The 141,458-nt window shown below is 40.0% G+C and overlaps 16 protein-coding genes and 1 pseudogene across 26 annotated transcripts in view; 2 read left to right on the top strand and 15 right to left on the bottom strand.

Annotated features, from left to right (window-relative positions):
- LOC137881136 (L-fucose kinase) overlaps positions 1-9,738 on the bottom strand; it is a 23,445-nt gene extending 13,707 nt beyond the window's left edge. Inside the window, exons 1-10 of one of the 2 annotated variants that reach the window (XM_068722914.1) lie at positions 9,346-9,738; positions 6,160-6,311; positions 5,824-5,874; positions 5,547-5,748; positions 4,892-4,989; positions 4,696-4,776; positions 1,459-1,578; positions 856-1,045; positions 465-571; positions 278-379 (exon numbers count right to left, since the gene is read on the bottom strand). In XM_068722914.1, coding sequence (XP_068579015.1) covers positions 278-379; positions 465-571; positions 856-1,045; positions 1,459-1,578; positions 4,696-4,776; positions 4,892-4,989; positions 5,547-5,748; positions 5,824-5,874; positions 6,160-6,311; positions 9,346-9,430 — 1,188 coding nt within the window. In that variant the 5' untranslated portion in view covers positions 9,431-9,738. The remainder of the gene's footprint in view (positions 1-277; positions 380-464; positions 572-855; positions 1,046-1,458; positions 1,579-4,695; positions 4,777-4,891; positions 4,990-5,546; positions 5,749-5,823; positions 5,875-6,159; positions 6,312-9,345) is intronic. The other variant, XM_068722915.1, reaches the window with a different exon arrangement.
- A 909-nt stretch (positions 9,739-10,647) lies between these two features.
- On the bottom strand, positions 10,648-15,188 carry pclaf (PCNA clamp associated factor). Its single transcript, XM_068723124.1, has 4 exons — positions 15,056-15,188; positions 14,187-14,276; positions 11,171-11,345; positions 10,648-10,781 (listed from the first exon to the last, which is right to left on the bottom strand). Exons 1-4 carry the CDS (start codon positions 15,099-15,101, stop codon positions 10,742-10,744), a joined length of 351 nt encoding a protein of 116 aa, XP_068579225.1. The 5' UTR covers positions 15,102-15,188; the 3' UTR covers positions 10,648-10,741.
- Positions 15,189-15,437: 249 nt separating this feature from the next.
- On the bottom strand, positions 15,438-23,587 carry nedd1 (NEDD1 gamma-tubulin ring complex targeting factor). 2 transcript variants are annotated; one of them, XM_068723122.1, is made up of 16 exons: positions 23,498-23,587; positions 22,353-22,495; positions 22,149-22,243; positions 21,947-22,063; positions 21,705-21,845; positions 20,229-20,458; positions 19,910-20,111; positions 19,631-19,748; positions 17,845-17,976; positions 17,663-17,713; positions 17,484-17,573; positions 16,975-17,129; positions 16,707-16,899; positions 16,331-16,472; positions 16,169-16,235; positions 15,438-15,927 (listed from the first exon to the last, which is right to left on the bottom strand). In XM_068723122.1, exons 2-16 carry the CDS (start codon positions 22,486-22,488, stop codon positions 15,823-15,825), a joined length of 1,974 nt encoding a protein of 657 aa, XP_068579223.1. In that variant the 5' UTR covers positions 22,489-22,495; positions 23,498-23,587; the 3' UTR covers positions 15,438-15,822. The 2 variants fall into 2 exon arrangements, with proteins under 2 accessions (XP_068579223.1, XP_068579224.1); XM_068723123.1 differs by having other exon boundaries at positions 17,845-17,973.
- Positions 23,588-23,860: 273 nt separating this feature from the next.
- On the top strand, positions 23,861-25,721 carry lyrm5b (LYR motif containing 5b). Its single transcript, XM_068723502.1, has 3 exons — positions 23,861-24,156; positions 24,392-24,445; positions 24,947-25,721. The coding sequence occupies exons 2-3, from the start codon at positions 24,401-24,403 to the stop codon at positions 25,151-25,153; spliced, it is 252 nt and encodes an 83-aa protein (XP_068579603.1). The 5' UTR covers positions 23,861-24,156; positions 24,392-24,400; the 3' UTR covers positions 25,154-25,721.
- Positions 25,224-34,625, bottom strand: si:ch211-59o9.10 (uncharacterized protein LOC561841 homolog). The gene is made up of 11 exons (XM_068723501.1): positions 34,532-34,625; positions 33,691-33,929; positions 29,605-29,662; positions 29,091-29,451; positions 28,448-28,536; positions 28,290-28,367; positions 28,106-28,181; positions 26,826-26,917; positions 26,606-26,724; positions 26,225-26,324; positions 25,224-25,451 (listed from the first exon to the last, which is right to left on the bottom strand). Exons 2-11 carry the CDS (start codon positions 33,819-33,821, stop codon positions 25,389-25,391), a joined length of 1,167 nt encoding a protein of 388 aa, XP_068579602.1. The 5' UTR covers positions 33,822-33,929; positions 34,532-34,625; the 3' UTR covers positions 25,224-25,388.
- Positions 34,626-35,304: 679 nt separating this feature from the next.
- sycp3 (synaptonemal complex protein 3) lies at positions 35,305-41,871 on the bottom strand. Of its 5 annotated transcripts, XM_068723482.1 has the most exons (9): positions 41,154-41,871; positions 40,617-40,695; positions 40,438-40,490; positions 38,883-39,000; positions 38,362-38,461; positions 37,886-38,032; positions 37,576-37,680; positions 37,284-37,337; positions 35,305-35,714 (listed from the first exon to the last, which is right to left on the bottom strand). In XM_068723482.1, the coding sequence occupies exons 1-8, from the start codon at positions 41,278-41,280 to the stop codon at positions 37,326-37,328; spliced, it is 741 nt and encodes a 246-aa protein (XP_068579583.1). In that variant the 5' UTR covers positions 41,281-41,871; the 3' UTR covers positions 35,305-35,714; positions 37,284-37,325. The 5 variants fall into 5 exon arrangements, with proteins under 5 accessions (XP_068579583.1, XP_068579581.1, XP_068579582.1 ...); XM_068723480.1 differs by lacking the exon at positions 37,284-37,337 and having other exon boundaries at positions 41,154-41,863; XM_068723481.1 differs by lacking the exon at positions 37,284-37,337 and having other exon boundaries at positions 40,456-40,490; positions 41,154-41,846.
- Positions 41,872-42,353: 482 nt separating this feature from the next.
- Positions 42,354-46,985, bottom strand: actr6 (actin related protein 6). Its single transcript, XM_068723479.1, has 11 exons — positions 46,811-46,985; positions 46,209-46,326; positions 45,729-45,797; positions 45,516-45,639; positions 45,060-45,195; positions 44,919-44,975; positions 44,218-44,316; positions 43,696-43,774; positions 43,432-43,603; positions 42,975-43,113; positions 42,354-42,713 (listed from the first exon to the last, which is right to left on the bottom strand). Exons 1-11 carry the CDS (start codon positions 46,876-46,878, stop codon positions 42,584-42,586), a joined length of 1,191 nt encoding a protein of 396 aa, XP_068579580.1. The 5' UTR covers positions 46,879-46,985; the 3' UTR covers positions 42,354-42,583.
- A 750-nt stretch (positions 46,986-47,735) lies between these two features.
- Positions 47,736-56,477, bottom strand: LOC137881372 (protein FAM3C-like). Its single transcript, XM_068723294.1, has 10 exons — positions 56,301-56,477; positions 55,104-55,139; positions 53,698-53,790; positions 52,984-53,067; positions 52,806-52,911; positions 51,955-52,013; positions 51,834-51,884; positions 51,663-51,747; positions 49,241-49,367; positions 47,736-48,329 (listed from the first exon to the last, which is right to left on the bottom strand). The coding sequence occupies exons 2-10, from the start codon at positions 55,126-55,128 to the stop codon at positions 48,240-48,242; spliced, it is 720 nt and encodes a 239-aa protein (XP_068579395.1). The 5' UTR covers positions 55,129-55,139; positions 56,301-56,477; the 3' UTR covers positions 47,736-48,239.
- A 3,346-nt stretch (positions 56,478-59,823) lies between these two features.
- On the bottom strand, positions 59,824-68,975 carry LOC137881375 (protein FAM3C-like). Its single transcript, XM_068723296.1, has 10 exons — positions 68,862-68,975; positions 68,507-68,545; positions 67,429-67,521; positions 66,715-66,798; positions 66,537-66,642; positions 63,428-63,486; positions 63,290-63,340; positions 63,119-63,203; positions 61,501-61,627; positions 59,824-60,433 (listed from the first exon to the last, which is right to left on the bottom strand). Exons 2-10 carry the CDS (start codon positions 68,532-68,534, stop codon positions 60,344-60,346), a joined length of 723 nt encoding a protein of 240 aa, XP_068579397.1. The 5' UTR covers positions 68,535-68,545; positions 68,862-68,975; the 3' UTR covers positions 59,824-60,343.
- Positions 68,976-72,612: 3,637 nt separating this feature from the next.
- On the bottom strand, positions 72,613-81,195 carry LOC137881877 (protein FAM3C-like). Its single transcript, XM_068724058.1, has 11 exons — positions 81,101-81,195; positions 80,619-80,735; positions 79,692-79,730; positions 78,393-78,485; positions 77,688-77,762; positions 77,510-77,615; positions 76,875-76,933; positions 76,636-76,686; positions 76,465-76,549; positions 74,478-74,604; positions 72,613-73,196 (listed from the first exon to the last, which is right to left on the bottom strand). The coding sequence occupies exons 3-11, from the start codon at positions 79,717-79,719 to the stop codon at positions 73,107-73,109; spliced, it is 714 nt and encodes a 237-aa protein (XP_068580159.1). The 5' UTR covers positions 79,720-79,730; positions 80,619-80,735; positions 81,101-81,195; the 3' UTR covers positions 72,613-73,106.
- Positions 81,196-84,691: 3,496 nt separating this feature from the next.
- LOC137881467 (protein FAM3C-like) lies at positions 84,692-93,525 on the bottom strand. 4 transcript variants are annotated; one of them, XM_068723428.1, is made up of 12 exons: positions 92,233-93,525; positions 91,965-92,019; positions 91,748-91,864; positions 90,821-90,859; positions 89,407-89,499; positions 88,675-88,776; positions 88,497-88,602; positions 87,896-87,954; positions 87,685-87,735; positions 87,514-87,598; positions 87,092-87,218; positions 84,692-85,562 (listed from the first exon to the last, which is right to left on the bottom strand). In XM_068723428.1, the coding sequence occupies exons 4-12, from the start codon at positions 90,846-90,848 to the stop codon at positions 85,473-85,475; spliced, it is 741 nt and encodes a 246-aa protein (XP_068579529.1). In that variant the 5' UTR covers positions 90,849-90,859; positions 91,748-91,864; positions 91,965-92,019; positions 92,233-93,525; the 3' UTR covers positions 84,692-85,472. The 4 variants fall into 4 exon arrangements, with proteins under 4 accessions (XP_068579529.1, XP_068579528.1, XP_068579530.1 ...); XM_068723427.1 differs by having other exon boundaries at positions 91,748-92,019; XM_068723429.1 differs by lacking the exon at positions 92,233-93,525 and having other exon boundaries at positions 91,965-92,193.
- Positions 93,526-95,015: 1,490 nt separating this feature from the next.
- On the bottom strand, positions 95,016-108,166 carry LOC137881193 (uncharacterized). Of its 2 annotated transcripts, none has more exons than XM_068722995.1 (13): positions 107,443-108,166; positions 106,673-106,766; positions 105,603-105,690; positions 104,516-104,840; positions 104,347-104,440; positions 100,346-100,433; positions 99,222-99,528; positions 99,022-99,115; positions 98,851-98,938; positions 98,095-98,407; positions 97,813-97,930; positions 97,143-97,230; positions 95,016-96,798 (listed from the first exon to the last, which is right to left on the bottom strand). In XM_068722995.1, the coding sequence occupies exons 1-13, from the start codon at positions 107,501-107,503 to the stop codon at positions 96,235-96,237; spliced, it is 2,322 nt and encodes a 773-aa protein (XP_068579096.1). In that variant the 5' UTR covers positions 107,504-108,166; the 3' UTR covers positions 95,016-96,234. The 2 variants fall into 2 exon arrangements, with proteins under 2 accessions (XP_068579096.1, XP_068579097.1); XM_068722996.1 differs by having other exon boundaries at positions 97,813-97,906; positions 107,443-108,164.
- Positions 106,791-107,436, bottom strand: LOC137881883 (uncharacterized; annotated as a pseudogene).
- A 165-nt stretch (positions 108,167-108,331) lies between the features above and the next one.
- Positions 108,332-111,284, bottom strand: LOC137881894 (rootletin-like). Its single transcript, XM_068724083.1, has 4 exons — positions 111,213-111,284; positions 110,711-110,804; positions 110,542-110,629; positions 108,332-109,933 (listed from the first exon to the last, which is right to left on the bottom strand). Exons 1-4 carry the CDS (start codon positions 111,229-111,231, stop codon positions 108,971-108,973), a joined length of 1,164 nt encoding a protein of 387 aa, XP_068580184.1. The 5' UTR covers positions 111,232-111,284; the 3' UTR covers positions 108,332-108,970.
- A 7,932-nt stretch (positions 111,285-119,216) lies between these two features.
- Positions 119,217-124,301, top strand: kcnj11l (potassium inwardly rectifying channel subfamily J member 11, like). The gene is made up of 6 exons (XM_068722484.1): positions 119,217-119,337; positions 120,073-120,232; positions 120,964-121,203; positions 121,285-121,554; positions 121,951-122,158; positions 122,720-124,301. The coding sequence occupies exons 2-6, from the start codon at positions 120,077-120,079 to the stop codon at positions 123,160-123,162; spliced, it is 1,317 nt and encodes a 438-aa protein (XP_068578585.1). The 5' UTR covers positions 119,217-119,337; positions 120,073-120,076; the 3' UTR covers positions 123,163-124,301.
- Positions 124,302-124,990: 689 nt separating this feature from the next.
- Positions 124,991-126,765, bottom strand: cd59b (CD59 molecule (CD59 blood group) b). The gene is made up of 3 exons (XM_068722485.1): positions 126,579-126,765; positions 125,913-126,014; positions 124,991-125,209 (listed from the first exon to the last, which is right to left on the bottom strand). Exons 1-3 carry the CDS (start codon positions 126,631-126,633, stop codon positions 124,998-125,000), a joined length of 369 nt encoding a protein of 122 aa, XP_068578586.1. The 5' UTR covers positions 126,634-126,765; the 3' UTR covers positions 124,991-124,997.
- A 4,353-nt stretch (positions 126,766-131,118) lies between these two features.
- Positions 131,119-140,325, bottom strand: prdm11 (PR domain containing 11). The gene is made up of 7 exons (XM_068722483.1): positions 140,079-140,325; positions 138,197-138,256; positions 137,727-137,986; positions 137,070-137,137; positions 136,718-136,905; positions 135,553-136,077; positions 131,119-135,296 (listed from the first exon to the last, which is right to left on the bottom strand). Exons 2-7 carry the CDS (start codon positions 138,222-138,224, stop codon positions 133,135-133,137), a joined length of 3,231 nt encoding a protein of 1,076 aa, XP_068578584.1. The 5' UTR covers positions 138,225-138,256; positions 140,079-140,325; the 3' UTR covers positions 131,119-133,134.
- Positions 140,326-141,458: the final 1,133 nt, after the last annotated feature.

Genomic DNA, 141,458 nt, shown 5'->3' with positions numbered 1-141,458 from the left:
CCAGGTGTATCTGTCTCTCTGTAAACCATGTGTGTCTGTCTCTCTATAAACCAGGTGTATCTGTCTCTCTGTAAACCATGTGTGTCTGTCTCTCTATAAACCAGGTGTGTCTGTCTCTCTATAAACCAGGTGTGTCTGTCTCTCTATAAACCAGGTGTGTCTGTCTCTCTGTAAACCATGTGTGTCTGTCTCTCTGTAAACCATGTGTGTCTGTCTCTCTATGGTCACAGGATGGAACCCTAACAGACTGAGCAGCGGTGGTGAAAGTCCTCCTGACCTGCAGGTGGCAGTGTTGCACCACGGCGCCCGTCCTCACGGTAACGTCTCCCTCCAGGACGCTGTTGATGACTCGACCTCCGTCGTCCACCGAGCTCTCGCTCTGAAAGAAACGGGGAAACAGAGGTGAGAACCGAGGACGCGACGGGAGGCCGTCTCTAAAATGACGAGGAAACAGGAAGTGTCACCTGGATGTGAGACAGGGTGTTTGTGTTCGTCCAATCACAGCACAGTCGCTCTACATGGCGCTTCCCAGACAGAGTCAGGTAGTCATAGCGACCGCCGGGGACGTACGCTGTGAGGACGAGACGAGAAGAGTTTAACACTAATGACGTAGAAGACCGTCCAATCATTTCATCTGTCCCCGATGAAGACAGTGGACAGCCGACCGTCTACCTACCAACAGTGTTAAATCAAAGACAGACAGACAGGTATAGAGACAGACAGGTGTAGAGACAGACAGGTACAGAGACAGACAGGTGTAGAGACAGACAGGTACAGAGACAGACAGGTGTAGAGACAGACAGGTATAGAGACAGACAGGTATAGAGACAGACAGGTGTAGAGACACAGACAGACCCAGACTGATGGTCTCTCCTCTCAGGACCCTCCACAGCTCCGTCCGGCTCCTCCTCACCATTGCCCCCTCTGGTCCTACAGGTGAACTGCAGCCGGCTCTGTCCTCAGTCACAAACTGGTCCTGGGTCAGATCTGAGCAGAGACACTTCAACAGGTCCAGAAACAGAGACACCTGATGAAGACCAGAGATCTGTTGTTGTTATATATTATATTATGTTACATATTATATTATATTAGGTTATATTATACTATGTTATACATTATATTATACATTATATTATATTATATATTATGTTATACATTATATTATATATTATATTATGTTATATATTATATTATGTTATCGATACAATTAAGTGCATTTTTACCTATTTTAAATGTTTTCTTTTATGTCTAAATGTCCATGTTTGTTTCTTATTTGTTGTAATTCAGCATAATTCATTAAAACACATCTTCACAAAAACAAACAACATATGAATTTACATTATAGGTGACATGTTTCTTCATCATGAGACAGAGAGACAGACAGACAGACAGAGAGACACACAGACAGACAGACACAGACAGAGACAGACAGAGACAGACAGACAGACAGACAGGTACCTGGAGAGGCGGAGCTCCAGAGTCCAGGCCCAGGTAGGTGCAGCCGTCCAGAGGAGGAGTGACGTGAGTCTGAAGTAACTTCTCTGATATGGACCTGCTGAAGAAGACCGGACCTGAGACCTGAAGACAGGGAGTACTTTAGATTACTATAGAGTACTTTAGATACTTTATATTACTTTATAATACTTTAGATTACATTAGATTACTATAGAATACGTTAGATTACTGTAGACTACATTAGATTATTGTAGATTACATTAGATTACTATAGAATACTTTAGATACTTTATATTACTTTATAATACTTTAGACTAGTTTAGATTACTGTAGATTACTGTAGATTACTATAGACTACATTACATTACTTTAGATTACTATAGACTACATTAGATTACTGTAGACTACATTAGATTACATTAGATTACTGTAGACTACAATAAATTACTGTAGATTACTGTAGACTACATTAGACTACATTAGATTACATTAGATTACTGTAGACTACATTAGATTACATTAGATTACTATAGACTACATTAGATTACTGTAGACTACATTAGACTACATTAGACTACATTAGATTACTGTAGACTACATTAGATTACTATAGACTACATTAGATTACTGTAGATTACTGTAGACTATATTAGATTACTATAGACTACATTAGATTATATTAGATTACTATAGACTACATTAGATTACTGTAGACTACATTAGATTACATTAGATTACTATAGACTACATTAGATTACTGTAGACTACATTAGATTACTGTAGATTACTGTAGACTACATTAGACTACATTAGACTACATTAGATTACTGTAGATTACTGTAGACTACATTAGACTACATTAGATTACTATAGACTACATTAGATTACTGTAGATTACTGTAGACTACATTAGACTACATTAGATTACTGTAGACTACATTAGATTACATTAGATTACATTACTGTAGACTACATTAGATTACATTAGATTACTATAGACTACATTAGATTACTGTAGATTACTGTAGACTACATTAGATTACTATAGACTACATTAGATTATATTAGATTACTATAGACTACATTAGATTACTGTAGACTACATTAGATTACATTAGATTACTATAGACTACATTAGATTACTGTAGACTACATTAGGTTACTGTAGATTACTGTAGACTACATTAGACTACATTAGATTACTATAGACTACATTAGATTACTGTAGATTACTGTAGACTACATTAGATTACTATAGACTACATTAGATTACTGTAGATTACTGTAGACTACATTAGACTACATTAGATTACTATAGACTACATTAGATTACTGTCGATTACTGTAGACTACATTAGACTACATTAGATTACTATAGACTACATTAGATTACTGTCGATTACAGTAGACTACATTAGATTACTGTAGACTACATTAAATTACTGTAGATTACTGTAGACTACATTAGACTACATTAGATTACTGTAGACTACATTAGATTACATTATATTACTGTAGACTACATTAGACTACATGAGATTACATTAGATTACTATAGACTACATTAGATAACTGTAGATTACTGTAGACTACATTAGATTATATTAGATTACTATAGACTACATTAGATTACTGTAGACTACATTAGATTATATTAGATTACTATAGACTAAATCAGATTACTGTAGACTACATTAGATTACTGTAGATTACTGTAGACTACATTAGACTACATTAGATTACTATAGACTACATTAGATTACTGTAGGTTACTGTAGACTACATTAGATTACATTAGATTACTATAGACTACATTAGATTACTGTAGACTACATTAGACTACATTAGATTACTATAGACTACATTAGATTACTGTAGATTACTGTAGACTACATTAGACTACATTAGATTATTGTAGACTACATTAGATTACTATACACTACATTAGATTACTGTAGACTACATTAGACTACATTAAATTACTGTAGATTACTGTAGACTACATTAGACTACATTATATTATTGTAGACTACATTAGACTACATGAGATTACATTAGATTACTATAGACTACATTAGATTACTGTAGATTACTGTAGACTACATTAGATTATATTAGATTACTATAGACTACATTAGATTACTGTAGGCTACATTAGATTACTGTAGATTACTGTAGACTACATTAGATTATATTAGATTACTATAGACTACATTAGATTACTGTAGGCTACATTAGATTATATTAGATTACTATAGACTACATTAGATTACTGTAGACTACATTAGATTACTGTAGATTACTGTAGACTACATTAGACTACATTAGATTACTATAGACTACATTAGATTACTGTAGGTTACTGTAGACTACATTAGATTACATTAGATTACTATAGACTACATTAGATTACTGTAGACTACATTAGACTACATTAGATTACTATAGACTACATTAGATTACTGTAGATTACTGTAGACTACATTAGACTACATTAGATTATTGTAGACTACATTAGATTACTATACACTACATTAGATTACAGTAGACTACATTAGATTACATTAGATTACTGTAGACTACATTAGATTACATTAGATTACTGTAGACTACATTAGATTACTATAGACTACATTAGATTACTGTAGATTACTGTAGACTACATTAGATTACATTAAATTACTATAGACTACATTAGATTACTGTAGACTACATTCGACTACATTAAATTACTATAGACTACATTAGATTACTGTAGATTACTGTAGACTACATTAGAGTACTGTAGACTACATTAGATTACTGTAGACTACATTAGATTACTATAGACTACATTAGATTACTGTAGATTACTGTAGACTACATTAGAGTACTGTAGACTACATTAGATTACTATAGACTAAATTAGATTACTGTAGACTACATTAGAGTACATTAGATTACTATAGACTACATTAGATTACTGTAGATTACTGTAGACTACAATAGATTACATTAGATTACTATAGACTACATTAGATTACTGTAGACTACATTAGATTACTGTAGATTACATTAGATTACTATAGACTACATTAGATTACTGTAGACTACATTAGATTACATTAGATTACTATAGACTACATTAGATTACTGTAGACTACATTTGAGTACTTTAGATTACTGTGATTTGGTTAAAAGTCTTTCTGTCTTCACAGGAAGGACGCAGAGGATGCGTTTGATTTACTACCCAGGACGCACCAGAGGAACTTTCCCATCATGCATCACTGCCTGTAGGATCTGCTCCCGTGTCCCCCTGTAGACGATGTCTCTGACCCGACCCTGTGACACGAAACAAACGCACCTTCAGTCTGGATTCATGTCGTCAGAGTGAAAGAAGTACAAAAACAACAAATACATGAACATAAATATACTTTAATAATAATTATAATAATACCTGTTGGTCCGACAGGTAGACGCCGTGATTGGCTGCGTAGGAGGCGTCGCCCGGCAACGCCAGAACCCGAACTCCAGAGAACCCGTCCCAAGACAGACCTACACACAGAGAGTACTACTAGTACTACTACAGTACACATAGTACCCAGGACAGACCTACACACAGTTAGGAGTACAACTGTAGTACTAGTATTACTATTATACATATTATATATATATATATTATATTTATTATATATGTTTATATTTATACTCTTATTGTTATATACAGTATATATATATATGTTTATATTTATATACAGTATATATATATATATATATGTTTATATTTATATACAGTATATATATGTTTATATACAGTATATATATATATATATGTTTATATACAGTATATATATATATATATATGTTTATATACAGTATATATATGTTTATATACAATATATATATATGTTTATATATATGTTTATATTTATATACAGTATATATATGTTTATATACTGTATATAAACATATATATATATATATGTTTATATAGAGTATATAAATATTTATATACAGTATATATATATATATATATATATATGTTTATATTTATATACAGCATATATATATATATATTCTTCGATGTGAAGTCTGGAGAGATGTTCACTCACTGAAGTCTGGAGGGATGCTGAGGATCATGTCGGTGCTGCAGACCCAGACACCAGGAGGAGAACCGGAGCAGATCTGGGTCCCGAGGCGGTCCAGCAGGAGGTCCAGACAGCAGACCGGAGCCTGGACTCGCCGGTCCGGTCTCTCTGGAACCGGCAGCCAGCAAAAGGCTCGGCTGCAGGAGCTCCAGGGGAAGTCTCGACCCTGAAGGAGAAAGAGAGCAAACACTGAAACATCTGCCTGAAGAACATCTGGAGAACCTGAACCTGCTGGACTCACCGAGTGGAGGATGAGGATGTGAGCTTCATCCAGGACGTCAGCCGTCACCACCTGAAGAAGAGAGAGAGTGATGACCTCACCGTGTGATGACCTCACCGTCTGATGACCTCACTGTGTGTGATGACCTCACTGTGTGATGACCTCACTGTGTGTGATGACCTCACCGTGTGTGATGACCTCACCGTGTGATGACCTCACTGTGTGTGATGACCTCACTGTGTGATGACCTCACCGTGTGTGATGACCTCACCGTGTGTGATGACCTCACTGTGTGTGATGACCTCACTGTGTGATGACCTCACCGTGTGTGATGACCTCACCGTGTGATGACCTCACCGTGTGTCCTGCTCGGCTGCTCAGGTGTTCAGCAGCGACCAGCAGAGCGTTCAGCGTCGCCCCCCCGCTGCCCAGCGGCTCCTGGCGGTCCTGAACAGTCAAAACCAACGAACCCGGAGACACAGAACCACGCTGCTGACACAACTCCAGCTCTGAGATGCACACAAACACACACGCACACACTATGTTTAGAGAGTAAATAAAGGTTCTGTAGATGAAGAACCAATATGTTAAGAGAGTAAATAAAGGTTCTGAAGATGAAGAACCAATATGTTTAGAGAATAAATACAGGTTCTGTAGATAAAGAACCAATATGTTTAGAGAGTAAATAATGGTTCTGTAGATGAACAACCAATATGTTTAGAGAGTAAATAAAGGTTCTGTAGATAAAGAACCAATATGTTTAGAGAGTAAATAACGGTTCTGTAGATAAAGAACCAATATGTTAAGAGAGTAAATAAAGGTTCTGTAGATGAAGAACCAATATGTTTAGAGAGTAAATAAAGGTTATGTAGATGAAGAACCAATATGTTTAGAGAGTAAATAAAGGTTCTGTAGATGAAGAACCAATATGTTTAGAGTAAATAACGGTTCTGTAGATGAAGAACCAATATGTTTAGAGAGTAAATAAAGGTTCTGTAGATGAAGAACCAATATGTTTAAAGAGTAAATAAAGGTTCTGTAGATATAGAACCAATATGTTTAGAGAGTAAATAACGGTTCTGTAGATGAAGAACCAATATGTTTAGAGAGTATAATAAAGGATCTATAGATGAAGAACCAATATGTTTAGAGAGTATAATAACGGTTCTGTAGATGAAGAACCAATGTTTAGAGTAAATAAAGGTTCTGTAGATGAAGAACCAATATGTTTAGAGAGTAAATAAAGGTTCTGTAGATGAAGAACCAATATGTTTAAAGAGTAAATAAAGGTTCTGTAGATGAAGAACCAATATGTTTAAAGAGTAAATAAAGGTTCTGTAGATGAAGAACCAATATGTTTAGAGAGTATAATAAAGGTTCTGTAGATGAAGAACCAATATGTTTAGAGAATAAATAAAGGTTCTGTAGATGAAGAACCAATATGTTTAGAGAGTAAATAAAGGTTCTGAAGATGAAGAACCAATATGTTTAGAAAGTAAATAAAGGTTCTGAAGATGAAGAACCAATATGTTTAGAAAGTAAATAAAGGTTCTGTAGATGAAGAACCAATATGTTTAGAGAGTAAATAACGGTTCTGTAGATGAAGAACCAATATGTTAAGAGAGTAAATAAAGGTTCTGTAGATGAAGAACCAATATGTTTAAAGAGTAAATAAAGGTTCTGTAGATATAGAACCAATATGTTTAGAGAGTAAATAAAGGTTCTGTAGATGAAGAACCAATATGTTTAAAGAGTAAATAAAGGTTCTGTAGATATAGAACCAATATGTTTAGAGAGTAAATAACGGTTCTGTAGATGAAGAACCAATATGTTTAGAGAGTATAATAAAGGATCTATAGATGAAGAACCAATATGTTTAGAGAGTATAATAAAGGTTCTGTAGATGAAGAACCAATGTTTAGAGTAAATAAAGGTTCTGTAGATGAAGAACCAATATGTTTAGAGAGTAAATAAAGGTTCTGTAGATGAAGAACCAATATGTTTAGAGAGTAAATAAAGGTTCTGTAGATGAAGAACCAATATGTTTAGAGTAAATAAAGGTTCTGTAGATGAAGAACCAATATGTTTAGAGTAAATAAAGGTTCTGTAGATGAAGAACCAATATGTTTAGAGTAAATAAAGGTTCTGTAGATGAAGAACCAATATGTTTAGAGAGTAAAAGTAATAAACCCTCTGATCCAGATAGTTTATTATTATTATTGAAGCACAAATTGCGCAACCAATCGCGGATTGCGCGCTACCATATAAATATCCGGGTTCGATAAGTCACTTCCTGTTTACATTCCACTGGACAGAAACTGAAGAACAGCGACCGAACGTTCTAAGCCGTAACTAGACCGTAGTTCTCGAAGCAACTGAACGTTCTAAGCTGTAACCAAACCATTGTCTCTTGAACAGCAGTCAGCGGTGAGTAATAGCAAGACTGACTTTAATTTAATTCATTTTCCAGCGGGCCTAGCATTTAGCTAGCTCCCGCTAGCTTAGCGGTTAGCGCTTAGCGCAGCTGGGTTGATACATTATTTGTGTAGAGTTTTTATTTTAGCCCTGTAAATAATGCAAAATGAAAAATTTGTATTTATCCTTTAAAAGTTCATGTTCATTTACACTTGTGACCTTTTTAGGTCAGGTTTTTTGGTGACTCGGGGTTCCGGATCAATCCGGATCACCTGCGAAGGTTGAGATGGCGAGCTACAGGACGGAGCATTCCCTGGACCGCAATTCCCCTTCCTGTCCACAATATGTGTGGTAGGATCGAACAGAACTGAGCGTTCTGAACATATTGAGGAATGAACTGAACTAAGAGTTATGAACTGTACTGAGGAATGCACTTTTTGAGTTATGAACTTTTTGATAAATGAACTGAATTAAGTTATGAACTTTTTGATAAATTAACTGAATTGAGTTATGAACTTTTTGATAAATGAACTAACTGAAACTTATGAACTGTACTTAATATTTTGCATGTAATGGAATCTGTTTGTTAAAAAAGAAAAGAATTATAATATAACTTGTGCTTAAACTTACCTGTGACTCTCGGTGGTTCCTTTGCAAAAATTGGGCTCCGTAGATGAGCCTAGAATCTTTTACCTTTACAACTGGTCCTTAAAATTCCTTTTAATTTAATTAAAAGACCGCACAGGTTACAAAAGGTTCTGTAGATGAAGAACCAATATGTTTAGAGAGTATAATAAAGGTTCTGTAGATGAAGAACCAATATGTTTAGAGAGTATAATAAAGGTTCTGTAGATGAAGAACCAATATGTTTAGAGAGTAAATAAAGGTTCTGTAGATGAAGAACCAATATGTTTAGAGAGTAAATAAAGGTTCTGTAGATGAAGAACCAATATATTTAGAGTAAATAAAGGTTCTGTAGATGAACCAATATGTTGAGAGAGTACATAAAGGTTCTCTAGATGAAGAACCTCTGAGTCGCGGTCTGAACCACAGCGACGCCCTCAGGCCGCTCTGTGTAACTGCAGGGGACGGACACTCAAAGATCGTCTGAGGAGCAGGAGGACTCACCTCTCTGGAAGGAGTAGACGCTGTCTTTGTGTTGGCAGGTGAGGACGACCACCGTCCACCTGAAGCCGCCACCGTCGTCCGACATCTTTTTCGATTTGCGGTTGATTGAAACGTACTTTTTAAACCAGTTCACGGATCATAACAGACCCGGCAGCTACACGCGGAAGCTGTTTGACGGTTACCGACAAGACGGATCACTTCTGGCAGCAGACAAACACGGGCACAGTAGGGGCGGGGTTAGAGAGTCAGGCGGGCGGGAACTACCGGGAAGTAAATGTGCCAATAACTGATCCTCCTCGACCGGCTCGACCGGCTGTCGTCGGTATTTCAAACGAAGATGAACAGTTCTCACGCGCTGTTGTTTTACGACTGTTTGCTCTTGGTTCGCCTAGTTTAGCTTAGAACCACACGAGCTTCCGTAGGCTACAAATGTTTGATTTCAACCTTCGGACCTCTCGACGGGGCGGGGAGCTCACGGATCAAGAGCGGTTGACGATGTTAAGCTAGTTAGCTGCTTTACAAAGAGTTGAATATACGTTAAATATACCAGAGGTTTAAAGCGCAGCTTCGGTGAAAGTTATAGATTAATACATCTATTAAATATATACATATAAATCTATCAGACAGTTACTGATCTCACAGGTTCACAAACACGAGGTACGATCCATTCATGTACCGAGACATCTCGAGGGGGCGGAGCTTGTGTCAAAACAGTATTATTACTCTTTTAGGAAGCATTATTATAATATACGAGTTGATTATATTTTGTTTTAATAATCTGAATCTATAAAAAGTAACTAGCGTTTTTAAATAAATTAAGTAAAATATTTCCTAGAGTAGAAATATGAAGTAGCAGAAAATAGAAATACTCAAAGTACCTCATAAGAGCAGTACTTGTAAGTGTGTATACTGTGAACTCATTGAATATATTTATTTTCATATAACGATCGTCTTCACGTCGTTTGTACTCAATAATAAACGTGTTTCTAACATATTTACCGTTTTTATTCATTTGTTTAAAACTCAGTTTCTGGTTTTTATCTCTAAATATTTATTTTTAATATCACAGTACCAACCTGACAATCAAAGTACTTTGAATATTAAATACTTTGTTTACAACAGTTTGTTGATCAAACGTTTTATTTTTAGATTTAAGTGAATTACAAACTGATTTAATGAAACTGAATTCATGTTTCTTCTTCTTGAGTTCATCTTTATTCCTCCTGAAGATGATTTTAATAACTGATTATTCTGCAGATATTGATCTTTAAACTCTGAACAGTTGAAGCTCCGCAGATTAAAAACTATTTAAAAAACGTTTAATGAAACTATACAAAGTGAATTCAGCAGAACTTCTATATATACACAGATGTACATTAAAACACATTCTTCATCCTCATTCATCCTCCTCTTCATCAGCCGGCAGCGGTCTGGACCTGAACAATAGAAACAATAAAAACATGAAATAGAAACATTAAATTCATCTCTAAGTAGAAATCACATTCTAATCGTTTAGTAGCAGAGAAACATGAAACAAGATAAAAATCACAAGTATTATCAAATTGTACATTTTACTTAAAATATGACAAAATATTTGTACTCAAAAGCTGTAAATGTCCAGAGAGACATTCATGATCTTTAAACTACTTTAACAATTAAGTCTTTAAACAAAGCGGCTGTTTTACTGTCAACATGAAGCTTTAATTAACGATATTTCATAATATGCAGCAGATCGTCTCCAGAGACATTAAGCAGACTTCAGTTTCTACGAGACGTCTGAAGCAGAAGTTCTTCTATGAAGGACTCTCTGAGTCAGCTAACTTACTTCCTGGTGGTCATCCCGCTTCCTCCGGCCTCTTCCTCGTCCTCTTCCTCCTGAGGCCTCTGGTTCTCCTTCTCTGGTTTCATGGGAGGACCGCCGAAGAAGTCCCCGATGCCTTTCTGCCAGGTGGGCGTAGGACGAGCACAGACCGGGTTCCCGCCGGCATATTTACCTTTAGCTGTGAAGTAAACAACAACATCATCATCATCATCATCATCATGCGTTCTCTCTCTCTCTCTCTCTCTCTCTCTCTCTCTCTAGTCTGACATCGTCTCTCTCCCTCTCTAGTCCGTCGTCTCTCTAGTTTGTCGTCGTCTCTCTCTAGTCTGTCGTCATCTCTCTTTAGTCTGTTGTCGTCTCTCTAGTCCGTCGTCTCTCTAGTTTGTTGTCGTCTCTCTCTAGTCTGTTGTCGTCTCTCTAGTCTGTTGTCTCTCTAGTTTGTCGTTGTCTCTCTAGTTTGTTGTCGTCTCTCTCTAGTCTGTTGTCTCTCTAGTTTGTTGTCGTCTCTCTAGTCTGTCGTTGTCTCCCTCTCTAGTCCGTCGTCTCTCTAGTTTGTCATCTCTCTCTAGTCTGTTGTCTCTCTAGTTTGTTGTCGTCGTCGTCTCTCTAGTCTGTCGTCGTCGTCTCTCTAGTTTGTTGTCGTCTCTCTAGTTTGTTGTCGTCGTCTCTCTAGTCCGTCGTCTCTCTAGTTTGTTGTCGTCTCTCTCTAGTCTGTTGTCTCTCTAGTTTGTTGTCATCTCTCTCTAGTCTGTTGTCTCTCTAGTTTGTTGTTGTCTCTCTCTAGTTTGTTGTCGTCTCTCTCTCTAGTCTGTCGTCTCCCTCTTTAGTCTGTCGTCGTGTCTCTCTAGTCTGTCGTCTCCCTCTTTAGTCTGTCGTCGTGTCTCTCTAGTCTGTCGTCGTCTCTCTCTAGTCCGACGTCTCCCTCTTTAGTCTGTCGTTGTCTCTCTCTAGTATGACGTCTCTCTCTAGTCTGTCGTCTCCCTCTCTAGTCTGTCGTTGTCTCTCTCCAGTCTGTCATTGTCTCTCTCTAGTCTGTCATTGTCTCTCTCTAGTCTGTCGTCTCCCTCTTTAGTCTGTCGTCGTCTCTCTAGTCCGTCGTCTCTCTAGTTTGTTGTCGTCGTCTCTCTCTAATCTGTCGTCTCTCTAGTCTGTTGTCTCTCTAGTCCGACGTCTCCCTCTTTAGTCTGTCGTCGTCTCTCTCTAGTATGACGTCTCTCTCTAGTCTGTCGTCTCCCTCTCTAGTCTGTCGTCGCCCTCTCTAGTCTGTCGTTGTCTCTCTCCAGTCTGTCATTGTCTCTCTCTAGTCTGTCGTCTCCCTCTTTAGTCTGTCGTCGTCTCTCTAGTCCGTCGTCTCTCTAGTTTGTTGTCGTCGTCTCTCTCTAATCTGTCGTCTCTCTAGTCTGTCATCGTCTCTCTAGTCTGTCATCGTCTCTCTAGTCTGTCGTCTCTCTCTAGTCCGACGTCTCCCTCTTTAGTCTGTCGTCGTCTCTCTCTAGTCTGTCGTCTCCCTCTCTAGTCTGTCGTTGTCTCTCTCCAGTCTGTCATTGTCTCTCTCTAGTCTGTCATTGTCTCTCTCTAGTCTGTCGTCTCCCTCTTTAGTCTGTCGTCGTCTCTCTCTAGTCTGTCGTCTCCCTCTCTAGTCTGTCGTTGTCTCTCTCCAGTCTGTCATTGTCTCTCTCTAGTCTGTCATTGTCTCTCTCTAGTCTGTCGTCTCCCTCTTTAGTCTGTCGTCGTCTCTCTAGTCCGTCGTCTCTCTAGTTTGTTGTCGTCGTCTCTCTCTAATCTGTCGTCTCTCTAGTCTGTTGTCTCTCTAGTCCGACGTCTCCCTCTTTAGTCTGTCGTCGTCTCTCTCTAGTATGACGTCTCTCTCTAGTCTGTCGTCTCCCTCTCTAGTCTGTCGTCTCCCTCTCTAGTCTGTCGTTGTCTCTCTCCAGTCTGTCATTGTCTCTCTCTAGTCTGTCGTCTCCCTCTTTAGTCTGTCGTCGTCTCTCTAGTCCGTCGTCTCTCTAGTTTGTTGTCGTCGTCTCTCTCTAATCTGTCGTCTCTCTAGTCTGTTGTCTCTCTAGTCTGTCATCGTCTCTCTAGTCTGTCATCGTCTCTCTAGTCTGTCGTCTCTCTCTAGTCCGACGTCTCCCTCTTTAGTCTGTCGTCGTCTCTCTCTAGTCTGTCGTCTCCCTCTTTAGTCTGTCGTCGTGTCTCTCTAGTCTGTCGTCGTCTCTCTCTAGTCCGACGTCTCCCTCTTTAGTCCGTCGTCGTCTCTCTCTAGTATGACGTCTCTCTCTAGTCTGTCGTCTCCCTCTCTAGTCTGTCGTTGTCTCTCTCCAGTCTGTCATTGTCTCTCTCCAGTCTGTCGTCTCCCTCTTTAGTCTGTCGTCGTCTCTCTCTAATCTGTCGTCTCTCTAGTCTGTCATCGTCTCTCTAGTCCGTCGTCTCTCTCTAGTCCGACGTCTCCCTCTTTAGTCTGTCGTCGTCTCTCTCTAGTATGACGTCTCTCTCTAGTCTGTCGTCTCCCTCTCTAGTCTGTCGTTGTCTCTCTCCAGTCTGTCATTGTCTCTCTCCAGTCTGTCATTGTCTCTCTCTAGTCTGTCGTCTCCCTCTTTAGTCTGTCGTCGTCTCTCTAGTCCGTCGTCTCTCTAGTTTGTTGTCGTCGTCTCTCTCTAATCTGTTGTCTCTCTAGTCTGTCATCGTCTCTCTAGTCTGTTGTTGTCTCTCTAGTATGACGTCTCTCTAGTCTGTCGTTGTCTCTCTAGTATGACGTCTCTCTCTAGTCTGTCATTGTCTCTCTCTAGTCTGTTGTCTCTCTATAGTCTGTTGTCTCTCTCCAGTCTGTCGTTGTCTCTCTCTAGTCTGTCGTCTTCGTCTCTCTAGTCTGTCGTCGTCGTCTCTCTCTCTCTCTCTCTCTAGTCTGTCGTCTCTCTCTCTCTAGTCTGTCATCTCTCTCTCTCTCTCTCTCTCTCTCTCTCTAGTCTGTCGTCTCTCTAGTTGTCTCTCTTATTGTCTCAGAGCTGCAGAGACTCACCAGGATTGCCTGATTGGCTGCTGGAGGAGGAAGAGGAGGAGTTAGCTGAACTGGAGCCCAGAGACTTCCGGGGTGCAGCAGCTGCAACAGCTGGGAATACAAATCAAAACAAAGAATAAAAGTGGATCTGGAACATATTAAATGAACAGACACGTCATTAAACTACTGACTGAACCAGTGAGATGAGCTTCAGTCTGCATGATCTCAATAAACTGATATTTACACCAGAACAAAGTCTAGAACTTCACTTTCTATTCATTCTGGCGCTAAACTGCGGCTGAATTATACGCCAAATTAACCGGAAGACCCCGTCGGTTAAAACAAACACGTGCATGACATCGTCTCACGCAAGCGCCTTCGACGACGAGCGAGAAAGCGTTAAATGACGTCATTCTTTAAAGGGGTTTGGAGCGACGTCCGCACAAAGACGCACTGCGGCGCTCAAAACTGGCGCCAGTTTGCGGAGACAGAGAGAGAGACGGTAAAGAAAGGGAAGATGTCTTCTCCTCTCACGGATCACATCACACTTTAATGAGATCACGAGACTTCAAATAGTTTAAAATAATGGTTTTGGTTGTTTCGCAGGAAACAAGATCGCATCTTAACAGGCTGTTTGGAAGAAGAGTCCCGGATTTAACAGAGTCATATTAATCTACTAACGCATGCTCATGTTTATGTTATTAAAATAAAGACATTTATGTTAAAGAATAATCCCAAATGGTAACAACTACGTCACTGTTTCCGCTTTGTTCGGCTCATATATGAGCGCGCTCCCCGCCCGCCAGACTCCATGATAAAACACACACTCACACAAAACCACCGTTTTAGCGCAAAATTCATAATAAACATATTAATTTATTTTGCGTTACCTTTTCTGTATGACGCAGGGACGCTGTCGGCTTTCGTCCTCACCATGTTGGAAGCGGCCTGTTGAGTCCAGCGACGTTTCAACACCAGCGTCTCTCCAGAGTGACTGAAGGCTCGTCCCGCCTCGGTTTAAAATAAAGAGCAGCGGATGTGGGCGGGAGAGTTCTTCTTCTGCTTCTTCTATTCTGGCAGACCAGACGTGGAGGTGGCGCAGCGCTGCCCCTTCAGGCGGATTAGTGTAACTACAGCTTTTTTACTACACTCTAAAATACACTGTAAATACTACTATACTGTACTTAAATACTACATACATATAATGTAACATGATGTAATTAACTCGTTGACGCTTTCATCATTTAAAGTGACACAAAAAAGAGTTTTATTTTCAATATTAATCTTTTTATTTATTCTTTAGACAAAATGTTTCTTATTAAAAACACGATGGAGAACTGATGCGTCTTCAGGCTGGAGGGTCAAATCTTCTTCTTCTTCTTAAAATGACAAATACCAAAAGATGTGTTAATGTCTGACGGACATCTGGACATCTGAACATCTAAACATCTGGACATCTAAACATCTGGACATCTAAACATCTGGACATCTGGACATCTAAACATCTAAACATCTGGACCGTCTGTTCGTTCTTTAACTCCACTCTCAGGTCCGATGCTGCAGGTGAAGAAGAAGAGCCACTGATGAAGGTCTGAGAGTCGCTGCTCTCCTCTCCAGTTGTGACTGAAGACTCTTAAATAAAGTCTGGATCGGAGGCTCAGTAGTTGGTCTTGAGCCGGCGGTTCTCCTCCTTCAGCCGCTCCACCTCCTCCACCAGAGACTCGTTCACCGAGTATTTCTCGATCAGACCGTGGATCTCGTTCTGAAAACAGACCACAGGGAACATATTGACGTCTTCAGAGAGTTCACTGAAAGACATTAAGAATCAAACTCTTTTGAAGGAACGCCTCTGGTCCTCAGGACCACAGACTGTCTGTAAGACGAGGACAGCGTCTCCTCATTAGTTTGAGGAGGAGGGACGCTGCAGCTTCAACACGTGAAGCTTTGACACTTGTAGTCTCCTGCTCTGGACTCGTAGTTCACTATCTGATGGTGATTCTTACCAGCTGGATGTAAAACTGTCGGACCATCTCGACCTGCAGGTTGACGACGTCTCTGTGACAGGCGTCCCTGAGGAGAGGAAGGACAAAAACATCAACTTTAGAGTTCCTACATTGTTGGTGTACGTCCTTTAAGACAAGGAGTCCAAAAGGTCTGGGACAGACCTGAAGTCCTCCAGAGTCTCGTGGATCATGTTCTGGATGAAGTGGATCTGCAGGGACGTGAGAGGAGCAGCTCCAGCCTGACCCACCACCTCAGCGATGTTCTGGGAGAGAGACGAGGAGACAGCTGTCGACAGAGCTGGACCTGAGGGGACAGACAGACCTGTTAGAGACCAGGAACCAGGGACAGACAGACCTGTTAGAGCCCAGGAACCAGGGACAGTAAGATCAGTTAAGAGACAAGGAACCAGGGACAGTAAGACCAGTTAGAGACCAGGAACCAGGGTCAGTAAGACCTGGTAGAGACCAGAAACCAGGGTCAGTAAGACCTGGTAGAGACCAGAAACCAGGGTCAGTAAGACCTGGTAGAGACCAGTACCTGCAGTGGTGCTGGCTGCAGTTCCCTGGACAGAAGACTCGTAGCTCAGCTGAGCTTGAATCCCATTGGCTCTCCTGAGGCCGGGCTCTGGAGTGAAGAAGGGCGGGGCCGTCTGGCTGCGATTGGTCAGCTGAGGTGCTGTGGGCGTGTCCGGACCCTCCCCCTCCAGGCTGGAGCTGCTGGTCTTGTCGGACTGTCAATAGAGAGAGTTGTTGTTTGAGACGCCGCTCCTCTATAATGACACTAGATCGAGGTCAGAGCTCAGCACCTTTCTGGAGTCACATGGTTCGGCTGCAGCAGCGCTGATTGGCTCCTCCTCTCTGATTGGGGGCGGGGTCTGGAAGACGGACAGCGGGCTGTAGCAGCGGGCTGCAGCGCCTATCAGCGGCGTTCCTAGAGGGGTCTTACGGTGGGACGTCACATCTGGAGAAAACAAATAATGATTCATGTGAAGCAGAACCAGAGATCCACACATTCTTCTTCTGAGTCCAAACCTGATGCCTACATTACCCACAAGGCAACTGTTCCTCGTGGTGTGTTATGCTAGTTAGCAGCTATTGTAACTACAGAAACCAGGGACAGACAGACCAGTTAGAGACCCGGAACCAGGGACAGACAGACCAGTTAGAGACCAGGAACCAGGGTCAGACAGACCAGTTAGAAACCAGGAACCAGGGTCAGACAGACCAGTTAGAAACCAGGAACCAGGGACAGACAGACCAGTTAGAAACCAGGAACCAGGGACAGACAGACCAGTAGAAACCAGTAGAGTCTGACCTTCTCTGACTGGGGAGAAGATGTCCAGACTGGCCCGACCGATGACCTGCTGACCCTCCCCTTCTCTGGACAGCATCTCCAAACTGGTAGCTAGGAAAACACAGCATCAAGGTCAGTCCAGAACCAGCAGCAGAACCAGAACCAAGAGCATCATGATCCACACCGACTTCCTGTCGTACCGTGTGTCCTCCCAAACGGAGTGTCTCCGGTCGTCCCCTGGGACCGAGAGTCTGAACAGAAAGAAGAGCTGAAGGTTTGTACTGATGTCTTTTACAGTTTCTACATGTACACACAGCTGGTGATCTGGATCAAGGGGGTCTTATAGGGGGTCTTTAAAAAGGTCCAGGTTCTAGGTTCTGACCTTCCCGAGCAGGAGAGAAGACGTCCAGACTGTTTCGTCCGACGTTGCTGAACTTCTCCACCACGGGAAGTGGCTCCGGCCCCTGCTGGCCTTCAGCCTCCCGGGACATCGGATCTGGACCGGCGCCCCCTGCTGGACACACAACGCCACTAACGGATATTTATAGGGGTGGAAAAAAAACATCGATCCAGCAAAGTATTGCGACATTTCGTGTGTATGTTGGCTTTACTCAGCAGAACTGAAGGTTCATATCAATATTAGAAACACAAATGAACCTTTTGGTAACAAAGTCTCGTTTCAGTTTTCTGGTGACGTTGTGGATAAAGTTAACCGGCAGGAAGTGTGTAAGCTCCGCCTACCAACATTTTCCGCCATTTTTAATTTTGCAAAAAAATAATTTTTGCAAACTCCTCCTACAAGCTGAGTCCGATTGCTACTAAATTAGCTGTGGATCATTACTGGATCTATATAATGAAAAGATATCAAAAGATCTTTGACATCTCGTTTTGTTTAGAAGATATGGACCAATGAACTTCATAGGGCGTGGCTTCATTTTTCAATGCTCATAACTTCGAAACCATTTAACCCATAATCGCTTAATGTGTGTCATATGTGCACATCGCTTATTGTTACGTATCCTACAATTTTCATTCCATTCAACCACTAGGGGGCGATACAGTAGTTCAGCCATTTTTGGCTTTTTTGTCATTTTTCATCGTTTTTAGGCGTTGTACTTTAACAAACTCCTCCCACAGAATTCATGCGATCAACTTCAAATTTGGTCAGAATGATCTAAAGACTTTAATGATGAAAACTTGTAAAAATGGTCTACTGACATTGAACGACCTTCGTTTTATGTGGCGCCCATGTCACGCACATTTCGTGCCGTTCGCCATGAAAGAGGAAGTTGTTGTAACTCCAAGGTACTTTATTCAATCTGCCCCAAACTTGTTATGTATGATGCTGGTCCAGTCTTGAGCACATTCCCATGCCAACATTTTCAAAAAGTCATAGCGCCACCTACTGGCAAAAGGAAATGACAAGTTTTATACTTTGATGTACTCTGACTAGGAAGTTACCCAGATCAGTCTTTAATTTGGTAAGCTAAGCCGTAAGACATTGATGATGCTTCATCATGAATATTGTGAGTTGATGCAAAACGCTGTTGCCGTGGCAACGCGTCATTCGCCATGAAAAATGAAGCTTACTTTTCTGTAGGGTTAGGATGCTCAACAAGCCTTGAAACTTTACACAGGTGTCATAGGTGATGTAAATAAATATTTCATTTGGCTTTTAGGCTTGATCTTTTCAAATTGCCTCGATAGCGCCCCCTACAAATATTCAAAAAAGCAGCCCCAGTGCTACGTTTGCCCTACATGTATGAAATTTGGTCGGCACATGTATCACATGAAGACTTAAAAAAAAAGTCTCTCGGGACCATGCTCTAAAATGAACGGGAAGTCGGCCATTTTGATTTTTGTATGAATTTTCCCTTGATTTCTAGTCGCTATTCTTTAACGAACTCCTCCTAGGGAATTAATCAGGTCCACTTCAAATTTGGTCAGTTTAGTCTGAAGACCTTTGTGATTAAAAGTAACTCAAATATATACTCAATATTTGCTCTACATAATTTCCAGCTTCACAGAGTCCAGCGGGAAAAATAGGTTAAACTCCAGGACGCGTTGTCCGATGGTCAAAGACATTCGTGGGAAGGCGTGAGGGCCCGTCCATCGCTGCTTGCAGCTTTAATTATCAATGAATGTGTGATGTAATGAGACGAACCCACCTGTACCCGTCACCTGTCTGAGGGGGGCGGGGCTTGTGCCGGGGGCGGGGTCTGTCTGGTTGTTCGACAGTTTGATGGACGATCTCTTGACAATCTTGGTGGAGCCGAGTCTACTGGACTGGAGCAGAAGAAGACGAAGGAGGAAGAGAAGAGGAGGAGGAGAAGGAGAAACAGAGAGAGATGTATTTACTGACTTTAAATCATGGAGCTCATGAATGAAGCTGAAGAAACATCTCAGACAATAATATTTTGTGTTTACTGGTGTTACTCTGATGGTACCTTGTGTTTACTGGTGTTGCTCTGGAAGCGCAGACAGGTGACGGAGGTCTTGTGTGCCGCTGTGATCCTGGTGGGGGTGCTGGAGTTCCTCAGGTCGTACTGGTAGATCTTCCCCTGAGTGGATCCCACGACCAGACCGGTGCCGTCCGGCATGAAGTCCACCGAGGTCAGAGGACTCTCCACCCGGATCGACCTCAGGATGCTGGACACCCCCACACACACACACACACACACACACACACACACACACACACACACACACAATGACGTGTCTGTGGAGAGCGTAGTGAGAAGATGAACATGGTTTGGTTGGTCTCACATCTTGCTGGCCGTGTCGTAGCAGACGATCTTCTTGTCCAGGCCGACGCTGACCACCAGCAGCTCGCTGGCGGGGGAGAAGGCGAGGCCGGATCCGGGGGCCTTGTGGGCCCCGTCGAACACGTGGAGCTCCTTCTGGGTGTTGGAGTCCCACAGGACCACGGTGCCGCTGTCAGACACGCTGCCCAGCAGAGAGCGCTTCAGAGCGGACAGCCTCAGGTCGTGGATGGGCTGCAGATCAAAAACAACACAAGTTACTACGAGGAACTTTGATCTGGTGTTGGTTCTGGTCCCTGTGGACTAAAGCTGTAGTGTCTCTGAGCACCAGAGTCCCGTTAGAAAACCTCTCATTCTACTGCAGCAGGTGTGACAGTCTGACCCTCTCAGTCCTGGTTCTGGTTCTCCCGCTGCCTCCCTTCCCTCCAGCGGGTCCAGCATTACGTCCTGGGTCTCCAGCAGAGAGGAGAAGCTCTGCTCCTGGAGGAGGAGGAGGAGGAGGAGGAGGAGGAGGAGGAGACAGCGAGCTGAGCTCTCCTCCTCCCTCCGGAGCTCCAGATCTGGGTCTGTCCACGGTGGACCGGTCTCTGCTGGAGTCTGAGCTGAAGAAGGTTCTGGTGAACCTGCATGAGTTCATCTGGTTTCACCAGAATCCGACCCGGTGGCTCCGATGACATCGTTAAGAATAACTCTATAGAAACAGACCATCTTCTCTCTGATGGAGGTCTGATAGAGGACCAGGACTACACTGAGACTGGTTCATATAGAGGATCAGGACTACACTGAGACTGGTTCATATAGAGGATCAGGACTACACTGAGACTGGTTCAGGACCAGATAAAGGTTCCTCACTGTGACTTTAAAGTAATTTCTCAAACAAAAACTTTGTGTTTTTTTCAGTGAATGTTAAATATTAAACATATATATATATATATATATATATACACACATATATATATATATATATATATACATATATATATATACATATGTATATAAATATATATATATACATATGTATATATATATATATATATACATATGTATATATATATATATACACATGTATAAATATATATATATATACATACATATATATATATACACATGTATATATATATATATATATATATATATATACACATGTATAAATATATATATATACATACATATATATATACACATGTATATATATATATATATACACATGTATAAATATATATATATATACATACATATATACACATGTATATATATATATATATATACACATATATATATATACACGTATATATATATATATACATATATATATATATATATATATATATATGTATATAACATATATATATATATATATATATATATATATATATATGCATATAACATATTATAATGAACTGAGTTTATGTCGACTCAAGGAGTCAGTGAACTCGTCATCAGGTGGTTAAAGAGCTGAAGCTCGTCATGAACGTCTCACCTGGTTGCTTCCGTGTCCGAAGGCTTTGCTGGACAGGTTGGTGGTCAGACTGTGGAGGACCAGGTCTCCGCTGGTGGACCCGGAGGCCACGTAGCTGTCGTGGGCATTGAAGGAGACGCAGGTCACCTCTTCTTTGTGGTCCTGAGAGACGGAGACAGACGGAGACCTTCGTGAGATCCTCCTCGTGACGACGCTCTCGGGTCCTCTGGTTCCACGGCGGCTCTCGGGGGACAAGGTCTTACCTTGAGGGAGCGGTGCAGTCTCTTGGTCTTCAGGTCCCAGATGTGAACGCCGTGATCCAGACCTCCGCTGACCAGAAACTGAGACGAGGAACTGAGACACACGCTGGTTTGTCTTTTCTGAACGGACAACGAGAGAGAGGCGAGCGTGAGAGCGTTTCTCCTGCAGGTGGACAGAACCCACTTTAAAGTATTCTGGTCTCACCCCGTCGCCCAGCTCCACCACCGGGACCGCTGAGGACTTGAGGCTGGACACCACCAGTTTGTCTCCGCTGCTGCTGGCGCTGACCAGGTACTGGTCTGAAGGACCGGTCAAGGACGGTTCACCTCTGATCCAACATCAGGTCTATCGGTATGTGTATATGTATATGTATATTTATACATATATGAGTATGTATAGTACGGATACTGTTGGAGCTCCAGCAGGCCTGAGCTACAGGGTGGCTGCTGCTGTGAGGGTTGAACTGATCCAGAGGGGTCATGGAGACCACGTCCCAGATCTTCACACAGTCTCCTGTAGACACCAGACGAGTCACCTCCTCCATCTGGAGCCTGGAGACACACACACACACACACACACACACACACACACACAGACACAGACAGACACACACACACACACACACACACACACACACACACACACACACACACACACACACACATAGACACACACACACACACACACACACACACACACACACAGACACACACACACACACACACACACACACACACACATAGACACACACACACACACACACACACACACACACACAGTCAGACAGACAGACAGACAGACACACACACACACAGACACAGAGACACACACACACACACACACACGTAATGTGCAGTAAACTTGTGTAGAATTTAAGTTTAAAACAGTATTTTTGTTTTGGTGTTTTGTGTCGTATAACTGAGACAAAACAAGTTGTTTCGAGACGTCACTTTGGTCTCTTTTAGGGAATTGTGATTATGACATAATTCATAATTCTGACATAGAATGAACTCATCAGCTGGTCAGTATGATGACCTTATAGATTATGATGCATTGATGTAAACTAAACAGCATATAAAGGAGCGAACATTAAACTGACACATCAATGCAGAAACACCAATACTTTACTTACTCTAACTACTTATGTACTTGTACTTCAGTCGGGTTTTGAATGCAGGACTTTTACTTGTAACAAAGTACTTTCATAGTGTGGTATTAGTACTTTTACTTGTAGTGGAGTACTTTCATAGTGTGGTATTAGTACTTTTACTTGTAGTGGAGTACTTTCATAGTGTGGTATTAGTACTTTCACTGCAGTAAATGATCTGAAAACTTCTTCCACTGCAGTTAAACTGTTAAAAAAGACGTAATAATAGAGAATAAGCCAACATTCATAAACATAAACAACAGTTAGTTAGCTAACAGTTAGCAACAACATTAGCTACATACGGGTCCTAAAGTTACCGAACAGTCGTAAAAACCCGGTAAAACAACACGAAACTAACGGAAAGTCATCAGAAAACATTCGTGTGTTTGAGTCTGTTCATATTTACCGTGGAAGGTTTATTTATAGCTGACTAGTAAGCGGAGCTGTTTTGTTTTGTTTAACCCGGCTGCAGAAGAAGAAACCGCCACTACGGAAACCGGAGGGACAAAAAAGTAGAAGCGCTTTTTTTTTTTAATAACTTTATTGTACATAATTTTACACAATAATAAACAGACTACTCAAAACCTTACTTAGAATAAAAGTACTAATATCAAACTGTAAAAACACTAATACCACATACATAAATACAAAACACTATGTTACGGTAAAGTTTAAAGCTAAATATCCGTGAAAACAAAAAACAAATTCTGTGAGAACTTAAATTTACGAACTTCTGATTAAGGAAGTGTGCGCATGCGCGAAATGTGTCTGTGCTGGATGAAACTATCTCTACGTGTGTTACTCTTTGGTTGTTTACTTTTCGGCTTGTTTTCACGTCCGCAGCTCGTGACTGAACGTCGTTGTTTCTGGACTAAAGTTAAAATATAAAACCAGAGTTTAACGTTAACCGGAGCTTTTTAAACAACCACTGACAGAAACTAACCGACGTAAAGAGCGACTTGTAGCCGGTTCATGTAAGCCAACGGGACGTTAGCTACAAAAGCTAACTGTTATAAAACAAAGTGTACTCTGATCTTTGAGCACGCTGTGACGTCACTACGACCGGTGAGAAGAAACTTTACTCTGAAAATAACACAGAAAATAATATGAATATATTATTATTATTATAATATTATTATTATTATATGTATTAATATTATTATTATTATAATACGTATTAAACTTATATTATTATATCTATTAATATAATATTATGCATTATATTAATATGTATTATTATAATAATATTAATACATATTATATGTATTAACATGTATTAATATGTATTTGTGTTTTTCAGATTTGAACGATGGCGAATCCTTTGAGGGCCGAAGTAGTTCGACTCTATAAAAACGTGAGTCTGACTTTATTTATTCCGATATATTATATATAATATATATTATATATATAATATATATATATAATATATATATATATATAATATATATTATAAATATATAAAATATAATATTATATATAATATATATTATAATATATAATATGTTATATATAATATATATTATAAATATATATTATATATAATATATATCTTATATTTATTAATAAAAACATGATCAAATGTCAATAACTGACCTGAACCTGAGAATACAGGAGAGGAAAGTAACTAAATACATAATACAATACTTAAGTACACGTTTGAGGTACTTGTACTTTGCATTTACTTTTTAAGTATTTTGTGAAATATAAAAGCTGATTTCAGCGTCTCACATTTGAATATTTGCTGCTTTTCTTTTGTCAATAAACAGATAATGTGAATAATTCAGGATTAGTATGATAAACTAAAGATATCATCATAAACTTAACTGAACTCCTCCTCTAACTCCTCCCTCCTCAGCTCCTCCACCTGGGCCGTGAGTATCCTAAAGGAGGCGACTACTTCAGGGACCGTCTCAGAGCGTCCTTCCTTAAGAATAAAGGCGTCGCTGACCCGCAGCAGATCAGGGAGCTGATTGGTCGAGGAGAGTACGTGTGCAGAGAGCTGGAGGCGCTGTACTACCTGAGGAAGTACCGAGCGATGAAGAAGCGCTACTACGAGGAATAAAACACGTCCAAGAGGAACAAACACACGTCTACGAGGAATAAAACACGTCTAAGAGGAACAAACACACGTCTACGACTCAAAGACACTAAAGTTTATTTTAAAGTCATTCAAACTGCAGATTTAAAGGTTTTATTGGTTTTGTTCGAAGGACAGAAAAAAACAACAATCACATAAAAAAAAAAGAGTAAAAACAGATGAGTCGTCCTTCATGAAACAGGAAGTGGCTCTCAGGAGGTCAGAGGTGAGAGGGGGCGGGCTCAGCCAAGTTGGCTCTGCAGATGGGACACGTGGCGTTCTCCTGTCAATCAAGATGATGACGTCATCAAACACACGACTCATTTAGAAATGATACAAACGATTCACGATTCACAGAAATGTATTCTCTAATCTTCAGATCAAACATTTAGTTTCACATCACAGCTGATCAATAAATAAATAATGTAGATTAAAGACGACATTAAGAAATAAACTTTATTTAAATTGATAAAAGTATGAAGAAGAAATGAAAGGTGATGACGTGAGTTTGATGTAAATAATTAATGATGTCATTAAAAGATCTAAATTATAATTTGTCCTAATGTGATCATCAACCTGTTTGTGGTACGCTAGTGACGGCGTGCGCTAGTGACGGCGTGCAGTAGTGACGGCGTACGCTAGTGACGGCGTACGCTAGAGACGCCGTACGCTAGAGACGCCGTATTGCTAGTGACGCCGTATTGCTAGTGACGGCGTGCGCTAGTGACGCTGTATTGCTAGTGACGGCGTACGCTAGTGACGCCGTGCGCTAGTGACGCCGTATTGCTAGTGACGGCGTACGCTAGTGACGGCGTACGCTAGTGACGGCGTATCGCTAGTGACGCCGTATCGCTAGTGACGGCGTACGCTAGTGACGCCGTATCGCTAGTGACGCCGTACGCTAGTGACGTAACAACATGCAACTGCAACGTAACTAACAGGCTTTACCTCTGCTTCCAGTCTTTATGCTAAGCTAACCAGCTGTAGCTTCACATTTACTGATCAAACTCTCAGAGAGGAAGAGGAGGACAGAGGAGGATGAAGAGGAGTCGTTACCTTCAGCCACCGGTCGATGCACTGGACGTGGTAGTCATGGAAACAGGGCAGCATCCTCAGCTTCTCACCGTCAGTGTAGTCACAGAAACAGATCTGACACCTGGCAATCAATCAATCAGCTGTTTAAAATCCTCACATTAATGATGATGATGTAATGTCTCAAACTGAGACATTTAGTTAAAATAGTTTATTTTCACTATAAAACACTTTCCCAGAATGCAACAGCTCACAACAGTCTGACCGTTGTCATCCTGATCAATGACTCAGAGATCAATACTATTGATCAGCTGTATAATGTGTATAATATACAGTATATATATATATATATATATATACACACACACACACAGTATATATACATATATATTATGTGATACTCACTGAGTGTTTCCTCCACTGTTGGTCGTCTTGAAGCTTTTAGTAGGAAACATCTGGATTTCTCTCCGACTCAACTTGTGAGACACAACAGAACCCTGACGCTCCTCAAAGGCCAGAAGAGCCTGAAGAAGAAGAGATGTTAAAATATACATTTAATACACACACGACATGTGAAGAGCTGCTGCTGCTTCTTTCTCCTCCTCCTCCTCCTCCTCTTCCTCACCTCGTAGTCGTTCCCCTGAAGGTCTTCTGAAAGCTCAGGGTTGGCATTCCTCCTCCGGCCCCGCCCACGCCTCCTGTGTCGACCAATCAGATCTGTAGGAACACAACAGAGACTCAACACGGAACAAGACTATGTTGTTATTATCTCTGTATATATAATAGTGTTATTAACATATACACACACACACACACACACACACACACACACACACACACACACACTGTGTGACCGCTGACAGGAAGTGACAACTGACAGGAAGTGAAGGAAGTGACCGCTGACAGGAAATGACAACTGACAGGAAGTGACCGCTGACAGGACGTGACCGCTGACAGGAAATGACCGCTGACAGGAAGTGACCGCTGACAGGAAGTGACCAGTGACAGGTCGTGACCGCTGACAGGAAGTGACCGCTGACAGGAAATGACAACTGACAGGAAGTGACCGCTGACAGGAAGTGACCAGTGACAGGTTGTGACCGCTGACAGGAAGTGACTGCTGACAGGACGTGACCGCTGACAGGAAGTGACCAGTGACAGGAAGTGACCGCTTACAGGATGTGACCGCTGACAGGAAGTGACCGCTGACAGAAGTGACCACTGACAGGAAGTGACCACTGACAGAAGTGACCGCTGACAGGAAGTGACCGCTGACAGGAAGTGACCGCTGACAGAAGTGACCTCTGACAGGAAGTGACCGCTGACAGGAAGTGACCGCTGACAGGAAGTGACCTCTGACTTGAAGTGACCTCTGACTTGAAGTGACCGCTGACAGGAAGTGACCTCTGACTTGAAGTGACCTCTGACTTGAAGTGACCTCTGACAGGAAGTGACCTCTGACCAGTGAAAGGACCACTGACAGGAAGTGACCGCTGACAGGAAGTGACCAATGACAGGACGTGACCGCTGACAGGAAGTGACCTCTGACAGAATGTGACCAGTGACAGGAAGTGACCGCTGAAAGGAAGTGACCGCTGACAGGAAGTGGCCGTTGACAGGAAGTGACCGCTGACAGGAAGTGACCGCTGACAGGAAGTCAAACATTTCAAAATGCTGCTTCACATGAAAACACTTCAACTAAACACTGAAGGCTTTTATTGTGAAACAGCCACAGGAAGTAGTGTATTTAAACACCGAGGTCAGAGCTGAAGTCTTTGACGTTATTTAAAATGTTCGTCCTGCTTTCACAGATCCAGACGTGATTACAGAAATAATAAATAAATATGACAATTAATAATAATAATAATAAAAAACATTATTGTGAAAAGCCGTGGAGGATCTCACCGTCGTCGAAGTGGACCAGAGGAGAGACGGCAGCCAGGAGGTGAGGCATCCAGCTGGGCTCCATGTAGGGCGGGAACTGCACAGAACCACATGACATCACTTCCTGTTTCTCTTACACAGATATACATACTTACACACATCATACACACATCATACTTGTCAGAATCGTGTGTGTGTGTCTCACCATGTGGTGGCTCTGCTGATGAAGATGATGAAGATGATGGTGGTGTCTGCTGTGAGACTCCTCCTGGTCAAACTGAGCCTGAGTGAACAGAGAAACATTATTTCTTCTTCTTCTCTCTCAGGTGAGTCGTCCGTCTGCAGGTGAAGAAGACTTCTCACCTGAAGACTTCGAGCCATCGCCTCGTCTTCCTCCTCCTGAACAGAGCGCACCACCTCCTCATCATCACTGATGACGATCTCCTCTGGAACTGAAGGAGGAGGAGGAGATGGAGGAAGAGACGAAGAAGAGAAGGAGAAGATAGAGGAGGAGGAGGAAGAGAAGGAGGAGGAGAAGAAGATAGAGGAGGAGACGGAGAAGAAGGAGAAGAAGAGAAGGAGGAGAAGGAAGAGAAGAAAGAGGAGAAGAGAAGGAGGAGGAGATGGAGGAGGAGAAGAAACTGTTATACTTCTCTTCAGGAACAGCTGATTAAACTGAATCATCTTTTTAATTTACTAATAATAATAATAATGATATAATTATATTATTATATAATAATCATTATATTATTATTATTATTATAATAATAATAATTATTATTATATATAATAATAATATTATACTGTAATGTTGACAAACACTGAGTTTCTATGGTTCAAATAAAAAATGTTCATACCTTTTTAACACCACATGAAAGATTTATTCACGTATACTTTGTGTATATATATATATATATATATATATATATATATACATATACATATATATATATATATATATATACATATATACACATATACACACTTGTGTATCAATGTGTCTCACCTGAGGAGGCGTCTCCTTGCTCTCCGCTCAGCCACCTCCTCTCCTCGGCAGTGAGGAAGGACAGAGAGGAGGAGGAGAGACGAGCAGCACCGTCTTCTGCTGAGGAGCTCGGCACCTCCACCTCCTCCTCTGATATGGGAGTGAGGTAGGAGGAGGAGGAGGAGGAGGAGGAGGATGAAGAGGAGGAAGAGGAGCAGGAGGCGGTGGACAGCGGCGCCTCCAGCCAGCCGCTCAGAGGAAATGCCCGGAGAGACGAAGCAGGGAGGAAGCCGGCGCTCTGCTCGCTCATCACCGCCGACAGACGTCTGCGCTTTGATTTATGGGAAAGATCTGGTCGTCCTGGAGACCTGATGACGGACAGCTGAGGACACACACACACACACACACACACACACACACACACACACACACACACACACACACACACACACACACACACACACACAGAGAGAGACAGACAGATGTCAACATCTGGACGGAGCAGAAGACGAGAGGACGATGTGTTCACACTCACAGGACTGAAAGCTTCCTCTGAGACTCGACCGCGTCGCCTCCTCTTGCCGAGCTGAGGACTGATGAACAAAATAACAGAGTCAACAGGAAGTCAACAAGAAGTCAACAAGAAGTCAACAGGAAGTCAACAGGAAGTCAACAGGAAGTCAACAGTTTGAATGTTCCTGGTTCCTCAGTGAGAGACAACGTCATGAAACAGGTTGTAACATTCTGTCACAGCTCAATGCTCCTCATGAACGTCTCTCTCCAGCAGCTGGAGATGCGTCTTCAGAATGATTCATTTAAACACTTCAAAATATGAATAATTCATAATGTGGACAATCTATCGCTAACATCTTTAACGTTCTCTTAAACTAAACACGACCTGAAGGAGTGAACATGAAACGTACACATTAACCATCGAACCAATACTGTAACTACATTCATATATACTGTAACTACATTTATATACTGTAACTACATTCATATATACTGTAACTACATTTATATACTGTAACTACATTCATATACCGTAACTACATTTATATACTGTAACTACATTCATATACCGTAACTACATTCATATACTGTAACTACATTCATATATACCGTAACTACATTTATATACTGTAACTACATTCATATACCGTAACTACATTTATATACTGTAACTACATTCATATATATACTGTAACTACAATCATATATACTGTAACTACATTCATATACTGTAACTACATTCATACACTGTAACTACATTCATATACTGTAACTACATTCATACACTGTAACTACATTCATATATACTGTAACTACATTCATATACTGTAATTACATTTATATATACTGTAACTACATTTATATACTGTAACTACATTCATATATACTGTAACTACATTTATATACTGTAACTACATTCATATACCGTAACTACATTTATATACTGTAACTACATTCATATATACTGTAACTACATTTATATACTGTAACTACATTCATATACCATAACTACATTTATATACTGTAACTACAATCATATATACTGTAACTACATTCATATACTGTAACTACAATCATATATACTGTAACTACATTCATATACTGTAATTACATTTATATATACTGTAACCACATTTATATACTGTAACTACATTTATATACTGTAACTACATTCATATATACTGTAACTACATTTATATACTGTAACTACATTCATATACCGTAACTACATTTATATACTGTAACTACATTCATATACCGTAACTACATTTATATACTTTATAACTACATTCATATATATACTGTAACTACAGTCATATATACTGTAACTACAGTCATATATACTGTAACTACATTCATATACCGTAACTACATTTATATACTTTATAACTACATTCATATATATACTGTAACTACAGTCATATATACTGTAACTACAGTCATATATACTGTAACTACATTCATATATATACTGTAACTACAGTCATATATACTGTAACTACATTCATCTATATACTGTAACTACAATCATATATACTGTAACTACATTCATATACTGTAACTACATTCATACACTGTAACTACATTCATATACTGTAACTACATTCATACACTGTAACTACATTCATATACTGTAACTACATTCATATACTGTAATTACATTTATATATACTGTAACTACATTTATATACTGTAACTACATTCATATATACTGTAACTACATTTATATACTGTAACTACATTCATATACCGTAACTACATTTATATACTGTAACTACATTCATATATACTGTAACTACATTTATATACTGTAACTACATTCATATACCATAACTACATTTATATACTGTAACTACAATCATATATACTGTAACTACATTCATATACTGTAACTACAATCATATATACTGTAACTACATTCATATACTGTAATTACATTTATATATACTGTAACCACATTTATATACTGTAACTACATTTATATACTGTAACTACATTCATATATACTGTAACTACATTTATATATACTGTAACTACATTTATATACTGTAACTACATTCATATATACTGTAACTACATTTATATACTGTAACTACATTCATATACCGTAACTACATTTATATACTGTAACTACAATCATATATACTGCAACTACATTCATATACTGTAATTACATTTATATACTGTAACTACATTCATATACTGTAACTACATTCATATATACTGTAACTACATTCATATACTGTAACTACATTTATATACTGTAACTACATTCATATACTGTAACTACATTTATAAATACTGTAACTACATTCATATACTGTAACTACATTTAAATATACTGTAACTACATGTATATATACTGTAACTACATTCATATTTACTGTAACTACATTTATATACTGTAACTACATTCATATATACTGTACCTACATTCATATACTGTAACTACATTCATATACTGTAACTACATTTATAAATACTGTAACTACATTCATATACTGTAACTACATTTATATATACTGTAACTACATTTATATATACTGTAACTACATTCATATACTGTAACTACATTCATATATTGTAACTACAATTATATACTGTAACTACATTCATATACTGTAACTACATTTATATACTGTACTGTAACTACATTTATATACCGTAACTACATTCATATACTGTAACTACATTCATATACCGTAACTACATTTATATACTGTAACTACATTCATATACTGTAACTACAATTATATACTGTAACTACATTCATATACTGTAACTACATTTATATACCGTAACTACATTTATATACTGTAACTACATTCATATACTGTAACTACAATTATATACTGTAACTACATTCATATACTGTAACTACATTTATATACCGTAACTACATTCATATACCGTAACTACATTTATATACTGTAACTATAAAACTACATTCATATACTGTAACTACATTTATATACTGTAACTACATTCATATACTGTAACTACATTTATATACTGTAACTATAAAACTACATTTATATACTGTAACTACATTTATATACTGTAACTATAAAACTACATTTATATACCGTAACTACATTCATATACTGTAACTACATTCATATACCGTAACTACATTTATATACTGTAACTACATTCATATACTGTAACTACAATTATATACTGTAACTACATTCATATACTGTAACTACATTTATATACCGTAACTACATTCATATACTGTAACTACATTCATATACCGTAACTACATTTATATACTGTAACTATAAAACTACATTCATATACTGTAACTACATTTATATACTGTAACTACATTCATATACTGTAACTACATTTATATACTGTAACTATAAAACTACATTTATATACTGTAACTACATTTATATACTGTAACTATAAAACTACATTTATATACTGTAACTACATTTATATACTGTAACTACATTCATATACTGTAACTACATTTATATACTGTACCGTAACTACATATATATACTGTAACTACATTCATATACCGTAACTACATTTATATACTGTAACTACATTCATATACTGTAACTACATTTATATACTGAAACTACATTCATATACTGAAACTACATTCATATACTTTACTACTGTAACTACATTCATATACTTTTATTTCAGTAAGGTTTTGAATGTAGGACTTTTACTTGTTGTGGAGTACTTTCATAGTGTGGTATTAGTACTTTTACTGCAGTAAATTATCTAAAAACGTTGTAAATCAATGCTAATACTACAGTGTGCTCTGCATGAATAACCTACATGTATATAAATATATAACCTACATGTATATACATATTATCTATATATTATTTATATGCATGTAGATTATTCATACAGAGAATGTTATAGTCATACAAATATATCTGTATGACTATAACAGGTGTACAAGTGAGACAGGCGAGACAGGTGAGACAGGTGTACAGGTGAGACAGGTGTACATGTGAGACAGGTGGACAGGTGAACAGGTGTACAGGTGTATAGGTGTGACAGGTGAGACAGGTGTACAGGTGAGACAGGTGGACAGGTGAGACAGGTGTATAGGTGTGACAGGTGTACATGGTACCTGGGTGTCTCTGGGACCAGGATGGAGAGATCTTGGTAGAGGACCTCAGATGGATCCAGGAGGTCTCGGTTCAGAATTTCAGGACTGTCTGGCTCAGATGAACAGAGACTCTCTGCTAACGAATCCTCCATGATGTCCTCTGATGGTAGAACACCAGGTTCTAACACACCTGGTTCTAACACACTAGGATCTCCTCCAATCAGGACTCATGTCCACCAGGTACCGACAGGTAGACTCACCTGAGAAAGACCGAACCAGAGAAAGAGGTTAACGACACAAACACAGACACAAATTATTGATCTGATGGTACAGGTTCTACAGAGAGAAGAAGAAGAAGAGAAGGAGGAAGAGAAGAAGAAGGAGGAGAAGAAGGAGAAGAAAAAGAGGAGAATGAGGAGAAGAAGAAATTGGAGGAGAAGGAGTCTGATATCTAAATCTAATGTTACTGACTCCACTAATATTAACATTAATGTTATTATTATTATTAATGTTAATGTTAGTGTTATGAATCGCACTAACACGTGACCCAGAAGCTCCACAGAGACAGATGAAGATGGTGTTCAGCTCAGAAACGTTTATCTGGAGAAGAGCTTCACAAACATAGAGCCGAAGTATTGACCTAAATATCATAGTAACAAAGGAACAACAAGACAAGAAGAGAAAACACACGAAGTCTAAATTAAAATCACTTGTTTGTGTTGTTAGCGTTAGCATGTGCTAGCTCAGTTAGCACAGAAAGCTACGGAAACACAAACACGAGAATAAATGGAGATAAAAATCAATGGAACGTCTCTTCTATCAACGACAACGACGCTCAACACGTGAGATCTGCGCACGTTACCGAGATTCACACGGTGTCGTCCTTTTCTTTCGGTTAGTTAACGAACGATCCGCGGGACGGAGGAGTCTCTGGAACCCACAACAGGAAGTGCACTTCAAAATAAGAGCGGGAACTTCCGGCGTCACACCAAAAAAGTACCGAAAATTCCCTTTAAAAGTACCGAGTTTTAATTTGAGAAGATACAAATATGTTAGAAAGACAAAATGAAATGCACTAAATATATGAATCAAGAGAAATAAATAGTCACAAACTCTTAAACGGGGACATTTCAGTTTAAATCAAAGATGCAACGATTCGGTTAATTAAAATCATTTAACATTTATTTTAATAATCAATCGTTTTCTTGTTTCTGTTGTCACTTTCCAAATAAAACCTGCACTACAGTACTTAAAAACATATGCATAAAAAAAACCACTGATAAAATCTGGAAAAACATTCTGACAGTTTTACAACATTCAGTAAAATTATGAGAAAACAGTCAATTAAAACTATACATAACTACAATAATCAAAAGGATGGAGTTTAAGACAATGTCTTTGTACAAAAAATAAATGAAAGAGTTTATCATTGTAAACTAATATATATATATATGATAATATATATAATATACTGTATATATAACATAATATATATATAAATTATTATAATATAACATATTATTATATAATATATATATGTATGTAATATGTAGTTGTATCTTAACCCACGAGATGCTATGTTAGATGAAATGTTTGTATTATGTTGATAATAAAATAAAACATCTTCACTCTTCAGAAGATATGACAACACATTTTATTTATTGATGTACTGTAACAACACATAATATTTATCATCTTTGCACATTGTAAACACTGACTTCAAAATAAAAGTCTGCACAAAAACTAAAGTTTATCTCTCAGAAGGTCGAGATGATGTCACAGTTTTACATTTTATATTTAAACTTTGAAACTCTTTGTCTTTAGTGTTCAACAAACATCGGATATAAAAACAATAAATATTCTTATTAAACGAGTAGAAAAGAAGCTGAACACAAACTGTGTAACTCTGTAAAGACGCTTTATGCAATCAAATACAATAACCATGGAAACACCAACACCCAGAATGCATCCCTGCAGCAGGAAGTAGCTTCTTAGAACAGCATGGACTGAAGAGACTTACGAACCGTTGCCATCTCCTGCTGTTGCTGTGGAAACAAGACACAACAGGATGTGACATCACTGAATTCTGACATCACAGCCCGTGTCGCTATACGGCAATATATATATATATATATATATATATATATATATATATATTAATATATATTAATATATATATATATAATATATTATATTATATATATATATTAATATATATATATATATTAATATATGTATATATAATATATTATATTATATATATACATATATATATATATATATATATATATATATATGTATATATATATATGTGTGTATAATATATATATATATATATATATATATTTATTAATATATATATATATATTAATATATATATATATATATTAATATATATATATATAATATATTATATTATATATATATATATATGTGTATAATATATATATATATATATATGTATATATATATATATGTGTGTATAATATATATATATATATATATATATATATACATACATACATACATACATACATACATACATACTATAATATATATAAATACATATTATAATTAGTGCTGGGCAACGATTACAATTTGTATTAATTAATCTCATTGTTCTGAGCAAAGTTCAATTATGAATTCATAAGTAGTGTATTGTGCTCTTTTATTTTAAAGTACTGCTATAGTATAGTAGTTCATATATGAAGTACAACAACATTTGGTTTGAATCACTTTAAACAGATCAGGTTATTTTTAACAGCAGTATTCTTCACTCAGTAGTTATAACAGTTATAATGATTCTGATCAGATATTCTCTATCTTCATGTGTAATAGATGATGTTTAAATACACACCTTGAAAACTGCAAACATATCTACGTCATGTTTTTATCATATCTACGTCATGTTTTTATCTATCTATGTCATGTTTTTATCTATCTATGTCATGTTTTTATCTATCTACGTCATGTTTTCATCATATCTACGTCATGTTTTCATCATATCTACGTCATGTTATTATCATATCTACGTCATGTTTTCATCATATCTACGTCATGTTTTCATCATATCTACGTCATGTTATTATCATATCTACGTCATGTTTTCATCATATCTACGTCATGTTTTCATCATATCTACGTCATGTTTTCATCATATCTACGTCATGTTTTTATCATATCTACGTCATGTTTTTATCATATCTACGTCATGTTTTTATGATCATTAAATTATCAGTAGAGATAACTAAATGATGATTATTATACATAATACAAACAAAACAGTTAGTTATAACTTAGTTAGTTAGTTATAAATGTACGTGATGAGTACCATGTACTATGTGTGGTACTAGTTATAAATGTACGTGTTGAGTACCGTGTACTATGTGTGGTACTAATTATAAATGTACGTGATGAGTACCGTGTACTATGTGTGGTACTAGTTATAAATGTACGTTGGTACATAGAGGGTGATAACAAGCTGTACTTGGAGGGACTTAGGACCCAGGGGAATGTAGGTGAAGGAAACAGGAAGTGACGTCATACAAACAGCTGTTCACCGCTCGCTGCCGGTGTTACGGTTTAACCAATGAGTGTGTTGTTGTCATAGTTACGGCAGCTGTTGCAAATTGACGCATTGGTCTGAAGGTCTCCAGTTAACAGGGTCCCTGTTTAAACGGAACACCGGTTCTTCTGTTAAAAATGTCCGCTTAATAATAATAAACAAAAAAACTGCGTGATACAATAATTGTCACCGTGAATTAATGAATGCGTTAACGCGATAACGCGTTAAATTGCCCAGCACTAATTATAATGTATATATAAATATATACTATAACATATATATACTACATATTTATAATATATTGTCTGTCTCTGTCTCTCTGATGTGGAGTCCTCACTCACTGTGTCCATGAGGATCTTCTTCTGCAGTGTGGCCATCTCCTTCCTCAGCTCCTGCTGCGCCCCCTGCAGGAAGGAGTCGTGGCTCTTCTCCATGTCCTCCATGTTCTGGAGGAGGAAACAAACACATTATATTTAATATGTATAAGATGTTTATATATAATGTTTATATTTAATATGTATCAGATGTTTATATATATATATATATATATATATTATATATATTATATGTACAACATGTTTATATATAATATGTATAACATGTTTATATATAATATATATAACATGTTTTTAAAGGTTTATTGTCTGAAACCTTCACAAACTGCTCGTAGAGTTCTCTGACGGTCTTCAGCTTCTGGTTCTGGACCACTCGGGCCTGCTGCAGGATCTTCTGCTGCTGTCTGAACAGGTTCTGTAGTAGAAGAACCACAGAGTCACTAACATGATGTCTGAACAGGTTCTGTAGTAGAAGAACCACAGAGTCAGTAACATGTTAGTGAGTCACAGAGTCAGTAACATGTTAGTGAGTCACAGAGTCAGTAACATGTTAGCGAGTCACAGAGTCAGTAACATGTTAGTGAGTCACAGAGTCAGTAACATGTTAGTGAGTCACAGAGTCAGTAACATGTTAGTGAGTCACAGAGTCAGTAACATGTTAGTGAGTCACAGAGTCAGTAACATGTTAGTGAGTCACAGAGTCACTAACATGATGTCATGATCTCTTCCCTGAGGTCAGAGCATCAAACATGTGACCCTTTTCTAACCAATCACAGCAGGAGGTGAACACACGTTGAGCTTCTCTTCCTGTTCTTCAGCTCGCTGAGCTTCAGACTCCCACTGCTGCAGAGCTGAGGACACCTGCTGGGAATACTGCTGAGTCATCTTCTGTCTGTAGACACACACACACACACACACACACACACACACACACACACACACACACACACACACACACACAATATAGTAAAAAGTACAATATGTACCTCTGAGATGTAGTACAGTATAAAGTACAATATGTACCTTTGAGATGTAGTACAGTATAAAGTACTATATGTACCTCTGAGGTGTAGTACAGTCTGATACTTTTTATACTGCCAAAACATGTTTACACTTTGTTTGTTTAGTACTTGAGTAAATGTACTTCAATGTTTCATCTCAAAGATGAATAAACGATGATGTAAATAAACATTAAGCCCATATTTAAGTTCATAGTACTGTAAGTTATATACTGTCTTACTCTCCACTCCCCCCCTCATATACTGTGTCATTGTACTCCTCAGCAGTATCAGATACTGGGGACGCGTCCTCACCTCTGTCCGTGGTAACTGTTCCACAGCTGCTCCAGCTTGTGTTGACTTCCCTTCATGTAGTTCTTGGTCAGAGACTCCAGACGTTTCTTCTTGGCCTGCATCACCTTACTGATGTCAGCTGTAACGACAACACAGTACTACACTGTAACGACAACACAGTACTCCACCGTAACGACAACACAGTACTCCACCGTAACGACAACACAGTACTCCACCGTAACGACAACACAGTACTCCACCGTAACGACAACACAGTACTCCACCGTAACGACAACACAGTACTCCACCGTAACGACAACACAGTACTACACCGTAACGACAACACAGTACTACACCGTAACGACAACACAGTACTCCACCGTAACGACAACACAGTACTCCACTGTAACGACAACACAGTACTCCACCGTAACGACAACACAGTACTCCACTGTAACAACAACAACAACAACAACAACAACACAGTACTCCACCGTAACAACAACACAGTACTCCACCGTAACGACAACACAGTACTCCACCGTAACGACAACACAGTACTCCACTGTAACGACAACACAGTACTCCACTGTAACGACAACACAGTAATACACTGTAACGACAACACAGTACTCCACTGTAACGACAACACAGTACTCCACTGTAACGACAACACAGTACTCCACTGTAACAACAACACAGTACTCCACTGTAACAACAACACAGTACTCCACTGTAACAACAACAACACAGTACTCCACTGTAACGACAACACAGTACTCCACTGTAACAGTAGTACTCCACTGTAACAACAACACAGTACTCCACTGTAACACAGTACTCCACTGTAACAACAACAGTACTCTACTGTAACACAGCAGTACTCCAGTGTAACACAGCAGTACTCCACTGTAACACAGCAGTACTCCACTGTAATACAGTAGTACTTCACTGTAACACAGCAGTACTCCACTGTAACAGAGTAGTACTTCACTGTAACACAGCAGTACTTCGCTGTAACACAGCAGTACTTCACTGTAACAGAGCAGTACTTCACTGTAACAGTAGTACTTCACTGTAACACAGCAGTACTTCTACTGTAACAGAGTATTTGTACACTGTAGTATAGTACTTTTACTGTAACACAGTATTTATACACTGTGGTATTAGTACTTTTACTGTAACAGAGTATATGTACACGGTGGTATTAGTACTTTTACTGTAACACAGTATTTGTACACTGTGGTATTAGTACTTCTACTGTAACAGAGTATTTGTACAATATGTGAGTATTGTGTTTATATAAATAGGATGAGCTGTTGTTGGAAAAAGGACATAAATATTGATGTATAGATACACAGAGAAAAGGTGAAATAATGAGTACAGTATATGAAATACAAGTGGTGTGATTAGCAACGCTACATGTAAAGCTATACGATACCATCAATTAGAACAGTAATATAATAGTACATAATACAGTGTAGGACATGAAGTATAAAAGCATGATACTGAGGTATAAAACCTGGTCACAGATGAAGTAAACAAGATCTTTAGGTGAGAGGAAAAACAAACACACCTGCACAAAGCTGCTTACCTCCGAATTTCTCCAACATGGAGTGAACCTCACTTCTGAAGGTGAGAAGAGAGAGAGAGAGATAGCTTTGACTGTTAGCTGCTGCACATAATATAATATAATATATAACTATACATTAAATACAGCTAGTAAAGGGAGCTGTAATTAAACAGTTTTAATACCCGACAGCACTCGCCGCCTCCTCTTCAAAGTCAGATGCTGGTCTCTTCTTGGCCAACTTGTCCACCATCAGAGTTTCATCTGGTGACAAAGAAATAATTCATGTTCGTTTACTAGCTAGAAAGCTAATGCTAACTTCATTCAGATACAAGTTGTAACACTACAGTGTAGAAATACTTAAATAATCATTTTTAAATAAAAAAATCATGCGTTCAAAATGTGATTTTACAAGTTTTAGAATGAAATATACTCAAGGTAAAGTACTCATTTTGCAGAATGGTCAATTTCAGAATAAAATATATTACATAGGATTATAATTAGTGATGTTCAATAATTCAACATTGCATAAACAATGCATTTAGTTACAATGTACGTCTAAACTAATATTCATATATATTCATAATATTATATATATATATATATATATACATATATATATATATAAATAAATATATATATATATATATAAATATATAAATATATTATATGTTATGTATTGTTAGCTAACAGTAGCTAACATTAGCTGGCGGTACACTTACCTTCTCTCACGTCCTCCTCGGAGCAGCTCAGCGCTTTCTTTTCATCTTCTGTAATAAAATCAAAAACCTTTTTATCTAATTTTTCTTCCGGGTGTTTCTTCTTCATCTGTCTCCTCCCTGTTGCCATTCTTCTTCTAACCTGGTCTATTTAATGCTAACGTTGCCTAAGCTAGCTCGAGCAGACTAAGCTACACTAATGGATTCTGCTAATGGCGGCTTATGCTACCGAGCTAGCTCACTGTTAGCTTAGCGGTTGCTGCAAATGGATCAAGCCACTTCTTGACTAAATGTCTTTGATAGACAGACACAACGTTATTTTAGTTAACTCTTTAAATACAACGGACTTCGATCCTGGTGTCTAGTGTTCGTGTTACGTTCTAAACTAAGCTAGAATCAACTGGTTAAGACAAACTAAAGGGAGCGAAGCTAACCGAGCTAGCCGAGTTTAACATGGATTCCCGCCACAACCGGTCGGAAGAAAGTACCCGGATGAAAGGACCAACGTTTTTTTTTGTTTTTGTTTTTTAAATCAGTGGTCCTTGAAGAAGTACTCAGATCATTTACTGCAGTACAAGTACTAATACCACACCGTAAAAATACTCTGTTACAGGTAAAACTCCTGCCTTGATACTGATGTAAAAGTATTGATTAATACCACACAGTAAAATACTTCATTAAAGTATTGATACCTAAGTAAAAGCACATTGACAAAATACTCTGTTTTGAGTATTGATAGTAAAAGTACTAAAACATACTTTAAAAATATTATACAAGTAAATACAAGTAAAAGTAATGCTCTGACAATATTCAGTAAAACCTTCTGTTTCTACTGTGAAGTCTGAAGAAAGGTTAACTCCAGCTTGTTCTAGGCTGCTTTTATTGTGAAACTCTTGACACTGAAACAGGAAGCTGTTCCTGTTTAAATCTAAGCTTCCTGTTTCTTTGAGATTTCTTCTCTTCTGATTCATCTTTGTCTCTTTTAACAGTTTATTTCTCTGTCGAGTAAACTAAACAACATCCATTAGTGAAGAGACTTTCTACAAAATAAAAGCATCAGAGACATTCAGACGTGTAGATGTTTGACTGACACAGAGCAGATGATGATTATTATTATTAATATAATAAGAAGAAGTAACCCAGGATTAAACCAGCTCCTCTTTGAGGAGCAAGTCTTCTTAAATCATACTCATGAAGTAGAGGTTGTCATTTTAGAGTTTACTAACAATAAAAAAATACTTTTCACAGGTTATAAAACCATCAGCACAGACTCAGGTACACAAACCAAACATAAGAGCTGGAGAGACAAACACACATCACTTCACATTGTACTCGTTTTGAAGTCGGGTCCCGTTCATCCTTCCATTCGTTCTTCTTACAGTTGATGTTCTCCACGAAGCTGCAGAAGAAGAAGAACAGACTTCCTGTTTCACTCAGATGTCGAACTTCTCTTCGCAGATGAAGTGTCCGTTCTCTTCGTAGTCGTCTCGGGTCACGATGATCTCGTCGTAGTCCGGACTGTGAGCCAGCAGCTTCCCTCCCTCCCACGAGTAACTGATGGGACTGAAGGACAGACACGTTGAAACGAGCACACCACTGACACAGTATGCTCTTCATCTCATCTTCATATGACGTGAGATCTTCTCTATTTATTCCATGTCTACATTACCCACAATGCACATCTCTGTTGCGTGAGTGTGTGTGCATGTGTGTGTGTGTGTGTGTGTGTGTGTGTGTGTGTGTGTGTGTGTGTGTGTGTGTGTGTTATGCTGGTTAAATAGTAGTGTGTCCTGCAGCAGAGACAAGTCGGTCACATTAACTCACTTTTCCGGCTGCAGGACGGACACGGGGAGGTGGGCGGGGGCTAAAGAACGAAGCTCCGCCTCCAGCCGCTCTCTGAAGCCTGAGAACAAAGTGTTTCCTCCGGTCAGGACCACGTTCTGGTAGAAGTGAGCCTGCATCTCTGGAGGAGGAACACACACACACACACACACACCCACACACACACACATTACAGACATGAGACATGTGTACTGAATATAAAAACTACATGTGGACACAGGGGGAGGAGCTTAACTCTGGTTTAACAGGTCAGTCAAATCATAAAAAAGACCTTCAGGCAGAGACCTGATGGAGTCCACCATTCTTTCCTGGACTCTCAGGACCATGAGGACCATGAGGTCCAGTACTCAGAGACCTTCAGGCAGAGACTGGATGGAGTCCACCAGTCTTTCCTGGACTCTCAGGACCATGAGGACCATGAGGTCCAGTACTCAGAGACCTTCAGGCAGAGACTGGATGGAGTCCACGATGGCCTCTGGGATCCCCATCTCTTGGAGGCCGATGTCCGACGGATGGAAGAGCATCTCTGGGACGGCGAAGCGCTCGTTGGCAAGTCTCAGGATCTGCTCCCCGGTCTTGTACTTCCCACTGAAGACCATCTCGTCTGGAGGCTGGGGGACAGGAAAGAGGGACGGACCGCTGAGAGGAAGCTCATCTATCTGAGACGAAAGCTCAGGAAATAGAGAGAGAGAGGTTTTCTTACCTTACAGAATCCTTTCTTGATGGAGCTGAAGTCTGGTAGAACGTAGTCTCTCACCACAGTGTTCTCCTCACCCTTCATCCTGAACACACACACACACACACACACACACACACACACACACACACACACACACACACACACACACACACACATTCTGTAGATTTCTCCTTTACATAATGCCTCGTAATGATCTATTAGTTAATATTACAGGATATTCAGGTCATAGAAATATCATCTACTTGATTTTATATTTAGCTTTTTGTACACAAACTACATTAAAAGTGTTACCGTTGGGCAGAGCCAGGCTAACAGTTTCCCTCTGTTTCCAGTCTTTATGCTAAGCTAAGCTAAGCAGCTGTAGCTTCATGTTTAAACTACATGAGAGTGAATCAGTCTGAACATCTAACCCTAATGCTAATGTCCCCACCCACCCTACCCTTCAGAGAAGAAGAGAAGAAGAAAAGAAGAAGAAGAAAACAACCAGAGTCACTAAAACCACTACTACTGTGTTTCTTTACTTACTGTGAAACCTCCATGTCTTTATAAAAGTGCTGCGAGACGTAGCAGACGTCCTCCTTCACCTGGTTGATCACATGAGTTTCATCCATCACATGTAACTGACTGAAGAGAGAGAGAGAGAGAGAGAGAGAGAGAGAGAGAGAGAGAGAGAGAGAGAGAGAGAGAGAGAGAGACAGAGAGAGAGAGAGAGAGAGAGAGAGAACGACAGAGACAGAGAGAGAGAGAGAGACACAGAGAACGACAGAGACAGAGAGAGAGAGAGAGACACAGAGAACGACAGAGACAGAGAGAGAGAGAGAGAGAGAGAGAGAGAGAGAGACAGAGAGAGAGAGAGACAGAGAGAGAGAGACAGAAACAGAGAGAGAGAGAGAGAGAGAGAGAGAGAGAGACAGAGAGAGAGACAGAGAGAGAGAGACAGAAACAGAGAGACAGAAACAGAGAGAGAGAGAGAGACAGAGAGAGAGACAGAGAGAGAGAGACAGAAACAGAGAGACAGAGACAGAGAGAGAGAGAGAGAGAGAGAGAGAGACAGAAACAGAGAGACAGAGACAGAGAGAGAGAGAGAGAGACAGAGACAGAGAGAGAGACAGAGACAGAGAGAGAGAGAGAGAGAGAGAGAGAGACAGAGAGAGATTATCTGTGACAGATTCAAACAGCAGCTGTTTCATGAGAGCCAATCAGATCACAGAGTGAGGTGACCTCACCGATATGAGATGATCTCCTTCAGGTGATTGGTCAGCAGCTTCCCTCCTACGTTGACCCTGGATGGTGAAACAAACCATGTTGTTATTACAGGTGGTACTGGTGCAGACAGAGGTGCATGCTGGTCGTTGTAGTCCTCTGACCTGCGGATGCCCTCCTTCATCTTCTTGCTGCGGCAGTAGGGAGCGACGTGAGTGAAGGAGAAGCCGCTGTCCACCAGCAGACAGCAGAGCTCTGAGGGCTGAGAGCTGAAGTAGTGATGAGCAGACAGAGAGCCGGCTGGAGGAGGAACACAAGCAACGACAGCTGCTGAGCACCAGAGCACCGCTAAACACCTTCCACACTTCACACACACACGCTATTATCACACTGCATGTGTTCTGGGTCCAGTGATGTCACTCGAGTCGCCGTGGAGTTAGAAAGAATTGATGGGACTAGCTAGCACAGTTGCATCGTGGGTAATGTAGGCGACCACGTTTTGACACGGAAGAACTATGTGTGGAACTAAAGAGAACAAGATGTTTCTGGTTCTGCTGCATCGATTTTAATCCCGTTTCTCCTCCAATCAGAGGAGCCGAGGGGTCAGAGGTCACACGCACCGTTGATCCTGAGGACCGACTGGAACTGGTACTCCTCAAACAGGATCTCATTCATCGACTCCTGGATCGAGGAGAAGTTGAAGTACGGCTCAGTGATGATGATGCTGGTGTCTGAGAAGTCCACCTGGAGGAGGAGGAGGAGGAGGAATCAGATCCAGAATAACAAACACTAGAAGCTTCTGTGAATAGAACTCATTAAAGTAAAGTAAAAACCTTAAACATCTCTTTTCCAAACAGGTGATCCCAGACTTTCCTCTGGACGTCCCAGTTCACCAGATAACCCTGAAGGAGGAACAAGAGGATCTCTGAGACCAGTTAGAGTCCAGATACACACCCCCTCATTCACTCACTCACTCACTCACCCCCTCACTCACTCACCCCCTCCCTCCCTCACTCACTCACCCCCTCCCTCACTCACTCACTCACTCACTCCCTCACTCACTCACCCCCTCCCTCCCTCACTCACTCACTCCCTCACTCACCCACTCCCTCACTCCCTCCCTCACTCACTCACTCACTCACTCCCTCCCTCCCTCACTCACTCACCCCCTCACTCACTCACTCACTCCCTCACTCACTCACCCCCTCACTCCCTCCCTCACTCCCTCACTCACTCACTCACCCCCTCCCTCCCTCATCCACTCCCTCCCTCACTCCCTCCCTCCTTCCTTCCCTCCCTCCCTCCCCCCTCACCTTCTGGAAGGGCAGGATGTAGAAGAGTCCTGAAGGGTCTTTGATCTCTTCCATCTGATTGGCTGTGAAGGTTTTTAATCTGGAAGTCTTGGAGCGAAACTGACAGTTTGGGATGATGCTGAGAAACAGAAGGTCACAATAATAATATGAATAATAATAATGATTGTTATTATCAACAATAATAATATGTATTATTATTATTATATGATTAATGTACATTAACATGACTAGTATATGAGCTGTCTGAACGTGTCATTCTCAGTCAAATCAACTTATTTCACCTTTAAAGACACAAATAAATGACATATAAATGTCGGTTCTGATGCTGTAGATTATAAATCAAAATATAAAATAATATATTAAAATACAATAAAATACAATAAATAATCAAATAAAATATAGGATGATAAAATCAAAATATTAAAAAAATACTAATTTGAAATGTAAAAATAATATATATATAATTGATGTTGATTCATGTTCTGCATCCAGAATGTAATCATCAGGAACCATGAAGAACATTAAACGGTGTTTGGCATCACGTGATTATTATTATCATTAGCATCAACATTAGCCGCTGAGCTAACACTACGTGACGTCACCTGACTGCCTCCTGGCTGTAGCCGATCTTCGCGCTACAGGCTCCGTTATCCAGCACTAACGTCGCCATGTTGTTCTCTGAACGGACCGAGTTTATTCACCAACTAAACGAACAGAAAACATTTCAACACCTCCACAACGCGACAGTCCGCCATTAACACGGCTTCTCTGTTTCCGGCAGACTTGACGCTGTGACGCAGCCAATCAGGTCTTCTCTTCGCTGTGTTCCTGTGTGCTCATTGGCGGCTGGTGGAACCAATCAGATACGCGGTTTAGGGTCCGTTCAGAATAATGTTCGGGTGGAAACGGGTCTCGTCTCGTTCTGTTCCTCCGCAAAAATCAATTTTGTAATTGTTTATTATTGAACATACATTAAATACACATATGATATATTGTATAGAATACATACATAATATAAAAATATAATTCTTTTCAAAATAAATAAAAACTAAGGGAGATTTACATACAATTATATAGAATAATACATAAATCATTTCATAAAATAATTCCTTAATCACTAGGCATTGATCATATATCTAATATATATATATATATATATATATTGAATATAATGTATATATTATATGTATATAATATATATATATATATATATATATATATATATGTATTAATGGAGAGGACACCAGTATAATAAATGTAAATACAGACTTGTTGTATAATTTCAATCACCTTTTAAAGAATTGGAAGTCGTGAATCGATTCACCGGACTTCACTGTGTTTATGAGGACGTTTGTTTTATTGATTTATTGGCAAAAAGAAATTTTTTTACAGTTAACTCTAAATCTAAAGAAAAGTGAACTTTGTTATTTTGTTGTTGACGTCCTCCAGTCTACCACAGCTGATCCTTTACACATATTTCATATAAATATTAAAAGACACCATAACAAATGTTACAGGAAGCTCTCAAAATGTTACACAGGTTATTTCTTTTTTACACATTATGAATATATGAGATTTATAGTTTTACATGTTAAACAGCATAATAAGTATTTCCCACAGACAAAACTAAGTTTAAAAAAAATTATATTTTTGTATAAAAACACATCACCGGTAAAATAAAGGGATATATTTTTTAAAAAGGACAAACAACATTGTGAGGTAAATCCTCATCTCTGATTGGCTCTTCTTGTCCAGAGAAGACATGTGACTGATCCTGAGGAATCATTCGGACTAAACAAAGAACGAATGAATGCACTTTTGGAGTCGAGGACGGTTATCAAAAAATTGGGACGCGTCCTTCTGAATTATTCTGTTTCTTCATTTACTTGTATCGTGTTTTACAACATCTGATTCTGATTATTAAATATTAATAGCCTTGATGAAAGCATCTTTTGCTCCATTGGTAACAGTTTCTCTGATTTGTCTTCTAGCGGTGCTGAAGTCTCAACACGTCGTGTTCCTCCTTCGGGGTTACTCCAGGTTTCTGGGAATGCATCCTTGAATCTCGATGAGCTCGGGCCAGCCGTCGTATTTATTCGTTGCACCGTTGCTCTTCATGTGCTGAAACAGAGAACAACCAGAAAACGTCGTAAATATAAACAAAGAGAATCAATAAGGTACAAAAACCAAATGAACAGTAAACAGAGAGACAACATGAGTGTGAGTGGTGAACCCAGAGAAGATGAATCCACATGAAGAACAGGAGATGGATTAGTGGTGAACCCAGAGAAGATGAATCCATATGAAGAACAGGAGATGGATTAGTGGTGAACCCAGAGAAGATGAATCCATATGAAGAACAGGAGATGGATTAGTGGTGAACCCAGAGAAGATGAATCCATATGAAGAACAGGAGATGGATCAGTGGTGAACCCAGAGAAGATGAATCCATATGAAGAACAGGAGATGGATCAGTGGTGAACCCAGAGAAGATGAATCCACATGAAGAACAGGAGATGGATCAGTGGTGAACCCAGAGAAGATGAATCCACATGAAGAACAGGAGATGGATCAGTGGTGAACCCAGAGAAGATGAATCCACATGAAGAACAGGAGATGGATCAGTGGTGAACCCAGAGAAGATGAATCCACATGAAGAACAGGAGATGGATTAGTGGTGAACCCAGAGAAGATGAATCCACATGAAGAACAGGAGATGGATTAGTGGTGAACCCAGAGAAGATGAATCCACATGAAGAACAGGAGATGGATCAATGGTGAACCCAGAGAAGATGAATCCACATGAAGAACAGGAGATGGATTTGTGGTGAACCCAGAGAAGATGAATCCATATGAAGAACAGGAGATGGATTAGTGGCGAACCCAGAGAAGATGAATCCACATGAAGAACAGGAGATGGATTAGTGGCGAACCCAGAGAAGATGAATCCATATGAAGAACAGGAGATGGATTAGTGGTGAACCCAGAGAAGATGAATCCATATGAAGAACAGGAGATGGATTAGTTGTTACCTTCTCAAAGTTGCTCTGTGCTGACGCTCCTTTCCGTCCAACAAACACCCAGTTATCTCGGAATCCCAGAGACTTCACAGAAGAGCTCCCCAGCTCAGAGATCAGCTGCCTCGCCTCCGCAGTCAACCTGATCAATACACACCAATACAAATCAATACACATCAATACACACCAATACACATCAATACACATCAATACACACCAATACACACCAATACACACCAATACACATCAATACACACCAATACACACCAATACACACCAATACAAATCAATACACATCAATACACATCAATACACATCAATACACATCAATACACACCAATACACAACAATACACATCAATACACATCAATACACATCAATACACACCAATACACACCAATACACATCAATACAAATCAATACACAACAATACACATCAATACACACCAATACACATCAATACACATCAATACACACCAATACACACCAATACACACCAATACACATCAATACACACCAATACACACCAATACACACCAATACAAATCAATACACATCAATACACATCAATACACATCAATACACATCAATACACACCAATACACAACAATACACATCAATACACATCAATACACACCAATACACACCAATACACATCAATACAAATCAATACACAACAATACACATCAATACACATCAATACACATCAATACACACCAATACACAACAATACACATCAATACACAACAACACACATCAATACACATCAATACACATCAATACACAACAATACACACAGGATGGGTCAATAATAATAATATGAAGGTAATTAATGTATTAATAATATTAATACTGTTAATAATATGAATGTATTAATACTATTAATCATGTTAATGTATTAATAATGTATTGATAATAATAATAATAATAATGTTAATTTATGAGTGATAATGTTAATAATATTAATAATGTTAATGTTAATAATAATAATGAGTTAGTAATGTTAATATTGTTATTGTATTAATAATGTTAATATTGTTAATGTTAATAATGTCAATGTATTAATAATATTAATAATGTTAATAATATTAATATTCTTAACATTGTTAATGTATTCATTATGTTAATAATGTTAATGTTTTAGCAATAATGTTAGTAATCTTTATGTATACAATGTTTTAATGTATTAGTGACAATGTTAATGTTAATTAGTAATATTAAGTGGTGACTGTGGTTAAGTGGAGAGCAGGGATGTCTTTCGAACAGAAGATGACGGTTTGAATCCCAGCTATGCTAGTCACATTTTGATGTGTCCTTGAGCAAGACACCTAACCCCAAAATTGCTCCCGTAGTAGTTCCTACTGTGTAGAAATATGATAGATTCTGAATTGTAAATCGCTTTGGATAAAAACGACTGTAATGTTAATGTTTTAGGAACAATGTTAATGTATTAATAATGTTAATGTATTAGTGATAATGTTAATAATGTTAATGTTTTAGTAACAATGTTAATATAATAATTAAAGCTGCCAGCAGCATTGATCGGGCCCTCGCAGCTTCACGCACGTGGAGGGTACTGGCAGGACTCTGGTTGACGCGGCCATGCATTTCTGTGACCATCATACACTGCGTGCACAAGTTAGACGATATTTCCTACGTCAACCAGCAGCGTAGCAAGATCATGTTGCCAGGTCTTAAGCCTCAAATATTTTGAGGCTGTTCTCCAAGCATCTTAGTTTGTACATATTTAGATCAGAGAAGTCGTTTTGTCATGGTGTGCACACAAACCCTTTTAATAAGTTCAGTGTTTGGGCCGCTGTAATTTGTAATTGGTTTAGGATATACCTCCTTTTGACTTTTTTATACATCCCATCACATTCCACATACCTACCAAATTTCATACAGCTAGGTGAAACCCAAAGTTGGGGCTACAATATAGGGGGCGTTATCTATCGAGCCAATATGTCATACAACAGCTGGACACCCCAATCAGACTGGAATTTTCACCACGACTGAATTTTGTGCCAAATTTCAAAAAATTCCCAGTATCCCAAGCACCTCCTTTTTGCGATGAAACTGGTACGATAAGAATAATAATAAACAATAGAATAACAATAGGTCCTCCGCTCCGACTATGTCGGTACTCAGGCCCTAATAATGTTAATATATTAATAATGTTCAAAATGTTAATAATGTTAATAATGTCAATAATGTCAATAATGTCAATAATGTTAATAATGTTAATTATGTTAATGTATTAATAATGTATTAATAATGTATTAATAATGTTAATGTTAATGTATTAGTGATAATGTTAATAATGTTAATGTATTAGTGATAATGTTAATAATGTCAATGTATAAGTGATAATGTTAATCATAATCAATGTTGACATTTTTCTGACAACGGCAGACGTAAAAGTAGGGGAGACGTTTACTTTGTTGACGGATCGTCGAAGGACGCCATCAGCACCACATGTCCCGTCTCAATGCTCTTCAGGAACTCGATGAGAGGTTTCACATCTGGAACACAAACATCCCGTCAAACTTTGAACTCTTTCTTGGAATCACCTAAAGAACCACATGGTAGTAAATCACTTCCTACGTACCGCCACTATACATATTAAAGGTACCCGTCTTTATGACTTCTCCGGTTTTATCTGTTGAAGACAGAGACTTTAGAGACTCTTCCATCAGAGATCATTAAGAAGCAGCTGGTTCAACTCTCACCGTTCATTAGAACCATGTTGATTCCATGTCCAGCGTTGTTCATGACCGTTCCAAGAACCCTGAGAAGAGTTTGATCTACTGTAACTACCAGCTGGCATCAACTCAACAAGAAAGAGCAAACAAATCCAACCCGAGCTGAAGGGGGACCTGATGGACCGGAAATTTTTTAATTTAAATTTTTTTGCTCAAGGACACTTCGATTCAGAACACGTCCCAGCCAAGGATCAAACTGCCGACGCTCCGGTTCCAAGACAACTCTCTTAGCCCAGTGAGCTAGTCGCCCCCAAAGGACTGACAAGAGGACCAGTAGAACCAAAAGAACCAGAGGAACCTGATGGATCAGAGGACCAGACGGACTGAAGGACCAGAGGGATCAGAATGACCAGATTACAAGAAGGACCAAAAGGAAAGACCAGCAGGACCAGAGAGACCCAGAAGGACAAGAGAACCAGTAGGACCAGAGGAACCAGAAGGATCAGAGGACCAGAGGAACAAGAATGATCAGTAGGACCAGAAGAACCAGAGGAACCTGACGGATCAGAGGACAAGAAGGACTGAAGGACCAGAGGGATAAGAAGGACCAGATTACAAAAAGGACCAAAAGGACCAAAGGACCAGATGAACCAGAGGACCAGAAGAACCCGAAGGATCAAAGGACCAGAAGACCAAAAGAACCAGGACTAGAAGACCAAAAAGGAAAGACGGACCAGAAGACCAGTTGGACCAATGGACTAGTGTACCAGATCAGTATCACCAGCTGACTCACTAAAACATTCACAGTGTGAATTTTTCTCACTGAGATAAAAACCAGGAAGTGTTTGAGGAGAAAGTTCTCTGGGTGAAACACCTACAGCTTGTTTTGGAGGCAGATCTTTGCAGCCATGACGTTGGCGGCTCCACTCTGGATGAAGAAGCTGAAGGAATCCACCGGACAGTCTCTGATACTGCACGGTCCACCTGGAGAGGAAACACCGATTAAATCCCCCATCAGATCAACTTGATCCTGATCAGGTTGAATCCATCACTGACCTTTAGAGGACGTCTTGGACTTTTCAGATCCTCCAGATCCTCCAGATCCTCCAGTTCCTCCAGATAAAGAACGACGAAAATCCTCTGGAACAACAAGAGTTAAAACAGATGTTTAGTGAAGTAAACATCTGTCTTCTGAATATCAACAGCTAACCTGCTGACTCGGACAAAGTTTGTAGTTCTGTCCTTCGAGGTCGGCTTGAATTCAATTCAGTTAAAATAAATCTGCTTCAGCATGAATCACATATTAATGTTCAGCTGAAGCCTCATATTTACTTCCAAGTTCGTCCAATTAAAAGTGAGAATCTTCCAAAGTAGGAAGTAAGTATTTATGAAGTTTCCTCTTTGTTTTCCCAAAGATCATCTCTTCTATGTTTAACTAGAAAATTCATCTTTATGCAGACGATACTGTATTATAGTGATGATGTAACCAAGTACTTTTACTCAAGTACTCTACTTCAGTACAAATTTGAGGTACTTTTACTTTACTTCAGTACTTTCTTGTCCTCCACTACATCTCAGAGGTACATATTGAACTTACATTATTTGAGCACAGAGTACATGAAGCCTGATTAATCTAACTTCCACTGGTCGTATCAAAGAAGATACTACAAAGATACTATGTAGTAAACATATATTATCAAAACAATCAGAAAAATGTCTCCAATAAGAACACATTGATAGCAGAACTCAGGACTGAGCTGTCAAAAGTACCTGTGAAAGCTTTGAATGGGCTGCTGGTTTCCTGCAGGATTAGAGCCATGACAACAGCTGCTGTCACCAAAACCAGCATGATCCTTAAAACCTCTGCAGGAGACAAAGGGAGATAACCAGAGACAAAGAGAGACAAAGAGAGACAAAGGGAAACAAAGAGAGACACAGAGAAACAAAGAGAGACAAAGGGAGACAAACAGAGACAAAGGTAGAAAAAGGTAGACAAAGAGAAACAAACAGAGACAAAATGAGACAAACGGAGACAAAGAGAGACAAAGGGAGACAAACGGAGACAAAGAGAGACAAACAGAGATACCAAACATCAGACTGCAGCTCCACCAGTCGGACCAGATCTCAACAGAACGGAGGAGCTGAGAGACTCAGTCGATCCGGTTTTGTGAGTTTCAAATGAATATGTTGGATATGAATACATGAAGAAGAGTATGTTGGATATAAGTACATGAAGAAGAGTATGTTGGATATAAGTACATGAAGAAGAGAGAGAAGAACTTCTTCTTCCCTCTGAGATAATTCAGACCTCTAAAAACTACTTCATTAAACATTGTTTTAAAGGTTCATGGGACAAAACAAGATTGGTAACAACTAGAATGATGGGTTTAATTTTTAATTGAATTCTAAAAATGATGGAAAACCATATTTTATGTATGTGAAGAACTTAAAGTTTATTAAGTTTATTAAAATCGGCGTGTTTGAAGTCTGTCTCGTCACAAACAATCTTTGTGAAAAATATGAATTGAGTCTATTATTATTATATATTCCTGTATCTTATATCGTCTATTTTACACTTTTTGTATCGTCTTGAGTTTTGTTTTTATCTTTTTTTTTGTTTCCTGAAAACAAAGTTAAAGTTCCGTGTCGATCTGACTTCATCTCATCTTGTTGGCTTCACATTTCATTTAATATGAATTTAACGACAGATTATTGACATTAGAAAACACATTCCTTGACACACATCTACATATAGCTGAAATAACATTCAGTCTTTGTTTAACTGTCTTTGACTGGAACTGTGACGACACTGATCATCATTCTGGATCAATGAAGGAGAGTTACTCGTACAGACACAAAAACTAAAGACATTTCATTCATTAAAATACAGACCTCAGTCGTCTAAAGTATACATATTTCAGAGGTCAGAAAATATTTTTAAAAATTATAATTATTTACATAATTCATTATAATATTAAATGTTTCCACCACTGCCAGTTTTAAATCAAATACTAAAACATTATTATATATTTAAATGACAATAATAAGACATGAACACGGAAAGTATGACACTCCTTCATGTGTTTATCAGTGACGTATCAATAAGGAAGTAAACCTGTTATGAAACACACACACACACCCCAACGCACACATTCACACACACAATGAAAGCTTACTTCCTTTGTGTAATCGTCCTGTCATTTTTGTTTTTCCTGTAAAAAAGAAAAAAGAAAGTTGTGTAGAGGGTGAAGACTTTAGGACGAATCCAGTTTGTCTGTGTAATAATCATCATCATCATCATCATCATCATCATCATCATTATCATCATCATCATCATCATCATCATCACTCGGTTTCCTAAACAGGTGCAACAACACGAGCAGGTCAGAGTACTTAAATTACACATAAAGGGAGCAACTGACAATTTTTCTAATTTTTATTAATTAAAAATACCAATTATCATTCTTATTAAATATAAAAAGAGACACATTAGATTTGATATCTTGACTAAGTGAAAAGGAAATATTAACGACACGATATAACTGTTATTTTTAGCTCTTTCTCTGATGAATTTCACCTTTTTTTTTTACAATTTCTTATCTTTTGATTATTAAAAAAAAATTCTGAAGGTATGAATTCAGATCACTTGTTTTGTCTGAAACCCCAAAACATCCAGTTTATTGTCAAATCTTCACTTTGGAACTTTGACTTTTCTGCTTGAAAAAAATCACTCAGATTATTTAATTATCAGATCTGAATAATGAATATTGTTTTGGAAAAACTTCTAATTATAAATCGGGAGAAGAGTTTTGTTCACAAATTCAAAGAAAATAATGAAGTCTTCAAATGATTCAAAGTTGTCTTGTTCTATTTATTTCACTTGCAAGGGAAAGATGCACCACAGCCACCTCAGTCAGTGTCTGTGGTGAAAAGTTCAACATCGTACAAGATACCAAACCATTTTATGCACACATGAGTTCAGGCCCTGAGATAATCATAGACAGGGAGTAGATGTTCTGTGCTCTGGCTATCGTTCTTATCTAAACACATGCCAGGTGTGTTAACTGGGAGTCAGAGATGGTTTTACGGTCTGTCTCAAACTTAAAATACAGAAAAAGAAGACATTATGTCCTCACTTCCTCTTTCTGAAGTAGGAGTGTGTGACCAGCCGTGAGAAACACAACGCTGTGTTCAATAAAACTGATTAACTGCTTCTGCAGGACTGCTGTGTTTTGTCAGTGTTTGTGTTCCTCACTTTCCCTCTCAGTTGTACATCTTTTAAAACATTTCATGATGCTAAAATATATGTTTCCCAATATATTATGAATACTGAATAATACTAAATTTGAAGTAAAGTGGTAAGTAAAATGTACCTCAGAAGTGTACGTGATCCAGTACTTGAGTAGCTGTACTTCCTAAAGAACAGTGAAGACCTGTGCAGGTATCTTATCTCCAGCTCCTCACTCACTGCCTCCGTTTGCTCATCAACACTAGAATAAATGAAACGAACAGAGAAGTGAACTGACCCACTCTGACTGTGAACATGTCTCTCTGACGACAACGGCTCTGAGTGAGTCTTTGAGAGGCGTTCAAATGCCAGAGATAAAACCTGCAGATCCTGTTCCGCCTCCGTGAGCATGATGACGCAGTTGCAACCTGCTGCACCCGGAGAGTCCACATCGCTCACCTGGTGACAAGGTCATAATATGAAGGATTCATAGATAACAAGTTATGTTATGAAGGGATAAACATGCAGCCCTGAAGGTAAACTCAACACTCTGAAATATGATCATTAAACAAGTTCTTCATCTGACTTTTAATCTGTTTAAAATATAAAGTGGAAGAGCACCATGCTGATTAATGAGAGTTATTAAACAGTAATGATGTCATGATAACTTACTTTCATGGATGGATCACTGAACAGGCTCAGGGGCCCAAAGCGTCAGGGGCCCCTCTAGACTTCAACTGCAAAATATCACTTGAAGAGACAAGAACCAACCAGCTACAAAGAGACACTAAACAACTACAAAGAGATACAAAACAATCACAAAGAGACACAAAACAACTACAAAGAGACACAAAACAATCACAAAGAGACACACAAATCAACTACAAAGAGACACAAACCAACCAGGAAGAGAAACAAAACAGCCACAAAGAGACACAAAACAACTACATCTTTTCTTGCTGAACATTTGGAAAAAGCTGAAACAATCTTGTGACTTTGAGAGAGATTGTCGTCAGTGTTTCATTGACCTTCTGCCCTCAGCTTCATCACCATCTCATCACACTCTTCCTCCGTGTGACTACTGGACCTTTACATTACATTTATGTAGAACAGCTTTACTTTATAACAACTTATTGATCTGAACCAGCAGCAGTAGATCTCATTTCATTTCAGTGTGATGCATTGATGCAGATCCACACTTTGTCATTTAACCAACACATTAATGTGAGTTCTGGTTCATTTACTGGAAGCTACGACATCAGACACTCCTTTAGAAAATACTAAAGGAGTGTCTGACAGACAGATGGACTTTGGTCTGCAGACTAAACACTGTTCTTTACAACAGACGGGATGTTTCAGACACATTCAGAGTTTAGATTTTATGTCACACTTATTGTGCAAAAAATCTTTTAATTATTTGTTTGTTTTCTGTAGCTTTCTGCGATGCTGAAGCCTCAAAAATCAAACACGAGGAGAAGAGAACTTCCACCAATCAGCGGGAAACATCTATAAGCGTGTTGTTCTCTGTAGCGTCCATGTTGTTTCCACCTGAAGACTTAAAGCTCACGAACACACCGAAGTTAGGAGAACCACGTCCCAACTCTGAAAAATGGGACCATCAGAGGAGCACTTCAACGCACCAGTAGGGCCAAAATATGAAAGTGGAGAATATACCAAAATAAAGCAAACACAACACCAACAGAGACAAACATCGGTGATAATGAAACGTTTTAATCTCATGTCGTACAAACGAGAGAAAGAGAAAAGTTCACTTCAGTCTTTGTTTGGAGGAAAAATTTAAAATCTCAGACGGAATATTGTCCAACATTCAGAAGAGCAGGAAGTGACATCACAGGAAGAACAAACGAAGCTCGGTCTGCCGTCACCTCTTAAATAAAAACAATACAAAAAGAACTTCTTGTAAATAAATACAAAAAACTGGGAGGAGCCCAAAAATAAACACTTGAATGCACATCAGAGTTTGTTTATGGATCTGGTTCCTCCTTTGTTTAGGCTCCACACCATCAGTCCAAAGTGGTCTACGTCCCAGGTCAGTCTACGTACGGTGGTGGTCTACGTCCAAGCTTAGTCTACATACAGTGGTGGTATACGTCCCAGCTTAGTCTACGTATGGTGGTGGTCTACGTCCCAGCTTAGTCTACGTATGGTGGTGGTCTACGTCCCAGCTTAGTCTACGTACGGTGGTGGTCTACGTCCAAGCTTAGTCTACATACAGTGGTGGTATACGTCCCAGCTTAGTCTACGTATGGTGGTGGTCTACGTCCCAGCTTAGTCTACGTACGGTGGTGGTCTACGTCCCAGCTTAGTCAATGTACGATGGTGACCTAGGTCCCCGGTCAGTCTACGTACGGTGGTATTCTACGTCCCAGCTTAGTCATATATCTAATATATATATATATGTTTATAATGTATATATCATTTGTATATAATATATATAAATATATATGTATTCATGGAGAGGACACCAGTATAATACATGTAAATACAGACTTGTTGTATAATTTAAGTCATCTTTTACAGAACTGGAAGTCATGAATCAATTCAACGGACTTCACTGTGTTTATGAGGACGTTTGTTCTATTGATTTTTTGAAAAAAAGAAAACATTTTACAGTTAAATCTAAAGAAAAGTGAACTTTGTTATTTTGTTGTTGACGTCCTCCAGTCTACCACAGCTGATCCTTTACACATATTTCATATAAATATTAAAAGACACCAGAACAAATGTTACAGGAAGCTCTCAAAATGTTACACAGGTTATTTCTTTTTTACACATTATGAATATATGAGATTTATAGTTTTACATGTTAAACAGCATAATAAGTATTTCCCACAGACAAAACTAAGTTTTAGAAAAGTTTAAAAAAAGGATATTTTTGTAGAAAAACACATCACCCAAAATAAAAGGATATTCTTTTTAAAAAAAAAGGACAAACAACATTGTGAGGTAAATCCTCATCTCTGATTGGCTCTTCTTGTCCAGAGAAGACATGTGACTGATCCTGAGGAATCATTCAGACTAAACAAAGAACGGATGAAAGCACTTTTGGTTGTGAGTCGAGGACGGTTATCAAAGAATTGGGACGTGTTCTTCTGAATTATTCTGTTTCTTCATTTACTCTGTTGCGTTGTCTCTCTTCTAGTCTATAGAAACACCGGACACAGGCGGTATTTACGCGAGTTCGGTTTTCACGCTGGTTGGCTTTTTGTCTTCCTAGGCCGGGGAGCTACGTGGGATTCCTGACAGTTAGCTAGTTCTCCATTGGCTACAGTAGCTTTTTATTACCAGACCATCTAGTTACACCACGATAAATGTCTCCTCCCACCCCTAGGTTCCTTGCTACGGTTTACCAATGTTGGGCAACAATTTCAAGGAGGATTTTTGCAAAGGGGTCCAGTTAACGTAGGTTCACTTCACCGAGCAAATAGACGAGTTAACTACTCTGAGGCAGGTAGTACCTGTGGTGGACTTCCCCACTGTGAACAGCCTCGTTTGTTTTATTTTGTATCGTTTTAATGTCTATCACCAGTCTCAAGTTTTACAGGAAGAATACACACTCACCTTCACGCCACAGGAAGGAGCCTCGTCTTAACGCCGGGTCAGCAGGGAGTTCATGTGTTGCACAAAGATGTACTCAGAGACAGAGGTTGATTTCTCTATGTCCCTTGAGTGGGTATATCAGAGTACTTTTATTTATTTTACAGGTTTATTCAACAATTACAACAATTGTACATTAGGTCCTTATAAGGTCTTGTTGTTTATGCTACCAGGAAGCCTGTTGGTATGTCGAGTGTACATTTTGTCCTAGTACAGAGTCTCTGTTTCTTGTAACGGAAGAAGCAGCCTGCAGGCATGAGGTGCTTTCTGTGTAAGTTCTGTGTGTGTGTGTGTGTGTGTGTGTGTGTGTGTGTGTGTGTGTGTGTGTGTGTGTGTGTGCCATTGATAAGCTTTAATACATGTGTTATTGCAAGCAAGCACAATATGATTTTGTGTTTACAATTTTATACGTTCCTCTCAACAACTCGTATGGTGTTTTACAACATCTGATTCTGACTATTAAATATTATTAGCCTCGATGAAAGCGTCTTTTGCTCCGTTGGTAACAGTTTCTCTGATTTGTCTTCTAGCGGTGCTGAAGTCTCAACACGTCGTGTTCCTCCTTCGGGGTTACTCCAGGTTTCTGGGGATGCATCCTTGAATCTCGATGAGCTCGGGCCAGCCGTCGTATTTATTCGTTGCACCGTCGTTCTTCATGTGCTGAAACAGAGAACAACCAGAAAACGTCTGTTTGTGTTTGTTGATTCATCGATTAGTTCATCGAGAGAGAAACGTTCTCTGGTTCTCTCTTATTTGTCTTCATATACTTCATGTGTGACAGTAAACTGATGATATTTCAGATTTGGACTGTTGGCTGAATAAAACAAGCAGCAGGAAATGATTATAAACACTTTATTAACATTTTATCAAGAACATAATTGTCAAATCAATCAATAATAAAAGTCATAGTTACTTTCAGCTGTATTACTCTTTTAACAATAGTTCAATATCTCTCGCTCAGACGCTCATGTCTGTACTTAGCTTAGCCAGTTAGCTTAGCTTAGCATAGTGGCAGGTTGAACACGTTAATGTGCTTTAATGATGACAGATACATGACTTTAAGTAGAAACCTTCCTGTGACTCATCCTCAACATCTTGTCTGTTTGAAAACTTTAGAGATTAAATAAAACTTTATTGATCAGAGGGAGACTGTTGTGCAGAAGATGCAGAGAGAAGTAAGAAAGACTGCTAAAACAATAACTAAATATAAACAAAGAGAATCAATAAGTTACAAAAACCGAATGAACAGTAAACAAAGAGACAACATGAGTGTGAGTGGATTAGTGGTGAACCCAGAGAAGATTAATCCACATGAAGAACAGGAGATGGATTAGTGGTGAACCCAGAGACGATGAATCCATATTAAGAACAGGAAATGGATTAGTGGTGAACCCAGAGAAGATGAATCCATATGAAGAACAGGAGATGGATTAGTGGTGAACCCAGAGAAGACGAATCCATATGGATTAGTGGTGAACCCAGAGAAGATGAATCCATTTGAAGAACAGGAGATGGATTTGTGGTGAACCCAGAGAAGATGAATCCACATGAAGAACAGGAGATGGATTAGTGGCGAACCCAGAGAAGATGAATCCATATGAAGAACAGGAGATGGATTTGTTTTGAACCCAGAGAAGACTAATCCATATGAAGAACAGGAGATGGATTAGTGGTGAACCCAGAGAAGATGAATCCATATGAAGAACAGGAGATGGATTAGTTGTTACCTTCTCAAAGTTGCTCTGTGCTGACGCTCCTTTCCGTCCAACAAACACCCAGTTATCTCGGAATCCCAGAGACTTCACAGAAGAGCTCCCCAGCTCAGAGATCAGCTGCCTCGCCTCCGCAGTCAACCTGATCAATACACACCAATACAAATCAATACACATCAACACACATCAATACACATCAATACACATCAATACACACCAATACACACCAATACACACCAATACACATCAATACACACCAATACACACAAACACACAGAATGGATCAATACACACTAATACATCAATACACAACGATACACACAGGATGGATCAATAATAATAATATGACGTTAATTAATGTATTAATACTGTTAATAATGTTAATCATGTTCATGTATTAGTGATTATGTTGATAGTGTAATAATAATATTAATACTGTTAATGTATAAATAATATTAATCATGTTAATGTATTAACAATGTATTAATAATGCATTCATAATGTACTCATAATTTATTCATAATGTATTCACAATAATAATAATATTAATGTATTCATGGTTTTGTTAACAATATTAATGTATTTATAATAATAATAGAGTTAATGTATTAATAATATTACTAATGTTAATGTATTAGTAATATTAATAATGTAAATGCATTAGTGTTAATGTTAATACATTAATAATGTTAATTGTAATGTATTAGTTTTAATGTTATTACATTAATAATGTTAATGTAAATGTATTAGTAATAATGTTAATAATGTTAATTTATACATAATGTCAATGTTTTAGTAATAATGTTAATAATCTTGATGTATTAATAATGTAATGTATTAGTGATAATGTTAATAATGTTATAAATGTTGATGTGTTAATAATGTTAATAATGTTGATGTTTTAGTAATAATGTTAAGAATCTTTATGTATTTAATGTATTAGTGTTAATGTTAATAATTTAATAATGTTAAGTTTAATGTATTAGTAATAATGTTAATAATGTTAATTTATACATAATGTCAATGTTTTAGTAATAATGTTAACAATATTTATGTATTAATAATATTAATGTATTAGTGATAATATTAATGTTAATGTATTTGGGATAATGGTAATAATGTTAATGTATTCATAATATTAAAGGGCAATTGTGGCTTAGTGGCGACTGTAGTTAAGTGGAGAGCAGGGACGTCTTTCAAACAGAGGATCGGTGGTTCGATCCCCGGCTACATTTCAATGTGTCCTTGAGCAAGACACCTATCCCCAAAATTGCTCCCGTAGTAGTTCCTACTGTGTAGAAATATGATAAATTCTGAATTGTAAGTCGCTTTGGATAAAAACGACTGTAATGTTAATGTTTTAGTAATGTTAATGTATCAGTGATAATGTTAATAATGTTAATGTTTTTGTAATAATGTTAATAATCTTCATGTATTAATAATGTTATGTATTAGTGATAATGTTAATAATGTTTATAATGTTTATAATGTTAATGTGTTAATAATGTTAATAATGTTGATGTTTTAGTAATAATGTTAATAATTTGTAAGTATTAATAATGTTAATGTAGTAGTGATAATGTTAATCATAATCAATGTTGACGGCAGACGTAAAAGTAGGGGAGACGTTTACTTTGTTGATGTATCGTCGAAGGACGCCATCAGCACCACATGTCCCATCTCAATGCTCTTCAGGAACTCGATGAGAGGTTTCACATCTGGAACACAAACATCCCGTCAAACTTTGAACTCTTTCTTGGAATCACCTAAAGAACCACATGGTAATAAATCAGTTCCTACGTACCGCCACTATACATATTAAAGGTACCCGTCTTTATGACTTCTCCGGTTTTATCTGTTGAAGACAGAGACTTTAGAGACTCTTCCATCAGAGATCATTAAGAAGCACTGACAGAAGTGATCCAGCTGGTTCAACACTCACTGTTCATTAGAACCATGTTGAGTCCATGTCCAGCGTTGTTCAAGACCGCTCCAAGAACCCTGAGAAGAGTTTGATCTACTGTATGAAGGCAAATCACTGTCAAAATTGGCGAGCACAAATGAGATCCACACGTGCGCATGAATCAAACAGCCGAGCGCGTATTTTACTTTGACGAGCGCTTTTACATCACTCCGCGAGCAAAAGTCCCTCTCGCGAAACTTTACTCTGCTTTACTCTGCTCGCTCGCTTGCAGTTTTTCTTTTTGACAATAAGTGGGCGGACCTAGTCTCTACATCTAATTGGTTATAATCCTCGTCCCTCGCCTCTGACACAGACGCTAGGTCTGTTAGAGGTGGTTTTCAATCCGCCACTGAACACTACTCCAATACATCGTAGAATGTTCTACATTTGTCTGACAGGTTTTGTAAACTTGTCAGACTGTAGAGGCTGATGAAATACAAATTATGTTAATAGTGTTTTGAAATACAATAATTAAAAATGTGTTTTTCTTGTAAATGGAGTCAAGTTGCTCAGATTGGTTTAAATTCACGCACCATTCTATTACAGACAATGTGTGTTTGATAGTCAAACATCTTGTGATAAACTGCTAAAAGAAGCTCTTTGATCTTAATTGATTAACAATCTGACCTGAGCGCCCCCACCGGCGGGGGCAACGCATGCATCCAAAAATGAATCCACTCATAACGTGCACTCATCAGTAAGGAGTATAATGATGTCGCATAGCTGCTCAAACTGCAGCTCCTGCGCTACAAAGTCATCTCAGCTGTTTGTACAAACTCTAAACACAACATATGACAAAGCTACGTATAATACCAAGTAATACAATTGATATAGTGCCCCCTAGGCAGTCCCATTCGCCACATTTATGCCAATAACATTATGAAAAATTAATTCAATGCTAACACCCGTTAGCTCAGGAGATCGCTAGCGACCAGACGGTCGCAGGCATTTTTTTCACATTCCGCTACAACACAGCTTCGCAGTTTTACTTACAAAACAAAGCCATCATCATAATCCGCATAATCGATCACATCATGAACCAGCTCCTTACTTTGAGATGTTCTGCAGCAAAAAAAAAAAAAAATCCGTTCATGTTTACTGTCTATCTGTTCAGCTCATCACCCTCTGTGTGAATTCAAAGCCGGCGCTGCCATTGTGTGCCTCGTGTGCCTGCTAGCGGAAGGGGCGGGGTTATACATCTCAGCAAATCGGATTTGAGAAATTTGACATTTGGGTAGTTTTTTATTCTGATTAGCTAACGGATTCTGTCAATCAAAGTCACGTTAGGTTGTTTCAACAGAGCAGGCTGTGACGCGTCTATGGAACGTTCATTGGGTCAAATCGGCCCTTCACGCAGGCTGAAAGGCCCTGGAAGAAAAAAAAACTGGAATTCAGACGATAAAATCCCATGGATGACAAATATTAACAGTCTCAGAGAGGATCCAGGCTCTCAAAATGATGCCAAACTGCTGCATATGGATAGATTGAACACTATTAGTGATAAAAGAAGTGAAATATATAATTATATAATATATAAAATTACAATGAAACAGCTGGAACAAGATTACATTTTGGTTGACCTCGTTTGACCTCTCTGTACTAGATCAAGATGTACTAGATAAAGCTTCACTTTATCAAAGTAAAAATGTGTTTAGAGACCCTCAACATATAGTTCTATGATCTGGGAGAGCTTGAAAGCTCGTATCTACATGATTTTTAATGAAGAAATATCCTGAAATTGCTTTTTTTCCAGTCGGAAATTTGAATTTTCAATTTGTGCTGTGTGCCATCTTAATTTACTCTTAACCAGTAACATATATACTGATATTTACACATATCAACACATCTCACAAGTGTTAGGGTTATTTTAATACCAAAAGTATTAAAATAGCCCTTACAGTTACAACGCTACACTCATTATCGTATGGGTGTGCTATTTTCGAGCAATGGGCTTAAAGATCAATCTAGGGTCCAAAAAAGTTAAACATGATGTGATCATATTTAATCATACTGGTGTATAATGTAGTTGTATATAATATGAGCAACAATTTGGACCCGCTCAAGAATCTGGATCCAGGGTTAGGAACCACTGTTTCTATATTAACTTTTTGCCCAACTTCAATCACTGACAAGTACTTAGTGGATGAAAAAGTATTCAGATCCTTCAGTGCAGTAAACATACTAATACTGATGAAACAATCCATTACGAGTAAATACCTGCATTCAAAACCTTAGTCAAGTATGTTATTACCAGCAAAATGTATTTTAAGTGCAGAAAGTAAAAGTACCCGTGCAGTAAGATGTACATTATTACTGCACGGGTAGTGTAATCTGAAAATCTCTGAGAATCTGAGTCCGTCACAGTGATATCTGGTCTGTCCAAAGACGAGGATTGTAACCAATTAGATGTAGAGACTGGGTCCGCCCACTTACTGTCAAAAAGAAAAACTGCAAGCGAGCGAGCAGAGTAAAGTTTTGCGAGAGGGAATTTCACTCGCGGAGTGATGTAAAAGCGCTCGTCAAAGTAAAATACGCATGCGGCTGTTTAATTTGCGTGGATCTCATTTGCGCTCTCGGATTTTGACAGTGATTTGCCTTCATACTACTGTAACTACCAGCTGGCATCAACACGACAAGGAAGAGCAAACAAATCCAACCAGAGCTGAAGGGGGACCAGATGGACCAGAAAGACCAGAGAGACCGGAAGGATCAGAAGAACCAGAAAGACAAGCAGGACCAGAGAGACCCAGTAGGACCAGAGGAACCAGAAGAATCATAGGATCAGAGGAACCAGAGGAACCAGAAGGATCAGAGGCCCAGAAGAACCAGAAGACCAGAGGAACCAAAGGACCAGAAGAACCAGAAGGATCAAAAAGACCAGAAGAATTAGAGGACCAGAAGACCAAAAGATCCAGGACTAGAAGACCAAAAAGGAAAGACGGACCAGAAGACCAGTTGGACCAATGGACTAGTGTACCAGATCAGTATCACCAGCTGACTCACTAACACATTCACAGTGTGAATTTTTCTCACTGAGATAAAAACCAGGAAGTGTTTGAGGAGAAAGTTCTCTGGGTGAAACACTTACAGCTTGTTTTGGAGGCAGATCTTTGCAGCCATGGCGTTGGCGGCTCCACTCTGGATGAAGAAGCTGAAGGAATCCACCGGACAGTCTCTGATACTGCACCATCGACCTGGAGAGGAAACACCGATTAAATCCCCCATCAGATCAACTTGATCCTGATCAGGTTGAATCTATCACTGACCTTTAGAGGACGTCTTGGACTTTTCAGATCCTCCAGATCCTCCAGATCCTCCAGTTCCTCCAGATAAAGAACGACGAAAATCCTCTGGAACAACAAGAGTTAAAACAGATGTTTAGTGAAGTAAACATCTGTCTTCTGAATATCAACAGCTAACCTGCTGACTCGGACAAAGTTTGTAGTTCTGTCCTTCGAGGTCGGCTTGAATTCAATTCAGTTAAAATAAATCTGCTTCAGCATGAATCACATATTAATGTTCAGCTGAAGCCTCATATTTACTTCCAAGTTCGTCCAATTAAAAGTGAGAATCTTCCAAAGTAGGAAGTAAGTATTTATGAAGTTTCCTCTTTGTTTTCCCAAAGATCATCTCTTCTATGTTTAACTAGAAAATTCATCTTTATGCAGACGATACTGTATTATAGTGATGATGTAACCAAGTACTTTTACTCAAGTACTCTACTTCAGTACAAATTTGAGGTACTTTTACTTTACTTCAGTACTTTCTTGTCCTCCACTACATCTCAGAGGTACATATTGAACTCACATTATTTGAGCACAGAGTACATGAAGCCTGATTAATCTAACTTCCACTGGTCATATCAAAGAAGATACTACAAAGATACTATGTAGTAAACGTATATTATCAAAACAATCAGAAAAATGTCTCCAATAAGAACACATTGATAGCAGAACTCAGGACTGAGCTGTCAAAAGTACCTGTGAAAGCTTTGAATGGGCTGCTGGTTTCCTGCAGGATTAGAGCCATGACAACAGCTGCTGTCACCAAAACCAGCACGATCCTTAAAACCTCTGCAAGAGACAAAGGGAGATAAACAGAGACAAAGAGAGACAAAGAGAGACAAAGGGAGACAAAAAGAAACAAAGGGAGACAAACAGAGATACCAAACATCAGACTGCAGCTCCACCAGTCGGACGAGATCTCAACAGAACGGAGGAGCTGAGAGACTCAGTTGACCCGGTTTCGTGAGTTTCAAATGAGTATGTTGGATATGAATACATGAAGAAGAGTATGTTGGATATGAATACATGAAGAAGAGTGTGTTGGATATAAGTACATGAAGAAGAGTATGTTGGATATAAGTACATGAAGAAGAGTATGTTGGATATAAGTACATGAAGAAGAGAGAGAAGAACTTCTTCTTCCCTCTGAGATAATTCAGACCTCTAAAAACTACTTCATTAAACATTGTTTTAAAGGTTCATGGGACAAAACAAGATTGGTAACAACTAGAATGATGGGTTTAATTTTTAATTGAATTCTAAAAATGATGGAAAACCATATTTTATGTATGTGAAGAACTTAAAGTTTATTAAGTTTATTAAAATCCGTGTGTTTGAAGTCTGTCTCGTCACAAACAATCTTTGTGAAAAATATGAATTGAGTCTATTATTATTATATATTCCTGTATCTTATATCGTCTATTTTACACTTTTTGTATCGTCTTGAGTTTTCGTTTTATCTTTTCTTTAGTTTCCTGAACACAAAGTTAAAGTTCCGTGTCAGAAAATATGTAAAAAAAATATATAATTATTTACAGAACTAATTATAATATTAAATGTTTCCACCACTGCCAGTTTAAAATCAAATACTAAAACATTATTATATATTTAAATGATAATAATAAGACATGAACACGGAAACTATGACACTCCTTCATGTGTTTATCAGTGACGTATCAATAAGGAAGTAAACCTGTTATGAAACACACACACACACCCCTACACACACATTCACACACACACACACACACACACACACACAATGAAAGCTTACTTCCTTTGAAGTGTAATCGTCCTGTCATTTTTGTTTTTCCTGTAAAAAAGAAAAAAGAAAGTTGTGTAGAGGGTGAAGACTTTCGGACGAATCCAGATTGTCTGTGTAATAATCATCATCATCATCATCATCATCATCATCACTCGGTTTCCTGAACAGGTGCAACAACACGAGCAGGTCAGAGTACTTAAATTACACAAAGGGAGCAACTGACAATTTTTCTCATTATTATTAATTAAAAATACCAATTATCATTCTTATTAAATATAAAAAGAGACACATTAGATTTGATATCTTAACTAAGTGAAACGGAAATATTCACGACTGAACTGTTATTTTTAGCTCTTTCTCTTACCTGTGCAGGTATCTTATCTCCAGCTCCTCACTCACTGCCTCCGTTTGCTCATCAACACTAGAATAAATGAAACGAACAGAGAAGTGAACTGACCCACTCTGACCTTGAACATGTCTCTCTGACGACGACGGCTCTGAGTGAGTCTTTGAGAGGCGTTCAAATGCCAAGATAAAACCTGCCGATCCTGTTCCTCCTCCCTGAGCATGAACCAGAGAGTCCACATCGCTAAACATGCAGCCCTGAAGGTAAACTCAACACTCTGAAATATGATCATTAAACAAGTTCTTCATCTGACTTTTAATCTGTTTAAAATATAAAGTGGAAGAGCACCATGCTGATTAATGAGAGTTATTAAACAGTAATGATGTCATGATAACTTACTTTCATGGATGGATCACTGAACAGGCTCAGGGGCCCAAAGCGTCAGGGGCCCCTCTAGACTTCACCTGCAAAATATCACTTGAAGAGACAAGAACGAACCAACAACAAAGAGACACTAAACAACTACAAAGAGACACAAAACAACTACAAAGAGACACAAAACAACTACAAAGACAAAACATCTACAAAGAGACACAACCCAACTACAAAGAGACACAAAACATCTACAAAGAGACACAACCCAACTACAAAGAAACACAAAACAACTACAAAGAGACACAAAACAACTACAAAGAGACGCAAAACAACTACAAAGAGACACAACCCATCTACAAAGAGACACAAACCAACTACAAAGAGACACAAACCAACTACAAAGAGACACAACCCAACTACAAAGAGACACAACCCAACTACAAAGAGACACAAAACAGCCACAAGGAGACACAAACCAACTACATCTTTTGTTGCTGAGCTGAAAGTTATTAAACATATTTGGAAAAAGCTGAAACAATCTTGTGACTTTGAGAGAGATTATCGTCAGTGTTTCATTGACCTTCTGCCCTCAGCTACTTTACATTACATTTACTTTATAAGATCATATTGATCTGAACCAGCAGCAGTAGATCTCATTTCATTTCAGTGTGATGCATTGATGCAGATCCACACTTCATCATTTAACCAACACATTAATGTGAGTTCTGGTTCATTTACTGGAAGCTAGGACATCAGACACTCCTTTAGAAAATACATTTACAGACAGACAGATGGACTTTCTGCGATGCTGAAGCCTCAAAAATCAAACACGAGGAGGAGAGAACTTCCACCAATCAGGGGGAAACATCTATAAGCGTGTTGTTCTCTGTAGCGTCCATGTTGTTTCCACCTGAAGACTTAAAGCTCACGAACACACCGAAGTTAGGAGAACCACGTCCCAACTCTGAAAAACGGGACCATCAGAGGAGCACTTGAACGCACCAGTAGGGCCAAAATATGAAAGTGGAGAAAATACCAAAATAAAGCAAACACAACACCAACAGAGACAAACATCGGTGATAATGAAACGTTTTAATTTCATGTTGTACAAACGAGAGAAAGAGAAAAGTTCACTTCAGTCTTTGTTTAGAGGAAAAATTTAAAATCTCAAACGGAATATTGTCCAACATTCAGAAGAGCAGGAAGTGACATCACGAGAGGAACAAACGAAGCTCGGTCTGCCGTCACCTCTTAAATAAAAACAATACAAAAAGAACTTCTTGTAAATAAATACAAAAAACTGGGAGGAGCCCAAAAATAAACACTTGAATGCACATCAGAGTTTGTTTATGGATCTGGTTCCTCTTTTGTTTAGGCTCCACACCATCAGTCCAAAGTGGTCTACGTCCCAGGTCAGTCTACGTACGGTGGTGGTCTACGTCCCAGCTTAGTCTACATACAGTGGTGGTATATGTACCAGCTTAGTCTACATACAGTGGTGGTATACGTCCCAGCTTAGTCTACGTACGGTGGTGGTCTACGTCCAAGCTTAGTCTACATACAGTGGTGGTATACGTCCCAGCTTAGTCTACGTATGGTGGTGGTCTACGTCCCAGCTTAGTCTACGTACGGTGGTGGTCTACGTCCAAGCTTAGTCTACATACAGTGGTGGTATATGTACCAGCTTAGTCTACGTATGGTGGTGGTCTACGTCCCAGCTTAGTCTACGTACGGTGGTGGTCTACGTCCCAGCTTAGTCTACATACAGTGGTGGTCTACGTCCCAGCTTAGTCAATGTACGGTGGTGGCCTAGGTCCCCGGTCAGTCTACGTACGGTGGTATTCTACGTCCCAGCTTAGTCATATATCTAATATATATATATATGTTTATAATGTATATATCATTTGTATATAATATATATAAATATATATGTATTCATGGAGAGGACACCAGTATGATACATGTAAATACAGACTTGTTGTATAATTTAAGTCATCTTTTACAGAACTGGAAGTCGTGAATCAATTCAACGGACTTCACTGTGTTTATGAGGACGTTTGTTCTATTGATTTTTTGAAAAAAAGAAAACATTTTACAGTTAAATCTAAAGAAAAGTGAACTTTGTTATTTTGTTGTTGACGTCCTCCAGTCTACCACAGCTGATCCTTTACACATATTTCATATAAATATTAAAAGACACCAGAACAAATGTTACAGGAAGCTCTCAAAATGTTACACAGGTTATTTCTTTTTTACACGTTATGAATATATGAGATTTATAGTTTTACATTTTAAACAGCCTAATAAGTATTTCCCACAGACAAAACTAAGTTTTAGAAAAGTTTAAAAAAAGGATATTTTGTAGAAAAACACATCACCCAAAGTAAAAGGATATTCTTTTTAAAAAAGGACAAACAACATTGTGAGGTAAATCCTCATCTCTGATTGGCTCTTCTTGTCCAGAGAAGACATGTGACTGATCCTGAGGAATCATTCAGACTAAACAAAGAACGGATGAAAGCACTTTTGGTTGTGAGTCGAGGACGGTTATCAAAGAATTGGGACGTGTTCTTCTGAATTATTCTGTTTCTTCATTTACTCTGTTGCGTTGTCTCTCTTCTAGTCTATAGAAACACCGGACACAGGCGGTATTTACGCGAGTTCGGTTTTCACGCTGGTTAGCTTTTTGTCTTCCTAGGCCGGGGAGCTACGTGGGATTCCTGACAGTTAGCTAGTTCTCCATTGGCTACAGTAGCTTTTTATTACCAGGTTGTCGTCTTACACCTGACATGGGTGGTATGCTGTTTTTATACCTTGGCTGGTAGTGCTTTTTCGATTAGTCGTCGAGTAGAATCTACAGGTTGGGTTCCTATGTTTAACTCAAGTTTTAAATCTTGATCATTGATTCACTCATTCGCCATGTTGCGTTTTCTCTCTTCAGCAGATATCCCCGGTGGTCTTTTTTCTATATATCAGATATCAAGTATGACACGAGAGCCCCGGCCGGTCTGTTTTAGGCTTCTCGTCTTTAGTAGACCATCTAGTTACACCAGGATAAATGTCTCCTCCCACCCCTAGGTTCCTTGCTACGGTTTACCAATTTTGGGCAACAATTTCAAGGAGGATTTTTGCAAAGGGGTCCAGTTAACGTAGGTTCACTTCACCGAGCAAATAGACGAGTTAACTACTCTGAGGCAGGTAGTACCTGTGGTGGACTTCCCCACTGTGAACAGCCTCGTTTGTTTTATTTTGTATCGTTTTAATGTCTATCACCAGTCTCAAGTTTTACAGGAAGAATACACACTCACCTTCACGCCACAGGAAGGAGCCTTGTCTTAACGCCGGGTCAGCAGGGGGTTCATGTGTTGCACAAAGATGTACTCAGAGACAGAGGTTGATTTCTCTATGTCCCTTGAGTGGGTATATCAGAGTACTTTTATTTATTTTACAGGTTTAGTCAACAATTACAACAATTGTACATTAGGTCCTTATAAGGTCTTGTTGTTTATGCTACCAGGAAGCCTGTTGGTATGTCGAGTGTACATTTCGTCCTAGTACAGAGTCTCTGTTTCTTGTAACGGAAGAAGCAGCCTGCAGGCATGAGGTGCTTTCTGTGTAAGTTCTGTGTGTGTGTGTGTGTGTGTGTGTGTGTGTGTGCCATTGATAAGCTTTAATACATGTGTTATTGCAAGCGAGCACAATATGATTTTGTGTTTACAATTTTATACGTTCCTCTCAACAACTCGTATGGTGTTTTACAACATCTGATTCTGATTATTAAATATTATTAGCCTCGATGAAAGCGTCTTTTGCTCCGTTGGTAACAGTTTCTCTGATTTGTCTTCTAGCGGTGCTGAAGTCTCAACACGTCGTGTTCCTCCTTCGGGGTTACTCCAGGTTTCTGGGGATGCATCCTTGAATCTCGATGAGCTCGGGCCAGCCGTCGTATTTATTCGTTGCACCGTCGTTCTTCATGTGCTGAAACAGAGAACAACCAGAAAACGTCTGTTTGTGTTTGTTGGTTCATCGATTAGTTCATCGAGAGAGAAACGTTCTCTGGTTCTCTCTTATTTGTCTTCATATACTTCATGTGTGACAGTAAACTGATGATATTTCAGATTTGGACTGTTGGCTGAATAAAACAAGCAGCAGGAAATGATTATAAACACTTTATTAACATTTTATCAAGAACATAATTGTCAAATCAATCAATAATAAAAGTCATAGTTACTTTCAGCCGTATTACTCTTTTAACAATAGTTCAATATCTCTCGCTCAGACTCTCATGTCTGTACTTAGCTTAGCCAGTTAGCTTAGCTTAGCATAGTGGCAGGTTGAACATGTTAATGTGCTTTAATGATGACAGATACATGACTTTAAGTAGAAACCTTCCTGTGACTCATCCTCAACATCTTGTCTGTTTGAAAACTTTAGAGATTAAATAAAACTTTATTGATCAGAGGGAGACTGTTGTGCAGAAGATGCAGAGAGAAGTAAGACAGACTGCTAAAACAATAACTAAATATAAACAAAGAGAATCAATAAGTTGCAAAAACCGAATGAACAGTAAACAAAGAGACAACATGAGTGTGAGTGGATTAGTGGTGAACCCAGAGAAGATTAATCCACATGAAGAACAGGAGATGGATTAGTGGTGAACCCAGAGAAGATGAATCCATATGAAGAACAGGAGATGGATTAGTGGTGAACCGAGAGAAGATGAATCCATATGAAGAACAGGAGATGGATTAGTGGTGAACCCAGAGAAGATGAATCCACATGAAGAACAGGAGATGGATTAGTGGTGAACCCAGAGAAGATGAATTCACATGAAGAACAGGAGATGGATTAGTGGTGAACCCAGAGAAGATGAATCCATATGAAGAACAGGAGATGGATTAGTGGTGAACCCAGAGAAGATGAATCCATATGAAGAACAGGAGATGGATTAGTGGTGAACCCAGAGAAGATGAATCCATTTGAAGAACAGGAGATGGATTAGTGGTGAACCCAGAGAAGATGAATCCATATGAAGAACAGGAGATTGATTAGTGGTGAACCCAGAGAAGATGAATCCATATGAAGAACAGGAGATTGATTAGTGGTGAACCCAGAGAAGATGAATCCATATGAAGAACAGGAGATGGATTAGTGGTGAACCCAGAGAAGATGAATCCATTTAAAGAACAGGAGATGGATTAGTGGTGAACCCAGAGAAGATGAATCCATATGAAGAACAGGAGATGGATTAGTTGTTACCTTCTCAAAGTTGCTCTGTGCTGACGCTCCTTTCCGTCCAACAAACACCCAGTTATCTCGGAATCCCAGAGACTTCACAGAAGAGCTCCCCAGCTCAGAGATCAGCTGCCTCGCCTCCGCAGTCAACCTGATCAATACACACCAATACAAATCAATACACACCAATACACACCAATACACATCAATACACACCAATACACACCAATACACAGCAATACACACCAATACACACCAATACAAATCAATACACACCAATACACACCAATACACATCAATACACACCAATACACACCAAAACACATCAATACACACCAATACACACCAATACACACCAATACACATCAATACACACCAATACATACCAATACACACAAACACACCAATACACACCAATACACACAAGATGTGTCAATAATAATAACATGTTAATAATGTTAATGTATTAATATTAATAATGTTAATAATGTTAATACTGTTAATGTATTAATATTAATATTGTTAATAATGTTAATGTATAAATAATATGAATCGTGTTAATGTATTAATACTGTTAATGTATTAATAATATTAACACAGTTAATGTATTAGTGATAATGTTAATAATGTTAATGTATTAATGTTAATACTGTTAATGTATTAGTGATAATGTTACTAATGTTAATGTATTAATTATGTTAATGTTAATGTATTAGTGATAATGTTAATACTGTTAATAATATTAATGTATTAGTGATAATGTTAATTTTAATGTATTAGTGATAATGTTAATAATGTTATTAATGTTAATGTATTAATGTTAATAATGTTAATGTATTAATTATGTTAATAATGTTAATGTATTAATTATGTTAATGTTAATGTATTAGTGATAATGTTAATAATGTTAATAATGTTAATAATGTTAATATGTTAATATGTTAATAATGTTAATGTATTAATTATGTTAATGTTAATGTATTAGTGATAATTTTAATAATGTTAATAATGTTAATGTATTAATGATGTTAATGTGTGGACTGAGAGGAACCTGGGTGTGACCCTGATGACCAACTGTCGTTCTCAGCAAACATCTCATCCGTTACACGTTCCTGCAGATTCCTGCTCTACAACATCAGGAGGATTCTCCTCTTCCTCACTGAGGAGACAAAGCAGGTTCTCATCCAGGCTCTTGTCATCTCCCGTCTGGACTACTGACACTCTCTACTCACCGGAGCCCCGGCGTCGGCCATCAGACCTCTGGAGCTTGTCCAGAAAGCCGCAGCTCGCCTGGTGTTCAATCGCCCCAAGTTCTCCCACACAACTTCCTTTCTCCGTTCTCTACACTGGCTACCTGTAAGAGCTCGCATCCAGTTTAAGACTCTGGTGCTAGAATACAGGGCAGTGAAAGGAACAGCTCCTTCCTATCTCCAGACCACGGTCAAGTCTCACACCCCCGCCCGACCACTTGGCTCTGCTGCCTCGGGGCGATCGGTCGCCCCGTCGCTCAGAGGTCCTGGCGGCCGATCGACCCGGTCACGTCTGTTTTCTGTCCTGGCCCCTCAGTGGTGGAATGAACTTCCCACTGACGTCAGGACAGCGGAGTCGCTGCCCATCTTTCATCAGGCTGAAAACCCACCTCTTCAGAAAGTGCTACCCTGAGCCTTCCACTTAGCCCTTATTGTTTTCATACTAGCTTGTTGCACTTATTGTATTCGTATTACTTATAGCACTAACTGTTTCTCTTGTTTCTGTACTTTGGCTCTGAGTTATGCTCTGCTTCAGGCTCTTAGATGCTTGTTTGGAAAAGGAAATGTACTTATGACTTCTGGTGACTAGTAGTTCTTTTGATTACCAATGTTGATGCACTTATTGTAAGTCGCTTTGGATAAAAGCGTCTGCTAAATGACTGTAATGTAATGTAATGTTAATGTACTAGTGATAATGTTAATCATAATCAATGTTGACGTTTTCTGACAACGGCAGACGTAAAAGTAGGGGAGACGTTTACTTTGTTGACGGTTCGTCGAAGGACGCCATCAGCACCACATGTCCCGTCTCAATGCTCTTCAGGAACTCGATGAGAGGTTTCACATCTGGAACACAAACATCCCGTCAAACTTTGAACTCTTTCTTGGAATCACCTAAAGAACCACATGGTAATAAATCAGTTCCTACGTACCGCCAGTAAACATGTCAAAGCGACCCGTCTTTATGACTTCTCCGGTTTTACCTGTTGAAGACAGAGACTTTAGAGCAGGGGTGTCAAACTCCCCTGTCAAAAATCTTAATTTAAATATTTTTTCAATTAAAGAAAAGAAAAGAAAAAAAAAAAAGTTTGACATGTCTGCTTTAGAGACTCTTCCATCAGAGATCATTAAGAAGCACTGACAGAAGTGATCCAGCTGGTTCAACACTCACCGTTCATTAGAACCATGTTGATTCCACGTCCAACGTTGTTCATGACTTTTCCAAGAACCCTGAGAAGAGTTTGATCTACTGTAACTACCAGCTGGCATCAACACGACAAGAAAGAGCAAACAAATCCAACCAGAGCTGAAGGGGGACCAGATGGACCAGAAAGACCAGAGAGACCGGAAGGATCAGAAGAACAAGAAAGACCAGCAGGACCAGAGAGACCCAGGAGGACAAGAGGACCAAAAGAACCAGAGGACCAGTAGGACCAGAAGAACCAGAAGAACCAGGGGACCAGAAGGACCAGAAGAACCAGAAGGATTAGAGGACCAGAAGGACCAGAAGGATCAGAAGGATCAGAGTACAAGAAGGACCAAAAGGACCAGAGGAACCAGAGGACCAGAAGGACCAAAAAGACCAGAAGGATCAGAGGACTAGAAAACCAAAAGAACCAGAAGGACAAGAAGGACTAGAAGACCAAAAAGGACAAGACAGACCAGAAGACCAGTTGGACCAATGGACTAGTGTACCAGATCAGTATCACCGGCTGACTCACTAACACATTCACAGTGTGAATTTTTCTCACTGAGATAAAAACCAGGAAGTGTTTGAGAAGGAAGTTCTCTGGGTGAAACACCTACAGCTTGTTGTGGAGGCAGATCTTTGCAGCCAAGTCGTTAGCGGCTCCACTCTGGATGAAGAAGCTGAAGGAATCCACCGGACAGTCTCTGATACTGCACGGTCCACCTGGAGAGGAAACACCGATTAAATCCCCCATCAGATCAACTTGATCCTGATCAGGTTGAATCTATCACTGACCTTTAGAGGACGTCTTGGACTTTTCAGATCCTCCAGATCCTTCAGTTCCTCCAGATAAAAAACGACGAAAATCCTCTGGAACAACAAGAGTTAAAACAGATGTTTAGTGAAGTAAACATCTGTCTTCTGAATATCAACATCTAACCTGCTGACTCGGACAAAGTTTGTAGTTCTGTCCTTCGAGGTCGGCTTGAATTCAATTCAGTTAAAATAAATCTGCTTCAGCATGAATCACATATTAATGTTCAGCTGAAGCCTCATATTTACTTCCAAGTTTGTCCAATTAAAAGTGAGAATCTTCCAAAGTAGGAAGTAAGTATTTATGAAGTTTCCTCTTTGTTTTCCCAAAGATCATCTCTTCTATGTTTAACTAGAAAGTTCATCTTTATGCAGACGATACTGTATTATAGTGATGATGTAACCAAGTACTTTTACTCAAGTTCTCTACTTCAGTACAAATTTGAGGTACTTTCACTTTACTTCAGTACTTTCTTGTCCTCCACTACATCTCAGAGGTACATATTGAACTCACATTATTTGAGCACAGAGTACATGAAGCCTGATTAATCTAACTTCCACTGGTCGTATCAAAGAAGATACTACAAAGATACTATGTAGTAAACGTATATTATCAAAACAATCAGAAAAATGTCTCCAATAAGAACACATTGATAGCAGAACTCAGGACTGAGCTGTCAAAAGTACCTGTGAAAGCTTTGAATGGGCTGCTGGTTTCCTGCAGGATTAGAGCCATGACAACAGCTGCTGTCACCAAAACCAGCACGATCCTTAAAACCTCTGCAGGAGACAAAGGGAGATAAACAGAGACAAAGAGAGACAAAGGGAGACAAAAAGAAACAAAATTAGAAAAAGGTAGACAAAGAGAAACAAACAGAGACAAATTGAGACAAACGGACACAAAGAGAGACAAAGGTAGACAAAGAGAGACAAGGGGAGACAAAGAGAGACAAGGGGAGACAAAGAGAGACACAGAGAAACAAAGAGAGACAAAGGGAAACAAACAGAGACAAAAGGAGACAAAGGGAGACAAACGGAGACAAAGAGAAACAAAGGTAGAAAAAGGTAAACAAAGAGAAACAAACAGAGACAAATTGAGACAAACGGAGACAAAGAGGAAACAAAGGGAGACAAAGAGAGACAAAGGGAGACAAACGGAAACAAAGACAGACAAACGGAGACAAACAGAGATACCAAACATCAGACTGCAGCTCCACCAGTCGGACCAGATCTCAACAGAACGGAGGAGCTGAGAGACTCAGTCGATCCGGTTTCGTGAGTTTCAAATGAATATGTTGGATATGAATACATGAAGAAGAGTATGTTGGATATAAGTACATGAAGAAGAGTATGTTGGATATAAGTACATGAAGAAGAGAGAGAAGAACTTCTTCTTCCCTCTGAGATAATTCAGACCTCTAAAAACTACTTCATTAAACATTGTTTTAAAGGTTCATGGGACAAAACAAGATTGGTAACAACTAGAATGATGGGTTTAATTTTTAATTGAATTCTAAAAATGATGGAAAACCATATTTTATGTATGTGAAGAACTTAAAGTTTATTAAGTTTATTAAAATCGGCGTGTTTGAAGTCTGTCTCGTCACAAACAATCTTTGTGAAAAATATGATTTGAGTCTATTATTATTATATATTCCTGTATCTTATATCGTCTATTTTACACTTTTTGTATCGTCTTGAGTTTTGTTTTTATCTTTTCTTTAGTTTCCTGAAAACAAAGTTAAAGTTCTGTGTCAGCAAATATATATAAAAAATATAATTATTTACATAATTCATTATAATATTAAATGTTTCCACCACTGCCAGTTTTAAATCAAATACTAAAACATTATTATATATTTAAATGACAATAATAAGACATGAACACGGAAAGTATGACACTCCTTCATGTGTTTATCAGTGACGTATCAATAAGGAAGTAAACCTGTTATGAAACACACACACACACACACAATGAAAGCTTACTTCCATTGAAGTGTAATCGTCCTGTCATTTTTGTTTTTCCTGTAAAAAAGAAAAAAGAAAGTTGTGTAGAGGGTGAAGACTTTCGGACGAATCCAGATTGTCTGTGTAATAATAATCATAATCATCATCATCATCATCATTATCATCATCATCATCACTCGGTTTCCTGAACAGGTGCAACAACACGAGCAGGTCAGAGTACTTAAATTACACATAAAGGGAGCAACTGACAATTTTTCTCATTATTATTAATTAAAAATACCAATTATCATTCTTATTAAATATAAAAAGAGACACATTAGATTTGATATTTTGACTAAGTGAAAAGGAAATATTAACGACACGATATAACTGTTATTTTTAGCTCTTTCTCTGATGAATTTTACCTTTTTTTATAATTTCTTATCTTTTGATTATTAAAAAAAAATTCTGAAGGTATGAATTCAGATCACTTGTTTTGTCTGAAACCCCAAAACATCCAGTTTATTGTCAAATCTTCACTTTGGAACTTTCAGATCTGTCACTTGACAAATGGATTCATTTACGTTCCGTTTCAGCTCAAGTTGAAACACAAACGCAGAAAAATACAAATGAAAAGTTGGTGTTCATAATTTTCCATAAAATATCTACAAAATTAAAGCCACAATTTCTCAGAGCTGAAAGTAACAATGTCTGGTTTCTTCCAATAAACACAAAGATATTCAGTTAAGCATTGCATAACTATACAATATATCTACATATACATCTATATGAATAGATATCTATAAAGATAGATGTATAGACAGATATACAGGCATAACGATGTAAAACAGAGACAAGAGAAAACATTTGACAAAAAGACTCAAATGAATAATTGATAAAGTAGTTACAGATTCATTCTCGACTGAATAATACTAAATTTGAAGTAAAGTAGTAAGTAAAATGTACCTCAGAAGTGTACGTGATCCAGTACTTGAGTAGCTGTACTTCCTAAAGAACAGTGAAGACCTGTGCAGGTATCTTATCTCCAGCTCCTCACTCACTGCCTCCGTTTGCTCATCAACACTAGAATAAATGAAACGAACAGAGAAGTGAACTGACCCACTCTGACTGTGAACATGTCTCTCTGACGACGACGGGGGCGTTCAAATGCCGGAGATAAAACCTGCCGATCCTGTTCCTCCTCCCTGAGCATGAACCAGGGAGTCCACATCGCTCACCTGGCGAGGTCATAATGTGAAGGATTCATAGATAACAAGTTATGTTATGAAGGGATAAACATGAAGCCCTGAAGGTAAACTCAACACTCTGAAATATGATCATTAAACAAGTTCTTCATCTGACTTTTAATCTGTTTAAAATATAAAGTGGAAGAGCACCATGCTGATTAATGAGAGTTATTAAACAGTAATGATGTCATGATAACTTACTTTCATGGATGGATCACTGAACAGGCTCAGGGGCCCAAAGCGTCAGGGGCCCCTCTAGACTTCACCTGCAAAATATCACTTGAAGAGACAAGAACCAACCAGCTACAAAGAGACACTAAACAACTACAAAGAGACACAACCCAACTACAAAGAGACACAAAACAACTACAAAGAGACACAAAACAACTACAAAGAGACACAACCCAACTACAAAGAGACACAAAACAACTACAAAGAGACACAACCAACTACAAAGAGACACAAAACAACTACAAAGAGACACAACCAACTACAAAGAGACACAAAACAACCACAAAGACAAAACATTTACAAACGGACACAAACCAACTACAAAGAGACACAACCCAACTACAAAGAGACACTAAACAACTACAAAGACAAAACATCTACAAGCAGACACAAACCAACTACAAAGAGACACAAAACATCTACAAAGAGACACAAAACATCTACAAAGAGACACAAACCAACTACAGAGCCACAAACCAACTACAAAGAGACACAAAACAACTACAAAGAGACACAAACCAGCCACAAGGAGACACAAACCAAATACAAAGAGACACTAAACAAGTACAAAGACAAAACATCTACAAGCAGACACTAAACAAGTACAAAGAGACACAACCCAACTACAAAGAGACACAAAACAACTACAAAGAGACACAACCAACTACAGAGACACAAAACAACCACAAAGACAAAACATCTACAAGCAGACACAAACTAACTACAAAGAGACACTAAACAACTACAAAGAGACACAACCCAACTACAAAGAGACACAAAACATCTACAAAGAGACACAAAACAACTACAAAGACACAAACTAACTACAAAGAGACACAAAACAGCCACAAGGAGACACAAACCAAATACAAAGAGACACTAAACAACTACAAAGACAAAACATCTACAAGCAGACACTAAACAACGACAAAGAGACACAACCCAACTACAAAGAGACACAAAACATCTACAAAGAGACACAAACCAACTACAGAGACACAACCCAACTACAAAAAGACACAAACCAATTACAAAGAAACACAAACCAACTAGAAAGAGACACTAAACAACTACAAAGAGACACAACCCAACAACAAAGAGACACAAAACATCTACAAAGAGATGTAACAGAGTTAAAAATGTATTTTATTTCTTATTTTCAATTTGTAATATTTTAATTTATCATCTAACGATTCTGTTGAATATGTGAATTTTATCTTTTGAGCTATTTTTGTTTGGCGTTTTATTTTGATCCACGCTTCCTGCGGAAGCGCGTCCCACCTTTTCTGTACCACCTAGGCTCCCGTAGTCCCGTCTTCCCCTCACAACAGTGTTTCATGTTGTTGAGGGTAAGTTGTGTAGAAGAGTAGTTGCACTGTTTTGTTGTTTTCTTCAAGGAATGGAACTGTTAAATGCTACGCGCTTAATGAACTGCTAAGGCGATGACATTATGCCTTTTTGACAGTTAAAATTATAGGTTTTGTGGCTGTTTCATTTAGCCTTTTTGGCGCCATTTACTTTTATCTCAGGCTGCCTGTCAACGTAGCGCGGCATTCCTTTTGTGTAAATTCTGTTGTTTTGCATGTTTAGGAGCGGATGTAGGGAAAACGTGAGACCAGAAAGCAACGGTGTGTTTTGTTGTCTTCTGCAGGTATGTATTTTCATTTGTTTAATGTTATAATTTTCGCGGGTTCTATTTATCGTTCCATCTCATGCACTTGTTTATTTTGTCCACCTGGTGTCGCTGTTAGTCCCGTCTTCCCCTCACAACGGTGTTTCATGTTGTTGAGGGAGCGGATGTATAGAAAACGTGAGACCAGAAAGCAACGGTGTGTTTTGTTGTCTTCTGCAGCGGCAAATAAATGCTAAAAAGCCACCTTCCGAGTCGTCTTTGATGCCCTTGCCAAGTCTGTTACAGAGACACAAAACATCTACAAAGAGACACAACCCAACAACAAAGAGACGTAACCCAACTACAAAGAGACACAAACCAACTACAAAGAGACACAAACCAACTACAAAGAGACACAAAACAGCCACAAGGAGACACAAACCAAATACAAAAAGACACAAAACAACAACATTTTTGTAGTTATGCTGAAACTCAAGAAACACATTTGGAAAAAGCTGAAACAATCTTGTGACTTTGAGAAAGATTATCGTCAGTGTTTCATTGACCTTATGCCCTCAGCTTCATCACCATCTCATCACACTCTTCCTCCGTGTGACTACTGGACCTTTACATTACATTTATGTAGAACAGCTTTACTTTATAACAACTTATTGATCTGAACCAGCAGCAGTAGATCTCATTTCATTTCAGTGTGATGCATTGATGCAGATCCACACTTCGTCATTTAACCAACACATTAATGTGAGTTCTGGTTCATTTACTGGAAGCTACGACATCAGACACTCCTTTAGAAAATACATTTACAGACAGACAGATGGACTTTGGTCTGCAGACTAAACATTGTTCTTTACAACAGACGGGATGTTGCAGACACATTCAGAGTTTAGATTTTATGTCACACTTATTGTGCAAAAAATGTTTTAATTATTTGTTTGTTTTCTGTAGTTTTCTGCGGTGCTGAAGCCTCAAAAATCAAACACGAGGAGGAGAGAACTTCCACCAATCAGGGGGAAACATCTATAAGCGTGTTGTTCTCTGTAGCGTCCATGTTGTTTCCACCTAAAGACTTAAAGCTCATGAACACACCGAAGTTAGGAGAACCACGTCCCAACTCTGAAAAACGGGACCATCAGAGGAGCACTTGAACGCACCAGTAGGGCCAAAATATGAAAGTGGAGAAAATACCAAAATAAAGCAAACACAACACCAACAGAGACAAACATCGGTGATAATGAAACGTTTTAATCTCATGTCGTACAAACGAGAGAAAGAGAAAAGTTCACTTCAGTCTTTGTTTGGAGGAAAAATTTAAAAGACGGAATATTGAAAGACGGAATATTGTCCAACATTCAGAAGAGCAGGAAGTGACATCACAAGAGGAACAAACGAAGCTCGGTCTGCCGTCATCTCTTAAATAAAAACAATACAAAAAGAACTTCTTCTAAATAAATACAAAAAACTGGGAGGAGCCCAAAAATAAACACTTGAATGCACATCAGTTTGATTATGGATCTGGTTCTTCCTGTGTTTAGGCTCCACACCATCAGTCCAAAGTGGTCTACGTCCCAGCTTAGTCTACGTACGGTGATGGTCTACGTCCCAGGTCAGTCTACGTACGGTGGTGGTCTACGTCCCAGCTTAGTCTACGTACGGTGGTGGTCTACGTCCAAGCCTGGTCCATGTACGGTGGTGGTCTACGTCCCAGCTTAGTCTACATACGGTGGTGGTCTAGGTCCCGGGTCAGTCTACGTATGGTGGAGTTCTATGTCCCAGCTTAGTCATATATCTAATAATATATATATATATATATATATTATATGTATACAATATATACATGATATATATAATACTATACTATCTCCATTAATACATATATATTATATGTATATAATACATATATATGTATTAATGGAGCGGACACCAGTATAATAAATGTAAATACAGACTTGTTGTATAATTTAAATCATCTTTTAAAGAACTGGAAGTCGTGAATCAATTCAACGGACTTCACTGTGTTTATGAGGACGTTTGTTTTATTGATTTATTGGCAAAAAGAAAACATTTTACAGTTAACTCTAAATCTAAAGAAAAGTGAACTTTGTTATTTTGTTGTTGACGTCCTCCAGTCTACCACAGCTGATCTTTCACACATATTTCATATAAATATTAAAAGACACCAGAACAAATGTTACAGGAAGCTCTCAAAATGTTACACAGGTTATTTCTTTTTTACACATTATGAATATATGAGATTTATAGTTTTACATGTTAAACAGCATAAGTATTTCCCACAGACAAAACATGAAAAAAAAATGATATTTTTGTATAAAAACACATCACTGGTAAAATAAAAGGATATTTAAAAAAAAAAAAGAACAAACAACATTGTGAGCTAAATCCTCATCTCTGATTGGCTCTTCTTGTCCAGAGAAGACATGTGACTGATCCTGAGGAATCATTCGGACTAAACAAAGAACGAATGAATCTACTTTTGGTTGTGAGTCGAGGACGGTTATCAAAAAATTGGGACGCGTCCTTCTGAATTATTCTGTTTCTTCATTTACTCGTATGGTGTTTTACAACATCTGATTCTGATTATTAAATATTATTAGCCTCGATGAAAGCGTCTTTTGCTCCGTTGGTAACAGTTTCTCTGATTTGTCTTCTAGCGGTGCTGAAGTCTCAACACGTCGTGTTCCTCCTTCGGGGTTACTCCAGGTTTCTGGGGATGCATCCTTGAATCTCGATGAGCTCGGGCCAGCCGTCGTATTTATTCGTTGCACCGTCGTTCTTCATGTGCTGAAACAGAGAACAACCAAAAAACGTCTGTTTGTGTTTGTTGATTCATCGATTAGTTCATCGAGAGAGAAACGTTCTCTGGTTCTCTCTTATTTGTCTTCATATACTTCATGTGTGACAGTAAACTGATGATATTTCAGATTTGGACTGTTGGCTGAATAAAACAAGCAGCAGGAAATGATTATAAACACTTTATTAACATTTTATCAAGAACATAATTGTCAAATCAATCAATAATAAAAGTCATAGTTACTTTCAGCTGTATTACTCTTTTAACAATAGTTCAATATCTCTCGCTCAGACTCATGTCTGTACTTAGCTTAGCCAGTTAGCTTAGCTTAGCATAGTGGCAGGTTGAACACGTTAATGTGCTTTAATGATGACAGATACATGACTTTAAGTAGAAACCTTCCTGTGACTCATCCTCAACATCTTGTCTGTTTGAAAACTTTAGAGATTAAATAAAACTTTATTGATCAGAGGGAGACTGTTGTGCAGAAGATGCAGAGAGAAGTAAGACAGACTGCTAAAACAATAACTAAATATAAACAAAGAGAATCAATAAGTTACAAAAACCGAATGAACAGTAAACAAAGAGACAACATGAGTGTGAGTGGATTAGTGGTGAACCCAGAGAAGGTGAATCCATATGAAGAACAGGAGATGGATTAGTGGTGAACCCAGAGAAGATGAATCCATATGAAGAACAGGAGATGGATTAGTGGTGAACCCAGAGAAGATGAATCCATATGAAGAACAGGAGATGGATTAGTGGTGAACCCAGAGAAGATGAATCCATAAGAAAAACAGGAGATGGATTAGTGGTGAACCCAGAGAAGATGAATCCATACAAAGAACAGGAGATGGATTAGTGGTGAACCCAGAGAAGATGAATCCATATGAAGAACAGGAGATGGATTAGTGGTGAACCCAGAGAAGATGAATCCATACGAAGAACAGGAGATGGATTAGTGGTGAACCCAGAGAAGATGAATCCACATGAAGAACAGGAGATGGATTAGTGGTGAACCCAGAGAAGATGAATCCACATGAAGAACAGGAGATGGATTAGTGGTGAACCCAGAGAAGATGAATCCACATGAAGAACAGGAGATGGATTAGTGGTGAACCCAGAGAAGATGAATCCCCATGAAGAACAGGAGATGGATTAGTGGTGAACCCAGAGAAGATGAATCCATATGAAGAACAGGAGATGGATTAGTGGTGAACCCAGAGAAGATGAATCCATATGAAGAACAGGAGATGGATTAGTGGTGAACCCAGAGAAGATGAATCCATATGAAGAACAGGAGATGGATTAGTGGTGAACCCAGAGAAGATGAATCCATTTAAAGAACAGGAGATGGATTAGTGGTGAACCCAGAGAAGATGAATCCATATGAAGAACAGGAGATGGATTAGTGGTGAACCCAGAGAAAATGAATCCATATGAAGAACAGGAGATGGATTAGTGGTGAACCCAGAGAAGATGAATCCATATGAAGAACAGGAGATGGATTAGTTGTTACCTTCTCAAAGTTGCTCTGTGCTGACGCTCCTTTCCGTCCAACAAACACCCAGTTATCTCGGAATCCCAGAGACTTCACAGAAGAGCTCCCCAGCTCAGAGATCAGCTGCCTCGCCTCCGCAGTCAACCTGATCAATACACACCAATACAAATCAATACACACCAATACACACCAATACAAATCAATACACACCAATACACACAAACATCAATACACACAGGATGGGTCAATAATAATAATATGTTAATAATGTTAATATATTAATAATGTAATGTTAATGTATTAGTGATAATGTTCATTATGTTAATGTATTCATAATGTATTAATAATGTTAATGTTAATGTATAAGTGATAATGTTAATCGTAATCAATGTTGACGTTTTTCTGACAACGGCAGACGTAAAAGTAGGGGAGACGTTTACTTTGTTGACGGATCGTCGAAGGACGCCATCAGCACCACATGTCCCGTCTCAATGCTCTTCAGGAACTCGATGAGAGGTTTCACATCTGGAACACAAACATCCCGTCAAACTTTGAACTCTTTCTTGGAATCACCTAAAGAACCACATGGTAATAAATCAGTTCCTACGTACCGCCAGTGTTCATATCAAAGCGACCCGTCTTTATGACTTCTCCGGTTTTACCTGTTGAAGACAGAGACTTTAGAGCAGGGGTGTCAAACTCATCTTCACTCTGGGCCACATCAGCATCATGGGGCCGATTGTAACTGTAAGACTGTATGACTGTAACTACTCCCTAACATATTGTTAAATAACGGTCTCTGCATTTCAATTCAACACTCACCGTTCATTAGAACCATGTTGATTCCATGTCCAACGTTGTTCATGACCTTTCCAAGAACCCTGAGAAGAGTTTGATCTACTGTAACTACCAGCTGGCATCAACACGACAAGAAAGAGCAAACAAATCCAACCAGAGCTGAAGGGGGACCAGATGGACCAGAAAGACCAGAAGGATCAGAAGGATCAGAAGAACCAGAATAACCAGAAGGATAAGAGGAACCAGAAGGACAAGAGAGACCAGAAGAACCAGAAGAACCAGGGTACCAGAAGGACCAGAAGAACCAGAAGGATTAGAGGACCAGAAGGACTGAAGGACCAGAAGGATCAGAAGGATCAGAGGGATCAGAAGGATCAGAAGGATCAGAAGGATGAGAGTACAAGAAGGACCAAAAGGACCAGAGGAACCAGAGGACCAAAAACACCAAAAGAACCAGAAGGACTAGAAGACTAAAAAGGACCAGAAGACCAGTTGGACCAATGGACTAGTGTACCAGATCAGTATCACCAGCTGACTCACTAACACATTCACAGTGTGAATTTTTCTCACTGAGATAAAAACCAGGAAGTGTTTGAGGAGAAAGTTCTCTGGGTGAAACACTTACAGCTTGTTTTGGAGGCAGATCTTTGCAGCCAAGTCGTGGGAGGCTCCACTCTGGATGAAGAAGCTGAAGGAATCCATCGGACAGTCTCTGATACTGCACGGTCCACCTGGAGAGGAAACACCGATTAAATCCCCCATCAAATCAACTTGATCCTAATCAGGTTGAATCCATCACTGACCTTTAGAGGACGTCTTGGACTTTTCAGAACCTCCAGATCCTTCAGATTCTCCAGATCCTCCAGTTCCTCCAGTTCCTCCAGATAAAGAACGACGAAAATCCTCTGGAACAACAAGAGTTAAAACAGATGTTTAGTGAAGTAAACATCTGTCTTCTGAATATCAACATCTAACCTGCTGACTCGGACAAAGTTTGTAGTTCTTTCCTTCGAGGTCGGCTTGAATTCAATTCAGTTAAAATAAATCTGCTTCAGCATGAATCACATATTAATGTTCAGCTGAAGCCTCATATTTACTTCCAAGTTCGTCCAATTAAAAGTGAGAATCTTCCAAAGTAGGAAGTAAGTATTTATGAAGTTTCCTCTTTGTTTTCCCAAAGATCATCTCTTCTATGTTTAACTAGAAAATTCATCTTTATGCAGACGATACTGTATTATAGTGATGATGTAACCAAGTACTTTTACTCAAGTTCTCTACTTCAGTACAAATTTGAGGTACTTTTACTTTACTTCAGTACTTTCTTGTCCTCCACTACATCTCAGAGGTACATATTGAACTCACATTATTTGAGCACAGAGTACATGAAGCCTGATTAATCTAACTTCCACTGGTCGTATCAAAGAAGATACTACAAAGATACTATGTAGTAAACGTATATTATCAAAACAATCAGAAAAATGTCTCCAATAAGAACACATTGATAGCAGAACTCAGGACTGAGCTGTCAAAAGTACCTGTGAAAGCTTTGAATGGGCTGCTGGTTTCCTGCAGGATTAGAGCCATGACAACAGCTGCTGTCACCAAAACCAGCACGATCCTTAAAACCTCTGCAGGAGACAAAGGGAGATAAACAGAGACAAAGAGAGACAAAGGGAGACAAAGAGAAACAAAATTAGAAAAAGGTAGACAAAGAAAAACAAACAGAGACAAATTGAGACAAACGGACACAAAGAGAGACAAAGGTAGACAAAGAGAGACAAGGGGAGACAAAGAGAGACACAGAGAAACAAAGAGAGACAAAGGGAAACAAACAGAGACAAAAGGAGACAAAGGGAGACAAACGGAGACAAAGAGAAACAAAGGTAGAAAAAGGTAAACAAAGAGAAACAAACAGAGACAAATTGAGACAAACGGAGACAAAGAGAGACAAAGGTAAACAAAGAGAGACACAGAGAAACAAAGGGAGACAAACAGAGACAAAAGGAGACAAAGAGAGACAAACGGAGACAAAGAGAAACAAAGGTAGAAAAAGAGAAACAGAGACAAATTGAGACAAACGGAGACAAAGAGAGACAAAGGTAGACAAAAAGAAACAAACAGAGAAAAATTGAGACAAAGGGAGACAAACGGAGACAAAAGAAGACAAAATGAGACAAAGAGAGACAAGAGGAGACAAAGGTAGACAAAAAGAGACAAAGGTAAACAAACGGAGACAAAGAGAGACAAACGGAGACAAAGAGGGACAAAGGGAGTTAAAGAGAGACAAAGAGAGACAAAGGGAGACAAACGGAGACAAAGGGAAACAAACGGAGACAAAGAGAGACAAAGGGAGACAAAGAGAAACAAAGGGAGACAAAAAGAAACAAACAGAGACAAATTGAGACAAATTGAGACAAAAGAAGACAAAGGGAGACAAAGAGAGACAAAGGGAGACAAACGGAGACAAAGAGAGACAAAGGGAGACAAAAGGAGACAAACAGAGACAAAGGGAGACAAATGGAGACAAAGAGAGACAAAGGGAGACAAAGAAAGACAAACGGAGACACCAAAAGTCAGACCGCAGCTCCACCATACGGACCAGATCTAAACAGAACGGAGGAGCTGAGAGACTCAGTCGGAAAAAAAACAACTAAAGATATTTCATTCATTAAAATACAGACGCCAGTCGTTTAAAGTATACATATTTCAGGTCAGAAAATATATATATATTTTTTTATTATTTACATAATTCATTATAATATTAAATGTTTCCACCACTGCCAGTTTTAAATCAAATACTAAAACATTATTATATATTTAAATGACAATAATAAGACATGAACACGGAAAGTATGACACTCCTTCATGTGTTTATCAGTGACGTATCAATAAGGAAGTAAACCTGTTATGAAACACACACACACACACACACACACAATGAAAGCTTACTTCCATTGAAGTGTAATCGTCCTGTCATTTTTGTTTTTCCTGTAAAAAAGAAAAAAGAAAGTTGTGTAGAGGGTGAAGACTTTCGGACGAATCCAGATTGTCTGTGTAATAATAATCATAATCATCATCATCATCATCATTATCATCATCATCATCACTCGGTTTCCTGAACAGGTGCAACAACACGAGCAGGTCAGAGTACTTAAATTACACATAAAGGGAGCAACTGACAATTTTTCTCATTATTATTAATTAAAAATACCAATTATCATTCTTATTAAATATAAAAAGAGACACATTAGATTTGATATTTTGACTAAGTGAAAAGGAAATATTAACGACACGATATAACTGTTATTTTTAGCTCTTTCTCTGATGAATTTTACCTTTTTTTATAATTTCTTATCTTTTGATTATTAAAAAAAAATTCTGAAGGTATGAATTCAGATCACTTGTTTTGTCTGAAACCCCAAAACATCCAGTTTATTGTCAAATCTTCACTTTGGAACTTTCAGATCTGTCACTTGACAAATGGATTCATTTACGTTCCGTTTCAGCTCAAGTTGAAACACAAACGCAGAAAAATACAAATGAAAAGTTGGTGTTCATAATTTTCCATAAAATATCTACAAAATTAAAGCCACAATTTCTCAGAGCTGAAAGTAACAATGTCTGGTTTCTTCCAATAAACACAAAGATATTCAGTTAAGCATTGCATAACTATACAATATATCTACATATACATCTATATGAATAGATATCTATAAAGATAGATGTATAGACAGATATACAGGCATAACGATGTAAAACAGAGACAAGAGAAAACATTTGACAAAAAGACTCAAATGAATAATTGATAAAGTAGTTACAGATTCATTCTCTACTGAATAATACTAAATTTGAAGTAAAGTAGTAAGTAAAATGTACCTCAGAAGTGTACGTGATCCAGTACTTGAGTAGCTGTACTTCCTAAAGAACAGTGAAGACCTGTGCAGGTATCTTATCTCCAGCTCCTCACTCACTGCCTCCGTTTGCTCATCAACACTAGAATAAATGAAACGAACAGAGAAGTGAACTGACCCACTCTGACTGTGAACATGTCTCTCTGACGACGACGGGGGCGTTCAAATGCCGGAGATAAAACCTGCCGATCCTGTTCCTCCTCCCTGAGCATGAACCGGGGAGTCCACATCGCTCACCTGGTGACGAGGACATAATGTGAATGATTCATAGATAACAAGTTATGTTATGAAGGGATAAACATGAAGCCCTGAAGGTAAACTCAACACTCTGAAATATGATAATTAAACAAGTTCTTCATCTGACTTTTAATCTGTTTAAAATATAAAGTGGAAGAGCACCATGCTGATTAATGAGAGTTATTAAACAGTAATGATGTCATGATAACTTACTTTCATGGATGGATCACTGAACAGGCTCAGGGGCCCAAAGCGTCAGGGGCCCCTCTAGACTTCACCTGCAAAATATCACTTGAAGAGACAAGAACCAACCAGCTACAAAGAGACACAAAACAACTACAAAGAGACACAAAACAATCACAAAGAGACACAAAACAACTACAAAGAGACACAAAACATATACAAAGAGACACAAAAAAACTACAAAGACACAACCCAACTACAAAGAGACACAAAACAACTACAAAGAGACACAACCCAACTACAAAGAGACACAAAACAACTACAAAGAGACGCAACCCAACTACAAAGAGACACAAAACAACTACAAAGAGACACAAAACATCTACAAAGAGACACAAAACAACTACAAAGAGACACAAAACATCTACAAAGAGACACAAAACATCTACAAAGAGACACAAAACAACTACAAAGAGACGCAAAACAACTACAAAGAGATGCAACCCAACTACAAAGAGATGCAACCCAACTACAAAGAGACGCAACCCAACTACAAAGAGACACAAACCAACTACAAAGAGACACAAACCAACTACAAAGAGACACAAAACAACTACAAAGAGACACAAAACATCTACAAAGAGACACAAAACAACTTCAAAGAGACACAAAACTACAAAGAGACACAAAACATCTACAAAGAGACACAAAACTACAAAGAGACACAAAACATCTACAAAGAGACACAAAACAACTACAAAGAGACACAAAACATCTACAGAGAGACACTAAACAACTACAAAGAGACACAACCCAACTACAAAGAGACACAAAACATCTACAAAGAGACACAAAACAACTACAAAGAGACACAACCCAACTACAAAGAGACACAAAACAACTACAAAGAGATGCAACCCAACTACAAAGAGATGCAACCCAACTACAAAGAGACACAAACCAACTACAAAGAGACACAAAACAACTACAAAGAGACACAAAACATCTACAAAGAGACACAAAGCTACAAAGAGACACAAAACATCTACAAAGAGACACAAAACAACTACAAAGAGACACAAAACAACTACATCTTTTGTTGCTGAGCTGAAACTTAAACACATTTGGAAAAAGCTGAAACAATCTTGTGACTTTGAGAGAGATTGTCGTCAGTGTTTCATTGACCTTCTGCCCTCAGCTTCATCACCATCTCATCACACTCTTCCTCCGTGTGACTACTGGACCTTTACATTACATTTATGTAGAACAGCTTTACTTTATAACAGCTTATTGATCTGAACCAGCAGCAGTAGATCTCATTTCATTTCAGTGTGATCCTAGTGCAAATCTTAGGGCTGGGCGGTATAGTGGTTGAACCGGTTGAACCGGTATACCGCCCAGCCTCAGGACCTGAATCAAAGCGTCACACTGAAATGAAATGAATTTTAAATTTCCCGTATAATATGCATTTTTCACATACCGTTATAGCCGAAACTACTGTTGTCACTCTTCAACAGGAAGCAAAGCAAATTGTTTGACACTGTCGCTGCTACGGTTGGAGCTACTTATGTAGTGGGAGGGACCCCTAAGTTATGGTTATAACTTTATATCACAACAATGAATAACCCACAACTAATGCTCTTTAACAGGGCAACACCACGGCACACAACAGTTTGTGACACACAAACAATTTGTGACACTAATAATTGAATATTTATAACATTTCACCGCCGAACAGCATGCTGGGTACAGCCCGGTAGCTAGCCCGGTAGCTAGCCCGTTAGCTAGTCTGCTAGCAGCCGGGAGAGGCTCCGTCGTTGCTTAAAGAACAGAACAGAGCGACGCAGGAGGAACAGAGAGAGACCGGAGACGAACCAGGAGAGTCTGAGCCCAACAGAGGAGCTGCGTCTGTTTGGAGCCGCTGTTGGAAACACGAGCAACGAGTTCTGCTGAGTCACCTCAGCAGAACTCGTGAGTTATGTTCATGTGTTCATAGATGCGATCTGACATGAACTGTAAACCTATCTACGTCATGTGTTTATGTTTGTTAAATTATCAGTAGGATAACTAAATGAAATGATTATTCATATTACAAACAAAAACACTTTTAAAAACTCTTTAAAAAACCAAAACAAATTATTTTGTTTTGCTTTTTGTGGTATTCTGGTCAGACACATATGCATCACTGATCAGAGTGTACTATGTGTGGTATTAGTTATAAATGTAACGTTGGTACATAGAGGGTGATAAGCTGTACATGGAGGGACTTAGGACCCGGGGGAATGTAGGTGAAGGAAGCAGGAGCCACACAAACAGCTGTTCACCGCTCGCTGCCAGTTCTTCTGTTAAAAATGTCGCTTAATAATTAAATATTCGATAATATAATTTTCGCCGTTAATTAGTTAATGCGTTAACGTGAAAAAAATACCGTGAAACCAGTATAATCTCCCACCCTAACCCTAACCCTCCCACAAAATACCGTGATACACACTTTTGGTCATACCGCCCAGCACTAACAGATCCACACTTTGTCATTTAACCAACACATTAATGTGAGTTCTGGTTCATTTACTGGAAGCTACGACATCAGACACTCCTTTAGAAAATACATTTACAGACACTCTCTCTGTAGCGTCCATGTTGTTTCCACCTGAAGACTTAAAGCTCACGAACACACCGAAGTTAGGAGAACCACGTCCCAACTCTGAAAAACGGGACCATCAGAGGAGCACTTGAACGCACCAGTAGGGCCAAAATATGAAAGTGGAGAATATACCAAAATAAAGCAAACACAACACCAACAGAGACAAACATCGGTGATAATGAAACGTTTTAATCTCATGTCGTACAAACGAGAGAAAGAGAAAAGTTCACTTCAGTCTTTGTTTGGAGGAAAAATTTAAAATCTCAGACGGAATATTGTCCAACATTCAGAAGAGCAGGAAGTGACATCACAGGAAGAACAAACGAAGCTCGGTCTGCCGTCACCTCTTAAATAAAAACAATACAAAAAGAACTTCTTGTAAATAAATACAAAAAACTGGGAGGAGCCCAAAAATAAACACTTGAATGCACATCAGAGTTTGTTTATAGATCTGGTTCCTCCTTTGTTTAGGCTCCACACCATCAGTCCAAAGTGGTCTACGTCCCAGGTCAGTCTACGTACGGTGGTGGTGTACGTCCCAGGTCAGTCTACGTACGGTGGTGGTCTACGTCCCAGGTCAGTCTACGTACGGTGGTGGTGTACGTCCCAGGTCAGTCTACGTACGGTGGTGGTCTACGTCCCAGCTTAGTCAATGTACGGTGGTGGTCTACGTCCCAGGTCAGTCTACGTACAGTGGTGGTCTACGTCCCAGGTCAGTCTACGTACGGTGGTGGTCTACATCCCAGCTTAGTCTACGTGCGGTGGTGGTCTACGTCCCAGCTTAGTCTACGTGCGGTGGTGGTCTACGTCCCAGCTTAGTCAATGTACGGTGGTGGTCTACGTCCCGGGTCAGTCTATGTACAGTGGTGGTCTATGTCCAAGCTTAGTCTACTACGGTGGTGGATATTTTTCGGTCTTTTGTCACGAACGTGTCAAATATAAAAGTTCAGGATGAACAAGCTCCGCCTCCTCCGCCTCAGAAGGAGCCCTGCCAACACAACCCTGGAGTGGGAGGAACTACTTGAACCTCCTCTGATTAAAACCACGTTTACGTGAGGAGCTCAGGAGGTCCAGACTAGAACCGAACCGAGAAGTCAGCCAGTGATATTAGTTCAGATCCGTCCGTATCCGTGTGTTTATAGTTCAGCTGTAAAGAGGTTCCACTTTAAAGAAACTGCATCCAGATTGTTAAAAAATCCAGAGTCCACATCCTACCTTAAACCACTGCAGGAGGACCAGGTCTTTAGTTCAGTGTGCAGCTCTCCTGTTGAAAAGCAGGACCAGCTCTGTGTGGAGACAGACCACATCCAGGTCCACACCTCCTCCTCTGTGGTCCCGTGGTCCACCACGGACCAGGATGTCTGTACGGGAGGACGGTCCACGCTGGTCTACATGAGGGCGTTGAGGTGTCCTGAGTGACCCACAGAGTTCAGCATCAGGGCCCTCTGGTCCAGCACCTCCCGGTCCCGGCCCAGCGAGGCCCTCTCCTGCTCCACCATGGCTCGGTCTCTCTCCACCGCCGCCCTCTCCCTCTCCAACCACAGCCGCTCCGCCTGCACCGCCACCCTCTCTCTCTCCACCGCCGCTCTGTCTCTCTCCACCATCTCCCTCTCTCTCTCCACCGCCGCTCGGTCTCTCTCCACCACCTCCCACTCCCTCTCCAGTCCTCCCAGTGGACCCTCGCACACCTCAGAGTCGCGCTGGTTGTGCTCGCCGCCGGAGTCGCCGAACACCTCCTGTACGTAGTCCGAAGAGGAGGTGGTGGGGGGGGGAGGGCGGGACCTGTGTCTTGGGGCGGGGGAGGGGTGGTCGTCATCATGGGTGACGGGGGTGAGGAGGGGGGCGCTGCTCGTCAGGCGGCCCTCCATCGCTTCATTCATCAGGTGGAACCACGGCCAGGAGGAGGTGCTGTCTGCTACGTTCTCCATACCAACAGGAGGATACTTCAGGTCCTACAGAGGGAGAGAGTGGGTGAGAGAGAGGAGGAAGAGGAGAGAGAGAAGGAGAAGGAAGAGGTGGAGGAGAGAGCGGTAAGCGGGGGAGCAGGAGGAGAGAGAAAGGGGAGGAGAAGACAGAGGAAAAATAAAAAAGGAGGAGCTTTCACAAATACTACAGCACCACATGTGGATTAATCCGCCACTGAAAATAGTCCCAAACAAAGTGTCTAAAAACTACAGTGAGCAGCTGTTTTACTGATGAAGCTACAGATTCACGTCTTCAGTAGGAACCAATGAGACACAGACAGGAAGTCAGACTGCATTGAGGGACGGACCAACATGTTGTATAATGAACAAACCTTGTATCTCCTCTTCAGATTGTCCCATTTCTTTGCCATCTGGTAGGTGGAGACTTTCCCCTGCAGCCCGAGCTCCTTCAGGATGGCTCTGAGAAGATAGACACAGACTGTCTGACTGCACCCATAGACTGTCTGTCTGCACCCATAGGCTGTCTGTCTGCACCCATAGACTGACTGTCTGCACCCATAGGCTGACTGTCTGCACCCATAGGCTGTCTGTCTGCACCCATAGACTGTCTGCACCCATAGACTGTCTGCACCCATAGACTGTCTGTCTGCACCCATAGACTGTCTGTCTGCACCCATAGACTGTCTGTCTGCACCCATAGACTGTCTGCACCCATAGACTGTCTGTCTGCACCCATAGGCTGTCTGTCTGCACCCATAGGCTGTCTGTCTGCACCCATAGGCTGACTGTCTGCACCCATAGGCTGTCTGTCTGCCCCCATAGACTGTCTGCACCCATAGACTGTCTGTCTGCACCCATAGGCTGTCTGTCTGCACCCATGGGCTGTCTGTCTGCACCCATAGACTGTCTGTCTGCACCCATAGGCTGTCTGTCTGCACCCATGGGCTGTCTGTCTGCACCCATAGACTGTCTGTCTGCACCCACAGGCTGTAGACTGTATTTGCACCGTGTTCCTCTATCATATCAAAGACAGCGTCTTACTTCCAGGCAGCTTTGGCAGCGTTTCTCCTCCCGGTGAACAGAGCCTCGTTAGCAGCTCTGAGTTGGATCATCCTCCTGGTGTCCTGGTCCGTCACTGTGGGAGACGGACAGCAGACGGCTGCTAAATGTGAGCCTTCAATTAACCTTTATTTGATAAAGACACAACTTTGACTAAGAGCAATACACACTGGTGGTCAGTCTTCAGAGCTGCGACTAACAATGACTTCATCCTGTTGAATAATGTGATAATCCTCATTCACACTGATGAAGAAGTCCTCTCACTTTTATAGGACAGGTCCGAGGGCGTGGAACACTCCTCTCCACTGGCGTCGATGTAGGTCACGTTCCCGTCGGCCTCGGCGGCGTCCACCATGTTCTCCAGCTCCGACACGCCGCTCCTCTCCGCCATCAGACAGTCTCTGTCAGGGGGGGGGGACGACACAAAGACGCCGTCCTCCTCGCTGCTCCACACGGGCGTCACTCGGGGAGCTTTCCCCGCCAGACGTCCCTCCAGAGCGTCGTTCATCAGCTGGAACCAGGGCCAGGAGGCCGGGTTGGTCTGGCCCTCCATCCCCCGAGGAGGAAACTTCAGGTCCTGGAGGAACAAACGAGATATATATATATATATATATATATATATATATATATATATATATATATATATATATATATATATATATATATATATAGATAGATAGATAGATAGATAGATAGATAGATAGATAGATAGATCTATATATATAAAAGACGTAGAGCCTTGTGCTTTTTTTAACACGTGGAACAATGTTGGCTGTTTAGATTCTATTGTTTCCAATTTTTGTAAAATAAATAATCAAAGAAATTCAACTTGTGTTTTCTTCTAATGAGTGATGACATCACAACTGTTGTTCTGCACTGAAGACATGTAGAGGAGCAGGACTTTTATTTTGAAGAGTAAATCAAGACCACAGAGAGTAAAGTGTGACAAAAGGAAACGCCCCGAGGGCTGAAAATGAAATAAATCTGGCTCCGCCCACAATCCGCTACAATTTACGTCACCTTAAACTTGGTCTTCAGGTTGTCCCACTTCTTGGCGACCTGGTCCGGTGTGATCTTCCCCGTCAGACACATCTCCTTCACTATCCCCCTGGAGACAAACTCATTACTGACATGAAACCAGGACTAGTCCCCCCCCAGACATCATGATCCAGATCAGACGTGCTCCTTTACCTCCAGGCCGGCTTGGCCGTGTTCCTCCTCCCCGTGAACAGAGACTCGTTAGCCGCTCGTAGCTCGATGAGCCTCCTGGTGTCTTCTTCTGTCACTGGGATGGAGGTCAGAGAGAAGCTCGGTGAGAGCGGTGCACACAGAACATCTCATCACAGAACACTTCATGCTCTCATCAGACCGGTCACACGTTTCTCTCTCACGTTTATAGGTGAACTCGGCCATCCGCTGCAGATCCCCCAGAGACGCCGATCCGTTCTTGTCCTCGTTGTCGACCAGCAGGTCCATCTCCGACTCCGTCAGGAACTCGGCCATCCCCCCCCGGCTGCGGCGGGCTCTCTTCTTGGGCGTCGGCGACAGCGGCTCGCAGTCCTCGTCCTCGTCCTCCACGATGGGCGTGAGGATGGGCGCCGCCCCGGCGAAGCGGCCCTCCATGGCGTCGTTCATCCGGTAGAACCAGGGCCAGGAGCTCGGGTTGGTCTCCACGCCTCGGGCGGGAAACTTCAGCTCCTGGTAGAGACAGAAAGTTCTACAGATCGTCCACAGAGGGACCTTATCCTCCGGTCGACACTCTGCCACCGGCACCGACGACTCACAGCCACGGCGCCGCTCCTCCGTCGAACCTTTGACCCGTTAACGTCACGTTTGAAGACGGCCGTCACAAGCTGTGACGACGTGGAAACATCAGGCCTCATGCAAGAACCTCTGGAGGTCCAGACGCACTGAACAAGCTCCTAAACTAATGTCTTCAATAAAGAGCGTTTACATAAACTTGGACATGTACGTGTTTAGAATGTATTTATTTCTCCTCTTTACTGTACTGAGTCATTTCTTCTTCATTGGTTCTTTTGATGTGTGTGTGAGGATTTGTAAGTTCTGTAAAGTGACAATAAACAAAATGAATGAATGAAGTGTGAAGACGTGGTCATCAGAGGAGTCGATAGTGGATCATTTTAAAGCTTCAGTGTGAAACGTTTGATGGTTTCTCACATGGTATTCATGAGGAGCTCAGATGTTTATCGAGCGGTGTAACTGATGAATAAGTGGCCGCGCCCTCATCCTTTACATAATCAATAAATAAATATCATGTTCGTCCTCCATCATAATGAAATAACAACAACAGCTTTCAGAAGTCAGCAGATGAAGTCAGGACTCAGAGCTACTTTCTGGTGTCCACTGTGAATCGTATGAAGGACAATAAAGTTACTCTTGAACTACCGACATGGTGGTTCCTGCATGAAGCCCAGAGTCTCCTGAACAGAGGCGTCACTGTGAGTCTTGGATCGGTGGTCTGAGGAGCTGCAAGAGGTCTGGGCCTCGGACCTACCTTGTACCTCCTCTTCAGGTTGTCCCACTTCTTGGCCAACTGATCGGTGGTCAGCTTCCCCTGCAGACCCAGCTCGTACAGGATGGACCTGAGAGACGGACCGACGGGCTTCATGACGTCACTCATGACAATACTTGAATACAATGTCAATACATCATATGGGAAGACTTTGACCTGAGGGGATTACCCACAATTCATAGCAATGTGCCCTGTGACCAGTGGAAGCCGAAGACACAAGAAAGAACTACGTTAAAGAAAGAACTACATTAAAGAACTACATTAAAGAAGAACTACATTAAAGAAGAACTACATTAAAGAACTACATTAAAGAAAGAACTACATTAAAGAAAGAACTATATTAAAGAACTACATTAAAGAAGAACTACATTAAAGAACTACATTAAAGAAAGAACTACATTAAAGAACTACATTAAAGAAGAACTACATTAAAGAACTACATTAAAGAAGAACTACATTAAAGAACTACATTAAAGAAGAACTACATTAAAGAACTACATTAAAGAAGAACTACATTAAAAAACTACATTAAAGAAGAACTACATTAAAGAACTACATTAAAGAAGAACTACATTAAAGAACTACATTAAAGAAGAACTACATTAAAGAACTACATTAAAGAACTACATTAAAGAAGAACTACATTAAAGAACTACATTAAAGAAGAACTACATTAAAGAACTACATTAAAGAACTACATTAAAGAAGAGCTACATTAAAGAACTACATTAAAGAAGAACTACATTAAAGAACTACATTAAAGAAAGAACTACATTAAAGAACTACATTAAAGAACTACATTAAAGAAAGAACTACATTAAAGAACTACATTAAAGAAAGAACTACATTAAAGAACTACATTAAAGAAGAACTACATTAAAGAACTACATTAAAGAAGAACTACATTAAAGAACTACATTAAAGAAGAACTACATTAAAGAACTACATTAAAGAACTACATTAAAGAAGAGCTACATTAAAGAACTACATTAAAGAAGAACTACATTAAAGAACTACATTAAAGAAGAACTACATTAAAGAACTACATTAAAGAAGAACTACATTAAAGAACTACATTAAAGAAAGAACTACATTAAAGAACTACATTAAAGAACTACATTAAAGAACTACATTAAAGAAGAACTACATTAAAGAACTACATTAAAGAAGAACTACATTAAAGAACTACATTAAAGAAAGAACTACATTAAAGAACTACATTAAAGAAAGAACTACATTAAAGAACTACATTAAAGAAGAACTACATTAAAGAACTACATTAAAGAACTACATTAAAGAACTACATTAAAGAAGAGCTACATTAAAGAACTACATTAAAGAACTACATTAAAGAAGAACTACATTAAAGAAGAACTACATTAAAGAACTACATTAAAGAAGAACTACATTAAAGAACTACATTAAAGAAAGAACTACATTAAAGAACTACATTAAAGAAGAACTACATTAAAGAACTACATTAAAGAACTACATTAAAGAAGAACTACATTAAAGAACTACATTAAAGAAGAACTACATTAAAGAACTACATTAAAGAAGAACTACATTAAAGAACTACATTAAAGAAGAACTACATTAAAGAACTACATTAAAGAACTACATTAAAGAAGAACTACATTAAAGAACTACATTAAAGAAAGAACTACATTAAAGAACTACATTAAAGAAGAACTACATTAAAGAACTACATTAGAGAAGAACTACATTAGAGAAGAACTACATTAAAGAACTACATTAAAGAAGAACTACAATAAAGAAGAACTACATTAAAGAACTACATTAAAGAAGAACTACATTAAAGAACTACATTAAAGAAGAACTACATTAAAGAACTACATTAAAGAAAGAACTACATTAAAGAACTACATTAAAGAAGAACTACATTAAAGAAGAACTACATTAAAGAACTACATTAAAGAAGAACTACATTAAAGAAGAACTACATTAAAGAACTACATTAAAGAACTATATTAAAGAAGAACTACATTAAAGAAGAACTACATTAAAGAACTACATTAAAGAAGAACTTCATTAAAGAAGAGCTACATTAAATAACTACATTAAAGAAGAGCTACATTAAATAACTACATTAAAGAAGAACTACATTAAAGAACTACATTAAAGAAAGAACTACATTATAGAACTACATTAAAGAAAGAACTACATTATAGAACTACATTAAAGAACTACATTAAAGAAGAACTACATTAAAGAACTACATTAAAGAAAGAACTACATTAAAGAACTACATTAAAGAAGAACTACATTAAAGAACTACATTAAAGAAAGAACAACATTAACGAACTACATTAAAGAAAGAACAACATTAACGAACTACATTAAAGAAGAACTACATTAAAGAACTACATTAAAGAACTACATTAAAGAAGAACTACATTAAAGAACTACATTAAAGAAGAACTACATTAAAGAACTACATTAAAGAACTACATTAAAGAACTACATTAAAGAAGAGCTACATTAAAGAACTACATTAAAGAAGAACTACATTAAAGAACTACATTAAAGAAAGAACTACATTAAAGAACTACATTAAAGAACTACATTAAAGAAAGAACTACATTAAAGAACTACATTAAAGAAAGAACTACATTAAAGAAGAACTACATTAAAGAACTACATTAAAGAAGAACTACATTAAAGAACTACATTAAAGAAGAACTACATTAAAGAACTACATTAAAGAACTACATTAAAGAACTACATTAAAGAAGAACTACATTAAAGAACTACATTAAAGAAGAACTACATTAAAGAACTACATTAAAGAAAGAACTACATTAAAGAACTACATTAAAGAACTACATTAAAGAAGAACTACATTAAAGAACTACATTAAAGAAGAACTACATTAAAGAACTACATTAAAGAAAGAACTACATTAAAGAACTACATTAAAGAAAGAACTACATTAAAGAAGAACTACATTAAAGAACTACATTAAAGAAGAACTACATTAAAGAACTACATTAAAGAACTACATTAAAGAAGAGCTACATTAAAGAACTACATTAAAGAACTACATTAAAGAAGAACTACATTAAAGAAGAACTACATTAAAGAACTACATTAAAGAAGAACTACATTAAAGAACTACATTAAAGAAGAACTACATTAAAGAACTACATTAAAGAAGAACTACATTAAAGAACTACATTAAAGAAGAACTACATTAAAGAACTACATTAAAGAAAGAACTACATTAAAGAACTACATTAAAGAAGAACTACATTAAAGAACTACATTAAAGAAGAACTACATTAAAGAACTACATTAAAGAAGAACTACATTAAAGAACTACATTAAAGAAGAACTACATTAAAGAACTACATTAAAGAAGAACTACATTAAAGAACTACATTAAAGAACTACATTAAAGAAGAACTACATTAAAGAACTACATTAAAGAAGAGCTACATTAAAGAACTACATTAAAGAAGAACTACATTAAAGAACTACATTAAAGAACTACATTAAAGAAGAACTACATTAAAGAACTACATTAAAGAAGAGCTACATTAAAGAACTACATTAAAGAGCTACATTAAAGAACTACATTAAAGAAGAACTACATTAAAGAACTACATTAAAGAAGAACTACATTAAAGAACTACATTAAAGAACTACATTAAAGAACTACATTAAAGAAGAACTACATTAAAGAACTACATTAAAGAACTACATTAAAGAAGAACTACATTAAAGAACTACATTAAAGAAGAACTACATTAAAGAACTACATTAAAGAAGAACTACATTAAAGAACTACATTAAAGAAGAGCTACATTATCAAAGGTAAACAGAGGAAGTGCTTCATGTAACGAAACATTAAAGGTTTAACATGAAAACATTAAAAATACAAAAGCAGAGATAATATTCATCAAACATCATACTTTGTTATTGTTAATTATTAAATAGATTATGCGGGTTAATTAACTCACCTCCAGGCTGGTTTGGCTGAGTGTTTCCTGCCGGTGAAGAGAGCCTCGTTTGCAGCTCTAAGTTTGATCATTCGTTCCGTCTCTGGTTCCGTCACTGTGAACGAGGAACAAACAGACGGTTCAGAAGGAAGATTCTGGTGATCTTAAACCCGCCATGTTAAAAACCTACTTTTATAGGAGCACTCGCTCATCCTCCTCCAGCCCATGGGGACCCCCTCAGCGGGAGCAGCGTCGGCGCGGGACGTCCCGTGGTCCTCTGCGGCCTCCTGAGCCACCGTGTCCTCCATCTCCGTCTTGATGAGGAACTCCAGAATGTCGGTGTTCTCCTGGTTGTGGTTGGACTGGTTGCTGCTGCTGCAGCGGGGCTCCGGGCTCAGCACCAGGTTGCTGTTGTAGAGGCGACCGTGCATGGCTTCGTCCATGATGTGGAACCAGGGCCACGACTCCACCACCCCCCCGATGTGGTCCTGGCCCTGATAAGGCTGCTTCAGGTCCTGGAAAGACACACAGCGAGACTTAAGAGACACCCTGTCCCTTTGAATGTGGTTTAACTGGTCCAGGCTCAGTCTGGACCTTAAAGAGTCCGGAGCTTAAAGAATCTAGACCTTAAAGAGTCCGGACCTTAAAGAATATAGACCGTAAGAGTCTAAACCTGGACGTGAAAGAGTCTGGACCTTAAGAGTCCGGACCTTAAAGAGTCTATACCTTAAAAGTCTAGACCTGGACCTTAAAGAGTCCGGACCTCAAATAATCTAGACCTTAAAGAGTCCGGACCTCAACAGTCTAGACCTTAACAGTCTGGACCTTAAGGAGTCTAGACCTTAAAAGTCTAGACCTGGACCATAATAATCTAGACCTGAAAGAGTCCGGACCTCAACAGTTTGGACCTTAACAGTCTGGACCTGGACCTTAAAGAGTATGGACCTTAAAGAGTCTGGACCTTAAAGAGTCTAGACCAGGACCTTAAGAGTGTAGACCTGGACCCTTAAAGAGTCCGGACCTTAACAGTCTGAACCTTAAAGAGTCTAGACCTTAAAGAGCCTGGACCTTAAAGAGTCCGGTCCATAACCGTCTGGACCTTTACAGTCTGAACCTTAACCGTCTGGACCTTAACCGTCTGGACCTTTACAGTCTGGACCTTAACAGTCTGGACCTTAACAGTCTGGACCTAGTACCACAGACTAACTAATACTTGTGTGTCTAAATGAAGAAGACGTTCTGCTGCTTCAGATTAAACAGACAAATTAATTCATCACCTTGTATTTCGTTCGCAGGTTGTCCCATTTTTTGGCGATCTGGTCAGCTGTGAGCTTCCCCTCCAGACCAAGACCCTTTAGGATGGTACTGAGGACGAAGAGAGAGAGAGAGACAGAGAGGAGGACGAGGATGAAGAGAGAGAGGAGGAAGAAAAGAGAGGAAGAATAAGAGAGGAGGTAGTAAGAGGAAAAAGTAGAAAGTGGCATGAAAACACAATATTAAAGTACCTCATATTTGAAGTAGAGATGCACCGATCCGATATCAATATCTGTATCGGTCCCGATATAGGAAAAAATTCTAGATCGGGTATCGGTGACAATGTGACCGATCCATAAAGGCAAATCTATTCAGTCCAATTATATGCGTTGTGCTCTGCGTAACGTCATGCGCTAGTGAACCGGCCGCATAGATTGTTTTCAAAATGGAGCTAGCTAAAGGATCAGCCATCTGGAACCGGGCAGCCGCTCTCAGTTGTCGGGGATAAGGGATTCCGGCTGCTAGTTAACCACCCGGAACCACGCTACGACATGGTAAGCCGAAAATATTTGTCGGAGACGGCGCTACCTGAACTGCACGGTAAAGTGTGCAAACGCATATTGAAGGAGATAAAAGATGTCAAATCGATAAGTTTCACGACAGACATCTGGAGCTCCGACGTTTCCCCTGTGTCACTTTTAAGTTTAACAGCACACCGGCTGGATGAAACTTTTGTGCCACACAGTGCAATATTAAATGCAACAAACTTTCGTGGGTCGCACACCAGCGAAGCGATAGCAGCTAGCCTGAAGGAAATGTTTGACAAGTGGCAAATTCCGTTGAGCAAAATCCACGTGATTCTGAGGGACAACGCCAGCAACATGAGAAAAGCGATGGACAACCTGGGGGGCGCGTAGCGTCGGCTGCGTTTTTTAAATCGATTCAGCACAGTTTTTCTCTATTAGATCGGTGTCAGATCGGTATCGGCCGATACTAAACCTCAGATATCTGTATCGGTATCGGAAGTGAAAAACGTGGATCGGTGCATCCCTAATTTGAAGTACAGTGTGTTTGAGTTCATGTTGTTCGTTACCTCCACGCTATCTTGGCTGAGTTCCTTTTCCCCGTGAACAGAGACTCGTTGGACGCCCTGAACTCTATCAGCCTCTTCACGTCCTCCTCAGTCACTGCAGAGAGGAAGAGGGTAGACAGTGGGACCAGAAGACACTGGGACCAGAATACACTGGGACCAGAATACACTGGGACCAGAGGACACTGGGACCAGAGGACACTGGGAACAGAATACACTGGGAACAGAAGACACTGGGACCTGAAGACACTGGGAACACAAGACACTGGGACCACAAGACACTGGGACCAGAAGACACTGGGAACAGAGGAGACTGGGAACAGAAGACAATGGGAACACAAGACACTGGGAACAGAAGACACTGAGAAGGACACTGAGAACAGAAGACATTGGTAACAGAAGACACTGGGAGCACAAGACACTGGGAACAGAGGAGACTGGGAACAGAGGACGCTGGGAACAGAGGACGCTGGGAACAGAAGACGCTGAGAAGGACACTGGGAACAGAGGAGACTGGGAACACAAGACACTGGGGACACAAGACACTGGGAACACAAGACACTGGGAACACAAGACACTGGGAACACAAGACACTGGGGACAGAAGACACTGAGAAGGACACTGAGAACAGAACAGAGGACACTGGGAACAGAAGACACTGGGAACAGAGGACACTGGGAACACAAGACACTGGGAACACAAGACACTGGGAACACAAGACACTGGGACCAGAGGACACTGGGACCAGAAGACAATGGGACCAGATTACTTACTTTTATAGGAGTTTTCTGAGAACTGTGGCAGCGGATTCAGGACTGACTCCATTGTGATCATGGAAGAAGAAAAGGTCTGAAACTGACTACTGGGGCATCAAGGAAAAAAAGGAAGGAAGTTTTCTGGCCCCACCAGGCCTGATGCTAACTAACTAACTAACTAACAGGTTACATGTTACTAACATAACTAACTAACAGGTTACATGTTAGTTAGTTAACATTAGTTTAGCACTATTACTTAGTGCATCCTGCAGGTTTTACCGGTTCCCCGTTTCTCCCGAAGCTAACCGTTAGAAGAAGCAGGCTGCTAGCTAGCGTTAGCTTAAAGGCAGCTAACCTAATAAACAACAAACAGACACGGGGCCGGGTTTCCCGCCACACAACAACACCGGTTTCCGGTAGCTCGTGTTGTTCTCTCCGTCCGGTTTTCTCCCGTTCTCATTGTGCTCCATCGTGTCTGTGGAGTGAATACAGCGGTAAATAAAGAGCCGTTAACGTCTCCTCTGCTCGGTTGGGTTTAGGGTGCGCTCGATTAACAGCGTCCGAGAACTGGCTTCCGTCAGGTGACCTGCACAGCTAGGGGGGCGGGGTGACACGTGAAGACGTTCTTGTGAAATACTTTTTATTTTTCCTGAATTCCTTAAATATTAAAAGTGATTCTTGAAGCAGCACAAAATAAAATAAAAAATAGAATAAAAACAAGTTATTATAAAAGAGTAAATAGTGGTATAAGTCAATTAAATAAAAAAAAAAGATATATATTTCAAAAAATATTTATATTTATATATATATATATATATATATATATATACACACATAAATATATATATATATATATATATATATATATATATATAAATATTTATAAAAAAATATCTTTTTTTTGCACCTTAGTGAATATTCATTGTTTTCATTGTTTTATTTGTAACAAACTGGTCTTGGTTGATTTGAAGCTGCTCTGCTGATCCTCTTCTTCTCCTCCCACATGTTCAGACTCTTCATCAGGACTCGTCTTCATTCTGCTGATCAGTGGACAGATCTTTGTTGTTCATGGTTGTTTGTTTCACTCTTTACTACGAAACATCGTAACAAAGTGATCTGATCTGAGAATCATTACGACGAAAATATAGAATACACTGAGGAAGAGGAGGAGGAGGAAGAGGAGTAGGAAGAGGAGGAAGAGGAGAAGAGGAGGAAGAGGAGGAAGAGGAAGAAGAGGAGGAAGAGGAGTAGGAAGAAGAGGAGGAGGAGGAAGAGGAGGAAGAGAAAGAGGAAGAAGAGGAGGAAGAAGAGAAGAGGAGGAGGAAGAGGAAGAAGAGGAGGAGGAGGAAGAGAAGGAGGAAGAAGAGGAGGAGGAAGAGGAGGAGGAGGAAGAGGAGCAGAGTGAGGCTGTATTCATGGAGACTCAGTGAGGTCACATCTGTCGCTCGTCGTTCATAAACAGACATGGAGAGAAGAACAGAGTCTTGAACTACAGTTTGTCCACCACAGAAGAAGAACTGAGTCTTTATTGAACGCTCCCGTCTCCTCACAGCTTCTCAACGAGCCTCTGGAACAAACACAGCAGTCTCTGTCTGGTCTCCAGCTGGTCCGGGTCCAGGTCTGCAGCCATCAGTCTCTGGTAGAACCTGGTCTGCAGCACCACCTCCTTCTCCGTGCTCCTCTGGGCCTGACGTCCGTCCACAGCCGGCTCCTCCTCGCTCTCTCTCCTCAGCAGCGCTCGCTCCCTCTCCAAGTCCTCTCTGGCTCTCTCCAGGAACACCCGGTCCCGGTCCAGGAACGCCCGGTCTCTGTCCAGGAAGGCCCGGTCTCGATCCAGAACCACTCTGTCTCGATCCAGAACCGCCCGTTCTCTGTCCAGAAGCTCTCTGTCTCTCTCCAGCGCGGCGGTGTCTCTGCTTAGCGTGTCTCTGTCTCGCTCTAAGGCGATCAGCTCTCTGTCGAACTCCGCCTGCTCTCTCTCCAGAGCTCGCCACTCCCGTTGCAGCTCCTCCAGCCTCCTGTCGGGCTCGCCGCCCGGGCCGGCCGCGGCGAGCCCGACGGGAGGCTGGCGGAGCTGCAACGGGAGCGGCGAGGAGGAGGACGGCGCCGGCGTCCCGACGGACTCGAAGGTGCAGCCGGGCAGCAAGGTGGCGTACAGCACGGCGCCGGTCTGGCTCTTGTTGGCGGCCGGCTCACACTCGGGGATTCGTCCGGCTGAGACAACCTCGGCGGGCGACCCGGTTCTGCTCTCCGCCTCGATGCCGCTGAGCTCCAGGACGTCCCGCAGAGCTCCCGACTCCAGTCCAGAGAAAGACGCTTCTGTTTTGGGGAGGAGGAGCGACGGCACCGCCGCGGCGGAGGAGACGTTGTCCTCGTCCTCGCTCAGCGTGGACGGCTGGACGACGCTGGCGGTCCCGGCCAGGCGGCCGCACATGGCCTCGTCCATCAGGTGGAACCAGCGCCACGAGCTGGTCGGGGTCTCCATGCCCAGTGGGGGGTTCTTCAGCACCTACACAGGACAGAGACATTCAAACATCCAACACCAAGCTCAGAGCTCACAAACACAAAGACTCACGCTGTGTTCCAGACTCAACTCGAGGTCCGTCCGAGTCAACAGAGACCTCCAGACCTCCAGAGTCCACCAGACCTCCAGAGACCTCCAGAGTCTACCAGACCTCCAGACCTTATTGTCTGATCACAGAACCGGTTGACTCTCATCAGTATGAACATGATTCATGTCTCATGTTGACTCAGTTAATGACTCGTTAGTGACTCGTCCTCATGAACTGAATGACTCGTTAAGAACTATTCAGAGACGAGTGAGTTCTTAAAGGGACAGTACACGTGTTTTGATGACTGATCATTTTACACAAACTTTGACCTCTGCATGTGAACCATATTTAATCATTTGCATATTTTTAGGAGCAGCTTGAGGTTCAACGTCTTGCTCAAGGACTCTTGGAACTGACACCCTCGTGGTTAAAGGACTCAGATCCACATACTAGGCTCCTGTTCCTCCTTCCTGTTTTAGATGAAGAGGATCCAGCGGTGCCTGTGGGACTACAGACCAGCTGTCTGCTGGGTTTGAGTGTGAAGAAGAAGAAGAGCCGCACTGACCCGGTACTTGTCCTTCAGGTTGTCCCACTTCTTCTTCAGCTGCTGAGCGCTCAGCGCTCCCTGGATCCCCATCTCGTTCCTGATGGCCCTGCAGGAGAGCAGAGAGTTCACCATCAGAGACCAGCATCAGACCGACGGGACCCTGACCGCGGTCTGAGACCAGACTGACCTCCAGCCCCTCATGGCCGAGTTCTTCCGTCCGGTGAAGATGTCGGCGTTGGTGGCTCGAAGCTGAATCAGCAGTTTGATGTCTCTGTCTGTCACTATGGAAACACATTCATCACCATCATCATCCTCTACTGTGCTCTACTGTAATCTATTACATCAGACCGAGTCTGTGTAAAGAGTGCAATCGGTGTAATCAACAGTAAACATGCTGTCACGTGTGATAAAAGTACGTTTACTGTAGTAAAAGATACGAGTACTTCTTCCACCACCGCTCATCGTAATACTCGTGTCATTAAAGCCTCTTCTGTTCTCGTCAGTTTAAGTTTAATCAGCTAACAGAAGAACGTTAACAGTGTTTTTAGCATTCTTAGCTAGCGTTAGCATCTCTAGCTCAACAACAAGGCCACATATCAAATGTTTGATTAAACAACGTTAGAGTCTTTTCATAAAGGGTTATTGAAGTAGTATCTTCATATATAACAACATCTTTTAAGTCACTTTACTTCTATACGTGTTCTCCATATTTGCCGTTTTTTCAGCATTCAGGTCCTCCCTCCAAAACACCACAACATCCGGTGGAGACCGGAAAGGAAGTGTTTTTCTTCTTCTTCTGTTTGTCTTCGGCAGTTGAAACTCACCGGCGGCGCTTTACTGCACCTATCGGCAGATAAATATACATCAAATAAATAATAATAATAAATAAAGTTAATTTGAAATTTTAAAAAAATCGCAGAAAAATAAAAATATAAATTACAAATGTTGCATTCATGTATTTGCACTTTTTTTATTTATACAAAATCTCATCTCATCTCATCTTCAACCTCTTATCTGGGATCGGGTCTTGGGGGCAACAGCTCCAGCAGGGGACCCCAAACTTCCCTTTCCCGGTCCACATCAGCCAGCTCTGACTGGGGGATCCCGAGGCGCTCCCAGGCCAGTTTGGAGATATAATCCATCCACCTGGTCCCGGGCCTCCCTCGGGGTCTCCTCCCAGCCGGTCGTGCCTGGAACACCTCCCTAGGGAGGCGCCCGGGTGGCATCCTCACCAGATGCCCGAACCACCTCAACTGGCTCCATTCCACTCAAAGGAGCGGCGGCTCTACTCAGAGTCCCTCACGGATCACCGAACTTCTCACCCTATCTCTAAGGGAGATGCCAGCCACCCTCCTGAGGAAACCCATTTCGGCAGCTTGTACCCGCGATCTAATTCTTTCGGTCATGACCCGGTCCACATGACCATAGGTGAGGGTAGGAACCAAGATTGCCCTGTAGATAGAGAGCTTTGCCTTGCGGCTCAGCTCTCTTTTCGTCACAATGGTGCGGTAGAGCGACTGGTAAGGGGTAAGTACTCATAAGGACTCATTCCCTACCCGGAGTGGGCAATCCACCGGGTTCCTGCTGAGAACAATGGCCTCAGATTTAGAGGTGCTGATCCTCATCCCAACCGCTTCACACTCGGCTGCGAACCGATCCAGTGACTGCTGGAGGTCACAGCCCGATGAAGACATCAGGACCACATCATCTGCAAACAGCAGTAAATGCAATCCTATTTATACAAAATGCAGAAAAAAAATACAAAAGCTCCAACAAATATAAATAAATAAGAGTAAATAGTTCATGATGTAAATTTAAAGAAAAGCAGACAAAACAAAACAAATGAAAGGAACACGTTTGTATAAAAACAAAGGATTCAATAGTTTGAATATAAAGTTTGAAGAAGAAAACAAAACAAAAAGATTTTGAGACCAGAAAATTCACATTGTTATACACAGTGAATATTACATTATTACATTACATTACAGTCATTTAGCAGCTTTTATCCAAAGAAACTTACAATAAGTTTTTTCAACGTCAGTATTCAAGAGAACTACTAGTCACCAGAAGTCATGAGTACATCTCCTTTAAAGAAACATCTAAGAGCCTGAAGCAGAGAGAAGTACACAAACAAACTATGAGTACAACAAGTACAACAAACTAGTATGAATACAATAAGTACAACAAACTAGTCTGAATACAATAAGTACAATGAGTGGAAGGCTCAGGGTAGGACTTCTTGAAGAGGTGAGTCTTCATCCTGATGAGAGATGAGCAGCGACTCTGCTGTCCTGATGTCAGAGGAGTTCATTCCACCACTGAGGAACCAGAACAGGAAACAGACTTGACCGGGTCGATCGCCCCGAGGCAGCAGAGAGAAGTGGTCTGATGGGGGTGTGAGGCTTGACCGTGGTCTGGAGATAGGAAGGAGCTGTTCCTTTCACTGCCCTGTATTCTAGCACCAGAGTCTTAAACTGGATGAGCTCTTACAGGGAGCCAGTGTAGAGAACGGAGAAAGGAAGTTGTGTGGGAGAACTTGGGGCGATTGAACACCAGACGAGCTGCGGCTTTCTGGACAAGCTCCAGAGGTCTGATGGCCGACGCCGGGGCTCCGGTGAGTAGAGAGTGTCAGTAGTCCAGACGGGAGATGATGAGAGCCTGGATGAGAACCTGCTCCTGAATGTACAACCAGAGGTGGAAACGATCACCAGCTTTACAATTTGCCTTAAAAAAAACAAGTTCATGTTACTTGTGTAACTTAAGTCAAACATCTAAACAATGAAAAACAGGTTCCATTGTCTTCAAACAATCACAGTTACACTTAATACATCAAGGTAGTGACACAGCTTAGAGTTCTAGTAATGAGTTTTTTATTTCAACAGTAGGATTTGTTTCAGATAAAAACATTTAGTGAAATGTACAATGTGATCATCAAATAGACGTACTGCGGGTTTTACATTTCAGAGGAACAACTTTAAAACAAATGCTCAGCTTTGTTACACTGCTGTAAGTCTGTTGAGAACAATGGAGTCTGCATATCTGCCAGCATCAAACTCAGTGATGGTGCAGTTATCTGCCATCAGTACTTGCCAGCTGTGGTATAAGTTAATACTGTACTGCAGTTTTGGTGGGAGTTTGTCCTGTGCTAAGCATCACTGTTTGAATGAAGCTGAAAGTGTTCTCATGGCTTTAGGGTAGTCCAAGTGTAAAGACAATGACAACACAAACAACAGGCAAAGTGCTGGAGGCAGGTTCAGACCATCGTTACAACACCTTCCTCAACAAAGATGGAAGGAGACACCGGGTCAAGGTGGAGTTGATTTGGAGAGAGCGGGACATCTTCACTGATGTTCTTCAGCGCCGCAAAAGATACTTGAGCCCAGAAATCATCACTGTCACTCACTGTGTGAGACACACACACACACACACACACACACACACACACACACACACACACAGACATCAGTGGGCCTAAAAGTGGGATTAGTGGGATTTAAAACGGTATTTTACAGTATTTCATAATAACTGTAACATACAGTTAAATGTTCATCCCTCGCATGTAAATTAACGGTTAATGGTTGGTTGATAATATTGTAACATTAGCTCTGTGACGCTAGCTCTGTGATGCTAGCTCTGTGACGTTAGCTAGCTCGAGCTCAAGTAGCCTTAGAAAGGTTAGCTAGCTGACAGCATAGCAAGTTAAGTTAACATAAATAAAGTTAATCACCAATTACAGTGTTAAGATGTGTTGTGCTGTTATCAGGAGCAACATTAACACCAGATCAAAGTCATGTTAGTGTTGAACGTTAGCTTCATTTCTTCACCTGATGTAATCAGCTCATCACACAGTTTGTTCATTTAAACTGTATTGTGTTGCTGTATTAGCATTTTGTAAAGACACTGATATGTTAATGTATGTGAGGCACATGCAAACCCACAGTCTCACACCCAAAGCTTCTTTATTAAAGTGTGTTTATCCTGATGTCAGCACTTTCCAGAAGTTCAGAACATTGAGTTTCTAAAGTTTTTATTTTGTTCACTCATCATCAGAGATTGAGGATACCAGCCAGACGCTGCAGTCAAGTCCTCTTTCAAGGTGTTCTCTCTCTTTATTGTTTTCATTCATGTGTGAGTTCATGCTGTTCAAATTAACTCTAAATGTGTATGAGACCTGTTAACAAGCTAGGCTGTGATGCAGTTCTATTACACTGTTCTTGATACTATTTTAATTCAGCGTGTCACCCTTAATGCTATTTTAATTCAGTGTCTGATGGAGTGACGCCGAGATCAATAAGTGGCCGATGGTATGCCTCTGTAGTTCAGCAGTATGTAATTATCCCTGGAGTGGTATGCTACTGTTGTTCAGTGGTAGGTAATTATCCCTAGAGTGGTATGCTACTGTTGTTCAGTGGTATGTACAAACATACATTGGCCATAATATCAGTTTCAGGGCACATCAGCAAACACTAAATCACTTTGTCATTTAAAAAGCCTTTCATATATCTAAACAAGAAAATGGACGAGATAAAATAGATACATTCCTTTATTTAAGACGCTGTGTTGCGCTACTTTGTCAATAAAGTCAAAAATGTACTGCAGCACTGTTTGTGAATCAAACCAATTTACATTAAATGTGCATATGCATCAAGAGACGGCACTGGCGTGCCTGTCTGACAGTGGACTACCACTTTCAAGTGGAACCTGCCTTCAGCAAACAGTGTACCCTTGGAAAAGTATTGGCATACCACTCTAGGGATAGGTACCTACTGATGTACAACAGTAACATACCACTCTAGGGATAGGTACCTACTGCTGAACAACGGTAGCATACCACTATAGGGATAGGTACCTACTGCTGAACAACAGTAGCATACCACTATAGGGATAGGTACCTACTGCTGAACAACAGTAGCATACCACTCTAGGGATAGGTACCTACCGCTGAACTACAGAGGCATACCATCGGCCACTTATTGATCTCGGCGTCACCCCGTCAGACACTGAATTAAAATAGTATCAAGAACAGTGTAATAGAACTGCATCACAGTCTAGCTTGTTAACAAGTCATATACACATTTAGAGTTAATTTGAACTGCATGAACTCACACATGAGCCTGCTTGCCATCTCCGGTTGTGTATAATGCACAAGAGGTAGATCACATCTCTCCCTCAAATACACTAGCTAGTACAATCTAACGAGGATGACGAAGAATGTGTGAGTGTGAGGAAGACTTCAAAACTTCATTTCTTTCATCTTCTTTACTGGACATCTGTAAACTGGTCAAAACTATTTTAGGCCCACTGATGTGTTTGTGTGTGTGTGTGTGTGTGTGTGTGTGTGTGTGTGTGTGTGTGTGTGTGTGTGTGGTAGGCAGGACATGTGACACAGTGATCATTTATATTTCCTTGTTGTAATGTTGTGTGTGTGTGTGTCTCACACAGTGAGTGACAGTGATGATTTCTGGGCTCAAGTATCTTTTGCGGCGCTGAAGAACATCAGTGAAGATCTCTCTTCCCTCTCTCTCCAAATCAACTCCATCTTGACCCGGTGTCTCCTTCCATCAAAAAACATCAAAAAACTACATTTACGGCATCACTGTTTGTGAATCAAACCAATTAATGTGCATATGCATCAAGAGACTGGCATGCCTGTCTGACAGTGGACTACCACTTTCAAGTGGAACCTGACTTCAGCAAACAGTGTGCCGTTGGAAAAGTACTGGCATACCACTCTAGGGATAGGTACCTACCGCTGAACAACAGTAACATACCACTCTAGGGATAGGTACCTACTGATGAACAACAGTAACATACCACTCTAGGGATAGGTACCTACTGATGTACAACAGTAACATACCACTCTAGGGATAGGTACCTACTGCTGAACAACAGTAACATACCACTTTATGGATAGGTACCTACAGCTGAACAACAGTAACAAACCACTCTCGGGATAGGTACCTACAGCTGAACAACAGTAACATACCACTCTATGGATAGGTACCTACTGATGAACAACAGTAACATACCACTCTATGGATAGGTACCTACTGATGAACAACAGTAACATACCACTCTAGGGATAGGTACCTACTGCTGAACAACAGTAACATACCACTCTATGGATAGGTACCTACAGCTGAACAACAGTAACAAACCACTCTAGGGATAGGTACCTACAGCTGAACAACAGTAACATACCACTCTAGGGATAGGTACCTACTGATGAACAACAGTAACATACCACTCTATGGATAGGTACCTACTGATGTACAACAGTAACATACCACTCTAGGGATAGGTACCTACTGATGAACAACAGTAACATACCACTCTATGGATAGGTACCTACTGATGTACAACAGTAACATACCACTCTAGGGATAGGTACCTACCGATGTACAACAGTAGCATACCATCGGCCACTTTTCGATCTAGGTGCTATTGGTCTGAGGTTTTCCTCATGAGTTCAGTTAAGCCGGTCATTAAAGAGTTTATGATTTTATTTGTTTTCTTCTAAACATGCAATACATTGTGAGTTTTGTGATGCAATACAAATGTCCCTTTATTGTTTGTCTTGAGAACATGTATTAAACTAAAACAATTATGTATTGAATGTCTATTGTTATTCTTTTATTTATTGGGAATTAAATACAAAAGTATTGGGTTGTAATACCCTTCGTAAATAAACGGTAACATTCTGGCATATACCGTAAAACCCAGTTATCCTACTACCACATACTGTAATCCAGTATACGGTATGATACCGTAAAAGTGAATTTACATAAATACATATTTGAGGCCTCATTCATAAAACAATTGAAAAGTAGCATTTCCTCAGTATTAATTTAACAGTAGTGTGCCAACACAACAACAAAAATAACAATAAATGTACAAGCCAATGTGAAATAAACATTTGATTTTGTTAAACTAATCTTTTGTCATGTTCCTGATGAGTTCACAGGTCAAAGAAGCTCAGACCACCAATACCCCACAAAACAATGACTGGTCATAACGTTACACAAGCCTCCTAGATATAATTAACGCTGAATGAAGCCGGTGGCGACTCGCGTCCAAGTGAAACAAACTATGACAGAGTGTTGTAAAGACTCTGTTACAACGACTCTAGAGTCATTAAATACAGACGTAGCATAGATCCGCATACCCTAACTGTTGGGTTCACTCCCGTGATATTATCGTTTCCTTCAACCACGCTTTGCATGATATATAAAAACAAAATGCAACATTTAAAATGTACATTGGACTTTCCTCTTTCGTTATGGAACAATTAAAACATGTCTTCAGATGAACCTGGAGCAGTGGTGAGCTTGTCTTTATGCTACCGCCAAAACACCCTGAACAAGTTTAACTAATTGACGAATGTGAATGAGTGTTAGCTAAGACAGCGTCGGCTAGTTAACGATTAGCAAGTGCTAGCTCGAGCTAGCTAACATTGGCAGCAGTCAGAAACATAAACATTTTACACACAGTGTTTGCTTGATAACTTACCTTAATATTCTTCAAACATATATATATATATATATATATATATATATATATATATATATATACACACATTATATATATATAAATATATATATATATATACACACATACACACATATACACACATTATATATATATATATATATATATAATGTGTGTATATATTTATATATATATAATGTGTGTATATATATATATATATATATATGTATATACATATATATATATATATATATATACACACATTATATATATATATATATATATATATACACACATTATATATATATATATATATATATATATACACACACACATGTATATTTATATATACATAGATTGATTCATTGTCTCTCACTAATCACCTTATTATAAAGCAACATATTGTTTTATTAAAGAATATAAAAAGCTCAGTTTTCAGTGAAATAATTGACCTGATTTATTTCACTGTTGACCGGAAGTCGACACGCCTCTCGCGCCCTTAACATCCTGGAGCACGAGCGCCTCTCTCCACATCGATATATCCCGATTACGTAATACCGGAAACCGAGTAGAACTTTTCAAAATAAAGGTCTTTAAGATTTAATTTAAATTCCTTGAAACAGAACTAGAAGCGACTGCAGACTCCAACACATATCTCACTCACCACAATGAGAGAGTGAACGTTACTCATGGTATCACATTAAAGAAGTCACGTGAGTTCACAACATCAAACAATAAAACAGTGTCTGTGATGATGCTTCATAATAATCATAACAATCACATGTTGTTGTTTTACTGTGTCAGAGTATCTGGTCGATAAATACAGTAGAGTGACAGTACAGTAGTGTAAATGGTGACTATTCAAATAAAAGAGAAGTACGACAGTACTAACGAGTAAATGTGGGACAAGCAAGACAAAAACAGGTGCAGTATATTCACCTGTACAGTGATGATGAAGATGAAGATGATACAGTAAATCGTGTTTTTTATACTTCTGTGTATACACTGATTTTTTTTTATCAGCTTAACGATATTTTTGCAAGAAACATTCCACGTTTTTTGTTAAATAGAATCTTATTCATTAATGTATTGTCTGAACATCTGTCTCCAGGTAACAGGCAGAAGAAGAAGGAAAACAAAGTGCGTCCGTGTTTTATTTTGAAGGTCCTGACCGGAACATGTACCCGGTGTTCTGCTGTAACTTGACCCCGGTCCTGGTGCTGCATGAAGAACCTGCCGATGAACCCGTGAACGATGGATCCGCTTCTATCGACGTGAATACAACAATAAACCGGTCATCAGTCAGAACAGCTGATTCCTCATCAGGTACCTTTACTCACCTGTGTTTATGATGACGTCACGTGACGCTATGATCAATACAGTCCGTGTTGATCTGCTGCTCATCATCATCATAATAATGAGACTCAATGGATGAGCGGTTATGTGTCCCTAATGTTATTATTATTATTATATAATTATTATTGTCGTTATTGTTATTATCATTATTATTATTATTATGATATCATTATTATTGTTATTTTTATTATTATTACTATTGTTGTTATTATTATTGATTGTTGCCCATTTCAAAGCATTTCCTGCTAAAAAAATAGCAGAATATATGTGTCAATATTTCAGTTATCTGCTGAATACTCACTATAGGAATAATATATAATAATAATAGAATAATCACTAGAATAAATAATGAGCCTTTGTTTTTAAATCTGAAGGAAACTCATTTAAATGTTGTTCACCATCATTTTAGATCTTTTATGGTGAAAAACAGATTTACTATGAATATATGTATATATGTATGTGATATGTTACATCATGTCTATATTTGAATATATTATATCCGGTAAAAGTCCATAAATAATGAGATTCAAGCTGTTAGTGTTCCTTTAAATATTATACGTTTATTCATAACATCAGGAGCAACAAAACAACTCATTGATTTATTATTTCATTGTTTCTTTTTTGAAAGAGATAACATTTTCTGTTCTATATACAAAATCATTTGTGTGTGTGTGTGTGTGTGTGTGTGTGTGTGTGTGTGTTCAGCATCATGTTGGCCAGGAAGGGTCTCCTGCCAGACGGGTTCTTGCTGACCCGTCTGGCCGAGGATCAGAACCAGCAGAAAAGCCACTACAGATCTCAGAAAGCCCGCTTCATCACCAAGACCGGATCCTGCAACGTGGCCCACAAGAACATCATGGAGCAGGTAGTATTTACTGTAGTACTGTCACAGTAAAAGCAAAACGACATCAAAGAGACTCAAAACGACCACAAAGAGACTCAAAACGAGCTCAAAGAGACACAAAACGAGCTCAAAGAGACACAAAACGAGCTCAAAGAGACTCAAAACGAGCTCAAAGAGACACAAAACGACCACAAGGAGACTCAAAACGAACACAAAGAGACTCAAAGCGACCACAAAGAGACACAAAACGACCTCAAAGAGACTCTAAACGACCTCAAAGAGACTCAAAACGACACAAAGAGACACAAAACAACTTCAAAGAGACTCAAAACGACATCAAAGAGACTCAAAACGAGCTCAAAGAGACACAAAACGACCTCAAAGAGACTCAAAACGACCTTAAAGAGACTCAAAACGACCACAAAGAGACTCAAAACGACATCAAAGAGACACAAAACAACCTCAAAGAGACTCAAAACGAGCTCAAAGAGACACAAAACAAGCTCAAAGAGACTCAAAATGAGCTCAAAGAGACACAAAACGACCACAAGGAGACTCAAAACGAACACAAAGAGACTCAAAGCGACCACAAAGAGACACAAAACGAGCTCAAAGAGACTCAAAACGACATCAAAGAGACACAAAACATGAGCTCTTTTTAAAATAACAGATCAGTTTTCTAAATCTTTGTTTCCCTGCGAGTCGTAGAGATGTTTTCTGAGTCGCCTCGCTCTCTTCTTCGTGTGTTTCAGGGTCGCTTCCTGCAGGACGTCTTCACCACCATGGTGGACCTGAAGTGGCAGCACTCCTTCCTCATCTTCACCTCGGCCTTCCTCTGCTCCTGGATGCTGTTTGCTATGATCTGGTGGCTGCTGGCGTTCGCTCACGGAGACCTGGAGCCCCGCGACCCCGACGGCGAGCCGGGCCCCGTGCCCTGCGTCACCGCCATCCACTCCTTCACCTCGGCTTTCCTCTTCTCCATCGAGGTCCAGGTAAAGGAGGTTCTGACCAGATCTGGGTTTTGTTTTGTGGTCGCCTGCGTGAACGCTGACTCGTCCTCCCGTCCGCTGCAGGTGACCATCGGGTTCGGAGGCCGGATGGTGACGGAAGAGTGTCCTCTGGCCATCACGGTGTTGATCATCCAGAACATTCTGGGGCTGATCATCAACGCCGTGATGCTCGGCTGCGTGTTCATGAAGACGGCGCAGGCCAACCGGCGAGCCGAGACACTCATCTTCTCCAGGAACGCCGTCATCGCTTCTCGAAACGGGCGACCAACCTTCATGTTCAGAGTCGGAGACCTGAGGAAGAGTATGATCATCTCGGCCACCGTCCAGCTGCAGGTGAGGTCATGAACACAAAACGACCTAAAAGAGACACAAAACGATCTGAAAGAGACTCAACAGCCACAAAGACACAAAACGACCACAAAGAGAAAAAATTACTATAAAGAGACATAAAACAATGGGGTAAAGCCAGGCTAGCTGGTTCCAGTCTTTATGCTAAGCTAAGCTAAATGTAAACAGACAATCTGAACGTCTACCTGTCCAACAGGAAGCACAAAAGATCAGAGCATTCCTTTAACAACCTTGATAGCTGTCAGAACTAAAAGCTTCATCATCAGAAGGTTTTTCTGATCCGTCCTCGGTCCACCTGTCCCACCTGTCAGGTGAGTGAAGCTGCAGTTAAAGACACCTGTGCTCTGTTTAAGGTGTTCAGACTGAAGGTTTTCCCTGCAGGTGATCCGGCGGACGGTGACGGCGGAGGGCGAGGTGATCCCGGTGTGTCAGCTGGACATCCAGGTGGAGAACCCTCTGAGGAGCAACGGCATCTTCCTGGTGTCTCCTCTGATCATCAGCCACACCATGGAGAGAGGAAGTCCTCTGTACGAGCTCTCCGCACAGTCGCTGGCCTCCGAGGACCTGGAGATCCTCGTCATCCTGGAGGGTCAGGAACCACGTAGACCTGGACCCTGATAGCAGACATAAACACTGACATAGTGCTTCTACCTTAGAGACTTTACTTTTCTTTTTGTTACTTTTGCATTTCAAAAAACATTTTATGTTTTTAATTTAATCAGTCTTTAATTTTTTACTGTAGAGCCGAAAATATTTGTTGATTAATTTATTTCTTGACAAAATGAAAATAATGAAATGAAAATAAATTAGAAACTTTATTAATCTTTGTAACATGAAAATATTAGTATTGTATTTTCTGTAATATTCTATTATTATTTATAATTATTTAAATAACACGATTATATTATCATATAACATAATATATCATATATTATAATATTATATACTATATTATAATATATCATATATTATATCATATACAATAACGTTATATATAAAATTATATATAATATATTTTATATATATATAAAATATATTATATCAAACAACAACATCAGCAGTGGTCTCAGTGTTTCAGCAGACAGGAAGTAGACAGGAAGCAGACAGGAAGTAGACAGGAAGTGAACCCTGTGTGTGTCTTCTCTCTCAGGTGTGGTGGAGACCACCGGGATCACCATGCAGGCCCGGACCTCCTACACCCCCGAGGAGATCCTGTGGGGGAGGCGCTTCGTCTCCATCATGACGGAGGAGGACGGCCGCTACTGCGTCGACTACTCAAAGTTCGGCAACACGGTTCCCGTCAAGATGTCGTCCCTCAGCGCCAGAGAGCTGGACCAGCTCAGGGGGGTCCAGGAAGGGGACTCCTCCTCAGACCCCACCAACCTGCAGGGCTGGGGGCTGGTCCGGGCCGGGAGGGGGGGCTTCCGAAGAGGAGGAGGAGGAGCCTCGGCCCACCAGCCCTGGTACACCCAATCAGAGCAGCCGCAGAGGGAGGCGGACCACAGAGGACAGAAGAAGAATAAGAAGGTGCGGCTGGAGGTGATCGGACGACGGATCGAAGAAGAGGACGGACAGGGAGAGACGAGCGACTGAGGACCAGTAGACTTCATACTAGACTGGACCTCTGTGTCTCAGTGGAGACTCTCAGGGGAGACGGAACCAGAAAGACGTGGAAACATAGAACACATGAAGAGCTTAGAGCTGCATTCTCTCTAGTGTCCAGCAGGGGGCGACTCCTCTGGTTGTATAGAAGTCTAGTCTAAAATGACTCTACTTCTCTCTTGATTTATTCCCTCAGTAAACATTGTAAACATGAGTTTATGGTCTCAATCTCTAGTTTACAGTCTTCTTCAATACAGCATGATGTTCATTTAGTACATTATGCTCCATTTAGAGTCAAACACACCATAAAGAGGGGATGATTTAGGGGCGGGGCTACACGCTGATTGACAGGTCTCTACGTCACTCCTCAGTCCAGATATGGTCACTTCCTGTTCACTGGCTGTTAAAAAAACAAGATGGCGACGGTGAGCTCACGATGACTACGTCCCCTTCTTATAAACAGTCTGTGGTTTTGTTCGTCGCCATCTTGTTTTCTTTTGGTGACCGTGGTGGAGTTCCTTTATAGACGTTAGTTATAAACATTAGCTAAACCTGGACGAATCATCAACGTTTGTTTGACGCACAGATTATTTATGTAATAATCCAGACTCTAATGGAAGAATCTGATTGGCTGTTGGAGGACCAGTGATGATGACTTCATCCCTTCAGCTCTTTACTGAACTTTAAAATGTTTAAAGTGATTCTTGTTGTTCTAGTTTGTTTTAATGTGTTCAAGTGTTCCTGTTGTGTTTCTTCACTTCGTGTTCTCTTCTCCTCTTTTGTCACAAATTATATCCCAGTAACATAAAACAAGTGTTCATATGTTAATATATATGTATATATATATATATATATATATATATATATATATATATATATAATCATAGCTCATCACCTTCTTAGATTAGATGTGAGGATACAAATCCTCAGATTGTAACGTGTTATTTATCTTTAGTAAATTATATTTTTTTGTATTTTGTCTTTCGAGTCGGTTAAAATAACATCAAGAGAATCTGAATCCACAAAGAGTGACGCTTCAAACAAACCGTCAATAACAAAATGTTCTTCAAGTATTAATAGAACTAAAATGTGGTCAGAAGGTCAAGAATCATACGAGACATTCTTCGTCTTCAAACTGATTTATTTCAACTGTTTGTAGAAACTTGTATCATAGAAGTGTTTTTTATAAAGATCACCAGTTTTTACCTGCATCGTTTTTATTTCAATATAAAATCATGTATAAAAATATGACATCACGATCAGCTGAAATATATTCCCCATAAAATTTGAATGCTAACAGAATCTTAATGAAATAATGAGATAATGAGGCGCTGACCTGGTCTACATTTGAGACATATTCAGCTTCATGTTTACAAGCTTTAATGCTCAAAAAACACATGAATTATCTTAATAAACCTGAATTCACCCTCTGTTTGGAACACTCTGTTTGAGCGCCTGTCTCTTTAAGACCACAGGCTGCTCTGATTGGCTGGTGGGTGGTTTATTCTAATGAGCCCGTATGACTGGCTCGTTAAAACACATGTTTTCTGATCAACGTAGACTGAAACAAACAGTGTCAAGAACTTGACTTTGGTTATTTAGGATGTTTATATTAGATTTATTTATTATTATTATTATTATTATTATTAATTATTATTATTGTGGAGTTTTAAATCAGCAAAAATACAACAAAATAAATCAACTTTAAAAAAAGTATAAAAAGAAAAAGTCGTTCTTTATTGAGCCGAGACCCTAAAAACACTCGGTTTAGTTCCGTTAACGGTTAATTCAGACCCAGAACCACCAGAGACTCAGCAGGGTCCCCGTCAGACCCAGAACCACCAGAGACTCAGCAGGGTCCCCGTCAGACTCAGAGCCAGAGTCAGGACCGGCGGCGCCGCGGCCACAGCGGAGCCGGTGTTGCAGAGGTTGCTGCTGCAGCATCGGTACGTGAAGCCGGAGATCGCCGGGAACATCTGGGACAGACGGGAGTTATCACAGTCTGTGTACCGGATACACTGACGGATGGTCTTACCTCCTGGAGGGACACACACGGTGAGGACAGAGACATGGTGAGGACAGAGACATGGTGAGGACACACACGGTGAGGACACACACAGTGAGGACAGACACAGTGAGGACAAAGACACAGTGAGGACAGAGACACGGTGAGGACAGACACAGTGAGGACAGAGACATAGTGAGGACAGAGACACGGTGAGGACAGAGACACAGTGAGGACACACACACGGTGAGGACAGAGAGCAGGTGAGGACAGACACACAGTGAGGACAGAGACATGGTGAGGACAGACACAGTGAGGACAGAGACACGGTGAGGACAGAGACACGGTGAGGACAGAGACACAGTGAGGACACACACGGTGAGGACAGACACAGTGAGGACAGAGACACAGTGAGGACAGAGACACGGTGAGGACAGAGACACAGTGAGGACAGAGACACGGTGAGGACAGAGACACAGTGAGGACACACACGGTGAGGACAGAGACACAGTGAGGACACACACACGGTGAGGACAGAGAGCAGGTGAGGACAGACACAGTGAGGACAGAGACATGGTGAGGACAGACACAGTGAGGACAGAGACACAGTGAGGACACACGGTGAGGACAGAGACATGGTGAGGACAAAGACATGGTGAGGACACACAGAGTTAGGACAGAGACACAGTGAGGACACACATGGTGAGGACACACAGGGACATGATGCAGTACTCACCTCTCTCACTCAGAGATATACAGGAGTCTTCATATGTGCACTCCTGGACGTTCTGACAGCGTCCAGTGTAATCAGAACACTTGTAGCAGCGAAGTCCAGAACCTGAAGGAGAAGAAGGTGAAGAAAAAGAAGGTGAAGATGAAGAAGGAGAAAAGTAAGAAAAAGATGAAGGAGATGAAGAAGAAAAAGGTTCATCAGGTTCAGTTTCTCCTACAAACACACTGAGACGTCACACTGAGACGTTACACTGTGGCTCAGAAAGTACTCTACTTAAATATACCGTACTTAATAACACAATGAGGTACTTGTACCTGCATTTTCTGTTCCTTCTCTTCTTTTACATCTCAAAAGTAAACGTTGTGTTTTCTACATTAATTAAAGTAAAATGTATCAATAGAATGATGTATTACTACAGAATGATCAATGATTATAACACAACAATATAGTATAGATTATTTTGCATAATGAGTACTTTTACTTTGGGTATAGTACTTTTTAGTATATTTTGATGCTGATATTTTTGTACTTTTATTAACATGCAGGACTTTAAGTTTCCCTCTGTAGTATCAGTACTTCAGTGTGTGGTTTAGTGAGTTTAGACGTGTATTAGTACTGTGTTTCTTCACTGGAGGACTTTAATGTAGACGTGTGTGATGCCTCACTCACCCAGCTGAAGCATCCCACAACAAAGCAGCAGGAATAATCCGAGGCAGCGCGTCATGTCGTTTCCCTGCAGACCAGGACCAGGACCAGGACCGGGACCAGGAGCCAGGAGCCAGGAGACAGGAGGAGGTCTGGGGGTCTGGCTGTGTGTTCCACTGTGACCCTGTGAGGCAGGCAGGCAGCAGGCGACTGAGAACAGCTCTTTGTCCAGCGGACTACAAAGACTCGCTGTCTGGCCAAACCTCCTCCTCCTCCTCTTCCTCCTCCTCCTCTTCCTCACTGGCCACCGCCTCAGGGAGGCTTCCTCATGTGTGTGTGCTGCTCCTCATCTCTCACGGTATGTCTCTGCTGCATATGTACATGCTGATGTCAAACGTTATACTTCTACATTTGATTCTAATACTTTGGTCGTTGTACTCTAAGTACTTCTACTTGTACTTCAGTAAAGATCAGAGTGTCTCTGCTGTGGGAGGATCCGACGTTGGTTTGGTATTTTCACTCCAGAAACACAAACAATCACCACAAAGTAACTATGTATGTTTATGTACGTTTATGTACGTTGATGTACGTTTATGTACGTTGATACGTTTATGTAAGTTTATGTACGTTTATGTATGTTTATGTACGTTGATGTACGTTTATGTACGTTTATGTATGTTGATGTACGTTTATGTATGTTTATGTACGTTTATGTATGTTTATGTACGTTTATGTACGTTGATGTACGTTTATGTACGTTGATGTACGTTGATGTACGTTGATGTACGTTTATGTACGTTTATGTACGTTGATGTACGTTTATGTACATTTATGTATGTTGATGTATGTATGTTTATGTACGTTGATGTATGTACGTTTATGTACGTTGATGTACGTTTATGTATGTTGACGCATGTTGATGTACGTTTATATATGTTGATGTATGTTGATGTATGTTTATGTATGTTGATGTACGTTTATGTATGTTGATGTACGTTCATGTACGTTCATGTACGTTGATGTACGTTGATGTACGTTTATGTATGTTGATGTACGTTCATGTACGTTGATGTACATTGATGTACGTTGATGTACGTTTATGTACGTTTATGTATGTTGATGTATGTTGATGTATGTTGATGTATGTTGATGTACGTTTATGTATGTTGATGTACATTTATGTACGTTGATGTACGTTGATGTACGTTGATGTATGTTTATGTATGTTGATGTATGTTTATGTATGTTGATGTATGTTGATGTACGTTTATGTATGTTGATGTACGTTTATGTATGTTGATGTATGTTGATGTACGTTTATGTATGTTGATGTACGTTTATGTATGTTGATGTACGTTGATGTACGTTTATGTATGTTGATGTACGTTTATGTATGTTGATGTATGTTGATGTATGTTGATGTACGTTGATGTACGTTTATGTATGTTGATGTACGTTTATGTATGTTGATGTATGTTGATGTACGTTGATGTACGTTTATGTATGTTTATGTATGTTGATGTATGTTTATGTATGTTTATGTATGTTGATGTACGTTTATGTATGTTGATGTACGTTTATGTATGTTTATGTATGTTGATGTATGTTGATGTACGTTGATGTATGTTGATGTATGGTGATGTACGTTTATGTATGTTGATGTACGTTGATGTACGTTGATGTACGTTGATGTACGTTTATGTATGTTGATGTACGTTTATGTATGTATTTATTATATTGTGAATTAATATTCACAATAGTGATTATCACTAAAAGTTTGTTTATTTTTATCAGTGTTTCTGTCAGTTTTATAATTGATTAGATTGACAAAATGAGAAGTCAGACTTGTGGCCTCAGACTAAAGAGTGGACTGGACTAGAGTGGACTAGAGTGGAGTAGACTGGACTAGAGTGGAGTAGACTGGACTAGAGTGGACTAGAGTGGACTAGACTGGACTAGAGTGGATTAGACTGGACTAGACTGGACTAGAGTGGAGTAGACTGGACTAGAGTGGACTAGAGTGGACTAGAGTGGACTTCTACCTGATCTAGTTTGGGTTTATATGGAACATTAAAGACAAACCTGGACAGACAGGAGGCTCCGATAGACTTTGAATGCAGGACGGCGTGTTTCTACACTGTGGTACTAATACTTTTACAGAGTAAAGTATCTGAATACAGTACTTCCTCCACCACTGTCAGCACAGAGAGTAATGAAGTGATGAAGTGATATTATGATATTATTTGTGCAGAAACATTTTCACTCTGAACTCACTCGGCCGGATGAAGACGGATGTCCTCTGAGGCTGGATGGACTTCAGGAATCCTTCAGGGAGCCAATCAGGATGGAGCTCAGCAGAGACGACCGTGTGATTATGAAGAGTCCCACTGCAGCAGGTGAGCTCAGCCTGGAGGGAACAAGGAGTTAGGAGACAAAAGGTCACTTCATCCACACTGAGGAGACAAAGAGGCCCAGTGTCCCCGTCATCCAGCATCCCTGTCAGCCGGCGTCCCCGCCAGTCGGCATCCCCGTCAGCCGGCGTCCCCATCAGCCGGTGTCCCAGTGTCCCCGTCAGCCAGTGTCCCCGTCAGCAGCGTCCATTCACTGTATGACAGATTGTGAAGATCTCCGTTGAACAGTTGTAAGAACAAAAAGGCACTTTTGGCTCCAAATACACAGAGTTATTCAGAGAGCATTATGGGATGTCCGATGTCTTCCTGCCCTCTCTTTGTCTCTGCTCGTTGGTCCGTCCTCTCTGGTGGACACACTCTGCAGGAGACGCTTCATCTTTTCACACAACAAGGAAGTAAAAGGGACAAACTGTGTTTTTGCTCTGATGTATTTATATACGTATATATATTTATATATACGTATATATATATATACGTATATATATATATACGTACATATATATATATACATATATGTGTATATATATATATATATATATATATATATATACGTATATATGTATACATATATGTATGTATATATACATACATATACATACATACATATATACGTATATATATATATACGTATATATGTATACATATATGTATATATATATACATACATATACATACATACATATATACGTATTAATAACGAGGCTGAAGGTAAACTGTTCAACTGTTGGGCCACACCTACCTAACGGGATCTCATCACACGTCCTGTTTACATCCCCTCAAAGCATTATGGGAACTGTAGTTTAAAAAACTGAGATCATCCAACCCAGAGACAAACACTGTGTTGGTTTCACACGGTGTTTGTGTGTGTGTGTCCTGGTTCTGTTAGCTGTGTGTGTGTGTGTGTGTGTGTGTGTCCTGGTTCTGTTAGCTGTGTGGGTGTGTGTGTGTGTGTGTGTCCTGGTTCTGTTAGCTGTGTGGGTGTGTGTGTGTGTGTGTGTGTGTCCTGGTTCTGTTAGCTGTGTGTGTGTGTGTGTGTGTGTGTGTCCTGGTTCTGTTAGCTGTGTGTGTGTGTGTGTGTGTGTGTGTGTCCTGGTTCTGTTAGCTGTGTGTGTGTGTGTGTGTGTGTGTGTGTGTCCTGGTTCTGTTAGCCGTGTGTGTGTGTGTGTGTGTGTGTGTGTGTGTGTCCTGGTTCTGTTAGCTGTGTGTGTGTGTGTGTGTGTGTGTGTGTCCTGGTTCTGTTAGCTGTGTGTGTGTGTGTGTGTGTGTGTGTGTGTGTGTGTGTGTGTCCTGGTTCTGTTAGCCGTGTGTGTGTGTGTGTGTGTGTGTGTGTGTGTGTCCTGGTTCTGTTAGCTGTGTGTGTGTGTGTGTGTGTGTGTGTGTGTGTGTGTGTGTGTGTGTGTGTGTGTGTCCTGGTTCTGTTAGCTGTGTGTGTGTGTGTGTGTGTGTGTGTGTGTGTGTGTCCTGGTTCTGTTAGCTGTGTGTGTGTGTGTGTGTGTGTGTGTGTCCTGGTTCTGTTAGCCGTGTGTGTGTGTGTGTGTGTGTGTGTGTCCTGGTTCTGTTAGCTGTGTGTGTGTGTGTCCTGGTTCTGTTAGCTGTGTGTGTGTGTGTGTGTCCTGGTTCTGTTAGCTGTGTGTGTGTGTGTGTGTGTGTCCTGGTTCTGTTAGCTGTGTGTGTGTGTGTCCTGGTTCTGTTAGCTGTGTGTGTGTGTGTGTGTGTGTGTGTGTGTGTGTGTGTGTCCTGGTTCTGTTAGCTGTGTGTGTGTGTGTGTGTGTGTGTGTCCTGGTTCTGTTAGCCGTTAGCCGTTCACACACCTTCACAGAACATGAAGGTGTGAGGCGTTATAAAACAGTGATACGAGATGTTTGAACGTCTGCAGCCTTACTGGACACAGAAGAAGATCAGCAGAACCAGAGGTCAGTGGACAGACACGGAGGCGCACACTCACTCACTCACTGTGACCGATCACTCGACTCTCCTGGCGGTGACAGCTGGTCTCCTGGTGGAAGTGTTCCTCCTGAGTGGTGTTTTGGGTCTTTGGGACGCTGGTCTACTTTAAGAACGACGCTGAAGGACAGTATGTGATGTCGTTCTACAAACAGCTGTTGTGTGTCTACATGCATTCATGATAATAACTGAAGTCAAACTGTTATAAATGAGTTGTTACAGTTTAATAAAGATCATCTGTCCCCTGATCATAACACGCGGCTGACAGCACGTCTTTGAGAGCGTTCACCTTTAGAAACAGAAGAAACAGAGAAATCAAAGTTCTTTCTTTATCTTAAAACCAAAATCCAGGAGTGAGGAGGCTGAACGACCAGAACACAGAACCTGTATGGACTCAAAGCAGCGAGCTCCATGTTCATGCGTACGATGCAGACATGCATGATGCACCGTCAGTCCAGAGACTCTGAGCTGAGAGTGAGATGAGAGGATGTGCATACACTGTATACTGTATATACATACATATACATATATATATATATGTATATGTATATATATGTATGTATATGTATGCATCTATAAGGTATGTAGAACAATAGAGACACATATACATAATGTATGTACTATACTGTAATAAGTAGTTCAAATGAGCTCTTCGTCATTAAAATGCTCTTTACATAAATGCGTCAATATTCATAAATGTATATAAATGTATATATACATTTATATACATTCTGATGCTGATACTTTTACGTGTAACATAGTATTTTATTGTGTGGTATTACTACTTTTAGTGATTTTTTTGTTTAAATGACATTTTCTGATCTGACTCTCAGCAAATTAGCATATTTTCCCAAAATGTGGAACTCGTCCTTTAACTTGAGGACACAAAGCAGATTCTACAAAACGTGAGTAAAGAGAAGTAAAGCGTGAGCGTCTGCCTGTGTCAGCGTTATGAACCACGTATATCAACAAGCTCCTCAATGAACAGCTGGCAGCAGTGAGCATGAGGACAGCGTAGCAGCAGCACCGTTTGTTCTTTCGCTTCACAATCACCTAATTCAAGAGAAAAATAGTCTCAGAGTTCTACACAGTTTGTACAATATAGACAGTGTGCAGCAGGACGAGTGTCTTCTGATGGAAACATAAAGCCTCCACACCACGGCTCAATGGAGCGTCAGTCCAAGCCTCTCCGATTGTTCCCGACGTATAACGGACTTCTATTCAAGTGCTGCAGCTCAAATAAACACGTTCATCAGGGAGACAAAGAAGGTCTCAGCGTCTCAGCGTCCAGCTGAACGTGAACTCTGGGACAGCGAGTCTCTGGATGGACCTTTAAAGCCGAGGAGGAGTCTCTGGTTGTTTACGTCTCCGTCGTTCTGGTCCTTGGGTCTCTATTTGTCGTAGCTTTCTGACACTTTGTAGCTTTTTTGTGTCTCTTCAGTCATTTTGCATCTGTGGTTCTTTCGTGTCCTGTTAAGGTTGTTGTTCGTGTCTTTGTGGTCGCTTTAAGCCCGTCTGTTGTGTCTCTTCAGTCTTTGAAGCCGCTTGTTTCTCATTTTATCTCGTTTTGTTTTGCATTTCTGATCTTCATTTGCGTCTCTTTGTGGTCGTCTCAGATTACGTTGTTTTGTATCTTTTAGTCGTTTTATGTCTTTTTGTGTATTTGAAGTTGTTGTGCATCTTATTCTAGTCGCTTTGTGTCTTTTTGCATCTCGTCGTAATCATTTACTGTGTTTGCGTAGCTGCTTTGAGTCTCTTTGAGGTCGTTTTGAATCTTTGTGGTTGTTTTGTGTCTCTTATCTTTTGTTGCGTCTCCTTGTGGTCGTTTCACGTCTCGTCTTTGTGGTTGTTTTGTGTCTCTTTCAGTGTCATTTTGCAGGAGACCCCTTGGTGGGCCTGTTTCATACCTTCTCATAGACAGACGTTTGCCCAGTGATGAAGCACAGTGGTTCAATAATTGTTCATGTTTAGGCCGAGTTTTCATTTTTACTACTGCAAGAACCTGGATGTTTCAAACATGTTGAGGATCTTTATCTTTAGCTTGTCGTTGTCCTTTTTACTAACTAGTCCTTCCTCAGTCTTGATCAACTTATAATTGACTGAATCAGTCTTTGCAGTAAGAACATCAGAGTTGGTAAGTTTGTGACAATAACTATACCAAAGTAGCCTGGTTGGGAATCACTTCCTCGGTATCTTGCTGCAGCGCTACACACTGGGTTTGTCGGTTAGATGTCGGGGTAGAACTCAGTGTTGACGTCAACGCTGTGCAGGACAGACTTTTGGTCACCGGCTGACATCCTGTTTAACACCTCAGCTGACAGAGAGTAGCTGCTGCCAGACTTCTCCTCAAACCAGCTGTCCAACGCTCGCTTGCCGTCAAAGTTGGCCATGGGCGGTCCGTTAACGGCCACGGTCAGCAGGTCGTTCATCTGCTCCAGAGTCAGCCGGGAGCGATTGTTCCTGCACATCTTCTGCAGAGACCCTCTGCCTTTGTCGCAGCAGGCCGTGGAACTGGGCAGGACCCTGACAACCTGCACAATCCGATTCAGCAAAGGAAAGCGCTGCTTGTACCTGCAGATGTGACCGATGACCTCTTTAAAACCGTTCATACTGAAGTAGTCTGCTTTCAGATCCTTCCATTCACCCACCAGGCTGCCCCTGGCCTCCGTCCTGGCCTGGGAGCCCTCAGGACCCCCACAGGGAATGGAGTCCAGATGGTTGAATATCACCTGGATTTCTTCCTCCCCGTAAGCTTGTAAGTCCTCCCGGTTATGGGGCCAGGTGGACAGGTCCAGGACCTTGCAGGCTTTGGCAAATGTGCGGCTCTGCAGGTCCAGCCTCTGAGACAGGATGCCCTGGCTCCTGTTGCAGATCTTTTCCCTGATGGACTGAAACTTAGACTCTGCAACTCGCAGGTTCTTCAGAGCAACGCCGTTAAAACTTTCACGGAAATTTTCTTCAAATTCCTGCAGATACTCTCCGGGGCAGTCCACCAACTGACCGATCTCCAGAATGGCCTCCTCTATCTTGGCTTCCACCTGTGACACCAGCAGGTACTCTCCCTGGAAGGTGAAGGCTAATCGTGAGAGAACAGCTATGATATCCAGAAGGAAGTAGATGAGCTTCACTGACTGATAGTCCATGAGGAACTGGAGGAGGGTGAGGGCGATGGCCGCGGCGTCAGCCCTTTGCGTCTGGCTGCTGATCTCCTTCAGATGGGCGACTACCTCCAGGTAATCTTTGATGAGCGCGTTGAGGACGTTTGGTTCTCCAATGATCCATCGAATGGCTCTAATGTCTCCAAGGAACTCTGTCTCCTCCGACAGCGTTGGAGCAGTGGATCGCAGCTCGGCCATCATGCGAGGGGAGTAGCGGTAGAAACTGAGGAGCTGCTTGAGGTTGTTTTCCAGATCCTCCAGGCAGGAGAGCTCCTTCCCACTGATGGCATCCAACACCTCTAGATGGGGCCGATGGATCATGATAGGGAGGCAGAGGATCCAAGGAAAAGTCTTTTGTACAGCTATGTACAGGTTGGCTCTCATTCCTGAGGAGATGTTGGTGCCGTCTACCCCCAGACCCACCACCAGCAAGTCCTGAAACCTGAGGCCGAGGACACCAAAGGCTCGATCCATAGCCTGGAGATATCCGTCCACACTGGCCATGCTCAGTCTCTGCAAGGACAGGAACTCTGTGTTCGGGGAGCCCTCATTGGTAATGAACTGGACGTAGACCGCTACCATGTCTGAGAAAAGGTCGTCATTTTGGGCGTCCATTATGACACTTAAGAAGGGAGACAGGCGCATCTTCTCAGCCAGGTCTTCCTTTAAAGCCCGGGCGATGTGGTGCAGGAGGATCTGACAGTCTCCGTCATTCATGTACTGGTCCACCACTTTGAGCTCACACCTCTTCAGTAGCTCCGCCAGTGAACGAAGGTCGGAGAAGGGCCGTCCCTCCAGGGCCAAGTGGTACGCCGCGTTGAACAGCAGCGTCATGTTCTTGCACATCTCCTCTGTCTTTTCCGGATGCATGCGCAGCTTGTACAGCTGCAGACACTTCTTGTGGAGGTTGCTCTGGCTGTGGAGCTTGATGGTGTGGATCTTGAACTGCTTGGAGCCGATGATGAAGGCAGAGGTTCGGGATGACTGGACGGTGTACTGGCGGCAGACGTGGCACCACATCTCGTTGAGAGTTGGCGAGTAGCGGAGGAACCAGAACTTTTTCAGCCACTCCTGCTTGAAGCGACGAATCCGTCGGCCTCCTCCCGAGGAAAGCTTCAACGAGTCTTCTGGAGAAATCACAATATCTGCAGCAATCGACTCATCAGCCGAGTCCACGTCCGGGTCGTCTTCATCCAGAACCACCTGAGTGGGTGTCAAGGGCTCCATCACTGCAAAGAAAACCAGATTCAACTTCTGATACCAGCTTTACGTTCACACCATGCAATGTAAAGGACCATGTAAGCGATTATTTTAGCCATGCTAGTAGGACAGCTCTGTGGATGTTCATGTTGGTCCACCACTTCGGTCCAGACTGAAATATCTCAACAACTGCTGGATGGATTGTGATGACCTCTCAGGATCAATTGTAATAACTTTAGTGATCGTCTTATGTTTCATCTAGCGCCACAATCAGGTCAAACGTACCTTGAAAATCCTCGACGGGCCCTTGCTCGGGATGGGGCGGGGCCTGATGCTCGGGATGGGGCGGGGCCTGATCTCGTTGGGTCAGGGTCCGTCCAGACATTGGTGGACCCCGTTCTCCTCTGACACGGGACAGCTCCTCCTCCAGCTCCTGGATCCTCCTCTTCAGTTTGACACAGTTGGGGCAGAAGGAGGTGGACGGCTCCTCAGCGCTCTGGTTCTCCTCCTCTTTCTCCTCCACCTTCAGGTTCGGTACGTTAAAGCCGCCGTCAGACGAGTTTAACCCGAGCACTGTTGCTTTACACTCACTGTGGAGGGAAGACCGGGACCTGGACTTGCAGGAGTCCTCCAGAGAAGCCTCCAGGACGTCTTTGAAGATGAGGTCGATCTTCTTCCTCTTGGCAGGAGGCTGGCCGTCCGACTCCTCGCTGGATTGTTTACTGGGGCTGGGTTTGCCCTGTAGAGCAGACTGCAGGCAGGGAGATTTAAAGTCCTCCTGAACGTTGAAGACTTTCAGCTTCCTGGTATCTGGAACAACACAGGTTTCTTAGCTGCAACTCAAGACAAGCGGCAACCAGTCTGAAGAAGAAAAGCAACAAAACCCGGCCAACGTTGTCAGCAAAAATGACCGCGAGTTGCAGTTAAAAGTGTTGCTCACCTTTCCCTAGCTCATCTGTCCCTAGCTCACCTGTCCCTAGCTTACCTGTCCCCAGCTGACCTGTCCCTAGCTTACCTGTCCCCAGCTGACCTGTCCCTAGCTCACCTGTCCCCGGCTCACCTGTGCCCGGCTCACCTGTCCCTAGCTCACCTGTCCCTAGCTTACCTGTCCCCGGCTCACCTGTGCCCGGCTCACCTGTCCCTAGCTTACCTGTCCCCGGCTCACCTGTGCCCGGCTCACCTGTCCCTAGCTTACCTGTCCCCGGCTCACCTGTGCCCGGCTCACCTGTCCCTAGCTCACCTGTCCCTGGCTCACCTGTGCCCGGCTCACCTGTCCCTAGCTCACCTGTGCCCGGCTCACCTGTCCCTAGCTCACCTGTCCCTAGCTCACCTGTGCCCGGCTCACCTGTCCCTAGCTCACCTGTCCCTAGCTCACCTGTGCCCGGCTCACCTGTCCCTAGCTCACCTGTCCCTAGCTCACCTGTGCCCGGCTCACCTGTCCCCGGCTCACCTGTGTCCAGGTTTTGGTCGATGCTCTCCTGAGAGACACAGTGAAGTCGTTGGATGTAGTCGTCGCTGTACCAAACTCTCAGCTTCTCTCCGGCCGCCAGCGTCCGACTCACTCTGAAGAAAATGTTTTTACCGCGCTGAAACGCAGTCAAGTTCCTGTCGCTCTCCTCCGACGAGGTTCGGACGAACCTGCAAGTCACAAACGTCAACGGAGACAAAAATAACCCTCAGTGTGACATTCGTCTTCTTAAATAGTCAAAGTCAACAACACAACAATTCAAAGATTCTCATAGACCGTTTACTGTTTGATGAGATTAAACAACGTGCTCACTAAATGAAATAACAAACGTCACCTCATCCAGTTGGCTTTGGTCTCATCACTGCCATCGATGGACTGATACGTGTTGTTAAAATCAACGATCTGGGACATCATAAAAAAACAGAAAACTAGTTCAGAGCTGGACTTGTTTGAATCTGGTTCTCAACTGTGACTGGAACTGGTCTAGACTGGTTCTTAACTGGTCAAGACTGATTATAAACTGGTCTAAACTGGTTCGTAACAGGTCTAGGCTGGTTATAAACTTTTGTAGACTGGTTTTTAACCAATTTAGACTTGTACTAGACAGGTTTAGACTGGTCCCAAACATATCTAGACTGGCTCTAAAGTGGTCAGGACTGATTAACGGGTCTAAACTGGTTCTAAACTGGTCCTAAACTGGTATAAACTGGTTCTTAACTGGTCTAAACTGGTTATAAAAAGGTCTAGACTGGTTATAAACTTTTGTAGACTGGTTTTTAACCAATTTAGACTTGTACTAGACAGGTTTAGACTGGTCCCAAACATATCTAGACTGGTTCTACAGAGTTCTAGACTGGCTCTAAAGTGGTCAAGACTGATTAACTGGTCTAAACTGGTTCTTAACTGGTCAAGACTGATTTTAAACTGGTCTAAACTGGTTCTTAACAGGTCTAGACTAGTTCCTAACTGGTGTCAGGCTGGTTGAACTTACTATCCAGGAGAAGAAGCCGGAGGATTTGTCCTTGGACACCAGCTCTCCCTCGTATGGACCGAAGACCGACCCCCTGGGGATGTTTGAATCCAGACAGCGGACGTCCACGTCGTCGCCCTCAGTGAAGACCTCCAGGCCTGATGGGACCGTGAGCGCCGCCCTGTTGGCCGACCCCGGGGCCGCAGGTGTATCGGGGACGAACAGCGGGGGCCCGTGGGACGGACACTCCTTCTGGAAATAGTCCTGACACTCCTCACAGACTGGAGGACAAAGACCTCATCTTTACAGAGTTTACAAACACTAACAGCTTATTAATACACCATGTATTAAATATACACATAAACACTTTTAGGATAAATCATGAAGAATCATTGAGGTAGTAACGTTTACTAACGACCGTCGACGGTCCAATCACAGCTCAACAACGAGACGTTGATGGATTATTGATCGTTCTTTGAGGAGAAACTCACACCAGAGGTCCAACGACGTCTCGCTCATTATGGAACCATGACGGAGGAAACGTCACCACTCTGGAGAACCACAACAGAACAGTTACACATATACACACATATATACAGTATATACAGTATATACACACATATACACACATATAAACAGTATATATACACATATACAAACATATATACAGTATATACACACATATAAACAGTATATATACACATATACAAACATATATACAGTATATACACACATATACACACATATATACACATATATACAGTATATACAGTATATACACACATATACACACACACATATAAACAGTATATATACACATATACATACATATATACAGTATATACACACATATACACACATATATACAGTATATACACACATATACACACATATATACTGTATATACAAACATATACACACATATACACACATATATACAGTATATATACACATATACAAATATATATACAGTATATACACACATATACACACACATATATACACATATATACAGTATATACACACATATATACACACATATATACAGTATATATACATACATATATACAGTATATACACATATACACATATATATATTTACAGTATATATGTATATATATACTGTATATATACAGTATATATATACATATACACACATATATACACATATACAGTATATACACACACATATATACACATATACAGTATATACACACATATATACAGTATATACACACATATACACATATATACACAGTATATATGTGTATATATACACAGTATATACACAGTGTATATATACACAAATATACACTATATGTGTATATATACACTATATATAGAGTATATATACATATATACTCTATATACACACATATATAGAGTATATACACACATATACACAAATATATACACAGTATATGTGTATGTATATATACTGTATATATATATACAGTATATATATACACATATACACTATATATGTATATATATACATATATACTGTATAAACACACATATACACACTATATGTGTATATATATACAGTGTATATATATATACACTATATACATATATATAGTGTATATATACACATATATAGTGTATATATTATATATATTATAAAATGTTTAATAACTAGTTATTGAAGCTCAGAGTGTTTTTTATAAATATAATAATATATATTATTATATAATAAGATGTTTGAGGTTTAAAGTGTAGATGTGTTCATCCTGCTATTAGTCTTCCTCCTCCTTTTCCTCCTCCTCCTCTTCTTCCTGCTCTTCCTCCTCCTCCTCTTCCTCCTCCTCGTCTTCCTTCTCCTCTTCCTCCTCCTCTTCCTCTTCTTCCTGCTCTACCTCCTCATCTTCTTCCTCTTCCTCCTCTTCTTCCTCCTCCTCCTCCTACTCTTCCTCTTCCTACTCTTCTTCCTCCTCCTTGTCTTCCTTCTCCTCTTCTTCCTCTTCCTCCTCCTCTTCTTCCTCCTCCTCCTCTCCTTCCTCCTCCTCCTCTTCCTCTCCCTCCTCCTCGTCCTCCTCCTCCTTGTCTTCCTTCTCCTCTTCTTCCTCTTCCTCCTCCTCTACCTCCTCCTCCTCTTCCTCCTCCTCTACCTCCTCCTCCTCCTCTCTGCAGACTGAACACTTTACAAACACTCTAAACTAAAGTTGAACTAGTCTTGCTCCCCCTCAGTTAATCTCCGTTAATCTCAGACCACCGTGAGACCCGGACGGGGTTTCCCTCCTCTCTGCAGAGTCTCTCGGTTCCGGTCTGCAGAGCGACATGCTGGCAATCTGCCTGCTGTTTTCGGGAGCCATGTTTGGCCACCGTGGCTACCGAGCAGCTATACCGACGCACACGGACACGGAGACCCACCTTCTCGGTGCGGAGACGCAGCGGAGACCCGCGGAGAGCCTCCGTCCTCCGGGTCTGAAGATGTGGACTCTCCGCCTCCTCCTCCACCGCTCGGTCCTCACCGAGCACCGGTACCGGGTCTCTGGCTCCGGGTTTCTGGCTGCAAAGTTTTTAATTTTTTTTCAGTCGCCTCCTCAAGCTGTGGCCATTTTTCATCACAGGAAATGACATAAAGAACGGAAGAAAGACGGTGCGCAGACACACTCCAAGTTCACGAAGCTCGAGACGGTTCACCTGGTTCACCTTTCACCTGCAGACACGCGCTGCTCACGCGCTGCCTGACATTATGATCATATAATAAACAAATAAATGTAATATAATACTGTCAACATCTTCAGCTGGTCTGGATGTGACTCAAAGCACGAATCAATAACATTTAAATACTGTTAAATATGTAAATATCCTCATTATATTACAGACATATAGTGTTTATTCTACATGAATACATTAAAGGTAGTTTATATTAAACATGATCTATAGGCTTATTATCAATACTAGTACTGTTATCAATGCTAGTACTGTTATCAATACTAGTACTGTTATCAATGCTAGTACTGTTATCAATGCTAGTACTGTTATCTATACTAGTACTGTTATCAATGCTAGTACTGTTATTTATACTAGTACTGTTATCAATGCTAGTACTGTTATCTATACTAGTACTGTTATCAATACTAGTACTGTTATCTATACTAGTACTGTTATCAATGCTAGTACTGTTATCTATACTAATACTGTTATCAATGCTAGTACTGTTATCAATACTAGTACTGTTATCTATACTAGTACTGTTATCTATACTAATACTGTTATCAATGCTAGTACTGTTATCAATACTATTACTGTTATCAATGCTAGTACTGTTATCTATACTAGTATTGTTATCTATACTAGTACTATTATCTATACTAGTACTGTTATCAATGCTAGTACTGTTATCTATACTAGTACTGTTATCTATACTAGTACTGTTATCAATACTAGTACTGTTATCAATGCTAGCACTGTTATCTATACTAGTACTGTTATCAATACTAGTACTGTTATCAATGCTAGCACTGTTATCTATACTAGTACTGTTATCAATACTATTACTGTTATCAATGCTAGTACTGTTATCTATACTAGTATTGTTATCTATACTAGTACTATTATCTATACTAGTACTGTTATCAATGCTAGCACTGTTATCTATACTAGTACTATTATCTATACTAGTACTGTTATCAATGCTAGTACTGTTATCTATACTAGTACTGTTATCTATACTAGTACTGTTATCAATACTAGTACTGTTATCTATACTAGTACTGTTATCTATACTAGTACTGTTATCAATAC

This window comes from Cebidichthys violaceus, unplaced genomic scaffold (genome assembly GCF_023349555.1).
Source record: "Cebidichthys violaceus isolate CVI_PGR_0920_01 unplaced genomic scaffold, fCebVio1.0.p SCAF_3, whole genome shotgun sequence".
Lineage (NCBI taxonomy): Eukaryota > Metazoa > Chordata > Actinopteri > Perciformes > Stichaeidae > Cebidichthys > Cebidichthys violaceus.
Note: the sequence above shows the minus strand (reverse complement) of the source record. Positions and strands in the feature narration are given on the sequence as shown.

Excerpts from the sequence above, each read along its gene's own strand:
- LOC137881894 (XM_068724083.1), bottom strand. Across the intron at positions 110,630-110,710 it reads TCGGCCATGAGGGGCTGGAG|GGCCATCAGGAACGAGATGG; the intron begins GTCAGTCTGGTC and ends GCTCTCCTGCAG. Across the intron at positions 109,934-110,541 it reads ACCTGAAGGACAAGTACCGG|GTGCTGAAGAACCCCCCACT; the intron begins GTCAGTGCGGCT and ends TGTCCTGTGTAG.
- LOC137881877 (XM_068724058.1), bottom strand. The coding sequence starts at position 79,719 with ATGACAGGACGATTACACTTCAATGGAA. Across the intron at positions 77,763-78,392 it reads CCCATTCAAAGCTTTCACAG|AGGATTTTCGTCGTTTTTTA; the intron begins GTACTTTTGACA and ends TTGTTGTTCCAG. Across the intron at positions 76,687-76,874 it reads CAACATGGTTCTAATGAACG|GTAAAACCGGAGAAGTCATA; the intron begins GTGAGTGTTGAA and ends TGTCTTCAACAG.
- pclaf (XM_068723124.1), bottom strand. The coding sequence starts at position 15,101 with ATGGTGAGGACGAAAGCCGACAGCGTCCCTGCGTCATACAGAAAAG. Across the intron at positions 11,346-14,186 it reads CAGCCAATCAGGCAATCCTG|CTAAAGGTAAATATGCCGGC; the intron begins GTGAGTCTCTGC and ends TTTACTTCACAG. Across the intron at positions 10,782-11,170 it reads AGCGGGATGACCACCAGGAA|GTCCAGACCGCTGCCGGCTG; the intron begins GTAAGTTAGCTG and ends TCTATTGTTCAG.
- LOC137881372 (XM_068723294.1), bottom strand. The coding sequence starts at position 55,128 with ATGACAGGACGATTACACAAAGGAA. Across the intron at positions 53,068-53,697 it reads CCCATTCAAAGCTTTCACAG|AGGATTTTCGTCGTTCTTTA; the intron begins GTACTTTTGACA and ends TTGTTGTTCCAG. Across the intron at positions 52,912-52,983 it reads GTCCAAGACGTCCTCTAAAG|GTGGACCGTGCAGTATCAGA; the intron begins GTCAGTGATGGA and ends TTTCCTCTCCAG.
- lyrm5b (XM_068723502.1), top strand. The coding sequence starts at position 24,401 with ATGGCGAATCCTTTGAGGGCCGAAGTAGTTCGACTCTATAAAAAC. Across the intron at positions 24,446-24,946 it reads TAGTTCGACTCTATAAAAAC|CTCCTCCACCTGGGCCGTGA; the intron begins GTGAGTCTGACT and ends CTCCCTCCTCAG.
- LOC137881467 (XM_068723427.1), bottom strand. The coding sequence starts at position 90,848 with ATGACAGGACGATTACACTTCAATGGAA. Across the intron at positions 88,603-88,674 it reads GTCCAAGACGTCCTCTAAAG|GTGGACCGTGCAGTATCAGA; the intron begins GTCAGTGATGGA and ends TTTCCTCTCCAG. Across the intron at positions 87,736-87,895 it reads CAACATGGTTCTAATGAACG|GTAAAACCGGAGAAGTCATA; the intron begins GTGAGTGTTGAA and ends TGTCTTCAACAG.
- nedd1 (XM_068723122.1), bottom strand. The coding sequence starts at position 22,488 with ATGGAGGAGGTGACTCGTCTGGTGTCTACAGGAGACTGTGTGAAGATC. Across the intron at positions 22,064-22,148 it reads TGGTGGAGCTGGGCGACGGG|AAAAGACAAACCAGCGTGTG; the intron begins GTGAGACCAGAA and ends TTGTCCGTTCAG. Across the intron at positions 17,130-17,483 it reads CTTCTCCCCAGTCAGAGAAG|ATGTGACGTCCCACCGTAAG; the intron begins GTCAGACTCTAC and ends TGTTTTCTCCAG.
- si:ch211-59o9.10 (XM_068723501.1), bottom strand. The coding sequence starts at position 33,821 with ATGGAGGATTCGTTAGCAGAGAGTCTCTGTTCATCTGAGCCAGACAGT. Across the intron at positions 28,537-29,090 it reads GCAAGGAGACGCCTCCTCAG|TTCCAGAGGAGATCGTCATC; the intron begins GTGAGACACATT and ends CTCCTCCTTCAG. Across the intron at positions 26,725-26,825 it reads TTCAGGGGAACGACTACGAG|GCTCTTCTGGCCTTTGAGGA; the intron begins GTGAGGAAGAGG and ends CTTCTTCTTCAG.
- cd59b (XM_068722485.1), bottom strand. The coding sequence starts at position 126,633 with ATGACGCGCTGCCTCGGATTATTCCTGCTGCTTTGTTGTGGGATGCTT. Across the intron at positions 126,015-126,578 it reads TTGTGGGATGCTTCAGCTGG|GTTCTGGACTTCGCTGCTAC; the intron begins GTGAGTGAGGCA and ends CTTCTCCTTCAG. Across the intron at positions 125,210-125,912 it reads TATATCTCTGAGTGAGAGAG|GAGGTAAGACCATCCGTCAG; the intron begins GTGAGTACTGCA and ends GTGTCCCTCCAG.
- kcnj11l (XM_068722484.1), top strand. The coding sequence starts at position 120,077 with ATGTTGGCCAGGAAGGGTCTCCTGCCAGACGGGTTCTTGCTGACCCGT. Across the intron at positions 120,233-120,963 it reads ACAAGAACATCATGGAGCAG|GGTCGCTTCCTGCAGGACGT; the intron begins GTAGTATTTACT and ends CGTGTGTTTCAG. Across the intron at positions 121,204-121,284 it reads TCTTCTCCATCGAGGTCCAG|GTGACCATCGGGTTCGGAGG; the intron begins GTAAAGGAGGTT and ends CGTCCGCTGCAG.
- LOC137881193 (XM_068722995.1), bottom strand. The coding sequence starts at position 107,503 with ATGATCACAATGGAGTCAGTCCTGAATCCGCTGCCACAGTTCTCAGAA. Across the intron at positions 105,691-106,672 it reads TCAGCCAAGATAGCGTGGAG|TACCATCCTAAAGGGTCTTG; the intron begins GTAACGAACAAC and ends CTTCGTCCTCAG. Across the intron at positions 104,841-105,602 it reads ACCTGCGAACGAAATACAAG|GACCTGAAGCAGCCTTATCA; the intron begins GTGATGAATTAA and ends GTGTCTTTCCAG.
- sycp3 (XM_068723480.1), bottom strand. The coding sequence starts at position 41,280 with ATGGCAACAGGGAGGAGACAGATGAAGAAGAAACACCCGGAAGAAAAA. Across the intron at positions 39,001-40,437 it reads AGGTAAGCAGCTTTGTGCAG|CTGACATCAGTAAGGTGATG; the intron begins GTGTGTTTGTTT and ends TTGTCGTTACAG. Across the intron at positions 38,462-38,882 it reads AACAGTTACCACGGACAGAG|ACAGAAGATGACTCAGCAGT; the intron begins GTGAGGACGCGT and ends GTGTGTCTACAG.
- prdm11 (XM_068722483.1), bottom strand. The coding sequence starts at position 138,224 with ATGAGCGAGACGTCGTTGGACCTCTGGT. Across the intron at positions 137,987-138,196 it reads GACGTCGTTGGACCTCTGGT|TCTGTGAGGAGTGTCAGGAC; the intron begins GTGAGTTTCTCC and ends TTTGTCCTCCAG. Across the intron at positions 136,078-136,717 it reads CGACCAAAACCTGGACACAG|ATACCAGGAAGCTGAAAGTC; the intron begins GTGAGCCGGGGA and ends GTGTTGTTCCAG.
- actr6 (XM_068723479.1), bottom strand. The coding sequence starts at position 46,878 with ATGGCGACGTTAGTGCTGGATAACGGAGCCTGTAGCGCGAAGATCGGC. Across the intron at positions 45,640-45,728 it reads TTGGAAAAGAGATGTTTAAG|GTGGACTTCTCAGACACCAG; the intron begins GTTTTTACTTTA and ends CTCCTCCTCCAG. Across the intron at positions 42,714-42,974 it reads TCCGTCCTGCAGCCGGAAAA|TCCCATCAGTTACTCGTGGG; the intron begins GTGAGTTAATGT and ends TCTGTCCTTCAG.
- LOC137881375 (XM_068723296.1), bottom strand. The coding sequence starts at position 68,534 with ATGACAGGACGATTACACTTCAAAGGAA. Across the intron at positions 63,487-66,536 it reads ATCTGCCTCCAAAACAAGCT|GGTTCTTGGAGCGGTCTTGA; the intron begins GTAAGTGTTTCA and ends AACTCTTCTCAG. Across the intron at positions 60,434-61,500 it reads CACAGAGCAACTTTGAGAAG|CACATGAAGAACGACGGTGC; the intron begins GTAACAACTAAT and ends TCTCTGTTTCAG.